The sequence below is a fragment of the Peromyscus eremicus genome, chromosome 18, assembly GCF_949786415.1.
Source record: "Peromyscus eremicus chromosome 18, PerEre_H2_v1, whole genome shotgun sequence".
Classification (NCBI taxonomy): Eukaryota; Metazoa; Chordata; class Mammalia; order Rodentia; family Cricetidae; genus Peromyscus; species Peromyscus eremicus.
In genome coordinates this window covers 33550753-33693978 of record NC_081434.1, presented here as the reverse complement: position 1 = coordinate 33693978, position 143226 = coordinate 33550753, and the positions used below count along the sequence as shown (strand labels likewise).

The window sequence follows — 143226 nt, the reverse complement described above, 5'->3', positions numbered from 1 at the left end:
CAGTATGGCAGGAAGTAGGGTCGTTTGGGTAAAGGGGACCTCAACATAGAAAATGCCTCCCTCAGAATGGCCTGTAGCCAAATCCGTGGGTCATTTTCTTGATTGATGGTTGATGGAGGAAGGTCCAGTACACTATAGGCAATGTCATGCCTGGTGGCGCTGGGCTGTACAGAAAGCAGGCTGAGCAGGCCCCGGGGACCAAGCCAGTAAGCAGTGTTCCTCCATAGCCTCCGCCTCAGTGCCTGCTTTCAAGTTCTTGCCTTGAGTTTTCTTCATGATGGACTGTAATCTATAAAATAAATAATCCCTTTCCTTCCCAAGTTATTTTTGGTCCTGGTGTTTATCACAGCAATGGGAAGCTAACTAGACCGTTACCTAGCCCACGGACAGAGACAGTGAGAGACTCTCATGGCCACGTCTGTGTTTGCATTCACCATCCTATTGCGACAGAATGGTGCCACTGCCATTATCTAAGGCTTGGGTGAAAGGTATATGGATGGGCTTCATCCCTAAGTGACCCGTAAGCGATGCCTATGGAAGCCAAGTGACGTCACAGAGTAACAAGAAAAGTAGAGGGTCACGTGCCAAAGAGCAGGCCCCCCGGGAGGTCAGAGTGATCATCTCCTGGTGGTGAGTGTCAGTCACAACGCACACTCTTGCCCTTAGGCTGAGCAGTACTAGTCATGTGGCTGTCTCCAGCTTGTTCTGTTTTTTTTTTAAACTCAGCGTAGGGTTTTATAGTTGCAGAAGAGTTTAGCTATGATTCCCCGACTAAATCATGTGGAGCAACCTACAATTTAAATCTACCCTTCACGTGTTTTTACTTTATTTTATTTTTTTAAATATGCCAGAGGCATCGCTCAAGTGTAGGAGGAGCCTGTGCTCTGCTACAAACCATGGAGACGCATGACTGGCGGCAGAAACCTAACAAAGGCAGCTCTGACCTAATTAGGGGTGTTTAGAGGAAGCCGACTCAACGCTGGAAACAGTTATTATTTGTTGAGCATGGTTAGTCATCTCTCTGCATCCTTTACAAGTCCCTTCTCGAATTCCCCTAGTGACTTTGCAATGTAAATATTATTTCCCCGGTTCACAGATGAGGAAGCTGGGACCCAAAGAGGCGTGCAATACATCTGATACGCGCCGCTTGAGATGGAGGACAGGATTCGAACTCAAGTCTATCAGACCTTGGTAACTAGACTTTTTTAGCCCTTTCCTGGCATCAAAATCGTTTTCAAGCCATTAAAGGGTGAAAACGTGTTTTTATTGTAAATTCCATTTTTAGTGTATGAACAGCTTTATAAAAAATGAATAGATAGTTGTGGGAAAAAATTTAAGTCGTTTATCTTTTGAGACCTTATTAATTGGTGACAAGGGTTACCCTGGTCATCTCCAGTATATGCTATACTGTTAGTACTGAAGGAAAAACTCACCAGCCCAATGGGAACCCTGAACTGGTCTGTAAACTGTTGATCACCAACACGAGCACTCACTGTAGGGCTGTAATGGTTTTACATTCTGAGCGTCTTTGAATCTAGCTTCTAATTCCACTGAAAGGCATTCTGATGGGAGCTTAATATGTCTGTTGGGTCTCCTAGTGTCATGGGCTACAGCTCAGATGAAAGGCAGAGGAGTTCAGCCTGAGGCTGACAGAGCTGGGCTGCTCCAGCCGTTGTCAGTCCTAGTGGAGACCCACCCACACAAGGGTGGCCCATCCAGGCTGGGGGACATCGAGATGGGCAATCTCCTGCCAGAGGCAACTACGATGTAATATCTTAGGCAGCACAGTCCTCCCCCGCCCTCCCCACCCAAACCCATATGCATTTGTACAGTACCTTACGTTATTCTCAACTTAGAGATTAGAAAATGGGGTCTCATAAAGGTTAATGACTTGTGAGAAATAATTCACTTCATAAATACCTGTTGTTGTTGATGGTGCATATAATACTTTGTGTTTGCTTGGGGCAGAAACAAAGAAGAGGAGAACACTATAATATCCAGAAAATAATTGCGGCCAAGCTAGCAAAAGGCACACCAGAGCTGGTTTCTACGGGATAGTTTCTTATTGCGTATCAGGCCTCACATGAAGAGAGGCAACCTGTGTCCTGAGAACGGAATTTGAACACAATGCCCCTTTCCTGGATTCGGGACCTGCTTGCGCTGTTCCACGGCACCTTAGGCACCAGGAGAGGAGAAATAAAGATGATTTTTCATGCAGAGGTCATACCCAAGGCAGGGCATGCAGTAGACGTACACGGCCCTGTGTCTCAGCTAACCTAGAAAGCCCTGAAGCTGAAGAGTCAGCTTGGAGGAATCCAGTAATCGCAGAATCCAAGCGACAGCCAGCTGACTGACAAGAGCACACACACACACACAATATTTCAAATATGGAATTGTGATGCTCAGGTCTGGGTGATATGCTTTCCCTTCTCACCCAACTCTGTTTCCTTATCTGATTAGACATTGTTAGACTTTTATGAATTTAGTTAGAAAATGAGATTTCAGAGCAGTTGAGATTTCCTCTGTCCCTCCCCTTCTGAGAATCTTTCCGGAGACAAATTTTTCAAAAAGTCACTCAGCATTTTCCAACAGGCCTGTGGCTGTTCCCAAGTCACTATTGTTTTTCTAAATCTCCCCTGAGCCAGGAACAAAGTCAAGGTGACCGAGGCCTTACAGTGCAGACAGGAAGTTCTGCCCTTTGACCTGGGAAACAGAAAGGAAGGTGAAGAGGAAGACAATAAAGAAAAAAAAAAAAAAAAAAAACACCAGGAGGAGGTTTGATTTGTGTACACCTTTCACACTAGCCCACAGAGATTTTAAAGGTGGAATCTGTCTTTTTTTTTTTTTTAAGTGAGAACCTTGTTATCTCCATCCAGTCGGGCCTCTTGCTGTTAAAAACCACTCTGCTCACACAGGACCAAGGCAAGCAGTTCTAGGAGACACGTGAAGGGAAGGTTGACAAGTCATTCCTTGCTGACCCACACAGAGGCACTCTCCACACTCAAGTCTCCCATTCCCCTTCTCCCTCGCCACATCCCACATCTTCCTTCCTCCTGTGTGGTTTCTCTTAGCCCATGTCTAGTTCTCGCTTGCCTTCACCAGCTCCCGTACGCTGTTCTTGATGTCTCCTTCCTCCTCCTGCTCACCCCCAGGCTTACTCCTCCTGCTTATCCCCAGGCAGTCCTCCTCCTGCTCATCCCCAGGCTTCCTCCTCCCTCTTATCCCCAGGCAGTCCTCCTCCCTCTCATCCTCAGGCAGTCCTCCTCCTGCTCATCCTCAGGCAGTCCTCCTCCTGCTCATCCCCAGGCTTCCTCCTCCTGCTCATCCCCAGGCTTCCTCCTCCCTCTTATCCCCAGGCAGTCCTCCTCCTGCTCATCTCCAGGCTTCCTCCTCCCTCTTATCCCCAGGCAGTCCTCCTCTCTCTCATCCCCAGGCAGTCCTCCTCCTGCTCATCCCCAGGCAGTCCTCCCTGCCATGATAAATCCTAACTCTCTGCTCCTCAGCTTCCATTTCCGCTATTCGCTCTCAGTGGAGTTGGAGAAGCAATGTCCCCATCTCTTCAGGGTCTGTGGAGTTCAGGGTTACACATCCAGACATCCCATTGACACTCGGGATCAGCATAGACTAAATCCATAACCTGATTCCTCAGTTCTTATCACTCACACTGCGGCTCTTCTGGTTTTCCTTGTTCTTGTCTACTTGACCCACCTTTTCTGCCCCATCTACTTCAGCATGCTAGGGACGAGCCATCACGGGCTGAATTAACCAAACACTTTGTCTTAAGGTGTTTTTGTCCCATGGTGGTAGCTGGGTTCATTGCCAAGGTCCCCAAATGAAAATGCACAGGCTCTTCATCCAGGCTGGGTCCAAGTTGCCAGTCAGAGTCTTAGGCAGATAACAAATACCAACAGGCTGTGTCACCTCTGGCCAGGCCCTTGGGTCACACCTTCCTTGGGCCTAGTTTTGCTTGTTACATGACTTCATATGTAGCCTCCAGCATTAAAAGATGATGGATAAGATTCGCAGACTTCCCAGGTCAGCTATTCCAAGAGGTGATCCATTGCTACATTGCCTCAACACAAGTTCTGACTGGTCAGCTGGGTCTGTCTGGAGCCATCATCCTATCCAGGGCTGACATCAGACCCTGGGAGAACTGACTCATGCTGCCCTGCCTAGGACAAGTCAGATTTATATGGGGAAAGTTCCGTGGTTAGTCAGCCATGACAGCACAGATAACTCCCATCTTCTCCCTAGTACACCTTTCCCCTAGATCAGGCGTCCATGCCTATTAATAAGGTCTCAGTAAATCACGTTAGCTGTCAAGGGATTGGGCACATGGATTTGGAATGAGACAGGCTTGTGACTTGGAGGCTATCACTTCCTGATGATTTTCTTTTGTCCCATGTGACTGTGAGGAGGGTTGGGTTGAACACAGCAGAAACTGGCTGGCTTTAAAAAAAAAAAAAAGTAAGAAGGAGAGATTCCTAGAAGGACCATGCTGGTTTAGAGTTCTCCCTGACCGTTCTGTCTGAGGCCCAGAGACATTGTTACTCACCTATAATTCCCTTGTTGACTTTTTCATCATCAGGGTCTTCCTCATTAGACCGTGCACGCCACGGGGCCAGAGACATTGTTATTCCTGTTTGTTTATTCTTCTATCTCCAGAAATTTCAGTAGTACCCAGCTCACCTAATATTCTCAGAAGGACTCATGGGTCAAATCAATGAATGAAGAAGAATTAAAAATGTAAGCCCCGGAACGACCGCAGATACAGAGCCCAAAATGGCAGGAACTTCTAACGATTCTTTGTGTAGGTGTGGCTGTGGATGAACTCTGGTTGCGATTCTCTGTGTCTGCTCCAGGCTCGCGTGCTTTGAAGAGAGAATCAGTTGGGCCAGAGGAGGAAGACAGGCCCATTCTAGAAGCTATAACTTTGAAGGCGTGGGATTGGCAGAAACAGAGCTTCATGTGGGCAAAAGGAGGAAGGAGGGTAGATCCCCAAAGAATGGGTGCCAAGAGGATGCCTCTTTCTTTCTACCATGGTGATCATGGTAATTCTGCTCTCTAGAAGAATCTTCACAAGCTCTGTCCATCAGTGGTCAATTTTCTTGTTTTCATGACTGAGAGTCTCACTTGCTCAAAGTAGAAGAACATGCTCAGGCGGGGCCTGCCAACTTGAGTTTTGTATGCCTTCTGAGCATATCTTCATACATTTGTTTCTTATTTCCAGGCTCATGAATAAAAGATGCATCTACTTTACATTTGAAGAATGTGTGTTTTCATTTACCCCGTCTTTGTTTTATGTAAACCCGAATTGGGATCACATTGTTGTGGCTGATACTGTGATCTACCCAATAGCCACCGAGAGCTGCAATCTGCTTAGATCTGGGGATGAACCCTGATGGGGACCTCGAACTCCTTTGCTTATGACTGGACTAGAGACAAAATACACTCAGTTCTAGACTAGCAAAAACAATGCAAAATTACAAACGGCTTCCGTGAGGATTTTCCTCCTTGTTGAGAAAGTCCTATGGAGAAAGAGAGGGATTATGTCTTTTTTCATTTCTTTTTCCTTCTCACTGGGTTCCTTGCATGTGAGGATATACAGCTGGAGCAATCATATTATAGACATGAGGTAATACATATAAGAAAAAAGCCAGCATAAAGAAGGTGGCTGGATGAGAGAACAAGATGATTTGGGTCCATGATTGCTGTGGGATGGTCTGTATGTCAAATGTGTTGCTGATTGGTCAATAAATAAATCACTGATTGGCCAGTGGCCAGGCAGGAAGTATAGGCGGGACGAACAGAGAGGAGAATTGAGAGAACAGGAAGCTGGGTGAGAGAGACACTGCCAGCTGCCACCATGACAAGCCGCATGTGAAGATGCTGGTAAGCCACGAGCCATGTGGCAAGGTATAGATTAATGGAAATGGATTAATTTAAGCTGTAAGAACAGTTAGCAAGAAGCCTGCCATGGCCATACAGTTTGTAACCAATATAAGTCTCTGTGTTTACTTAGTTGGGTCTGAGTGGCTGTGGGACTGGCAGGTGAGAGAGATTTGCCCTGACCGTGGGCCAGGCAGGAAAACTCCAGCTACACATGATGGTATTTTGCAGCCTGCAAATCAACTCTGGATTCTGACTTCAAAGAGAGATATCCACATTGCTTGGTCACTCTTTCAGATTTACTGTTTCTTGTAGTCAAAAGTGCCTCCCTCATATCCCCTCCTTACTCACACTTAACCCTTGACTTCAGAATGTTCGATTGTATCTCTTGCCAGTGTGAGGAAAGCTTGGGAAAGAAATAAAAATCCACTAAGAACCATTATCAACACCCTTTTTTATAACTACTTTTTATAAAAAAAAATTTTTTTAGTTTCATTTCTGTTCCTATGGTTAAAAAAAAAATCTAACCAAAAGAAACTCAGGGCATGCCAAGCTTTATTTAGTTTACCATTCCAGATTCCAGTCCGTCACTGAGGGGAAGTTAAGGCAAGAACTCAAGCAATCAGTCACACCACGTCCACAGAAGAGCAGAGAGAAAAGACCACCACTGTGTTGCCTGCTGCTGCTGCTGCTGCTCAGCCAGCCTTCCCGCTCTAACACAGGTCTAGCCTGGGAAATGGCGCCTGCCACAATCGGGGTGGGTCTTTCCACCCCGGTCAACATTCAAAATAACACCCTCTCCCCAAAAATTACTCACAGGCCAACCTGTTCTAGCTAATTCCTCAATTGAGATCCCCTTCTCGGGTGATTCTAGCTTGTGGCCAGCTAACATTTAAGACCTCCAACCACAGAGGTCATTTTGAATGTGTGAAAGCACATTACATACATAAATGTTTCATATACACTTGTTAATAATGTATCATTTAACTTTAAAACTGCTCAGTGATACTGTAGCAGGCTGTACCAATCTGGTGTGATTTTAGAATTTCTATACAGAAGGGAGTTAAAAGTGGCAGCTGAGTGGGAAGTGGAAGTGAGGTGTTGAAATGGCATTTGCATTGTGCTTTGAAGGTTGAGACACATGCAACTATCCCCACGGAATGAAGGGACAGCCAAGCAGTCCCATACTCCCACCTCCACTGTTTCACTGAAGTTGCTTCTATCTGGAAACCAACTTCCTTGTGCGTTTTAGCAACCTCCTTAGGAGTCAAGGTACCCATCGGGAAGGCTCAGTGCTATTGACTTCGAGACTGGAAACTTGGAGAAATCCAATGAAATCCAGTGCTTCTCTAAGTCACTTTACCTTGCAACGGTGGATCGTCTCTCACATTTAACATGAGAACTTTGGGCTCAGAGGTACTGTCCACACAAAGCATACAGCTAGGCAGCAAAGCCATTCCCTCAACCTTGGTCTCCTGATTGCCTCCCTTCCCACTGGATCAGCTGTTCTCAGTTTAGAAGTTGAACAGTGTGGCCAAGAAGGGATCCTCTGCATGGAAAGGATCCTTTTTTGAGAACATAAGCCTTTTCCTACCAGAGAAGAGGGACAGAAGAACACCAGAGAGCTGGGGGAGGAAATAACCACCCATCACACAGAGCATCCCACTCCTTATCCTGAGCAAGTATTAATTCAGTGCACTAACTCCCTCTTTCCCTCAGTGACCTGTGTGAGCCTCATCAGGCTTCACTAGACCTGGGAAGCCCACCAGGAAGAACTTTAGATTTTTGAGAAGGAAGGAGGGAACTAAGGAACAAAGGGAAAAGAGATGGCCTCTGTGTCTCTTTGTATGTGTGATTAGAGAATATTTCCAATTTCTCAATAAGCATGTGATCTCAGAAAAGGGGTCCTGTGTCCTCAAAAAAGGGAAGAATGATTTTAGGGATAGGCTGGGGAACCCAGTGAGTGGGGGCAGGGCAGGGTGGTTGTCAAGCCCAAGGCAGCCTGGGGATTTCCAAGTTCAAAGGGACCCATGGTCCAGAAGAGACATGGAAAGTTAGAATGGGGGCCCCAATGGAGAAGAGGTAGAAGACCATACAAGGGAACTTCATGGTGACAGATGGGCAGACTGAAAGGTTTACACATAAATGTGAAGAGACGGCATTCTGGCCGCTCCACTCAGGACCAGGACAGTGACGTAATCTGTATAAGTGAGACACAGTGGTCTGGCAAGCATGGCAAGAATGTGGGCCAAAGGGCCCTGGGTTACTTCAGGTTGCCATGGTATTCAGCCAAAAGCAACAGAGCCAGACAGAGAAATGAGGCAGCTGTGTGCCTCAAGGATGTCAATGCCTGCTCTGAAGACCAGGACAAAAGAGCCCTGTTCATTCCTTACTATGTTGGCCAATGAGTAGAGTGAGTAGTAGAGTGTAGCATTTAAGGACACAGGGTCTGGGAAACAGACAGACAAGGGTTCGATTCCTGGCTCCTCCATCCCTTTGCTGTGTGACATTGAGCAGGCAACTTAACCCTTCTGTGCTTCATGGCTTTCATGTCTAGGCTAGTCACGGCACCTGATGGATGAGGTGGTTGTGGAAATTCAGTGAGATATGGACATGATTGAACACTGCTTAACCTAATGCCCAATGCATGGTAGGACCTCAATCTTTACCTAATCATCTTTATGCTAAAATTAGTAGAAAGGGTAAAAATGAAGAAAGGAATAGTAGAAGCAGGAGAATAGGTGTGATACTACGTGTGTAATATGTGTGACACTATGTGTGTAATTAAAAAGTATCAAATGAACAGATGGAAAAGAAGATGAGTAGAGTGTCAGTCAGAGATCCTCACTGGTAGCACTTCTGGTTTGGGTTAGATTAGACTTCTTGGGTGCGAAGTTTTGAGCTCCCAAACGCCCACATGGAAACAAACAATTCTGCACGGTTTTCGCATGCACGCTTACACACGTGGGCAAGACTTTCTTAACAGTTAAGCAACAGTTGTCTGTAAGGGCGTCACTGCATGTCTATTTCCCTCCCTGGTTTACAGGGGAGTCTCTAGTCCAGGAGGAGAAGACACTCTACACAGTCCCCAAAGTCACCTCAGACCCGCCTGTTCTCTTCACCCCAATGGCTGACACTTTCTGCATCAGTGCTGCAACCCTTAATGCAGTTCCTCATGGTGTGGTGCAAAACCATAAAATTATTTCATTGCTACTTCATAACTGTAATTTTGCCACTGTTATGAATCATTATGTAAATATATGCGCTTGCCAATGGTCTTAGGCGACCCCTGTGAAAGGGTCATTCAACCTCTTCAAAGGGGACATGACCAACAGGTTGAAAACCCCTGTTCTACATAATTTCATGGAAGGCTCCTGCATTTCTCATTCAAGGCCAGGACCAGCTGGGTGACAATCGGTCTACTCTGAGGAAGGAGGGTGCTGGGGAATGGACCTACCTGAGGCATCTGAAGATGTCACAGCAGGATGGAAAGGCAGACTCAATCCTGGGAACAGGCAAAGCCTTTACCTACCTGTGGAGCAAGAGCATGGAAGACATCCAGAGAGGGAAGCAAAGTCAAGCGAAACTTGGAGCTCAGTGGCTGGGAGGGGTCATTGGAGACGGGATATGGAGCAAATTATGGCCCAGGTCACTCAAGACTTATTCTTGGGGCAGGGCTCATAAAGGAAGGTTTCACTCATTCAGTGTGAAAATTAGGAATCTTGACCCAACCTTAAATCTTGAGACCACAAATGTTTAGCCTTTTGGTTTTCTTGTAAAACATTCTATCCATGTCTCCTAATCTCCTCTGCTTTCCTCCCCTCCTGCCCAGCCTACATACCACTGGTCATCAGTTTGTACTTCAGTCCGTGTTCCCAAACACATGATCCCCAAGTCCCCAAACTTCACTCCACCCAACTCTGGGCCACCAAGTACCACTGAGCCAGGCCATGCTTGACCCGATGCCCCCATCACTCTGCCCCCCTACTGCACTGAGAAGGATCTGAGAACACTCCTGCCCCTCTGTCTCTAGCTGGTCCGTATCACACGCCCCTTCTTCCTGTCCTTCACATCTCTGAAGACCCTTATTCCTACTCTTGGGAACCATGTCCTCTGTTCTCCCCCAGGGCTTCATATTTCCCACAATCTTTTCTTCTTCCTCTGTGGCCAACTCTTCCCCCTCTCCCCAGTCTATCTCAGACCTTGGGCATGTCCACACTTCTCCCGTCTTTTAAGAAAAGAACCTGAGGACTTGGGTGGAAGTGATAGCATGATAACATTCAGGGTGCTGAGGAAGGAAGGGAGCCCGGCCAGACAGATAAAGCCAATGAGCTGCAGGAAGGCACATTTCCAACTGCTCCGGATCTTGGCGAGCAAAAGCCTATTGGAAAGCCATGGAAGGACAAAGGGTCCTCACGGACAGGATGCCCTTTCCACGACGGAAGTGAAACTCATTCTGGTGCTCTTCTTGTGGGCAAGGCCGCTTAACTCACAGGCAGTGTAGCTTCTAGTTCCCACGTCGGAGATGGGGGCAGGTAAAGAGAGACCTGGGGTGGAGGTGGGGGGGGGGGCTTCGGGAAGGGCTTACACACAGCTAAGGTGGGGTGATCCCCAGTGGCCACAGCAGACAGGTAGAAAGCAAGAGCTGAACTGCCTGGCCAGAGACAACAATTTGCACTGAAATTTTTTTTTAGAAGCCACCGAAGCAGATCTCTTCAGACCCAGGAGAGTTGATAGAAATAGACTCATCTCAAAGATGAGGACTACTGGAAGGAGGAAAGGATGCTATTGGCAAAGCATTTGCATAGCAACAAAGAAGCATGGGGTGGGGTGGGGGTGGGAAGTGGTTGGGAGTGGGGGTGAGGGCGGGGCAACCCCCACCCCCACCCCTACCCCCCCACCCCCCCACCCCCCACCCCCCCACCCCCGGCATTCTTCAGTCTGTCAGATAAAGGAAAGAGGGACCTGGCCCTCACGGAAACAATGAAACAAAACGACAGCCTTTACAAGAAGACATCTCAGCCATGGGAGCAAAGGAGGTACCCTGTTTGAAAGAGCTGTGGCGGTGAATGAGGAGGCCATCAAACTTATCAGCCTTCCTTGGATGCTTATCACTGGGAGGCCTTCAGCCTCTTGACAGCTCCATTTTCTCGTTTTGCCGTAATCTTACCACCCAGGCTCCCTGGCAGGTGTGACGGGAATCACACATCAAGGGCCATGGGAAGGTGCTTTGGAACTGGCCAGGCCGCCGCTGTGAACGGTGGTGTGAGCCAGAGCAATGAGACCCCAGCCAGCCACGGGACGGGACGGACTCCACAGGGCCAAGTGGGTTGGAGTTCAGTGACAGAAAATTAAGAGGCCGTCAGGGGTGTGAGAGCAGCGCAAAGACAGATGATACCAGGGGAAGTGAAACTCGGAAGGAAAGGCAGGGCGATAAACAGCTTAATAAAGACACACACGGGGGAACTGCCATCTGCATGAATGAGATTTTTTTTTTTTTTAAGGTCAGTGCTGGCTGGGGATTCTGCACCAGGGGTTTTTCCTCTCAGATGCCTCAGTAGACCAGCAGTTACGGTTTTATTTAAAGATTATAAAGGCCTTAGCTGGTGTGGTGGTGCAGACTTCTGACTCCAACACTAGGAAGAGGTAGAGACAGGAGGATGCTGGGTTGAAGACCAAGAGTGACACCCTGTCTCAACGATCAAGCAAGCAAATGAACAACAGAACAGGGCTGGAGGGGTAGCTCAGTGGTAGAGCACTTGCCTAGCATGTACGAGCCCTTGGCTTCGATCCCCAGCCCTGGGAGTTCTTATAAGATGAGCTCTCCACCCTGTAAAGGGAGAGAGTGACGAGACCTTACCGGTCATGTGCCTCTCTAGAGAAGAGGCCTGTTGGACAGGTAGCTGTGTTGCTGAATCCAATGCACGGCCACACAGAGACCACTGTAAGACGGCTATGATCGTGTTGATGTTAAAGAATGAAATTAGATCCCATCTCTGGGCAAATTTCAGCAGTCCCTGGGATTCCAGGCGGTGAGTGAAGAGCAAGGGTCCACCGTAAGCATCTTTATTTTGGACCGATGTAATTTGTGTCTGAAGAGACAAGACCAGAGGGAAAGGCTTATCCAGAACAGTAGGTCACAGCTGGGAGGTCCTTGGTGGAGTCTGGAGGCATTTTTATTTGTCACAGTTGGAGATAGAAATACTGTTGGAACTGGGCAGTGGTGGCACACACCTTTAATGGCAGCACTTGGGAGGCAGAGGCAGGTGGATCTCTGTGAGTTCAAGGCCAGTATGGGCATAGCTGTTACACAGAGAAACCCTGTCTTGGAAAGAAGGAAAGAAAGAAAGAGAGAGAGAGAGAGAGAGAGAGAGAGAGAGAGAGAGAGAGAGGGAGAGGGAGAGGGAGAGGGAGAGGGAGAGGGAGAGGGAGAGGGAGAGGGAGAGGGAGAGGGAGAGGGAGAGGAGGGGAGGGGAGGGGAGGGAGGGGAGGGGAGGGAGGGAGGGAGGGAGGGAGATTGCTGGCATTTAGAGTACAGAACCCACTGCTGTCAACCATTCTTCAGCAGGTGGGAAGGTCTCCTAGGCAACGGACTGTCCGACCAGGGTTGGAGGGATGGCTCAGCAGTTAAGAGCACTTGTTCCTTTTGAAGAGGACCAGAGTTTGGTTCCTAGCACCCATGCATGTGGTGGCTAACAACCACATTTAACACCAGTTTCAGGGGCTCTGATGCCCTCTTCTGGCCTCTGCAGACACATGCAGGCAAAACATGCATGCACACAAATTTTAAAAAAAAAAATTCTTTTTAAGGGTTGTCAGAGTTCATTGCTCTCGTGCCAGGGCTGAGGAATCCTGACATGCTCCAAAGCTGGGTCTTTGCTATTTTTTTTTTTTTTTTGTGTGTGTGTGTGTGTGTGTGTGTAGTACGTATCAATACAACAGGCCAGCCCAGCTGTGTGTGTGTGTGTGTGTGTGTGTGTGTGTGTGTGTGTGTGTGTAGTGCTTCTGGTTCCGAAGCAGTCCGAGAGGGAACATGTTGGTTAGTGGCTCAGGGATTGGTTTAGGGCTGTCAACAATCTTTCTCTGAGGCTCGAATATGCTTGTTGGTCACAGAGGTGCCAGGCTTGGGGGATGTGTTACTGTATCGGCAGAGGAAGTGATACCCTAAAACTCCCCGATGAAGAAGACGTTTTCAAAACATTCAGAATGAAATCCTTATTGAAGAAAAACTGCTAAGACTGAAGGGCCAGGTGAGTGTCCCCATGGCCACCAAAGGGAACATTTAAACCCAGCCTGTGGTCATGACCGGAAGGTCTGAAGACCGAGATGGGGTCTTTTAGCTTTCCTCAGACTGAGCAAAACCATATTAAATAAATCAATGTGGAGCTTTGCACTGGGGGAAAAAATGATACTGTGAAAATCACAGGAAAGCCACACTAATAGCTCAAGAATAAAAAGATATTCTGAAAACTAGCCCCTCCCCAAAAAAAACACGGCGAGGGTAGGATCATTTAACATGGAAAAAGAATGACATATTGTGCCTGTATTTGAACACAAGAAAGATTAACACAGCAAGAAAAATGGCCAGCTGTTTTCCATCTTCATGGAGGGGCAAATTTTAGGAAATGGGCTGAGATTGCCACATAAGAATGGTTATGAACACAAAAGCATTCCTAATTGGACCCTGGGACGAACTTCAGAGAAAGACCGTTCAAATTCTGTTATTCGAGTTTGCTAAAAATACACCAAGAATTGACCTGGCCACAGACAGGGGAGTAGGTGTGAAGACTTCTCACCTTCGGACCCCTAACCCATAGTTCCTTTTGCTGATGCCTTCACACGGCCTGGCTAATTAGTAGATGACTGGAGGAGTCAGTTGTTTTACAGTATGGTCTACATAAGTGAGTTTCCTAACTAACCCATTTGATAGATTTTTCATCTCTTTGTTGATTAGATTGATTGGGGGCTTCGGGGTCAAAGTGACATAGCCTGTAATTTTATAGCATTCGTTTTTATCCATGGAGCATGGCCACGAACGAACCTATTGATTATATTATGCTTGTGGGCCACCAAGGAGGCCCTGTATTGATCATACTGTTAGGCAGCTCATTTTATGAGCAGGGCTGATGCCAGCACACACCAGATGCCATCTGAACCAGTCATTCAGACCAGAGGAAACAAGGTGAGGAGATGGCCCCAGGCTTTGGATTTGCTCCAAGGGTGTGCTTTGTGCCCGGGGTGTGTGTAGTCTCTCAATCTGAAGGCAGAAATGTGAGTTTGAACAGGGCGGTCGGGGGGTTAGAAAAGGAAACGAGACCCTATGAGTTCCAGCCTTGTCCAGAAGTCAGTCAGTCCCATGACCAAGTGAATTTACTGACTGGTAAACGGGGAAGGACTAAATTCTTTGGGCGCTGTGTCCTAGGCTGAAGGAGCATCACACTTCTACACTCCTGCAAACTCTTCTGGGCCTTAACCTGTTCAGACTTGGGGCCCACGTGGGAACGGGTGTAGTTTGGCTACACTGTCCACTGACTGTCTCATTGCTTTGTGAAAATAACTGCCCATCTCTGAACGCTCCCATTCTGAGCAGCAGTAACCACTGGCGTCTCAGACTTTTTTCAAGGTACAGACAGTTGGTCAAAATCACGGATGTTCATGCAAAGTGGTCCACATTGGAACCACACAAGTCTTTTCAAGAATGAGTTCTATCGGAGCTCGGTCCTTTCACCCAGGCTTGTCTCTGAGGCAGCAGGGCTGCTTGTCCCCTAAAGCTGAATCCCCACATCTTCCTTTGATAATACAGCCTCTGACTCTCAGCCAGATCCCGAACTCGGCTTTCACACCTTCTTAACCCTTAGGTAAGGCGAGGAAGGAGTTTTGACTGAAGGGATGTAAGTCAAAGAGATTACAACGGATATGTACCAAATCTTGGCCGTGACCTCAAAGGACGTTAGCACCTGCTTCCTCCTTCTTACCTTCCCCAGGGCTGGGACTCAGACAGGACATCAGGACCCACACAGCCATCTCCAATTGTAACGTAGAGCTTTCCCGAGGGAAGTAATGAGACTCATGATGTCATGAAGCCACTGTGTCAGCCTTGGAGTACTTATGCTTTGACGATTTAGGACAGAAGAACGGACTTCCATTTAGTTAAACCACTCTTATTTAGTCCTTTATGCCAGTCTCCAGACTGGTGTTCTAAGATCTTAACCCTTTGGGGCACTATAACTTTTGGTTTAGGTGTGACTCATTGAGTGAAATTGGGTGGGTGGGGGTACCTCGCACTCTGTAGTATGAGGGACTCAATTTATTTTTTCATTAATAAACTAAAGGTTGTAAACCACACGATCGTGAGCCTCTAGTAAGGGGGTGAACAGTGTGAACTCTGGGGAGAGACAGGCCCGCTGAATGACCAGTATCGTCCCCGTGCCTCATCTGGTCAAGGCGGGGTAACAACTGTCTTCCCTTACTGGACCAGGTAACCATACAGGTAAGGGACTAGAAACCCGGCGTTGGTGCATGGCACTCACAGACACTAGGTAAATATTAGCCACTGCATTTATTAGTTCCTCTTTAGGAGTTGGTGGTGATGCTGAGGGACGAGAGCTGCTAGAGTCATTCTAGACATCTGAACCCCCTGCTAATCTAGAGCCCTTCAGCCGTGAGCCCCAGTCTGGGTTACCGGCTCGCTCCCATGACTTGCTTAGTGTGCTTTTTCATACAACCCAGGACCACCTGCTCAGGTGTGGCACCACCCACAGTGGGCCGGGCCCTCACCCATCAGTCAAGAAAAAGGCCCCCATAGACTTGCCTGCAGGCCAGTCTTAAAGCAGCCTTTTCTCAGTTGAGGTTCTGTGTTCCCAGAGGGCCATAGCTGGTGTTGGGTTTACAGAAAGACTAGCCAACACATGTATCATTACCTTTCAGTAAACTGATTTCACGAGGAAGTTTGAGTAAGAAAAGTAAAATTGTATACGTAGCTGTGGACTTGGGTTTCTCACCGGCACTGTCTGCTCCGCCTTTCCCTTTGGAGAACAAGGACAAGGTTGTAAGTGGCATCCTCCTCTGACAGCCAGAGTCATCTCAGCTCATGGTGAGGCTACCAGGACGGTTAGGGTCAAAGCCTGGGCCTCTGGCCGCCTTAATAAGCTGGGCCTAGCCACTCGTCCTCAGTGGGCCAAGTAGAGAGACGAGCAATTGTGAGAGGCAGAGAAGGACTTATTCCACACGGCCCCAGTAGGAAGAGGAACAAAGGAAGAGGTCCAATCCCTCCCACACCCTTATCCTTTCAACCTCCTCTCCCTACCCCTAATCTTCCGAGTCCTGAAGGTTGAGGTTTAAATAGAGGGCAAGAGGCACGCATAACTAGATAAGCAATCCAGGGCGAGGTGTGGTGCCATCCATCACTGTCCATCACTGCTCCCTCCCACAAGGTGTTCTCACAAGTCGCCCAAACTGTGACACATCTCTTCCTGGAGACAAGTTTCTCTTGCGGCTGCATCAAGATCCAGCCTCTTCCAGCTCCTGGCGTGAGAAGCCTAGGACAGTTCAAATTGCTCGAGGTCCATTGTCTCAACAGTCTGATAGCCCAAAGGAGGGCAAAAATGTCTCTCCATAGACTGTCTTCATCTGGCAGGATTGTCGGGGATGGGTCTCAAAGAGGCGGATTTGCTGAGAAGGAAGTGGAGTTGATGCTTCTCGGTCCCTTCCGTAGTCTAATCTAAGCTTCTTCTAAAACGCTGAGAGCCCCTTCGTGGCGGTGGGACAGGGAGGAACCAATCCTAGGTGGCTTCTACCAAATTCTCAAACACCCTACCTCCCCTGGCTGCTTGGGCTGGTGCCTTCTGGAACATTCCACTGTTACCTTCGATCCTAAGAGGAAGGATTTGAATGGGTAGCTAGCTGTTCTGCTTCCTGCTCAGAGACAGTGGCAGCTGGGTTCTTCAGCTACCCTAGGACCGGCAGGGACACAGAGCTGACCAAGTGGACCAGCTCAGTCAAGACACCGAGAAAAAAAGAGGTATTGGATGTTGCTGAAGAAACATGGCCACTGAGGGTTCCTAAAGCAGGAAGAGACTTCTCTAAGCAATTGACATTAGCAGGAAGAACAAATACAAGGGGAAAGTCAAATTATCTTCCCCTCCCCATAAATAACCAGTGTTGATGTCATTCAGAGGAGAAGAATGCCAAGGTAGCGTTGGGGGTGGGGGTGGGGTGTCAGGTAACTAATGAGCAAATAAAAGACTGTGTTGTTTTAATGGACTGTGTGGTGCCTGTGGTATCTGTTCGCTTTTTTTGTTTTGTTTTGTTTTGTTTTGTTTTGTTTTTCGAGACAGGGTTTCTCTGTGTAGCTTTGCGCCTTTCCTGGGACTCACTTGGTAGCCCAGGCTGGCCTCGAACTCACAGAGATCCGCCTGGCTCTGCCTCCCGAGTGCTGGATTAAATGCTCGGCTCTGTCCGCTTTTTAAGTTATGTAAATACTCATTTCCTATCCAAACCTGCAACTGTTGACTCTTGCCCTTAACGAGTCTCCAAAATTAGATGGGTGACAGGTCTCAAGATTTCTCTCCCCAGAACAGTGTCGACAGCTACACCAGTGAGGAGGACACTTCTTGGTTCGACTTTTAGAAGAAGACAGACTGGACCGGTTGAGTGGCACAATCGGCCAACTTCACGTGTCAGCAGGGGCTTGGTCCCTGCGGAGCAGCAGCGAGAGAGTGACTAATCTTAAAGACGCGATGGGTGTGAGCCAGGCACACTTCCTTCCAGCCCCTTTCTTTCTCAATCTCATGCATGTACATGCTTTCTTCCTGTGTAACTGTGACTGAAACAGTCATGAAGAACATTGTTTTTCACTTTGGGCCTTTCCAGCCTCAAAAGCTTGCTGGGGTGGGCTCTGGCTGCATTCATGGCAGAGGCTGTTGCCCGGGAAGTTACCTCGGCTACCTAGGTGTCACTGAGTACCCAGCGTGCCTGAAACTTCCCAGGCTCTTGTGTCCTGGGCCACAGAATTGGACAAGGGACATGTGGTTAGAAACGGAAATAGAGACACGTTACTAAGGAAGGGGAAAGCGATCCCTAGAAAGGAGTAGGCAGGTAAACTGAAGAAGCAGGTCAGAAAACCTCTGGCCCTCGAGGCTCCTGACCCTTGGAGGTCACCGATGTAATACTTACCTGTCCCTCATTTGTATGTCACAGGTATTAGCTCCAAGCTCTAGACTTTGAAGGTAGCCCTGGTGGGGAAGTATTTCTAGTCTTTCTCTGCCAACTGGCTTCTTTCACATGTTAATATTGATATAGATTTTTCCAGTCTCTACCACAAAAAAATATGGCTACCACCAAGGGACTCAGATTCACTCCTATATCATAAGCACCCTTCCCAAGTGACGCGTGCCGTAAAACATGAGGCAGCGAATAAGGCAGAGTTGCCTCGTTTCTTTCTGTGTGTGTGGGGGGGGGGGGGGGACACCCAAATGTGCATGTAGGGGATGGGTTTCATGTGGAGGCCAGAAGACAAGTTTAGGTGGTATTCCTCAGGTGCCGTTCACCTTTGTGAGACAGGGTCTCTCACTGGCCCGGGACTCACTAAGAGGCCTAGGCTGGCTGGCCAGCAAGGTCCCTAGATCTCCCTGTCTCCGCCTCCCAAGCACTGGGATTGCAAGTACACACCATGAAGTCTGGCTTTTGTCTCAGCGGGGTCTGGGGCTTGCACTCAGGTTCTTGTGCTCACAAGGCAAGGACGTTGAAAGGTAAACGGGCGCTGGTTGGTGGCGCTGGATACCGGTGGAAAAGTCACGAGCCACGGCCACGGTTACTAGAGTTACAGAGAGCTTTATTGGAAGGAAGGAGGGGATAGAAGGGAGGAGAGCCAGGCCTGGGGAGAGGGAGAGATGGCGGGAGCAGAGAGAGAGCAGGGAGCAGAGAGGGAACAGAGAGAGAGCAGAGAGCAGAGAGAGAGGGTGGGGGTCCGTGTCCGGCTTTTTAAGGCACAGATTGCCTGACCACATGGCGGGTACATAGTCGTCAGTGCCCCCATGACATAAGACTCAAGACCCCGAGCTGAGCATGTACAGGATCCTAACAGATGTGCCTTACCTACTGAGTTATCACCTCAGTACAAGTTGTCCCATTTCCAAGCCAAGCCAAAAGAATGGGCTAGATAGCCATCTGGTGGTGATCTTGGCTAACACTTTCAGATCTTCTTCCCTTAGAGGACGAGAAGCTGGACAACACTGAGAAGTGAGGATGGGCCACAGGCAGAGGGGTGAGGCTGTAGATGGATGTAGATGTAGTCTTCACCATTCTCCATGCAACCCCGTACAGAACCTTCTGGAAAACCTGAGTTCTCCTGTCTAGAATTGCCCCTTGCCCCCTGGCCAGGCTCCATGAAAGACAACGTTGTTTTAATAACCAGACTGCATCACACCTCTCTTTAGACTCCTCCAATGGGCCCAGTCCACAAATGTGGAAGTCACATTCTTGTGGCCTACAAGGCCATCCATACTGATAAGTAAAAATCCCCTGGTAGTGAGTAACTCCACCGATACAGTAAATCAGATCAGGCCAAATCAAACCGAATTAAAGTCCGGGTTTTAATCTGAGCAAAGCATTCCCGGGTGGTCCCCGGGGAAGAGGGGAAACCACGTGGCAAATTTATGGGCCAGGTCTTCAAGACCCTGTAGGTATGGTCTTTGAGCCCCTCTAGGGGAGGAGCTCACCCTTGGCGGGCTTTCTGAGGGGCGGGGTCTGGAATGGGAGGGGTGAGGGCAGAGTTTCCCAACACATACCCAGACTGCAGCTTCAGCATCTGAGGACACTGTTCATGACAGCCCAGGGCTTTAATCATTTATCTCTCCTCCCTCGCCCTCCCTCCCTCCTTCCTCTCTCCCTTGACCTCCCTTTCTCCTTCTATGTCTTCTCTTCATATAATAGCTTTATTAAGATAGTGCTTATATGCTGTACACACACACACACACACACACACACACACACACACACACAAAGGTATGCAATTCAGAGAGTTTTCTCAGAGTTGTGAAACCTATTTGAGAAAACTTGTCTTTTTGGTGCATTTTAAAAAAGATTTGCCTATTTTACATGTATGTACGTGTGGCTGCTTGTCTGCGTGCTCACCAAATGCTTGCAGGTGCCAACCGAGTCCAGCAGAGGATGACAGATCCCCTGGAACTAGAGGTACAGGCGATTGTAAGCCATCCTCTGCAGGTGCTGGGAACCGAACGCAGGTCCTCTGCAAGAGCAGCGAGTGCCCTTAATCACGGAGCCATTTCTCAGGCCCCCTGGCTACTGGAATGACCCATCAGGTTCTTTGGAACAAAAAGTTCAGGAATGGATGAGGATTTAGCACCAAATCAAATGCTCAAGGAACTTTCTCTCCAGCTCAGAGAGGGCTGCTCAGCAGCTCTGGCATTACACTGACGTCCCCTTGCTGCAGAGATGAGGGCTGCCTCTTGGTTTGCAACCGTATAAGTGTGATGAGAGAACCCGTCCCAGTCTGGCACTTGGGTCTGTCTGTCACAGAGCCTCGACAGTGTGGTTCATAGGCCAAGGTTTTTAAGACTATCTTATGAGGAGTTCCACACTGTGAGCTTTAGTGAAAAGTGACATGGAGGTGGGCATTGATGGGTGAATATGATCAAAGTACATTATAAAAATTATACCTGGGGCTGGAGAGATGGCTCAGAGGTTAAGAACACTGGCTGTTCTTCCAGAGGTCCTGAGTTCAATTCCCAGCACCCATATGGTGGCTCACAACCATCTGTAATGAGGTCTGATACCCTCTTCTGGCCTGCAGTCATAGATGCTGTATACATAATAAATAAACAAATCTTTAAAAAATTATACCTGTAAGAAAGTATCCTAATAAAATTCATTATTTTGTGTAATTAACATACACTAATAAATAATGTCTATTAACAGCTGAGCACTACAGCCTACATCTACAATCCCAGCCCATGGGAGGTTGAAGCAGAGAGGTTGTAAGTTCGAAGACAGCCTGGGGTACACCGTGAGACCTTATCAAAATAAAATAAGCTTTCTGATAATGATTCTTGGGGGTTCTCAAACAATCTTAACGAGGCATACAACCATTCAAACAAAAATGTTTTGAAGCCTTACTGGACCCTAAATCCTCAGAATTTGTAATCTTGGGTTGAAAGCTGATATGAAAAGCTGACTGAGTGGAGTTGCTGGGGTTTGGGGTGGAGGCAAGGGCTGTGCAGGATGTGAGCCCTATTGGGACCCCCCACCTCCCCCTCTGTCCTCTCAAAAGCCCCAGCAAGCTAGAAGACAGAAGTGCTCCTTGCAAATGAACTTGGCCTTTGTGAATTTTCTAATTTCCCAGGGGCCAGCACCAGTGAGCAAAAAAAGATCGCTTTGGGGCCACCTTTTTAAAAGCAATATTTGGTTTATTGGAGTAGCAGGCTTGAAATCCTTGTTGTAACTGTTAAGTTCTGGAATCGCTCTTATGACTTTGCCATAGAGTCTTAATATAGGATAGTGGGAGGCTTGCTTATGGCTGGTTCCACTCAGACTTAACAACTTTACGACTTTTTGTTTTGTTTTGTTTTGCTTTGTTTTGTTTTTAACTACATTGATAGATTTGGAAGTTTTGATAGATGTTGTAGCCAACACACCCCCTACCGTGGTCAGACACTGCCGTCAACAATTTCTCTGATCAGCCATTTAGTACACAGAGTAGGCCTAGCTCATCCTTCATATTGTTGTTCCCATTTCACTCACAGGGAAACTGAGGCACCAAGAATAATTCTCAAAAGGCCGTTTTGCTAAGAATATCAGGACTAAGTTTGAAGCTGTAAAATTGGGCCCCAGAGTCCTGGTTTAGGATCTTACATCTGCATTAATTGGCTGACGGCAAATTAACTAACTGAAAAGAAAACTCCTGAGTACTTCAGACATTTCAGTAAAACTAATTAAAATTAAGAACGGTCCTGCACCATCGCAATCCCAGCATTCCAGAGGCAGAGGACAGAGAGTTTGAGGGTAGCCTGGACTATATAGTAAGAACCTACCTCAAAACAAAAACAATGCGCACCCACACACACACACACCCACCCACACACACACACACACATACACACACAAGTGTGTTACATTGTGCACATGTAATAGGTTCAAAACTCTATGTTTCATAACTGGTTATAAATTTTTGTGAAGATGATCGGATTCCCTTCCAAGACTATTATTGCCCATTATCATTGTTCCTGAAACTTAAAGCTTCAACTCACCCATCAGGGCTGCAAGGTAATAAATAGGTCAGGGGACTTTTCTGAACTGATGCACACAGGAGATTTCATCAGAAACTAGGCAAGTCCAGGCTTCTGGTGGGGAGTTTTGGGGTTGACGGATTTATCCTTAGGAGCAAAACGGTGCAATGTTAGTATCACCATCGGGAGCTAATTAACATCGGCAAACTGCTTGCTCGTGAAAATCCTGGATTTCTTCCTGACACCGATCCCCCCCCCCCCCCCAAGCTGCCTTCCGAGGACCTTCCTAACCTCTCCTCACAGTTCACTGGGTTTTCTCTTCTTGGTCAAAGTCTCAGTCCAGTCTAGAACTTCCAGTCTCAGCATCCCTTGGGCTGGCGGACTCTTTACATACAGATGCTTATTTAGCTACATCTCTGGTCTCTACCCACTCGGTAGATATCAGGAGCGCTTCCCCTACCCAAATGGTAAATGGTGACAGCCAGAACTGTCTCTAAACATCACCAAATGTGTTTGCAGAGGCAAATTTGACCCTCATCGAGAGCCGTTAGGATTAGGAAAAGTGGGACACCCAGGTGCTCAAATTAGAGCTGCATGTGGAATCTTCCACGGTAACCCTGACAGCATGAGTTAAGTCTCCAGCGGAACAGAACGGGATCTGACGGTCCCGGAGGTGAGAAATTAGACACTTTGCCTTTTGTATAGCTTGTGCAATTAGCTGGCTGATCCTACTTAAAAAAAAAAAAAAAAAAGACTTGTCACATTTCCAAACTTCTCACCGATTGAGGTGACGACTCTTCCCAGGTTATGGTAATTAGATTAGTTACCAACTACATGAAAGAGAAAAATGCACATCATTTTAGGATTTGGATAATGTGGGTGGGGTGGGCGGGGGCAGGGGGGGTAGCAGGAGGTTAGGACACAGAACCCAAATGCTAGGTTTAGAGTTTATAGTAGCAAGTCTAAATTTAAGGCAGGCAGACATTCAGACCTGTATGTAACTGTATGTAGACATGTAACTCCCTAACATCTTGGCCAGGACCCGCAGATCTGCTCCCACTGAAGGTCCAAACCGTTCCCCCTGCGCCATCTGTTCCCACAGGAGCCTCGCTGATGGGAATCCCTGGACCTTTGTGCGCCACACTTGTGCCGATTAGCCGTTCACACACATACTTAACCTTTCAAGCCTCCGTCCATTCCCACTCTTTCGAGAACACCTAGAAGCCGGGACTAGGCGAGGCTGACCGATGTCCCCAGTCATTACCACAGGGCGGACACCGTTCTTCACAATCTTTTTGCTTCGGATGCCAAAGAGGATTTCCTCTTTCCAGGGCTGCCCACCGCACTACCCACTGTTGCCCCCTGGACCAGAAGCGTACTTCCTGGGGCCGGGCAGCATCTGCCGCTGCGACCTTGGCTTTTTTTCTTTTTCCCTTTGTCTCTCCGAGCAGACGTATCAAAGGGGGGGGGGGGGACAGGTGGACTGCAGAGGCGGCTGTGTCTCAGCTGGGGACTGCTGGCTGGCCTTGGGGTGAGGGAACCTGAGTGGCTCCAGGCAGGCCCCGCAGGGGTAGAGGCAGGGCTTGCCAGCCCACAGTGACCTTTGGGGGCCCCCGAGAGTGAAGGGAAGAGGAAACACGGTTTTGCTGCTCTGGGCTCAGGACTTCCTGAAGGCGGGGCTCCTGTTCTTTGCTTTCCTCGGGGTGCACGTCAGCAGGTCAGCAAAGGCGCTTGCATACCCACCCATGGAGGAGGGGCAGAGTCGGCCACTCCAGAGACGCTGATCATGGTTCTGCCCCTGGCTTCGGGGACTCTGAAAACAAGGCCTTCATTATAGTTAGAGACCCTGAATTTCCAGGTACTTAATTAGCCTGAAGCAGGCACTCCAAAGAGCTGGGACCATGTGAATTTATCCAGCTTCTGGCCTTCAGGGAACAGAAGTCACTTCGGCTCAGACACTGCTTTTTTTTTTTCCAACCCAGAGTGTCCCTTTTCCGATGTCATTTCCCGCTTCCTTCTCTTCTCTCCTAAGAGTCTGTCTGCTCAGTTACCAAAGACATGCGGTGCTCTCTTCTGGAACTGTCACAGGTCAAGCCGTGGGCGGAGCCCCAGGCCCGGACCCTCTGCTCTGGTAGACCCTAGTGGGGTCCCAACTGTCTTCCCAAGCTAAGCACAGTAGCCCTGGCCCTGTGGGTCACCTACATCTCTCATGGAGGACTCTTGTGTGTTGGAGGGTGTCTGGGGTGTGGATGGACATAGCCAACCTTGTCTAATTCTCTCCCTCTGGAAGAACATGTAAGTAGCGTTCACCCTCAGATGCGGGGAGGTAATCCAAAGGGACGCCTCTATTGAGGCTGATACTCTTCTATGGACCCAGATGCTGGGGACCTTTAACGTCTTCCCTGTCCTGGGCAGTCCTCCACCTCCTGTCCCCAGCTGAGTGGAAAACAGAGCAGGGGAGCTGAGCAAGATTTGGGGTTCAGACGGGCCGCCTCTGATTCCCAACATCAGCGCTTGAATGAGTTACTCTATTTTCTCATCTGTAAAATGGGAACAATAACGACTCTCACTGAGGTTGGTTTGAAGGATAGAAGGAACGACTTGATATGTAGAGAGGACTTGCCCAGCTCCTCTTGGGAAAGTAGCTTCTCTGTGGAGGTGGGCAGGGCCCGCCTAGCCAGACAAAGCAAGAATTTTGTTTGCAGCTCCAGGGAGGAAGTAGGGAGCCTGGAAGGGCAGGAAACCCAACTCCAGAAAGCATCCCTTCCCAGGACAACCCCTCCCTGCACCCAAATCAGTTCCCCCTTTAACAGAATAACTGCAAGTCTATGATGATAAAAACAGAGATCAGACTGAATTCTGTCTCCAGGGAGCTGGGGGACAGAAATGTGAAAGCAGTTCAGGATGAGAGATGGTCACGTCCAAGGGCACCGTAGGGACTGTCCTGGGAAGGGGACTCAGAACACGAGAGGCTACAAATAGCACAACCAGTTTCAGAAATATTGGGGCACTAGCTGGCACCTGGTTCCTCAGGCAAAATTGTGGGTTAGTGTGATTGTTCTGTTTCCGGCTTTCCTGGTCCCTTCCTTCTCAATTCTCAGCCTCAGTTTAGACATTACGTCCTCTGATTTCCCAAATATGGACTGGGATTGTAAACTCAGGGCCCCTCCGGAGGGTTCTGGGGGGGGGGGGTTGGAGGTGTCTCTCCGAGTTATAATTGTTCAATGGAGATCTGGTTTCCCGCTGGACTATACACTTGACAAGGCCAAAGTTAAGTGGTTTCTTCTATTGACAAAGCGTCATTCACACGGTAGGTTTTCAGCGAACGTAGTCAGTGAATGGGGGCCCTATGAAAAGTAGTCTTCCATGTCCTGTAAAAGGGGGGTTCACATCCTCACTCTGCCGCATGGAAGCTGTGCGCTGCTGCCCGGGCATGCTGCTTTACCTCTCTGTGCTCTATTCAACTTGTGAACAAACAGAGAGCATGAGGCCTCAGGGAGAGACACCTGGAAAGTGGTGCCCAGTCAGTGCTCAGAGGACACCGGGTCCTCAGCCCATCTTCTCTCTGACACACCTGCCCCACTCACGCATCCTATCATATCCCATGATGGTGCTGTGAGGTGCTAGCCCCTCACAGCCCCCTCCTCATCTGCTTTCTGGGGACGGCTCCTCTTAGATTCGTTAGGCGCTTCCTGTGTGCCAGGTGGTGTTCTAAACCCAGAGTCAGCGCTCTGCAGCCTATTCACCAGATCCAGCTCAGCACCTGTTCCTGTACAGACTACCCATGAGCTAAGAAAGGTTTTCACATCTTTCAATGCTTGCAAAAAAAAAAAAAAAAAAAAAAAACCAAAAAGATTAAAAGATTTCATGACACATGGAAATTACTTGAAATGCAAATCTCTCTGCCCATAAATAAAATCTCACTGGTGGCCAGCCATATTCATTCTTTTTTTGTGTTGTCTGTGGCTGCCTATCTTAGCCTCTGTGGGCTGCTATAACAAAATACCCTAATATGAGTCACTTATAAGCAACAGAAAGTTATTTCTCACATTTCTGGGAGCTGGCATGTTCAAAGCACCTGTATTAGGTGTTTGGTAAGGGCTTTCTTCAGATTCACACATATGGTGTCTTTTCACTGTGTCCTGACAAGTTGGGATAGGTTACAGCTCTCTGAGGTCCCTTTCATAAGAGCTCTGCCACGTGTTCTAATACCCAGCCCCCACTCAATACCTTGGGGATAAGGGCTAAACATTTTCTGGGGGACACAAACATTCGGATTCCAACTGTTGATTACCTGTGAAAGAGGCTGTGACCCATCAAGCCAAAGGTAGTTACCATCTGGCTTTGCAGGAAAACTCCGTGCTTTATTATGTTCTGAGCACCGGTCTCTGGTGGCCAGGTTCTAGTGAGAATCAAGTGAAGTTCACATGGTTAATATCCTCAGGAAACAGTCGAGGGTCCTGAGGGAAACAGACTGAGACCATAACATTCTACAGCTTGTAAATAGTAGAGATGGCATCAATGTAGAAAGGTGACTGACTGGACAGGGGTTTGGGATGACGATGATGTCCTGTGCCACGTCAAGGAGCCTGGGCTTGGAAGTTACCAAGTCAGGGAAGTGGCATAATCAGGTGAGGTCCTAAGGTGACCAGTGTGACCATGAACTTGAAGGAAAGGTAGAAGCGGTAGCATAGATTAGTGGTCAGGACTTTGGACTTTAGAGCTGAGCAGCCTAGACCTGATGGCATCCAGCCACTTCTGTGTGTGAGCTGGGCTAAGTCACTCATTTCTCTGCCTCGTTTCTCCATGTCTACAAAGGGCTATCTAGACTATCCTGTAGATGAATTTTCTTTCTTTCTTTCTTTCTTTCTTTCTTTCTTTCTTTCTTTGTTTTTTTTTTTTTTTTTTTTTGAGACAGAGTTTCTCTGTGTGGCTTTGTGCCTTTCCTGGATCTCGCTCTATAGACCAGGCTGGCCTCGAACTCACAGAGATCTGCCTGCTTCTGCCTCCTGAGTGCTGGGATTAAAGGCATGCGCCACCACCGCCTGGCTTAGTCGAATTTCTAAATGGTCTTATAAAATAAAAAAAAAAAACACGGAGTCAAATATAGGGGTGAAAGCCTTAGAGATCAGGGAAATAGTGAGAGCCACCAGCCAACCTTACATCACCAGCTCTGCAGATTCTAAATGTGAGCTACTTCCTGTCTACTCGCGCCTTTATATGCCTTGCTTTTCTGCCCTCTCATTGGCTCTTAGCCCAGCTACCTCACTTCCTTGTCACTGCCTGTCTGTACAGACCTCCAGGTCTCTATGGTTGGTACTGGGATTAAAGGCGTGTATCACCATGCTTAGCTCTCTTCCCTAGTGTGGCCTTGAACAGAGACCCTGCCTCATAAGTGATTGGATTAAGGGCATGTGCTTGCCTTTCCCCAACTCCCTGATCTCCAGGCAAGCTTTATTTATCAAAGCACAAATAAAATTTCATCACATTTCAGCACAAATAAAATATCACCACACTATCCCTTAAGGCTTGTTGTGGAGACTGGAATGGAAACATTGGTATTATCTATCCCCCTTTGATGCACAGAGCAGCCCCACATACATGTCTGCTGGTCATATGTGTCATCTCGGCAAGACTCTACCATTCCTTCTCTGTCCCAAGGCCATTTCGGGCAATCAAGGAACAAAAGAGAAGGAAGACAAGTGAATGTACCAGGTTCCTGTTAGGGAGCTCAGTCCGTGAGGGGCCAGGAGGGTGAGGAGCACTATGGTGAGATTCTGTGGGAACAGAGAGCAAGGAAGGGCCTGTGGTGGTTATCCCCTGTGTGTCTTTGGTCTCCTTTACTCTCCTGAACTCCAGCCCCCTCTCTCTGGACACTCACAAGATCTCTGGAGTGTTTCCAGGGCCTTGACTAGGGCTGTAAGTGGGACATTGTCATGGACAGAGTGACCTAGGTACAAGGTCCCTGACAGGACCTGGGTTGGGCTATAGCTCGGCCACTTCTCCCATTTAGCAGATAGGTCGTGAATTCACACAAGAGCTATAGAGGGCTGGGGAGATGGCTCAGAGGTTAAGAGCACTGGCTGTTCTTCCAGAGGACCTGAGTTCAATTCCCAGCAACCACATGGTGGCTCACAAACATCCACAATGAGATCTGGTGCCCTCTTCTGGCCTGCAGGTGTATATGCAGACAGAACACTGTATATACATAATAAATAAATCTTAAAAAAAACACACACACACACACACAAAAAAAAAAAACACAAAAAAAAAACAAGAGCTATAGAACACGAAAAGCCTTTTCAGTTCCAACCTGGAAACTTGGATGAATGTCCCCTGTAGGTAGAACAAGAATCCAGAGCAGCTGAGAATTGCACCTTGTTAAGTCCCAGCTTACCTTGGGACTTTTTGATACCATGTATTAACCTTTGGTCACAAGTATAGACTTAAGTACATCTGTCAATGACTGCACAGAAGAAATACTGGAATGATAGGAAAGAGGAATTCAATGAGGGGCAAGACAAAGGTATCAGCTACGTCCCTTCCAGCATCCCCAAATCCTCATACCTGTCCTTCCTACTTGGGTAAAGCCATGGTACAGTTAAAATGTCAAGTGTTGCCAGCCGGGCGGTGGTGGCGCACGCCTTTAATCCCAGCACTCGGGAGGCAGAGCCAGGCGGATCTCTGTGAGTTCGAGGCCGGCCTGGGCTACCAAGTGAGTTCCAGGAAAGGCGCAAAGCTACACAGAGAAACCCTGTCTCGAAAAACAAACAAACAAACAAACAAAAAAAAAAAGTGAAGTGTTTCCTACAGGCTGATGTGTTTGAACGTTATGCCGGCTAGATTATGTCAACTCGACACAAACTATAGTCATCTGAGAGGAGGAACCTCGACTGAGAACATGCCTCCATAAGGTTGGACTGTGGGACAACCTGGAAGGCATTTTCTTAATTAGTGATTGATGGGGGAGGGTCCAGTCCATGGTGGGTAGTGCCACCCCTGGACTGGTGGTCCTGGGTTCTATAAGAAAGCAGGCTGAGCAAGCCATGAGGGGCAAGCCAGTAAGCAGCACCGCTCCATGGCCTCTGCATCAGCTCCTGCCTCCAGGTTCCTGCCCTGTTTAAGTTCCTGTCCTGACTTCCTTTGATGATTGCTGGACAGAGATATCAAAAGATAAACCAAATAAACCCTTCCCTCCCCAACTTGCTTTTTGGTTGTGGTGTTTTGTCACAGAAACCCTAACTCAGACAAACACTGAGTTGTGAACTGGGGGTGCTGTTCTGGAAGGTTGTGGAGTCTTGGAAACATGTCACCTAGATGTTGGACATCAGTATCTAGGCTAAAGGGTTATGGTAACGAGCTGTTCCAGTCTGAATTCCCAGCTTCCTGATCCTCTGAGCTCAACTGGTCACACTGTGAGCTGCCACCACGGCTGAGGGAATCCCAGCTGTCATGTCTCCCATGAAGCTCTGAGCAAAAATAAAACCTTCTTCTAAGTCATTCTCGTCAGTGACAAGAAAAGAAACTAAAACAAATACATAGTGAGCGTAAGCATCGTTTAACATCTCCCCAAGCAATTCTGAAACTTCTCCCCGTCCTCACCCATATCTGATGTCTGCACATCCACTCCCACTAAATATTGACAGCAATCACAGTTGAGTGTTAGAATTACAGTTTTTAAAAAAGATTATCATTTATTCTTATTTTATGTGTGTTGCCTGTGTGTACGTGTGTGTACCACTTGTGTGCAGTGGAGGCCAGGAAAGGGTTTCGGAACCCCTGGAGCCGGAGTTACAGATGGCGTGTAGTTGGAGTTGTGAGATGCTGTGTAGGCACTGGGAACTGAACTCAGGTCCTCTGCAAGAGCAGCAAGTGTTCTTAACTGTTGAGCCATGTCTCCAGCCCCAATTACTTTAATTTTTGTTCATCTTTTTGTTTTGTTATCCCTAAAATTCTACCAGGAACAAGGCGGGCTACTGTCGATGCTGTTGTGTGTAAAGGAGAGAAATTACAGTAGCTTAATAATTGGATAAATGACTTCATACATATAAAATTCATAAAAATGGGGCCTGGTGTATGTTGATGCTTAGTATGAGTTGGAGAAATGTAATAGAATATCTGTTTCAATTATAAAAAACATTGTGGAAATAAGAAAACAAAGATAGGCATGGTGGCACATTGCCTATAATCCAGATCTCAGGAAGCTGAGGCAGGAGGATCACAAGTGCAAAGCTAGCCTGAGCTGTGGAGGGAAATCCTGTAGATTAGATAGGACATCTTTAGTCAGAGCCCCTGTTATCACCTGCAGAAGACCCTGGGCTGTGGGAGGTGTTAGCACCCTCTTCAGGAGAGAAGAGGGAGGTTCATCGATGCCTCCATCAGCCCATCATGAGGCTTCTCTCCTCCCTAAAGTGTAAATAAGAGATGCAGAATGCTGGGCATGGGGGTGGAAGCAGGGGAGGATTACTCCAATAGTCTAGCTTCCCATAATTCACTAAGGAGATATCTGTGAGCCAGGTATCTGACTCACAAAATAAAACCTTCTTCTAAGTCATTCTCGTCAGTGACAAGAAAAGAAACTAAAACAAATACATAGTGAGCGTAAGCATCGTTTAACATCTCCATGTTCACACCACGGTGGGACTCTACTGATACACGTTTTGTGAGTCATCATCCACACTGGGATGGGCTATAGTCAGTGATACAGATGTGAGATTCACCCAAGCTCTTATAAGCAACCTCAATAAATGTACTGGTTTACGAAGCAGAATTTGAATGGAATCCTTTCTTTGATATGTGAGTGCCCTCTATCTGGTATAAATAGATGTTTCTATAAATGGACATTTCCAGTCCTGACCACCTGGTCCCAAATACCCACCAGCCACTTCCCAAATAATTGACTCAGAGTCTTAATATCACTTATAAATGCTTGGTCAATAGCTCAGGCTTGTTACTAGCTAACTCTTAAATTATCCCATATTTCTATAGATTCTTTGCCATGTGGCTCATGGCTTGTTACTTCATTTTCTACAAGCCCTGTTGCCTGACGGCTGGCTTGCATCTCCCCTGAGTCTCCTGACTCTGCCCTTCTTCCTCCCATCATTCTCTCTGCATCAGGCTGTCTCATGCAATCTCTTCTTGCCCTGCTATCAGCCAATCAGTTTTTTTATTTTTATTAACAATGAGCATAGTCCACAGCATGTTTTCTTACATGTCCCCAGGAAAAAGCCCATGAAACCCTATCTCAAAAATATAATCAAGGACTACAGAGATGGCTCAGCAGTTAAGGGCACTGACCCGAGTTCAATTCCCAGCACTCACATGACAACTAACAACTGTCTGTAACTCCAACATCTGCACCATCCCACAGACATACAGGCAAAACAACAATGCACATAAAATAAGAATAAATAAATTATAGTTAAAAAAAAACTTAAAAACATAAAATAAAAGTCAAAAGAGACCAGGACTCCTTGCTGACTACAGCCAGGTAGGGACCACTCCCTTCTCTTTAGGCTCCCCAACACCTTACCTGTCCTCCCCAGGCCTCCACACCAATGTTTCAGGCCCCTAATGGCTGGCTCCTAGTGAGAGACCAACATGGCTTCAGCATCAGCTTCACCCTTTCCAACCTGGGACCTCCTCTAGGCAACCAGCCCATGAGGCTGGCCCCAGTAAAAGCCCTGCCTACTCCAGACTCTCCCAAGATGCCTAGTTATCCTGCTTCAGAACTCCCTCTAGCTACCCATGGGGTCCTAGTAAGAGACCCACTCACCTCAGCTCCATCCTCTTGAGACTCTTCCAAAATTGCCCAGCCTTCTACCTCACCTTGAAACTCAGTGGAATAAAAAAAAATTGTATTAAAATACACAACAAATATTCTAACTCCAGATGCCCAGGTCCCCATCACAAACATGTAAGCAATATGAAAAATCAAGACGATATGCCCCTCCCCAAAGAACAGCAACTCCATAATGTTTGTCTCCCAAAAGAACAACTTAGACAAGACAGAATTCAAAAGAACAATTATAAACACGTTCAAAGATTTATTCAAAGAGGACACGAATAAACACTTGAATTAACTTAAAGGAGACAGGATTAAACTCCCGAGGGAAGTCCAAGAACATACAACTGGCTGAATGAAATAATGAGGACAATTTAGGAAACTGAATTCAGTGAAGAAATAAAAATACTGGAGAATACCCAAAGTGAAACAAAGCTACAGATGAAAACTTCAAGAATTCTAACTAAATTCTTGAACTAACTAACAAAACAACCAAATTTAGTGGAAAAGCCTGGCTAACAGAATGGGTTGTGCAGAAGACGGGATATTTGGGTTTGAAGGATATGGTTGGAAGTGGAAAAAAATACTGAGTAAGGTAACCCAGGAACAGAAAAACAAATGCTGCATGTTCTCCCTCCCCCATGGATCCTAACTGCTCACTGCTAATTTTGTGTGCTCAACTTGGGGTTCCTGTAAGAGCCAGGGGACTAGAACAAGGCCATTGAGAGGGGCTATCTTAAGGGAAGGGGGATCATGGGATGTAGGTCGTCTGAAAGTAGAGCGGGGGGATAGTGAGGATGTAAAGGTTTAAGAAGGGGTGAATTGAAGGAGGAAGGAGAGGGACGGAGGAAAGGTCGACTAAAACAGAGAGGGTATAAAAAAAAAACTACGTGGGAAATTTTGCAACCGAATCAAAAAAACATAATTTGGAAGTAAGGAGATGATGACTCATTGGTTGCAAGCACTTCTCATTCTTCCAGACGATCCAAGTTCAGATTCGGGCAGCCCTGTTGGGTGGCTCACAAACACTTGTACATCAAGCTCCTGGGGACCACACAACCTCTTCTGGCCCCTGTGAGCAGTTGGACACAAGTGGCACACACTCACACAAATACACACACACACACACACACACACACACACACACAAATAAAGCACACACATATATATGTATGTATATAATGTTGTTAAGAAATAGTTTGAAGGGAGATGCCCTGCATGGCTGGAAAAAGCTGATCCTTATAAGCCCTGGGTTGAAAAAAAACAAGACCCCAGTGCCAGGCATAGGATAACTCCTTAGGAGTTGTTGGTCAGGAAGGCCCCCCAAACCCCCAAACATTATAGGCTCTTGCCATTCCTCTTGCACATACACACACACACACACACACACACACACATACACACACACACATGACTACACACACACACACACACACACACACACACACATCTTAGTAGCATAATGTAGAGAATTCTAACTAGAACTGAGCTGGAAGTGTCCTCCCTGCCGAGTAAGTAGCTTCATAATGCTGGAAGGTGCTGTGTAGGCTGCTTGCAGAGAAAAAGCATCAATAGACCTGTCCAGCTGTTTACCTCACAAACAAGACTTCACCTGCCAATGACAATGTGCCCATTTATGCAGTCGTGGCAGTTATGTTATGGGGGTAACCTGCTGCTCTCTAACTGGATTTGAAAGCCATGCCACAAGAGGAAACCATGCCTGGTTTTAAACCCACGCCACAAGAGGAAATCTATGCCTGGTACCGTAAACCTATTCAAAACCCCTGGTGGAGGAGGTCCTAGGTCCTAGAAGGAAACAGAACACTGTGGTTTAGCTAAATTAACTTAGCACCAAACTGCCTTCTGGATATTTACGTTTTTATCCACAGACAAATGCTACTTTCAGCCTCAATCGCGGAAGTCTTTCTTTCTGTGAATGATGGCGAATGCGGAGACTCTTGGCTACCCGAGGTGCTGAGAAAAAGTGACCAATGAGTGCTTGGCCCTAAGTAAAGCATCGATACCATCTCCATTAAGGGTCTAATGGGACACTGAGGAAGAGGGACAAGGAGAGGGGCTGCAAAGGCCATCTTCTGGGCAAGACACATCCACTGCAGTCCTGAATCCATAGCAACTGCGGATGCCTGCACTGCGTCTGCGCATAGGGTCCGTCCAAAGTCAGACGCGGCTGAAAGAGGAGCTGAGGGCGCCGCACCCCTCACGGCTTAACTACTTGTTACTGATAGACTCAGGAAGAAGGGGAGTCATTGTCTTCAACTGTGTACCCACTGGTGATCCCACCAGGCTCCAATCCACGGCTCTCACGGGTGTCCCCGCGTGCACTAAACGGGTCACAAACCCAAACCAAAGGTCAAGAATCTGGGAGAGGAACTAGTAGGGAAGAGACGGGGTTGATGGAGATGCAGCAGAGGATGTAAGAAAGGGTGTGTGTGGGGGGGGGGGGCAGGATGTGTTATATGCATGTATAAAAACCATCAGAAAAGTTCATTGAAAGGTGGGGAAGCAGAAAAAGAAGAATAAGAGAAAACATAACCCATGACCGGGATTTGGGCATGCTTTAGGGTCTTACTCAAGCTGAACAGCAAACTGAGGCCCCCACTTTCCTCATGTAGGAAAGGGGAAGACGGGCTCCCCCTGATTCTCCTGTGAGGCTCAGACAATGGAGAGGAGTCAAGAGCGATGAGGGGCCTCTGAAAGGGCTAAAACTTAGAAGTGGGGAAGTCTTCTTATTAGGAAAAGGACTGTGGGGCATTGAACGAGCCACACCGCTGCAGCAGCAAAGATTACCAGCAACAGGAAAGGGATGGCTGGGCTTCCACTTCCGGCTCTGGGTCCAGCCCAGAGGTTCCTCCCTGACCGAGGGCTAGGGGGAGAACAGGGAGGGGAAGGGAGAGGGCAGAGGACTGAGCCTGGTTGAAAGGTACCCAGCCATTCCTTTTCCTGTCAGACGGTACATGGACTCCGCTTGGTGTATGCCTTTTCCGGCCTCTCTCCCAACTTGTTTTTGCGTTCCTTTTTTTTTTTTGTAGACCATCGGCAGCCCAGTAGCTAATAGTCACTGAACATTTATTAGCACCCCCCACCTCCTCCCCACTCCCCCACTCCCCCCCCACCCCCTGTGACCACAACTTTTATACATCTCATCTCTACTCAAGCTGTCAAATCCATTCTCCCTACAATGACCTTCACGGCCTTGCTCCAGAGATCTCAGGCGGATCTCCAGCAGCCACGGAAGAGCCAAGAGCAGCAGCAGATAGCTGTAACCCCAGACCTGGGGCCTGGAGACAGCCGCTTTCCAGAGCTCAATGCTGGCCAGTCTAGCTGAATCAGTGAGCAACAGCTTCAGTGAGCGATCTTGTCTCCAAAACCTGGGTAGAAAGTGATTGAGGAGGGTACCCCTTTCTGTTCCTCTAGCTTCCACATACACAGCACAGGCACCCGCATTCACGTGTGCGCGCGCACACACACACACACACACACACACACACACACACTCACATATACACAAGAAATAACTGGCAGAAATAAAAAGAAATTCACCATAAAACATGTATTTAACTTTTATTGCATTTATTGATTTGCCCAATGTGAGTGGGCATGCGCACACTGCAGCACACGCGTAGAGGTCAGAGGACAGCTTTGCGAAGTCAGTTCTTTCCTCCCATCGGATGGGTTCCAGGGATCAAAATCAGTTATCAGCCTCGCTGGCGCGCACCTTTACCTGCCGAGCCATCTCTCGGTCCCCAAAATGCATACTTAAATATGTAAAAACATGTGGGGCCTAAGGATGTAGCTCAGTGGTAGAGCACACGCTTAACACAGGCAAGGCCCCCGAGTTCTATCCTCAGCACCAACAAAATAAAACAAAACAAAACAAACAGAAACATACAGTCACAGCTACACTAGCCAACACAAAGCATCTCCATGAAGTTCAGAAACATCCCCCAGAAGAGGCATGACTCCATTGAAAAATTTTCCCTTCTGGGCTGCCCTCCTCTCCTTGACCTACACACACAGAACACCATTCACTTCTCACGCACGAGGCTGCTGTAGCCTCACTGACTTCTGGGTATTTGAGATTCTGAGAGGTGGCTTTGCCTGGGGTCTTTGCAGTCAGACAGTCCCCTCCCATGAGTCTTCAGTGTTTTTCTCCAATGTTCCTTTCTCACAGAGGCTGTGTCCCTGATCACTCTCTTTAGAAGAACAACCAGCCTCCCTCATCCATCCCAACCTTCCCATAAGTATGTATGCCTAGCCTGTATTTTATATGCAGATACGTAAGCATGTGTGTATGTACACATGTATGTATGTGTATATCAACTTCTGCAGACAGCCTTCCCTGCCCCATTCTCTGCCCCATTCTTTTCTCTGGACTTGTCTGATGTTAGTCCTATTTTACATATATGGTCTTATCTGGATCTGCTTCATGAGGTCACAGATTTTTCTTGTTTGACCTCTACTGTGTCCCTAAATGGAAACCCAACACAAGGTGACTAGGCAGTGGATGTTGGTTGAATGAAAGCAGTGAATGAGGACATAAGTTGGGAGACGAAACAAGGGACGTCACAGATTCTCCTTGACTTCCATAAGGCTGTGTCCTGGAAAACCTCACCAGTGACAATATTCTAAGTCAAAATCGCACTTAATCCACACAAGCCTGCCAAAATCCACAGTTTGTCCTATCTACCCTGTATTGAACATCCTCCAAACACAAAGTCCATTTTTTTTGTTGTTGTTTGTTTGTTTGTTTGTTTGTTTTTGAGACAGGGTTTCTCTGTGTAGCTTTGCACCTTTCCTGGAACTCACTTTGGAGACCAGGCTGGCCTCGAACTCACAGAGATCCACCTGCCGCTGCCTCCCAAGTGCTGGGATTAAAGACGTGAACCACTACCGCCCAGCCTACAAAGTCCATTTTTATAATGAAATGTTCAGTATCCCCTGTAGCTTACCGAATCCTGAAGTGAACGTGAAAAATATCATAGCTACACAGGTACTGTAAAATTAAAAACTTGTAAGTCAGAGCCACCATAATAAGTCAGGGATCCTATGTGCTCCAAACTTGCTAGGAACACCATTCTTCTGCCACAGCATGTCCTTCCCTCAGATGCTGCTGCTTTCCTCTGGACACGATCCCCCCACCCCCACCCCCACCCCCAGCTTCTAGACCTCACATCTGGATTATGGATTTAGTCTCCAGGTATGATAATATTGTGACAGCTTCCTGGAAGCTGTGATCTTAATCCCCCTCCCTGCTCTCTCCCGTGGCTCCTTGACCTCTACCCTCCCAACACTCCAGAGCTTTGTGTACAAACACCCTTCCACGAATGGGCTGGTCAAATCCTGCCCATCCCCCAAGGGTAATTCCGATGCCTCCATCTGGAACACTACCTGTGTCCCATGTTTCTAAGTCTCATGCTTCCAAGACCTCACAATTATCTGTAATTCTTACAACCTGCCCCTTCTCCTATGGCGTATAAAACCTCTGTGTGTTTGTTCACAGAGTTTAGATTGTTTAAGAGCTGGCAGTTAGTTACGCACCTTATAATGGATATTTAATGAGATGCCTTTCTATGAATCTCTTTTATTACAGTTCCTTGTGCTGAGTAATACCAATTCGGGCACAAGACAGAATTGAGTTTTGTGCAGTTGGAAGTTACAGCCTATGAAGCCAGACAACTAGATTTTGAGAGCATGTGATCCAGGTCCTTATCTCCCGGTTCCTGTGTGCCTCTTCCCACCCGTGGGGGACACTTCACGTTCTCTGGCTACACTCGAGTTCTGTAGCTATGGACAAGCTCCTGGAAAAGGAGATTAAGCTTCCCATCCTGAGTGCCTGCATGCGGCTTCTTACGCCTGTCACAAGAGCTTGTTAGACCACATATAATAAACACAGCCCGTAATGATAGAGAAGGTGCCTGATGGTCCTAACGCTAAACTTAGACCAGTCTGGAGTGGAACCATTGGATAGCACTCCGGCCTTGCTGTTCTACCTGGCTGTCCAGAAAACCATAACCAGGGCCTGTTCTTTGTTCATTCCCTAACTTACTTGTCCCAGCTCCCTGTTTGTGCTTCCTGGGGTTGCTCTCCCAAGTGCCTAAGTCCTGCTTTGGGAAGGAAACTTCATCACCCCACATCCCTAATGAAATGGCTACCTCGACTCTTAGTCCAGTAAAGCCGCACGTGCATCCCAGCATTCCTTTCCTACGGCCCATCATTATGAGTTTCCTGGCAACAGATATGTCAATGCAAGAGATAACAGAAGGAAGAATCCTTAGGTTAACTACAGGAATAAAGATTAGTGACATTTGGAGTTATCCTAGGCTTCCCTCTGTCCTTTCAGATGATTTCCTCAAGAAAATATTACATTGATTACCAATTAAAAGCAAGGATCAGCCAGGTGGTGGTGGTGGTACACCCCTTTAATCCCAGCACTCTAGAGGCAGAGGCAGGCCGAGTTTAAGAGGCAGGCCAGCCTGGTGAGTTCCAGGACAGCCAGGGATGTTATACAGAAAAATCCTATCTCAAAAAAGAAAAGAAAAAAATATATACAAATAATAAAAAATAAAAACAAAGGTGCTGTGGAATAATCCTTCCGTATGCTGAGAGAATGTGTTGCTCTCATTGTTAATAAAAAGATGATTGGCCGATAGCTTGACAGGATTTTCAGGGCAGAGAAAATGCTGGGAAGAAGAAGGGCCGGAGTCTGAGGAGTCTGGAGCCAGATGTGGAAGAGGCAACCTGGGAAGTTCATAGATGAGATAAACAAGCCTCGGGGCAGCACATAGATGAATAGACATGGGTTATTTTAAGTTGTAAGAGCTGGCTGGAGACGAGCCTAAGCTATCAGCTGAGCATTTGTAATAATAAGTCTCAATGTGGTTATTTGGGAGCGACTGCCGGGACACAGAGAAACTCCACCTACACAAGGACCACTCTCACTCCCAGATGTGATTAAACACTTGGACTTATCAAAGCCCTTACGAAGACCACAGTGCTATGAGTGTGCGACTCAGTGTTCTTGCGCTATATAAGTTCATCCAGGAAGTGACTGGAGTTTGCTAATCCTGTCTCCTCTTCTCACTGAGCCCATAACTAGGTTATAGGCGTTGGGCTCCTGGCATTGAAGGAATCAAATGGAATGTGGACAGAATGGGTGTCTGCCTCCTGGATTTTACAAAACGGGACCACAGAGATTGTCAGCTGAAAATATGCACTGTCTCTCAAGACAAGGGAAGAATGCCTGTAAAGCTGACTCCAGAGGTCAGAGCCGTCTCTTTGATTTCAAAAGGTGGAGAGTGGAGAGTGGGGACTGTCTCATCAGGCTGAATCAGCCAGAGAGCAGAACCTTGGGGATGTGACACCTGCCTGGCGGAGTTGTGGAGAAAGAGCCCTTCATGGGCCTGGAAATCAAGGTCTCTGCCTATTGGCTCCTGCAGCTCTGGTTGATGGTAGCTAAAAAGTGGAACAGAAAGTCAAAGAGGATGCTTTTTGTACCATGACGTCTCATGGAATTTTCCTTGCTGGAGTTTGAATTCCTTAGACTCCATCATGTCATCCTGTCTTGCATGTCCCTCATAGAAGGGGGCCATCTGTCCTACCCCTGTCCCTCACTGCATTTTAGAAGCACACAAGCTATTTGGTTTCATAGCTTCACAACTGGAAAGGAAAGTGGGACCTCAGACATTAGAGTTCATGGGATGGATTAAGATTCTTATGGCTGTATGGACAGAGTGAATGTATTTCACATATATACATGGCATGAATTGGGTATAGGCAGCCCAGGGGCAGAATGCTGTGTGTGTATCCCAAGTTCATGTGAACTAAACCCCACGGGAATGGGTTTGGCACACAGAACCGATGAAAGATCCTTAGTTCATGGATGGTCATTAGTTCACTAGTTCAGTGAATGGGATTCGGACCCTTACCAGAAGAGACACGAGAAAGATGGCCTCTGTCTCCACCAGGAGCCAGTTCATGAAGAAGAAGAAGGCACTCCTGAGGGTGGAACCGGACTGGAGAGCTAGGAGAGGCCCACACTCATGACACTGTAGCCCTGATCCTTTATGGGTCATTTACATAGACCTGCCTTCTCCCACATTTACACATCTGGAATTCTTTCTCCCCACTCTGTTTTGTTACTGGTGGTGGTGGTAGTGGTGGTGGTGTGTCTATGCGTGTGTGTGTGTGTGTGTGTGTGTGTGTGTGTGTCTATCTGTCTGTGTGTATTGTGTATGTCTGTGTGTATTTGTGTGTGTATGTCTGTGTCTGTGTGTGTCTGTGTGTATGTCTGTGTGTATATCTGTGTCTCTCTCTGTGTGTGTATGTCTGTGTCTGTCTGTGTGTCTGTGTATATGTGTGTGTCTGTGTGTGTGTCTCTGTCTATGTGTATCTGTGTGTATGTGTGTGTCTGTGTATGTGTGTGTCTGTGTGTGTGTGTCTCTGTCTGTGTGTGTCTGTGTGATGGGCAGTTGCTTTCTTTCTTATGTCAATCCTGATGTTTGTTTTTGTACACCCCTCACCGCTGCCGCAATGGTCAGGGTGTGGTCTGGTTGGTCACTCACTCTCATGACTCTGGTTCTGTGAGGTGATCAAAGGAAGTCCTTATTTCTTGAGGACACAAGCTCCTTCTCAAGAGATGTTCCTTGCTCTCATGTATAACTGTCCTCGTGATCAAAGGGAGTCCTTATTTCTTGAGGACACAAGCTCCTTCTCAAGAGATGCTCCTTGCCCTCATGCATTACTGCCCTCATCTGGAGGGCAGTCTGTCCTTCCATGCTTTCCTGTTCCTGGAGTCAAAAATGACTGCAGCTTTGACCCAATGGCTGTGGGGTGGAGGGGGCTGGGACAGACCATTGGAAAACACAGGCAGTAAGATGCCTCAGTTATCCTTTGTGCTGTCAAAATAAAAACTCAGGGAGGTTTAGAAACCTGCTCACAAAGCAAATGAGGACAGAGCTCAACTCACATTGTTTAACTTTAAAATATACACCATGTTTTTATGAAGGGCACTAGAATTAGTTATCTGTGATGATGGATTCATTCAATATTCAGGACAGTACAGATATTCCTTGACCTACAATGGAGCTGTGTCCCAATAAATTGATTGCAGGTTGAAAATGCGTTCAATAGTCCTAAGTGCTGAATGTCACTGCTGAGCAATACAATACACTGTACAGTATTGGTTGTTCAGCTTTATAATCAGATGACTATGAGCTGTGACTTGCTGGGTGCTCAGCACCATGAAGGAGTGTGATATTGACTATCAGAAACCTGAGAAAAGACTAAAATTCAAATGAGGCACAGCAAAAAGATGTCTTCTGGATATAACAATGGCTGTCACACTCCTGGTTCACTGCAGCTGTGAGATTGGGCCTGTCAACATGTCATCATAGATGGTGGAGAGGCCCAGGAAGCCCCATCCCTCCCTGAAGGCCTCCTGACAGCTACTATTGCCCGAAGAGGAAATATCATTTTCTTCAGTGATACATATATAGCCAGTGGTCAGTTGTCCACCCTGCAGGTAATAACTGCAACCCATGCTCATGCGGGCAACTATGTAAGCTTGGTGGGCCCGGCATGCACAAAAATAATGGAGGTCGCCGGGCGGTGGTGGCGCACGCCTTTAATCCCAGCACTCGGGAGGCAGAGCCAGGTGGATCTCCGTGAGTTCGAGGCCAGCCTGGGCTACCAAGTGAGTTCCAGGAAAGGCGCAAAGCTACACAGAGAAACCCTGTCTCGAAAAACCAAAAAAAAAAAAAAAAAACCAAAAAAAATAAACCAAAAAACAAAAAAAATAAAAAAAAAATAAAAAAATAATGGAGGTCGAAGCGTGGATTGTTGGGAAAGAGAAGGATTTCTGCAGAAGATGGGGGGGGGTCAGAGAGGGCAATAGAGGGTGAAGAAGGCTAAAAATATGAAATGGTCAAAGGATAAAAATAAGTAGAAATTGAAAACTCACAAGAAAAAGATTAAAATTCAATATATAGTTCCTGTGGCTTGTCCAACACTCTTATATCACTAAGTGGAAACTATCAAGGAAGACCATGGTAAGTTGGGGCCCACCTTTGCTGTACTTGAAATTAGGTCCTTACTGGAGTTTTTTAGATCAAAATGCCTGTTCTTCAACAAAAAGATTGAGGTTGTAAGTGAAAATGTTTTACTGGTGGGTAGGAGATAAGGAATGGCACCTTCAGGAATTCCTTCCCTTGTTGTTGGGAGACAGGTAAGGAGGGGGCAGAGAATGGCTGTGGGTGGGCCTAGGATGGAATCCTCCATGTACACAGGCAAGCAAATGCAGTCAACTCAAAACGTAATGAAGGCATAATTCCCCTCTTGGCATGAGGTATACATAATGGCAACCTTGTGCAGAGTATGGTATTAAAAAATGGAAGAGGAGAGAGAAAGGGATGAGAAGGGAGGGGAGGACTTTTCCAGTAGAGAACTCAGCAAACATGACTCCAGCCATGTGATAAAGGTCAACATCTACAGTCAGAAATCAAACCAAATCATAAATCACAAATCCATAATATGGTGCTGTGAAAACACAGTGTCTCGGTGAATTACACACTACAAAATCCCTGTTCTGGACCAGTGCCAGAGAGAAGAAAGGAATCTTATAAGAAAGTGAATATGACCAAAGTAGACTCTATGTGTGTATGAAAATATAATAATAAAACCCATTGTTTTGTACAGTTAATACACACTAATAAAAAAGGAAAATAACCACTGGCCTGTATTCTTCCAAACTGCCAGGGTCAGCAAAACCTTCCCTGAGCCAAAAGGACCCTGAGCAGGCATAAGATTCTGGTGCACCAGCCATCCAGAAATGAGGTCCTGGGATGGAGGGGGAAAAAAAAGGTCAGGTGGGGAAGCTGGGAAGTTGGCCACACTGATGAGGTCACTCTTGCCACCAGAGCTGAGAGTCCACACCCCCCTTCTGTCATCTCTGAGGTCTGACTATGTACAAATAGTAAACAATATGATAATTGTAGAATAGTCATGCATATACACAAGTGTATCACACACGTGTGGAAAAAGACAAAGGATAAACTATTCTTTAGTATTAGATTCAATGGGTATAAAATCATTCTGTTGAATTAATATAGAAGTTTTTGAATAGTGCCACTTGAAAGACTGTCTTGTCATGAACTGATAGCAAAGAGCTGGTAAGCAAGCGTTGTGGATCACAGGATGAGTATCACGAGTCTAGAGATTGAAAGAGTCAGAGCCGATGGGCAGAGGGACCCTGGGTCCCTGAATGGCTATGTGGAGCAGAATCATTACACATGCCACCTCTATCACACCACCCTCTACAGCCAATACACATGAGACTGCAACACCAGTGACATGATTAAGAGATAAATCTGGCCAGGCGGTGTTGGCACACACCTTTAGTCCCAGCACTTGGGAGGCAGAGGCAGGCAGATCTCTGTGAGTTGGAGGCCAGTCTGGTCTATAGAGTGAGTTCCAGGACAACCAGAGTTACACAGATAAACCCTGTCTTGAAGAGAAAAGAGAGAGAGAGAGATAAATCTATAGTTTATGAAGTTGTTTAGATGTGGGAGTCACCTGGCATGAAGTCAGCATAAGAAAGAAACTTTATCACCTCCCCTCCTGTAAACCATTTGCGAGCCCTCTCTGGCTTCACTGAACACTTCCTCAACTTATTGTCCCCTGTCTCCACCTTTACCCTTCCCCTGAAACTGTTCTGAGCTGAGGGTGACCAACTGGGGGTGCTGTGTACCAGTTCAAGAGACATCTCTGTCCCTGCCCCTTTTAGGAGGGGGCAGATGGCCTCACTTTGGTGGCTCTAGGCCACTGATTTTCTCTTCAACCATATTAAAGAAGTGCAGGCAGGGGCCGTTTGTGCAGAGTAAAGGTTCTGTATACTATGAAGGATATTTCTTTGCTAACTTAATCAACCTACGAGGTAAAAGGCCTTGTGGTCCCCTGAAGACAAGAACAGTATTCCACTCTTCAGACCCTCCTGGACCACTCACACCTGTGACTGTGTCCTGACACTTCTTCCTAAGTGTTGCTGGAACACCCATCTGCTTGCTCATTTCCTTCCAAAGAACACACTAAGGCATGTTGTATCTGCCACTCTCCTAATTGCTATGATCAAATATCTAACAAAAGAACTTCAGCTCCCAGCTTGAAGACGCAGTCCATCTTAACAGGGAATTCCCGGCAGCAGGAGTGTGAGGTGGCTGGTCACATTCCATTCACAGTCAGGCAGCCGAGAGACTCAAATGTAGTGCTCAGCTCTCTTTTTTGTTTTAGTTGATTTCATGACCACAGCCCATGGGATGATGTTACCTACATTTAAGATGGGTTTTATTGCTGAGCATAGCATGATGGCACACGCCTTTAATATCAGCACTCAGGAGACAGAGGAAGGAAGATTGCTGTGAGTTTGAGGCCATCCTACTCTACATAGCAAGATCCAGGCCAGCAGGGCTACACAGTAAAGCCTTATCTCAAATAATGAAATAATAATAACAATAACAATAATGGTTTTCTTCCCCACATCAGTTAAACCAATCTAAAAACTCCCTCATAAACAATCCCAAAGATGGTTTCCTAGATTCCGAATTCCACCAAGTTGACAACAACGTTAACTATTGCATATGGCAGCCTTCAAAGTTAACAGGCTTCCTTCAAGCTCCTCAGTGCGCCTCCTATTGATCAGTGTCAGGGAAAGGACAGCCAAGAAAGGGTCTGTTGTTCATTTCTCTTGATGTAACTATTTTTCTTAATAGCTATTTATTTTTAATTTATGTGTATATGTGTATCTGTGTGAGACCATGTGCACCATGTGCATGCAAGAATCCACAAGACCAGAAGAGGGCATCAGATCCTCTGGAACTGGAGTTACAGATGGTTATGAGCCAACACGTGAGTGCAAGGAACGGAGCCCTGGCCCTCGGGAAGAGCTGTAAATATTCCTAAGAGTTAATCTATTGCTCCAGCCCTTTGTTATAACTTTTAAAAGGGCATTATCCCCTGGAGGAGAAGCATGTCAGTGGACCTCAGGAATCACCGCACCGCAGTGAAATCCTTTGTTTCTCAAAGGTGAGTCTACACAGTTGCTGTCCTCTCATTTGCCAATGTCTATCAAGCACCTATTGTGTGCTGGGCCCTGGCTTAGATGCTGAGGATACAGTTGGGAGCACAGTAGACACCATACCTGCCATCCCTGACTGCTCATAGCCTGCAGCACAGCTCTGCACAGCCTCATGGTGTTTCAGGCAAGACAGATAGCTTACGAGGAGGGAAGATTTATTTCAGCTCATGGTTCCAGACTATGATCACTTAGCTGTGTTGCCTTTGGACCTGTGCCACAGAGAATTCCATGGCAGGAGCTTGTGGCCAGGAAATAAAGAGGAGGGGATACCGTATATCCCTAATGACAGATTTTCGTCTAACTAACCAACCATGTTGGTTCCACCACCTCCCATAGTGTCACAGGCTGGAGAATCAATCCTCTGCTACTATCCTTTGGGAAAACACTTCAGATACAATCCATAGCAGGGCCCCCTGAAATTATAATGGAGGAAAAAAAAAGTCATGTCTGCCTAATGACATCAAAGCCAGTCTGACATCATGACATAATGCATTAGTCACATGTTTGTGGTGAGCCTGGTATGTGCAAATCTATCACAATGCTACTCGAAGAGAGGCAGGGCCCATGTAATTTTGTATAGCACATAATCCTCAGTAACGATCCTAATCAACTAGGTTACTAGTTCATGTATTTACTATACTATACTTTTTACTGTTATAATAGGGAGTTCCTTTTACTTGTATATTTAGAAACAGACTGTAAGCCAGATGCTGTGTGCTGCTGACAGCAACTTCATACATCTCGTGTTTGCTGCCTCTCTGGCCTGAAGTGGCTGGCCTAGCCCATCTAAGTCTTTGTGAACACACTTGTGATGCTTACACAGTGAAAACAGTTGTGTGTCTCAGCTAGGCTTCTATTGCTCTGATAAACCACCACATTCAGCCGGGCGGTAGTGGCGCACTCCTGTAATCCCAGCACTCGGGAGGCAGAGGCAGGCAGATCTTGGTGAGTTCGAGGCCAGCCTGGGCTACAGAGCGAGTTCCAGGAAAGGCGCAAAGCTACACAGAGAAACCCTGTCGGGGGGGAGGGGGGGAGGCTGTGTTTATTATATGTGGTCAAAAGCCACTTAGGGAGAAAAGAGTTTATTGGGCTTACAAGTTACAGTCTAATATGGAAGAAACCAAGGCAGGAACTCAAAGAGAGACATGGAGACAGGAACTTAAGCATCTGGCTTATTCGCCTGACTTGCTCCGTTCTTACGCTGCCCAGAGCCACCTGCCTAGAGGTGGCACCATCCACAGAGGGCTGCCCCCCCCCACATCAATCATTAATCAAGGAAATACCCTACAGACTTGTCCACAGGCCAATCAAAGGGAGGCATCTTTTCAGTTGAAGTTTTCTCTTTCCAAATGCCTCCAGCGTGTGGCAAGTTGCGTGTGACTAACCAACACACCATCTGCTCAGACTGTGTTCTCGTCACTAAGCGGCACATGACCCTATCACAAACAGTAGACATGTGTTGTTTCTAACGGGTTGGGCATCCCAAATCAAGGTGTGAGTACTGTGCTTCCTGAGGACACTGCAGGAACCCCCCCTTCTCGAGTCTTGCTAGAGTCTGGTGGCAGTCCTTGATTTGAAGTTCTGTCCCTCCAATATTCGTCATTATGTGGCATTCTCCCTGTGTGTCGATATTTGATTTTTTTTTCCCCACAGCTGTCTTTTAATAAAGCCATCAGTAACACTCCATTCTTGTCCAAAGTGATCTCATCTTAACTAATTACATCTACAACCACCGTATTTCCAAATAAGATCGTATTCGGAAGTATCAGAGGTCAATATTTTACTGCATCTTTTTCTTTTTAGGGGGATAGGGGTCACAATTCAACTCACATGGAATGGATTGCCTTGAAGCAGTCATGTAGTAAATTGCCTCGTAACTACAGACGTGAATGCTGTTTGTAAGAAAACACTCAAATGAGAACAGAGCCACGAGAAATGTTAACAGAAGCTCCCATTTGGAGGTATCCAGAGACATTGGCTGTCTCTCTGAGGGGGACGCTGAGGCAAGGCAGGGGACTAACACAGTAGGGCTGAGAAGTTTGGCAGTGACAGAGAGGACGCACCAGGAGAGAAGGATTGGGGTCTCCCTGACGTCACATCAGTAATTCAAACGTCCCCAAACAGTGTGTGTGGAGGAAAATCCTGCGACTGCAGTGGATCCCTTGAGGAAGGGCTGTGGCTTGCTCACTAGTTCTTCTGTTATTTAAGAAGTTGTTGTAGTGTTTAGACTTTTATGAGGGTGTTTAGTCTTTGCAGGACCATGTTGAGGGAAGCCAGAACGCATCTGTGGTCTCCTTCCTGTGGGGTTTGGAGCCTCTGAGGAGGTAAATACAGCACAGAATGGTTGAGAACTTGTGGTCGCAATGCCTCTGGATTAGCAAGCCTCCATCAGAACCCAATTCTCAGATGATGTCCCCGGGAACTTTCAGTATGACATATTTTAACAAGCAAATCTCTGAGTATGCTTGTGGATACACCTTCCCCCTTACAGAAGAAGAAGAAGAAGAAGAAGAAGAAGAAGAAGAAGAAGAAGAAGAAGAAGAAGAAGAAGAAGAAGAAGAAGAAGAAGAAGAAGAGAAGGAAGAAAGGAAGGAAGAGAAAGAAAGAAAGAAAGAAAGAAAGAAAGAAAGAAAGAAAGAAAGAAAGAAAGAAAGAAAGAAAGAAAGAAAAGGGAAAGGGAAGGGAAGGGAAGGGAAGGGAAGGGAAGGGAAGGGAAGGGAAGGGAAGGGAAGGGAAGGGAAGGAAAAAGTCTCCTAGGGGCTCAAGAGATGTCTCAGCTGTTAAGACCCAGAGGACCCGGGTTTGATTCCCAGCACTCACATGGATGCTAACGACTCCAGTTCCAGGCTACCTGACTCTCTCTTCTGGCTTCTGGGGGGCACCAGGCTCACAAGTAGTACGCAGACATACATGCAGGCAAAATATCTACACACATAAAATATATTTTTCTAAGTCTCCAAACTATTTTAAAGTGATTTAAGACCCTTGGGCAGGTTGTGCAGTGGCTAGGTGTGGTAGGAAGCGGCCCTCCCTTTTCAGGGACAATGGGTCCCACCCTATGCCGGATGGTGGCATTTCATAGCTCAGCCTCCCAATGTCACCCACTGGCCTCCATTTCCCATGTCGTCTCAGGTCAGAGAGACCCAAGCCAACAGAGGTGACTCCACTGCCCCTCAGGAAGCTAACACTGTGAGAAGGATATGCCGCCCGGTGCACATCCCTGAGGCGCTGTCGTGGACGGGGCCAGAGCTGCTTCCGGGCCAGCATCCAGCTCTGCTTCAGAAGCAGGTGGTGTTGGGGTTGGCTGACTTAGCCTCTCTCCATCACATTTTCCAGGAAGGGGTGGCCAGGGATGGTGGTAGGTAGGGACGTGGTTGGCAATGAGTGTTGGTTTTTTTTTTTTGGGGTTTTTTTTTTTTTTTTTTTTTTTGAGCAGAAGCCAATGTATTGTGTGTGTGTCAGGGATTCTGGCAGCATGCCTCTGGTGGATGTTTTTGCGTTTGTCAGGGTAGATAGGCACAGTGTAGTTATCAAACTCAAATTCAAGTCTGTCAGTCTTCTTCATATCATTAAGCTAGTGATGTAGGACAGTGTGGACTTGATGAGATAGACGGATGCTCTTTCCTTCTGTAGGTAAGCATCTCGCTCTCTCTGTCTCTGTGCGAGTGCATCCACACTTAGTGTGCAGGTGTGAGAAGATGAACATCAGGTACCCTCCTCATTCACTCTCTGTCTTATTTATTTATTTGTTTATTTTGGCATGCAGAATTTCACCTGGACCTTGATTCAGCCAGAAGGTCTGGCCAGCAAGCCCCAGGGATCCTCTTGTCTCTGTCTCCTCAGCACCGGGATGACAGATGTGCATGGGTTTCCCTGGCTTTGTATGTTTACTCCAGGAATGGAACTCAGGACCTCGGGCTCAGGCAGCAAGCACCTTGACCACTGAGCCAGCCCCTCCTCAGCTGCTTTATCCGGGGTTAGATGCCAACGGATAGTTCCTTCCTTTCTGTGGAGCACGACTTGAGTTTGGGTCTTCGCTGAGGCAATGGTTGTCTAGCTTCAGCCCAGGGAATATAACCCAGTTGCCTAGAGTTGCTAGCTAGTTACAAAACCTCCCCCACTGGGGTCTGACTTCTTTCTCTCAGAGCTTGCCTTTGTCTGCGAAAACCCACAACAAAAAGAGAGAGGAAATGGCAAAATCAGAACGGTCAACCTTTGAGCAGCTGCCCGAGAAGTTCGCTAACATAATCCAGTCCCCCACTCACCCTCCCCCACCTCTGCCCAGACCCAAGTCTTCTTAACAAGTCAGGTCCCCAGGACTGATCTGAGCTTAGTACCTTCCGCACTGTGGCAGATTGCAGCTTGTTTTCCATCTGGAAGGTTCTGGGAGGCAGATTTTTTGCCGCTGTGTGTGTCTTTTGCAGAAGCTACTGCTGACCCCAGCAGGAGACCAACAACCAAAACCAGGCTCTTGGCCATCGTGCGGTATTTGGGAGACTGAGAATTCCACGTGGGGCTGATGGAGCAGCACCAGGAGAGACCATTCTCCTAACTCACAACTTGGCAAAAACCTGGAAGTCCATCAGCCAGAATTTCAGAGACTCCCTTGTGGTGATGACAGACCTGACAAATTAAAACTCATAATTCCATGAAGTTGGAATTCTAAATAAAGGTTGGCCAGCCAGTCTTAGTATACTTAGCATTCTGAATAGTACATGGGATACAATTGTGCTTTTAAAGTATTAGTTCTTCTCTGCAGACTGTTGGTGGGAATGTAAATTGGTACAGCCGTTAAGGAAAACAGTATAAAAGTTTGCTCCAAGCACTGAACTACAGCTATCTGTTACTATGGATTGAATGTGTACTTCAAAGTTCCCGTTTAAATGCTTGCAGTGAGATTCTGATACCTGAGTCCAATTTCTGGGACCCACCTAGGAAGCCGGATGCAATGGTGCAGACCTGTCCTCCCAGCACTTCCACAGAGAGGTGGGAGATGGAGCCGGGAGAGTCGGCCAGAAGTTTCTCCTGGGTGGTGGCAAGAACAAGAGAGACCTCGCCTCAAAAACAAAGTGGAGAGAGAACCCATCCCCAGACAGTTGTCCTCTGATCTCTATACTTGAGTTCTGACCTGCACCACCCATACTAACACACACACTTACATACACACACACACACACACTTACATACACACACACTCACATACACACACACACACACACACACTTACATACACACACACACACACACACACACACACACACACACACACAGAGTCAGGAATGGAGAGATGGTCCTGTGCTTAAGGGTACTGGCCACTCTTCCAGAGGACTCAGACTCAGGTTCAATTCCCAGCACCCATATGGTAGCCCACAACTGTGAGTCTGTAACTCCAGTTCCAGGGGATCTGATGCCCTCTTCTGGCCTCCTCAAGCACAAGGCATGCACATGATTGGTACAATAGACAGACACAAAGGCAAAGTACCTACACATTTAAAAAATTTAAACTTAAACTTAAAAAAAAAGGGAAAAGGTAAACTCACTAAAGCGGAGTAGAATACTGCTATCAGCGGCCGGATCTGAGGTGGTGTAGGTCAACACACACACTTCAGTTGGACATGAGGGATGTGTTTAAAAGATCTGTTATGCAACATGATGACTAATCGCAGTGATCAACAGTGTGCTGAGTGCGCGAAAGCACTTGGGGTGGATTATGAGTGTCCTTACCACAGAGAGAGACAGCGATGTGTACTGACTCACCTGTTAGCTGGATTCAGCCATTCGCTGGGCATACTGATTTCAAAACAACTTGTCAAATGTCATCAATATAAGTCATTTTGTCCGTTTAAAGGACAGAGCATGGGGCTGGAAGGGTGGCTCTGTGGTTAAGAGCACTGGCTGCTCCTCCAAAGGATGTGGGCACCCACATAGCTGGTCACAACCATCTGTCATTCCAGTCCCAGGAGATCTGACACCCTCTTCTGGCCCTCCTCCAGCACCAGACATGCACGTGGTGCACAGACATACATGCACACAAAATACCCATGCATGTAAATAAAAAAATTTGAGACAAACTAGTTTATAAGTATTTATTCTTTATCTGAAATTCAAATTTAACACTACATCTTGTATTTTTTTTGACAATCCTAATAAGTACCGATGCTTCGAGAAACTTCTACAGAGAATGCCCTTTCATATATATATATATATATATATATATATATATATATATATATATATATATTTAACTCTAGAGGCCTTACTGATGAAACTGCTATTTACTTATCTTTCTAATTTGCTATTTATTTCACTTTCTTTTCTTATTTGCAGTGCTCTACCACCAAGCTCCATCCTGGACTTGAGGTGTTTGCTCCAGCTGTAAGGCGGGAAAGCGTAAGGCACACTCACTGGACAGGGGGGTGAGATGGGCGTTTCCCCAAACACACTCTCTGTAGACAGCCCTAGTGGTTACCGGTTACCGACCCAGCAAAGGAAACCCTCACCAAAAGAAGTCGTGCTGTGCTGGAACAATTAAACCTTCAAGTTTCTCTAGCCCAGAGGCGACCCAGTGGCTCGCTGACGGAGCATGGGCGCGGTCCACACAGCCCACAAGTGCAGAACAGTTCACACAGTGTATGTCTCAGCTTGTGTGCCCTTCTGCCCTCCTGCCCCCTTGGTCTCTGCGAAAAGAGTAAAACTCCTGACATTTCCTCATTCCTCACGCAGAGTGTTTCTCTGAACCTGTTTACCTGCCATCGGGGCCAGTATTTTGGCGGGGAAAAGTCATTTCCTTTCCTTTCACTGCACACAATTAATCGTCTCGAAGTAAACAAGTGAGCCCATCACAACTTCTTGCACGGCCACCTTCCTTTTGTTCTCTGGTCTCCAAAGAAAACTCCTCAGCCATTAAGCAGTCAGTCCCCAGTGATATATGCCTGGTGTCTTCAGAAAAGACGAGCATGGGCCCTGTGGGTCAGAAGTGGAGCAGCGAAGGGAAGGGAACTCGGAACACGTGTCTTAAATCAAGGCACATCTTTTGTTGGTTCCTGGCATGGAAGGCTGTCCAACCCAAGAGCTCGGGAAAGAGAGTTATGAGGGTAACAGTTGTCCCAGGTCCACAGAGGAGGGCGCACTGTGTAGCAGAGTTGGCCCGGGACAGTGCAGAAGCCACTGGGCTGTGACTATAACGGCAGGCATGAGAGGGTACAGTGTAGGGTGTGAACTTGGTCACAGAGCACATTCTTGGGGGATATAGTAAGAGAAGAGGTATCAAAAACCCACTCTGCATTGGCCTGGAGTTTCTGGGTTCAGAGGAGGCCAATGAGTCACTTTCGGGAGGTGCCCATCTCTCTCCCTGTCCAGTGAGGGAGTCGGTTTCTTCTCAAAGCAACCCGCGACTCAAAGCCAACCTGCCTTATTGTATATAAAATCTGGTACGACCACATTTTTGGAGACCACTGTCGCTTCTTCCAGCGCCCCGCTTAAAGCCATTTCCCTACGATCTCGGTGGTTTCAGCTTCCTGTGTTCTTTTCCTGACAACTGGGGTCATCACAAAGCCAGCAGCTTCGGGGGAGGGAACGAGCCTGCAAGGGTAACCCCGCTTTGTTCAAGACTTGGAAGTCAGCTGCGGAGATACCTGTAAGGGATGTGTAAAACAGATCAAACCAAGAGGGCAGCCCACTGGGAACCGCTGGAACTGCCTGGGCTGCTCAGAGTTGTCTCTCACTGAGCAGACCTCTGATAAAGGTACAGGCCCCGTGGTGGGAGACACAAGAGGTAATATCTGGAATGTAGGTGTCACGTAGGAGATGTCAGTCTCTATTCTCTGGGCTTCACCCATGTTAAATCATCCAAGTATGGGCTGCAGAGATGGCTCAGAGGTTAAGAGCACTGGCTGCTCTTCCAGAGGTCCTGAGTTCGATTCCCAGCAACCATATGGTGACTCACAACCATCTGTAATGAGATCTGGTGCCCTCTTCTGGCCTGCAGGGATACATGCAGACAGAACATTGTATACATGATTAGTAAACAAATAATTCTTTTTTTAAAAAAAAATCACCCAAGTGCAACAGTCCTGGTATTTTATGATTTGTGGGCTTTCTGCCCAGAGTGGGGATTGTCTACGATGGAGTTTGATCTGTATCCACCAGACCTCAACAAAACAAATGGAACCTCCTCTTCTGGCTTCTCCCCATGTGCAGTCACCATGGGACACAAAGACGTTCTGAAAGGAGCAGAGAATGGAGAAACACATGTCCCTCCCTTGTACACACTGTGCCCACAATTGCCTTAAAACTCTGTTAGCACGTCCATGCTTCATGAGGTGAAAGGTGGGCGCTTTGCTTAGATATCAGCAAAGATACGGCATTCACGTGAGGGCTCTAAATAATCATATCTTCACTGGGCAGGAGCAAACCCTAACACGAATTACAAAGACATAATTAGGGCCCTGAATAAAGATGGCTAGTCTCTGGGGGTGGGGGAGCCTGGAAGGTGAGCATATGTCCAACCTTTTGACACTGAGTCATGAAGATGTCACTCACGTTCATGTTGGATAAACACATAGCTGAGGTTTTGAAAATGGGGGTTGTGCCGGGTGGTGGTGGCGCACGCCTTTAATCCCAGCACTCGGGAGGCAGAGCCAGGCGGATCTCTGTGAGTTCGAGGCCGGCCTGGGCTACCAAGTGAGTTCCAGGAAAGGCGCAAAGCTACACAGAGAAACCCTGTCTCAAAAAACCAAAAAAAAAAAAAAAAAAAAAAAGAAAAAGAAAAGAAAATGGGGCTTGTGTCTCGTAATGTCTTAAAAGTGTTTTTGTTGGGTCATATTTATAGTCGTCCTTGGCATCATGCAATCCACAGCCTGCAGGTTGAACATGCCCTGGGGAGATACAGAGCTTGCCAGGACAAAGTTACTACCTTTTAGTTTGTAAAATTTTTAAGTTTTGCTGGGCGGTGGTGGCGCACGCCTTTAATCCCAGCACTCGGGAGGCAGAGCCAGGCGGATCTCTGTGAGTTCGAGGCCAGCCTGGGCTACAAAGCAAGTTCCAGGACAGGTACCAAAACTACACAGAGAAACCCTGTCTCGAAAAACAAAACAAAAAAACAAACAAAACAAAACTTTTTTTGAAACAAGCTTTCACACATAAGTCCGGGCTGACCTCAGACTCACTACATAGCCCAGGTCTAGAATGGCCTCAAATTTGTGGTAACCTTCCTGACTGAGCCCCTAAAGTACTGGGGTTACAGGCGTGATCCACCATTCCTGTCTTTAAAAAAATAAGGCTCTTTTTAAGCAAAATGATGGGTGCTGAGTTGTCTCCCCTTATCTCCTGTGTGTGTGTGTGTGTGTGTGTGTGTGTGTGTGTGTGTGTGTATACATGTGAGCCTGCACGTCTGTGCATGAGACCCCGCGTGTGTACATGCATCCTTCAAGGAAGGATTAAACAGCCGTGTGCAAATGAGTGACTGTCTCAAGGGGACACTTAGAGTCATAGGGCTTAGAAGAGGAATAATGAGGGGCTGCTGGCCATATTATTACTTCCCTGAAATGCTTCCAGAAGGATGAGGAACTTAGCTGTTATGGTGAATGATCCGAGATGAGTCCAAAAGCAGGAAGCAGCTGCAGGCAGGAAGTAAGTGGAGAGTTACCTCTGCCTGGCCCTTGCATAGCGGATGGGCAGAAAAGGAGAAGAGAGCAAGGGAGGAAGACGGTGGGGATGGGTGCCTTTGCTCTTGCTCCCTGGAGTAGCCTTGCTGTCATTTCAAGATCATCTAAAGAGCTTTCTGGCTTCACAAACTGGTTGGCATGGACTTAGTGGTTTCGGGGAGTGCCCCGGGAACATACCTGGGTAGGGCTGGGGTGAGGCTTTAGTGGGAAGACATTGTTTTAAGGACTGGACACCGGCTTCTATCTGGAATGACCTCAGATAGTTATGCAGGTGAAGCCTTACGGACGCTAGAGGGCGCCATTGGCACACAAGTGGTCTTCCAGGCCCGCACCACCTCATCCCCTCTGCAGTTCACATACCACACCACTTAAACTACTAAAAAAAAAAAAAAAAAAATGCTTCCCCGGAAAAGTACTCCATATAAGAACACAACTTGAACTACTTAAAAAAAAAAAAAAAAAGCAACTAAAAACCAATGACTCAAAAAATAAAGCATGCATTTTCTTCATGTGAATCACCCTCGATACACGGAAGGTCTCCATCATGCTATCTTGCAATTTTTTTTTCCCAGGAGTCACGGGCCTGTTTAGAGTTGGATTACCAATAACCCATCCCAGCGATTCATTCATTAAAATAGGATCTGGACACGAGACTCAGTATTTTCTCTCATTTCCCACCAGCCGAAATTTATATTCATCTACCAGACGCTACAGCAAGAGAGGCTGGGAATGGCCATCTGTACCTGGGCACACAGACAAACGGACACATTTGAGTTCCTCTCTAAGTCAGGCGTTAGCACGGTCTGTCATCAGCCTTTGAGGATCCAACCAGCAAGAGTTGAAAAATATTCAAGAAAAAAGTTACTACACTGCCGGGCGGTGGTGGCGCACGCCTTTAATCCCAGCACTCGGGAGGCAGAGCCAGGCGGATCTCTGTGAGTTCGAGGCCAGCCTGGGCTACCGAGTGAGTTCCAGGAGAGGCACAAAGCTACACAGAGAAACCCTGTCTCGAAAAACAAAAAACAAAAAACAGAAAACAAAAAACAAAAAACAAACAAAAAAAAAGTTACTACACACAGAGACCCTTTTCTTCCACTCCATAAACAGTTTTTTCCTGATATTTTCACTATGGCAGGTGTGATAAGACATCTAGAAATGACTGAAGAACACCTGAGGATGCACACTGCATGAAAACACTGTACCATTATATCCTAGGTCCTGCTCCATCTCTGGATTCTGTTTTGACAGGATTTTGCTCTGTAACCCAGGCTGCCCTTTTGTACTCAAGATCCTCCTGCCTCAGCCTTCCAGACACTGGGGTGATTGTATACATACCGGGGCCGTCTGTGGATTCTACTCTCCACCTCTACCCAGGGGCAACTCTGAGTAAAGAACTTATTGTGACTTTTAGGAACAGAATTTTTGTTTGTTTTGTTTTTCAAGACAGGGTTCCTCTGTGTAACAGCTCTGACTATCCTAGAACTCACTCTGTAGACCAGGCTGGCCTCGAACTCACAAAGATCCGCCTGCCTCTGCCTCCCAGTGCTGAGATTAAAGGTGTGTGCCACCACCGTCCTGAAGAACAGAAGACTTTTTTTAATAAGAAATTCTTCCCCATCAGTGTTTTGTGTACATAACAGACCCTTGAGGGATTTCTTCAATGCAGAGTCCACCTTTTCACAGAGGAAAAAAAGACACCCTCTTTCATGCCTCTGCCAGGTGCCCTCTGTACCCCAGTTCCCATGGGTCCCCAGAATCCCACCTCTTTCTCTTTGTCCCTCAGGCCTCAGGTTGGTGATGGCTTCCTGATGTGATTTCCTTAGTGATGCCTTTGTGACCCAGACTCCCCACAGCCCTGGGAAAGATTCTTATTAAGCTTTTATCAGTTAAATCCCATGTGCCACCCATTTCCCGCAGGAACCCGGGCCATCACATGACTTATATCATTTTTTTTTTCTTGCTTCTCCAATGAATGTCCACAAACGTGGACTTCAAAAAGCCATAAGCTCATGATCTTAGGGTTCTGGGGGGATGCACGCACAAAACGGTTGTAACTTGGTCGGTCAGTTGGTTCAGAGAAAACAGAAGAGCATTCCTCATTTGCTCAATTTGAGGGTAGATTTAGGGCGGGCACACAGCTTTGCCCTTAAGTCCTTCAGGGACCAGGTTTCCTGTTTCTCTGCAGCTCCCTGACCTGCATGCAGCTCATGGTCAAAGCTGGCCTGCTGCTGCAGTATCCGCAGTCCAGACTGGAGAGAGGAAAGAGTATGGGAAGCCAGCAGCGTCTTGCTAAGGACACAATCCTAAATTGTAGATGTCATCTCCACTCTTCTCCAAGTGGGCAGAATCGAGCCACATGGTCACATGAAACCGTGAGGGAGGCTGGGAAATGGAGACCCAGGCCAGAAAAAAGGAAGGGACTTCCAGTAATTAAAGGAACAAAGGGAAAATGGAAACCAGGGAACAAAGGGGAATTTCTGCCACATTCTTTGCAGCCTCGTTTTCTCATCTGGAAAACGAGAAGGCTGTTTTAACAATTGAACGCAACACACAGCAGGGAACAGAACCGTGCACCTGTGTTCATAGAAAGCAGTTTATGCAGCTGTCACATTGCTTCTCCTCCCCGGGACCCTAACAGCTGCCCTGGGGTTAAGATGGAGCTGGAATGACCCAAGGAGGGTGAAGGGTCCTTCCATTGCGGTGGTTCTCAGCCTTCCTAATGCTGCGGCCCTGTAGTATACAGTTCCTGACGTGGTGGCGATCCCCCCAATCATAACATTATTTTCCTTGCTACTTCATAGCTGTAATTTTGCTCCTGTTATGAATCGGAATGTAAACATCTGATCTGTGACCCGCAAAGGGGTCATGACCCACAGGTTGAGGATTGCTGATATAGAGGCTGAAATGATGGGTTTTTAATTACTTAGCTAGGGACTAACAGGTCCCAGGCTCAACACAGGCATTGGGTTGACTGTCTTTTGTCAGGAAAGGTGATAAAATTCATCCCGTATAGCACACTGTGACTATTGATGTGTTAGGTAGTATTACTACTCATATGATCACTTATAACAGTGGTCCTCACCTTCCTAACGCTGCGACCCTTTAATACAGTTCCTCATGGTGTGGTGACCCCAACCGTAAAATTATTTTCATTGCTACTTCATGACTGTAATTTTGCTACTGTTAGGAATCATAATGTAAATATCTGATGCTTCCGATGGTCTTCAGCAACTCATGTGAAAGGGATGTTCACACCCCCAAAGGGGTCACAGCTCAGGTTAAGACCCACTCACTGTTCTGTTGCATGCTGAGAAACTGAAGATAGAGAGATGAGGAGGAAAGGAAAGGGAGTCAGAAAATGCAGGGGCCAACACCCCTGTGTGAGTTATCCGTCTCCCCTCCTTGTGACGGGGGGTGGGGGGGTGGGGGGGGTGGGGGGGTGGGGGGGGTGGTACTGCCGTCTGCCTTGACATTGTCAGAACACGTGGATCTACGTTACTGTTGCTTGATGGTTTTCTTAGGCTTTCTCTGTTGATGACCAATACAACTAATTGGGAAAGCCACACGAAGATTGAGAGGTTGGCAGGGCGGGACTCACGGGGATTAACTCAGAGGAAGGACATTGTCAGGAGTTGCCAGAAACCAAGGACTAGGTTTACGTGGCCACTAAGACTGGCTCTGAGGGGTCCTATGTGGATGTCTCAGTCCACATAGGACCCTCTGGGAAGGCGTGAGGGTTAACTGGGGTCAGAGGGCATGCCCTAAGCCTCTAGAGCTGGTACTCTCTCAGAAGAGCAAGAAAACCTAGAAATGGTCTCTTTCTCTCCCTGTGTAGCTGAGGAAGCCTGTGAGGAGCATGGCGAAGGTGATTCCAAAGCAAGGAGGGAGGCCTTGCCAGACACTGCTCGCCCTTTGAATGTGGGTTGTTGTTGTTGCTAACACAAACAGGAGTCATCTGGAAAAAGAGAACCTCAATTAAGAAGACGTCTCCATCAGGCTGACCTGTGGGCATGTCTGCGGGGCATTTTCTTGATTAATGACTGATGTCATTAACCGAGGATCCAGCACGCTGTGGGCAGTGCCACCGCTGGGTAAGGTGGCCTTGGCTTCAGGTTCTGCCCTCAGCTTCCTTCCTGGGGTTCCTGCCCTGACTTCCCTTCACGGTGGACCTTAAGCTGTGAGCAGAAATAAACCGTTTTCTCTGCAAGCTGCTTTTATTATGGCCTTCATCACAGCAGACTAGGACAATGGACTTCCAGCCTCTAGCACTGAGAGAAAACGAGTGGGTTTAAGCCACTTAGCCTGGTGTTTTGTCATGGCGGCCCACATGGAGAAATATGTCCATGACAGGAAAGAGAGGGCAGAGACAGGAGTGAGTGGGGAGTGGCCTGAACGGGTCAGCTCCCTTATCTGCCCTTCAGGAACAATCGCTGGTTGTTTTAGTTCAGTCCTTACAAGTGAGGCTCTACCGCCATCTAGTGGCAACATATTTATTCATTCATTCCTTCGTTCTTTCATTCATTCAGGGTCAGTTCTGGATGGGCAAGGACTCTGTTAAGTAACTAATATTGGTGAATGCAGATTAACACCCATTGACTTCATCTTTTTTTCTCCGCACCCACCCCTGCCTTTTTCTTTCTGACCAGATCTCATTATGTAACCCAGGATGGCCAGGAATTTGCAATCCCATCCCCGCCTCCCAAGTGCTGGGCTTCCAGGCCTGGGCTCCTCTATGCTTTGCGTGGAGAAGTTATTTAAGCTCTGGTACAAGCCTCTGGCATAAGTACGATTACTTCTGTCTCACAGAGGCGAAAACCAAGCTCCTGAGAGGTTAACGAGCCAACCACTTGACAAGCCGACTGCCAGGCAGCCAGCCAGTCAGTGGGAGACTTGGCCTTGACCACAGAGCCTAGCTCCAGGATGTGTTCTTTGCCCCTGAGGCTCTTAGAGTTTCTTTTTAAAAACAGTGAGGACAGCATGATTTTTTGCTTCTTTCAGATTCTGGGTTTTGTTTGTTTGGTTGGTTGGTTGGTTTTTTTTGAGACAGGGTTTCTCTGTTTGGACAGATTCTGGTTTTGTTTCACCATCAAGAGCTAACGGAGGCCACATTCGGCTGACACTGTATATCCGTGGAGCCTGCAGGCCAGTGATATGGCCCGAGGGCTGAAGCACAGGAATCTCAGAGCCAAGCATCTGGTGCTCCCTTTCCTGCCTCCGAGACAGGCTTAAATAAGGTCTGGCTGCCTTTGGGGGGGATGTGCAGGAGACCAGGAAGGCCCTGCTCCTCCTTCCTCCCTGCCTCAAGTCCTGGAGCTGGTGAGTGGGTGCTGATTGGCGGGTCTCCTGAGGGATGCCACCTTGGCTGGTGCTTAGAGAAGGTGAGGAAGCTGTTTGGCCTGGTGCCTTCGCTACGGCTGGTGTTCCGTTATGCTCTGCCCCTGCAGCCCCCCCCCCCACTCCCTTCACTATGAGCTGACTTAAGCCCGCAGCCCTACCCCTGGGATGAAGGCCTGAACTGACAACATCATGAAAAGCTTTTGGCTCTGTTATCTCGCTTACTTGAACATGCATGAGCCCCTAATTCACTAACAGTAATTTTTGCCTTGGTGATAAATTAACAAAAATGGGTGGTTTGGACAGGTCACAATCAGCTAGTAAAACAATTTGGATTTATGCTGGCTGCCAAGAGAAACTTACCAAAGTTAACACACACACACACACACACACACACACACACACACACACACACACTCAGAATAGTGCCTCACTTTAATCTAACCATTGCCCCACCCAGCCCCTTCTCTTCAGTCCCACACTTCAATCCGACTACGTCATTTGATCACGTTTTGAACTAAGTTTATGAGACTCCTTAAGAATGTCTACCATCAGTTCAATGCCCTGTAAATGTCACCCACACCCACATCCTTCCCAGTTAAATTCACTCAAAAAAAAAAAAAAAAAGTTCCTACCATCCTCTATTTATAAAGAACTGTAGTCTATGAGGTAGATGGTAGGTAGATAGAGAATACAAATCTATCAATACCTAATACTCTTTTGGTTGCAAAGGCTAGGGAAAAACCCGTGTGTGTGTGTGTGTGTGTGTGTGTGTGTGTGTGTGTGTGTGTGTGTGTATCACATGTGAAGGTCAGAGGATGACCTTTGGTATCACTCCGCCTGAGGCATAGCCTATCTGGTATTCTCACCGGAACCCCACGCTCACCAATTTGCCTAGGTTGGCTGTTGAGGGATCCCTCTGTCCATGCCTCCCCGGTGCTGGGATTCCGAGCATGCCCCGCCACATCCAGTTTTTTACAGGAGTGCTGGAGGTTGAGCTCAGATCCTCACACATGCACAGCAAAGCACTTTACTGATAAGCCATCTCCTCGGCCTACACTGGTTTTTGTTAGTGAATAAAACACTAAGCTAAGGGGTTGGGGATTTAGCTCAGTGGTAGAGCGCTTGCCTGGCAAGCGCAAGGCCCTGGGTTCGGTCCTCAGCTCTGAAAAAAAAAAAAAGACAAAATGCTAGACTAGATCTTAGATGTAGGTAGGACCCTATCGAGAGGATCGAGTATCTCACTAGCAGGCTCTGCCATGTTCTCCTTCCTTCGGGACTCTGTGCATTTGGCTTCATTCTCTGCAGCCCACGAAGACAGGTCTGCTGGCAGCTTCCGGCCGGCTCTCTTCTGCTCTGTCTCCCACTCAGGAGTCACCACAGTTAGCCGGCCCGGGGTCACATGGTCACTTCTGAACTGCGGCTGTTCCTTGTTCTCCTTGGCCTGACTTGAGTCACTGGAGCTGCCTCCCAAGTAGGGATGTGGGTCACGGAACTGTTACCAGAGAAGGGAGGCTGGAAGCCAGATTGGAAGCTACTGTTGACAACTCCAGGCAAATTAGATTCAATATTGTTTATTTGAGCGAAGAATGCTCCATGAATCAGGCAACAGTGAGAGGAGAAAAGCTTTGGGGAGAGCCTGGCCAACCAGCTCTACAAACAGCGAGCTTTCAGACACTAACAAAGAAGAAACGTCTGTCTTACTTGGGCACGGCCAAGTAAGAATTCTGCCAGGCACTGGCTTATGACTGGCTGTTACAAAAATACATTCCTAAATTAGGTTTCGGTGTATTTAAATACCTTAGGTTGCTGTTTGTTGTAGAGAATCTCCGAGTACAGAGACAGCCTCGGGCCAATGACATCTTGATTGCTTTATTTAATACTAGAAAGAACAAAAAAAAAAGAGTAAAAAAAAAAAGTCTCTACAGTGAGAACAAAGTACAGACAAGAGAGCACACAGGACCCAAGTCTGTACCCAGGTCAGAGACGTTGTCCTCCCAGAAGGGAAATCTGAGCTGACTCAGAAGCTTGGTGTGAACAGCCAGGGCAGAGTCACAGAAGAGAGGGACTTCTGCCTTTCTGTGCCTAGCGAGGCCTGATTTAAAGCAAGGCTCTGAGCCAGGCTGGGGAGGCGGCTCATTCGGTAAAAGTGATGAAGCATTAAGGACCTGTGTCCCGGACCTGAGTTCCGAACCCAGAACCCATGAAAAAGGCCTAGCCCCCCCCCCCCCTGCAGCACTGGGGAGTGGAGATATGAGGGTGTCCTGGGGCTTGCCGGCCAGTCTGTTTAACCTAAAAGTGAGATCCTGGTTCAATGAGAGACCTTGTCTCAAAAAAAAAGGTGAAGAGCAATTGAGGAAGACATCAGGACATCAATGCCTGACCTCCACGTGCACATACAACCACCTACACACACACACACACACACACACACACACACACACACACACCCTGCCTACCCCTTCTCACACAAAGCTGGCTTCCCACCTGGTAGTCTCAGCACTTGGACCACTGAGGCAGAAGGATTACTCCAAGTCCTAGGCCAGCTTGGGCTGCATATCGAGTTCCTGGCTGTGAGTAACTGAGTAACCTGGTCTGATGGTTAATTCTCCTGCCTCAGCCTCAGTGTTGAATTTACAGGAGCACGCCTATTCCTACAGTCCTTACCAGGCTTAACTGAATGATATTGATGTGTCCAGAGCACCTAGAACAGGCCCTGGCACGCAGAAAGTGCTAAAAATGTTAACTGTATATAATAAAGCAAAGTAAGTATTGCTTGTTAAACAATGCACTGCTCTGACCTCGTCTAAAATAATGACCTACAATAATTTGGTATAACATACAACAAATTTGGCTAGAGGTATCCAAACAAATGAGGAGCATAGTTTTACTCTTTAACGGTTACTGTAACACAGGTAATATCATATGTAATTTACACTCCAGTTCCTTCATTGTGCCGTGTGTGTGTGTGTGTGTGTGTGTGTGTGTGTGTGAACAGCCATGCAGTTATCTCACAGTAACACATCTTCCAAAAATATCATTTCTCTTTCTGGCCCCGGTTTCCCAAGGTCTGCTCTTACAGACTTCATTGAGCAAAGTGTTGCTCTACGTGGCCCACGGGTTTTCATGTGACGAAACAACGCAAAGAGTCCTACACAGAGTGACAGACTGTGCACACGGACTCTTGGACCTTATATTCATGTTAGGAGTGTCAAGCGCTGAGACGGGGTCGATGGTCTTCCTCTTCCTGGTGTGTTCCTAAGTGTGTATGTGTGAGAGACCACGGCCAGATGTTCTCTGGATATTTCAGTCTTTGGAAACCCTCCAACCTCCTCCCTTAAGGAACAATGGCTTTTGAAACGGTCTAAGTGAAAGGAAATCCATCTCATTTTCAATTTTCCATGCAGTAGGGAGGAAAGGAAGTCAGGGGAAAAACAAAAGCCTGCGGTGAGGTCAGGGCACAGGGCTGTGCAAAAAAAAAAAAAAAAAAAAAAAAAAAGGATGTGGTCTGGGGTCCCTTTGTCTGGCTTTCAGCCCTACCTAGATCTGCCTGTTCAAGTTGAGTGATCTGAGATAATTATTCATTTATTAGAGCCTTAGTTTCTTCCCCTCTGAAATAAGGTTGATGATGATGATGATGATAATAATAATAATAATAATACTTCACGGTACAAGTTTCCAAGTGACTTCTAACAACTATCTCGGTCCTTCTGTGTCGTTGTAAAGTTTCCACCTATCAAATGGAATTGGTCGGTGTAATTAAAGATCTGATGGAAGTGGTCAAAAGGCTAGAAAGATCACTTTCCAGTGGCTTCCATTTCCTCCACTTCTGGGGTCAGGAAACCCCAGTGCCTCCTTGTACAGATCACCAGCCACAGTAGACTCAAGAGCCTCAGTGTGGACAGCCATCTTGTGTACCATGTGATGGATCCACCCTCCTTTGGAAATATACCTGGGAGGTTAAACTGTGTCAGCATCCATCTGGGCTTCCAAAACCAAATGGCATGTGCTACATGCTTTGGGAAACACAGAAATGTATTTCTTATCATTCCAGAGGCTGGGGAGTGCGAGCTCCAGCTGCCAGCAGAATTAGTCCATTTCCACGCTCTTAGCTGATGCAATCTCACTGTTTCCCCACACGATGGAGGGACAGGGAAGGCTTCTTCAGAAGGATGCTAACTTCAATGATGAGGGCCCCACCCTGCTGACTTAGCGATTTCCCAAAGGTACCACCCTATCAGTACCTAACCCTGGGGTCAGGAGTTCAGTGGATAAATCTGGGAAGGACAAAAACACTCAGACCAGAACAAAGTGTGAGTTCTTCTTCTGAGTTTGCCCTTTGTTTCCGAAGTTTGCTATCTGCCATCAACTGCATTGGAAACATTTTCCCTGGCCATCACTCACCCAGACCTCACACATTTGTTCAGGAGTGGGTCCCACTGTGTGATAGACACATGTATGCAACAAGAACCCAAGGGCTTGCTCAAGATGCAAAGTCCAGCGTGTTATCTGTGTACCCGGCCTGTTGCACAGGCATGGCTTATGAGATGTCCACACAACTGTATTTTGTTCACCATCCCTTTATCTTCTCTCAAGGGGCCATCTCTTCCCAGGCCCCCAGATAAAACCGTGTGTATGCTCATAATCATCTATGGATACTTGGGAAACTCAGAATTCTATGATCGTGCTTCCCAATTGAAGCCCCAATTTAGCATCCGGAACACAAGCATAAGAGAGTATCTCAGTCCACGTAGGCTGTCATGATAGAACTACAATTATTCTCAGTGTTCTGGAGCCTGGGAGGGCAAAGATCCAAGCAGATGTGTTATCTGCTGAGGGGCCCCTTCCTGGCTAGTGTCTTCTTGCTGTATTTTCATTAAGCGGAGAGGAAGCTCAGGTCTCTCTTCCTTTTCTCATAAGGGAACCGATGCAGGGTACCACCTTTCTGACACCGTAGAGACATAATTAGCATTTCCACATCCTTATGCCATTATCTTAAAACTCCAACATACAAAATCGGGGTGCGGAGCTCATTCAGTCCGTATTATTCTGCCCACGGGACTCTCAGATCCATGATTTCCTTGTATGCAAAAAATATATATGTATTTTTTTCTATCCCAACAGTCTCCAAATCCTGCTCTCAGGTCTCTGTCAAAATGTGACCTCAGGGGTTGGGGATTTAGCTCAGTGGTAGAATGCTTGCCTAGTAAGCACAAGGCCCTGGGTTCGGTCCTCAGCTTAAAAAAAATGTGACCTCAATCAAACATGTGTGAGACTTGAGACTCGTCCGGAAACAAACTCCTTTCCAGCTGCTCAAACGTTCTCTGCAGTCTTCCAGCTGTGCAACCAGACGAGTTCTGTTCTCCCTAAATAAAATGGCAGAGAAGGCCCGGGCTTTTCCTCTATTCTAAGTATGAGAAATGGGAAGGGAAAGGGGGTCGGGGGTGAGTCCAGTAGACCATAAATAACTCGAGAATAACCGTTTCTGACTTCGTAGATGCTCTAAGGCATTGGGCCCATCTTCCGGAGGCGCTGGTACATTAGCATCCTTTGGGCTGGCCCTGTCCCTTCAGCTCTCCGTGAGGGCTTCTCCCCCAAGACTCTGCTACCTAGCAGAGTCCTCTGGAGCTGGGGCACCCAGGGGTGCACGCACTCTGGATCTGTTGTGGGAGTGGCGGTCACAGTTGCCTTTGGGTCCTTCCCAAGGGTCCTTCCCCCTTGTCTTGAAGAGCTTTTTTTTTTTTTTTCCCCACGAACTTGCCTCCTCCTGTTTGGGTTTCTCTGCTCCCTTTGGTCCCAGTTGGTTCTGTTTTCGCTGGTATTTTCCCATTGTCTTTCCTGGCGTCTGTTGAGATGTCTGAGTGAAACAATGTTTCTCTTTCCCAGTAACCTCCTCATCAAGGCGCTGTTTCTTCAAAACATGCTTTCTGAGTTTGTATTATATAAAGTTGAGGTTTTTTTTTTTTTTTTTTCAACCTCTAAATCCTGGCTCCTTTTTTTTTTTTTGCTTAATAATTTCTTCTTTAACTCACCTTTTCTTTTTCTTTTTTTTTTTTTTTTTTTTTTTTTTTTTTTTTTTTTTTTGGTTTTTTGAGACAGGGTTTCTCTGTGTAGCTTTGCGCCTTTCCTGGAACTCACTTGGTATCCCAGGCTGGCCTCGAACTCACAGAGATCCGCCTGGCTCTGCCTCCCGAGTGCTGGGATTAAAGGCGTGCGCCACCACCGCCCGGCAACTCACCTTTTCTTTTTCTATTTTATTGTCAGGAGGAACCAAACTGCTCTTTCAACACGGTTTAGACATTGCCTCAGCCCACCACACAATTTCGCGGCTGACAGGTCTTCCCTTCCACAGAACAGTAGCGCCTACACACAACGCAGGAAGCAGCGGGCTCTTTCCCACTTATAATACGATTTTTATCCACCCCCGCCCCCCCCCCCCAACGCTACGTCCCTCGTTCCCACTTGAAGCCTTCCCTGGCACTTGGTTATAATTGAAGATGGGGAAGCTTGCTTTCCCATTTTCTCCTCTTCATTCAGGACCATTATCTTCTTCCCCCACCTCCCGGAGCTGAGGACCGAACCCAGGGCCTTGCGCGTGCTAGGCAATCCCCACCCCCACCCCATTATCATCTTTACCAATCCACTTATGTCAGTCCTCGCTGTTGCTCACTTCTGCCTCAGAACTCCTCCACCTGCACCAAATCCGCATCCGCAAATGTCCTGGCGTCCCTTTCTGTCCCAGTCAACAGAGGCTTCTGTAACAGGGAGGGAGCCACAAGCCAACCGTAGGACCCATCGTTCTGCTCCAAGGCAAGGTCGCCAAAGTAACAAGCAAAGCAGTGTTGCCAAACCTCAGCTCATCTGACCAAAGAGTTGTGAGTCTGAGGCCAGTCTGAGTCTTTAAAATAACTCTTTTTAAGCTCCCAGCCGAGCGAGCACCAGGTTAAATAACTGACCGCCCGCAGCATACTGTGTTACAAGGCTGGGCGTTTGTCGCGTTACGTGTATTGTCCGTTATTTGTATTGATGCATTTTTATCCTTATATGATTTTTAACGCGTGATGGGGTTCTCTCTCTGGATAAGTGACACCGTCTCCCATACTTGTCATTACTGGTTTCACGTTGTGGTCCTCATTTCCCGGGAAGCTTATGAATGTTCTGAGAATAAGTGGACATCCAGACTGCTTAATAACCACTAAGGATGTCTGATCCTTAGTGAATCTCACTAGGGTATGCTTACCCCTGTCACGAATGCCCAACTTTTTGTCCTGGAGTTTGAGGGTTCTAGAGCTGGCCCTCGCCAAATAAAAACGAAGGGGTGAGGGAAGAGGGAAAAGTTGAAAACCTCAAAGGAATCTGGGAGGTGGTTGTGTTGGGACCATTACGAACAGACAAATTGATCATGAACGATCAGTTAATTTCTGATTTCATTTTTTTTTTCCCCTAATCCAATGATTTTCCTTAGAAGTAAAGAAGAGATGGGAGAGATGGTCCCGCCCCTCACCAGATGTGGCATTAGGGAGAGCTGGCCACGCCCCTCACCAGATGTGGCATTAGGGAGAGCTGGCCCCGCCCCTCACTAAATATGATACTAGGAGAGCTGGTCCCGCCCCTCACCAGATGTGGCATTAGGGAGAGGTTCCCGCCTCATCCCTTGCCTGGGCAGGGCAGGAGAGCTGGCGGGCTGACCAACTCAGCTACCAGCCATGCCCAGATCCAGGGCTTTGAGTTGGCTCACCCCAACATCTACCCCAGCCAAGCACTCCTGGGACATGTGAAGGGGACAGTCCTGCAGATCTTCAGGATCTCCATGACACAGGGCAACAGCAGGATGTCTGAGAGGAGCCTTGGTGAAGATCCAGTATTGATGGTATTGCAGAAGGCAGAGGCCTCGAACCACACCAAGAACTCATTGCAATGAACATTTGCAAATAAAGTTGTTTCGGCACACCGTGACACACCACCGTTTCTACGGCAAGACTTGTTTTGTTTTTTTAATTTTAATTTTCCATTTTCTTTGGGGGGAAGTTAGGAGGTTGGAGGGAAGGGATGGACGGATTAGGAAATAAGTGAGATTGGGGTGCATGATGTGAAATTCACGAAGAATCAATAAAAAGATTATGGGAAGAAAGTCGCTGTGAACACAGTTAAAAATAAATTTGCAGAAGTTAAGATTATGGCTCATACAAATGTAAAATGAGCACATGTTAAATAAGGAAGGAAATAAAGAAGAGTGTGCTGGAGAGATGTCTCAACAGTTAAGAGCACATCCTGCTCTCCCACACAGCCTGAGTTTGGTTCCCAGCACTCCTGTATCACAACCACCTGTAAACTCCAGCTCCAAGAGGCCTCTTCTGACCTCCATGGGCACTTGCACTAACATGCACACACTCCCAAAGTTAAAAATAAAAAAAAAATAAATAAAAATAAATAAACCTTTAAAAAAAATAAAAGAGGAGCCTGAAAAAATTACTTGTGGACGTTTCCAGGAAGTTGTCCTCTTCCGAAAAACCACCACTTCTGTTTTTGGGGTGTTTTTATTTCCCTGCCGTTCTTCCGTCCTTTGTCCCTCTGTCCACCCCTACTTCCTTTTATTCATCTTCTGGTGAGGGTCTACTGTGCTGTTTGCATCAAGCTGGACGCTATGAGAGAGTTAAAGGACCTCTAACTATGTAGCTCCGCTCTCATTATTCACAGTCGCTATGGTTGGTAAAGCTGCACTAAATGCTAAATTAGTGAACACCGAGCCATGCCTCTCAAGGGACGTACAGGCTCCTGTCACAATATTTTCACCAGCTAATCCATACATACTCTCATTTTATATGTGTTTCTGCAATAGAGAGCAGGCTCGTTAGCCTTGGACTCACAACCAACAGACTAAGTTACGCCTGACCCCAACTTATGGAACATATGCATGTCCTCTCTAAAGCACTTTCTAGTGTTGAACCGATGAGCACCAGACAGCAGGTTGGCACCCACCATCCAGCCCTGGCTGGCCTAGAACTCCCAGTGTAGAACAGGCTGGACTGGAACTCAGAGATCCACCTGCCTCAACCTCCAAGGGCTGGGATTAAAGGCGTGTGCCACCATGCCAAGCTATTGTGGGATATTTTAAACAGTGAAATCACCAACTAAAAGCATAAAATTGGGATGTGACATAAAATTATGGGGGGGTGACATAAAATGAGGGGTGACATAAAATTGAGAGGGTGACATAATACTGAACTGAAAAAAAAAAAAAAGACACTTGCTCACAGTAAGAGAGCAGAAACCAACAGGTCAAGTGTAGCTGTGTGACCGTGGTTGAAACTATGACTCTAGTGGTTCCATTTTTCGATTGTCAGTCTGGAGCGTCTAACTGTGAACTCTGTGAGTGTTGGCTTGGGAGAGTAAGCTCTAACGAGCAGGTGCATCTGCAAAGGCGGAATTGGTGAACAGCGGGGAATAAAATATTTGTGCACGAAGGGGTCCATAAAGGTCACAGTCCGGATATTAAGGAACAAGGCTGGAAAGATGCTTACGGAGAAAGAGCTCGGGGACAGAGGAGAGACAACGGGCTGGCTGCTGGGAGCCTTCTCAGAAAATGGCCCGTGTGGAGGCAGCAGAGAGAGGTTCGGTGTCCCGAGACAAAGGAAGTAGAATTTGGCTGCAAGAACAGCTTCTCTATTAAAAACTCACAGCCTATTCTCATCTGATCTGTTTGGGAGGCATCCAGGCAGTGGCACCGGGTCCTGTGCTCACTGCATGAGTCGGCTGTTTGAAACCTGGGGCCTATGCAGGGTCCCTTGGCTCGGCCTGGGAGGAGGGGACTGGACCTACCTGGACTGAGTCCACCAGGTTGATCTCAGTCTGTGGGGAAGGCTTTGCCCTGGAGGAGATTGGAATGGGGGGCGGGCTGGGGGGAAGGTGAGGGAGGGGAGGGGGGAGAACAAGGGAATCTGTGGCTGATATGTAGAACTGAATTGTATTGCAAAATAAAAATTAAAAAAAAAAAAAAACTCACAGCCTCCATTTGCACCCCGTCATTGTGCACGGCTATAATTGGTCAGTGGGTAAAAGAGAGACAGAGACATGAATGTGTGAGAAGGAGAAAGGCCAGGCCACCGAGGGCTGGGGAGGTAAGGTTCAGTCAGGTATGAGCTTGCCCGATCTGTGAGACGACCTGAGCTCAGACCCCGAATTCCCATCCAAAGGCTAGGCACTGTGACACATACTTGTCATTCCAGTACTGCAGAGGCACAAATCCCTGGGATTCACTGGCCAGCAGGCCTCGCCTATTTGACAAGCTCCAGACTAGTGAGTAAGATAGATGGCATTTGGAGGGACGATACCAGCGGTTGGCCCCTGGCCTTGACATTGCATGCACACAGGCATGCCTGCATGCAGCATGTGCACCCCCCTACACACACACACACACACACACACACACATACACACACACATACACACACACACACACACATACACACACACACACACACACACACACACACACACACATACACACACAGCCAACTGGATTAGGTGTTTTGTTTGTTTTTCTGGATTGAACCCAGGGCCTCACAATTTCTGGGCAAGTTCTCTGCCACTCAGCTATAGTCTAGCCCCCATGGATTCCTTTGTTCAACTCTGAATCAAGGAAGACTGGCCCCGGGTGAGAAATAACAAAATCGTACTTGATCGGATGTGGATTTGCGGACGAGAACACGCAGGAGGAAAGGCTTCCACAGTGGGTCCTTCACCCGTACAAACATGTCATGAGCAAGTAGGAAGAAACTACCCTGAGGACAAGAGAAGCTGAGCTCAAAGCCCACAGAAATCCTGCTGTTGCTTGCCACACTCTCCTCAGATTTCAGGGGCTTGGGACAAAGGTGTAAGTTCCTGTTCTGATGAAACAGCCCTGGATAGTTACAAGGAAAAACGTAAGCAGAGCTGAAATCTCTGAGTCAGACCAATACGGGTAGAGCTGAGCTTGCAACCCGGCACACCTAGATAAGAGACAAAAGCAAGAGGTAAGCCTGGAATCCCAGTGCTGCAAAGACCTTTTCCCTGTAACTCGACAGTAGCTGCTTCCCATACTGTCGCCTCTCCCCAAGCCAGGCAGCTGCTGGGTGTGTAGAAAAACCACACCAACTCGAGTATCCTTGCTGCATTCAGTGTTCTGGTGTGGTGAAGTAGGCCCACAGGAAAATTCCCAGACGCAGCTGCAGCTGTCCATTCACCAACAGAAGACATACAGGAGAACGTCCATAGAGACACCAGTCATAATAGTCGAGTCTGAAACTTTCTCAGAGGCCATCCACTGTGGAATAGACGAACTGTGGTGTGTCCGCACTGGGAACACTGGACAGCAGTGAGAATACACAATCTAGAACTATACACAGCAATGTGGAGGAATCCCACAGACAGCATTCAGCCTAAGGAGCTAAGCAGGAAAGTATACACTGTGCGCTTTCACTTGGATATAAGAAATATCAACCGCAAAATAGGTCAAAGTGATACACAAATCACAGACAGTAGTTAGCCTCAGGGAGTGGGGTTTAAGGAGACCAGAAAGGAATGTCAGGGGCGGATCTAGTAGGTGGTAGGGATATTTTTTTTTCCCCTATGGAGTGCTAATCGCTCGGTTATGGCCAACTTCAAGTTCAGAGGGCAACCCTGAGCAAGCAGGGAATAGAAGAATGACTAGCTCCTCGTATGAAATCTCATTCATCCATCCACTTACCGATTTGTTTTTATTGAACAGCCATGCAAGGAGAAGGAAAAGACGTGGTTTGGGACTCTCTAGGAGGGGAGAATGTCTCAGTGTTTGGTTCTGGAGTGCACATTAGTGTGACAAGGGAATACTGATGTAGGTGTCCGGCACAATGGACTTCCAAAGAGTGAGTCCCGACGTAGCTAATGAACTCTCCAACTAAATACTCCTCAGACTCCAAAAGTAACCTTTGAGCCTTTAATTTCATTTGCACACGAGTCACCTGGGGATCTGGTGAAACGCAATTCCAGTTTTCTGAGTTCTACACTTTTCTTTCTTTCTTTTTTTCTTTTTCTTTTTTTTCCCCCCTTTTTGGTTTTTCCAGACAGGGTTTCTCTGTGTAACACTGGCTGTCCTGGAACTCACTCTGTAGACCAGGCTGGCCTCCAACTCTGAACTCACAGAGATCTGCTTGCCTCTGCCTCCGGAGTGCTGCGGTTAAAGGCGTGCGCCACCACTGCCTGGCTGAGATTCAAATTTCTAATGAGACTTCTTTTATATATAATATATATATATATAGCATTTTTATTTTATAATTAACTTAATTTCACATATCAGTCATGGATTCCCCCAGGACCACCACCCCCCAACTTCTTGAAGGAGATGCTAGTGGTCCTCTCACACACTTTCTGTGGGAAAGAAAGTCACCCGATCAACAGAGAGAGATTCTCTGGCTCCACCAAGCACAGCTTGACAGCCTATTTTGTTCAGGTCAGCTCCTGGGGAGCACACAGGCAGAGAACAAGAGCAAGCCCATGTGGGAGACACTCTGCAGACCCTGCCTGCTGTGAGCTGTGGTGTGGGAAGCAGATGGGAGCTGGGAGGACGCCATTTAGACTGTTTTACAAAGTTGGAGAATGTCATCTCCGGTGCATTTTTTGCTGGCTTCCTCAATTTCCCGGGCCTTCTCTTCACATGAAGAGACCAGAGACGTGCATACAAGCGCAGAATCCCCGAATAAGGCCACACAAGGGGGTAAAAATGATAGTACAAAATGGAGGAAATGGGTCAGGACGGCCTTGACTATTTTATAAGTTAAACACAAAAACGGTAGTTGAAATAGTTTCTTCTCCTTTCTCACTCATCCCAGGGAGGAAGCAAAGTTCACACTCCAGATCAGTGGCTCTCAACCTTCCTGATGCTGCGACCCTTTAATACAGTTCCTCATGTTGTGGTGACCCCCAACCATAACATTATTTTTGTTGCTACTTCATAACTGTCATTTTGCTACTGCTCCTAATTGCAGTGTAAATATCTGTGTTTTCTGACGGTCTTCGGCGACCCCTGTGAAAGGGTCTTTTGACCCCCAAAGGGGTGGCGACCCCTAGGTTGAGGACCACTTCTCTAGCTCAAGTTGGAGGGATCAGAGGCCTGGTGGGGGAGGAGGAGAGCCTTGCTAAGGCTGGAAGGAAGGACTATCAGGTCGTGGACGCCGAAATATCTAGGCTTAAGGAAGCCCAAGGCAGGGGCCTGAGGCCACTTCACTTCAGCCAGGTCAGCTGTGGGAAGGGGTGGCGGCAGAGGTAGGTGGGTAAACAGGAAGCCACAGAAGGCTGTGTTTGTTTCCCTTTTCTGGTTTTGAGTGGAGTGACCCTGTTTTGTTTTGTTTTTTCTCCACATCAGTACATTTTTGGAACTGAGCCGGTAAATGCATTAATTCTCATGAAAATTCAAAAGGCTTCGGAGGTTTCCTGCTGGAGTAGCTACCCCTTGGCTCTGTTCTTTTAGCCAGAGAAAGACTCCTCTTTCTCCCCGGCACATGCTGCTGTGAGTCTCTTGAGACCCTTTCCAGCAATATTTTTGTAGGTGTACGGGCACGTTCCAAGTGTCTTTTCCTCTTGCCTGGCACACAGAACAGCACACCATCCAGCCAGCACACTGTCTGCCTCCGTCCGTCCGTCCACACCGCTCGCTCCTCTATCTTTCCAGGTTACTAATTCTGACTCTGTCTCTTGTCCTCTTGTGGACTCAGCCTTAGACTGTTTGTTCCTACCTCCCCGAGCCGGCACACTCCCCTGCCAAACCGCTCCCAGGCAACTGTAGTTAACAACATCGTCTGACACTGGCCTGGCCTGCTGGAAACCTGTGACTAAGGCCCTGGGGGGGGGGGGGGGGGGAGCTTAGCGGTGCCCTGACTGTGAACTATCCGCTCGGTCTCTCTTCCTCCTTGACACAGACCTCTTACCATCTCTTCTTCCTCGTAACCGGCTCAGCCTCCCTGGTCTCCCCCCTCATTCTTGACCCCTGTCTGCTTCCTTCTTCAGACAAGGAGGTCCCCAGATGCTCCCCAGTTCATTTCCTCCCCTCCACCCCTACCTGCCTCTGCACCATACATGCTCTGCCTCTCTTCCCGTGGCTATGGGTAAAGCCGGCTAAAGCCTGTTTCTGCACTTGTAGCCTGGATCCCAGCCTCTGGCCGCCAGGGAGATGCTATCCCAGCCCCCTCCCCACAGCCCCCTCCCCCCCTCCTAGCCTAGATCTCCAGGAAACCTATCTCTACGATCAAATATTTCTAACAGCCAACAAATACGCTTAATTTATTTATTTTTTTTCTGATCTCCTTTACAACAGAGTTCTTCGACACCAACAGATCTGTTGTTTCCTGTTGCCTCCCAGTCTTTCCCAACCTTCTTTCAGTTAGGTGTTCAAGGCCCAACACTTCTGACGATGCATCGAACTATCCTGGTTGAGCAACTTCAATGACTTTCCCGTTGCTCAACCCAGCAGCCGAGGCTTAGCCCTCATTGAATGAGGAACAGCATTGGACAGGGCTGGTACTTCTTTTCTCCCAATGTTTTCCCCATTTCTCTTCGGAGTCGCTTATTCCATTGCCTTGCCTCCTACAGGAGGGGCTGTTGTCCCCAAGTCTCCGTAGCTAGCTTTTCCTCTTGTACCATCTCCATGCTGAGCCCCCCAATTCCCATCTACAGCCCACCCTCCTTTTCCTCAGGACTCCAACACAGTCTGTGCAGAAACAACTACAAAGTTACCATGTAAAAAAATGGAACCGCTCCCCCCCCCCACTTCTCCCCACAGCCCCCTCGCCCATCTTTGTTTGTTTGTTTTCGAGACAGCGTTTCTCTGTGTAGCTTTGTGCCTTTCCTGGAACTCACTTGGTAGCCCAGGCTGGCCTCGAACTCACAGAGATCCGCCTGGCTCTGCGTCCCGAGTGCTGGGATTAAAGGCGTGCGCCACCACCACCTGGCTCCCTACCTGCATCTTGGTTAATCAAATTACAAATTACGGTCTCCTGGTTTCTTAGGCCAATGTCCTGACGTCATCCCTGACTCCTCCCCTTGTCTGATGTCCCATCTCTGCTCTGAGCAGAAACCCCATCAGCTCTCCTTTCAAAGCTCACACTGGAGTTGAGTGTACTTTCTCGAGGCTGCTCGTGACTGTCGGCCACCACGTTTCTCACCTCAGAACTCTTCCCTCTACTCTAGTTATCAGTAAAATGCTACAAAAATTGACATAGGAGACAAGTTTGTCTTTTTAAAAAAAAAAAAAAGGCAAAAAAAAAAAGAGGGCAATAGGGAAGGTAGACTTGAAATATGTTCTTTTTCTTGCCTGTACATCTCAATGCATATCCTCTTCAATCTGTCTTACATGGTGCCAGAAAAAAATATTTTGTAAAACATGGTAGAAGAAAAATTCTGAGATGAACTAAATTTAACAACAAAGGCTGATGGGGAAGGGCATGGGGAGAGACCAGGGAGACACTCGGGTAACATTGGTTCCCGTGAAAGAAGAAAGACTGTCCCATACTCCTGAGTAAGTGTTAGAGCACTGCTTAAATATCTTCCTCTTGTCTCCAGGGAAACTTGTCAGAACACTGACTGAGGCCAATCCGGAAGTCCAAGCCCTTCAACCTGTGGAGAGCAGTGACCTCAGTATCCTTTAGGTCTTACCCCAAAGCATCCTCATAATATCTTGTCCTACCCTTTCTGTCTACAGCTGATAGTAGTTGAGCGTGAACTTAAGCTTGCCTTATTGAAATGCTCTCGTCTCTTGGGTCTGTTGGATCGCATTTCCAACTGCACGCCCTCTTGCTGCTGGAAGTTGTGAAGCTGTCTCAGGACCCGGCCATATTTCTTGCTAACAACTATTGACCATGAACCCCTGTCATTTCAGAGATGCCTCCGTGAGTCTGGATTTAAGAGCAGGGGCTCCTAGCTATGCACATGAGACGAATCCCTTGGCATCACCTCCCCAGCAGGTCTGCCTCACAAAGTCTCGTAAACTAACTACCCAGAGTTGCTAGCCAGGGGATTTCCAGGAAGGATTTGGAGACAGGAAAGAGTGGGAGCTGTTCTTGGAAAGCTAAAGCGTGAGGAGGAATAAATGTGTGCTACAGGCTGGCAGGAAGAAAGTAACGAGTAGGGACAATCGCAACCCACAGGGCTTTGGAGGTAAGGGAGAAAGCTGGAACTGGAAAGGCAAGCAGGAACCGGATCCAAAGGCCTCTGGCCAGTGTTTCTGTCATCCAGCCATGAGCAACATTTCAACTGAACAACTAGCAGAATGTTGAGGAATATTACTTTAACTAGGCAACGATGTGTTACATTTGCTTATGCTGCAGATTATTACTTTAACTGTGTAAAGGTGTGTTACACTTATGTCTGCTGCCTTTGTTACCGATGTAAAGATGTGCTGCATTTGTTTAATTATGTAAAGATGTGTTGCTGTTGCGCCTTGTCTGCCTAAGGCACCTGATTGGTCTAATAAAAAGCTAAGTGGCCAATAGCTCGACAGAGAAAGGATAGGTGGGGGCGGGCAGAGAGAATAAGTAGGAGGAGAAATCTCGGCTCTAAAGAAATGAAGAAAACGAGAGGGATACACCCGGGTCAGCCACACATGCAGCCACCAGCCAGGAGACACAGAATAGGACATACAGAAAGGTAAAAAGTCTTCATGCAAACGTAAAGAGAAACAGATTAAAATAAGAGCTAAGGCCGAACATTCAGAATTAATAAGAAGTCTCAGTATCATGATTTGGGAGTTGGTTGATGGCCCCAAAGAAAAAGCCTGGTCCAGTAGAGTTAGGTTGGGTCTCAACCTGAAGGTTTCTATTGTTTGCTCAATCTCTGTCATGTAGAGTACGAAACTGAGTTACTTAAATAGTATGGTGTAAAGCAGGGAATGCATTTCTGCAAGAAAGAGGCAGGAGGCGTCCCAATGAGAAGATTTCAGCGGAGGACCAGACTATATAAGGCAGAAAGCCACTGTGTTCAGATGCTGACCCAATCCTGAAGAATGTCCAACTGAGAAATCCAGATGGACTGGTACATTTTTTTCCAAGTCAAATCTAAGCAAACTAAGATTCTCTGAAAAAAAAAATGCAAAAATAGCAACCTATCCCACTACAGAACAGTGAGCTTAAATATGAAACAAGACTCATCTTTTATTCCTTTAATATAATTTTCATTTTTAAAAATCACACAATATATTAGCTGTGTATTATTGTAGACTGTGAATGATAGGTCATTTTTATTTAAATGCCAAAGCTTTCTTTCAAAACAAATATTGCTTTCATCTGCCAAATCTCTTGGTTTATGTTAAAATAGGAAGTGTCTCTCCAAAATGCTCCTATGTTGGCAGCTTGTTTTCTAGCTGGTGAAACTATTTGGGGGAGCTATGGTGACTTTAGGTCCCTGGTTGTGGGTACATGGGGTGTCTTGTCCTGCTTGCCTTTCTGTTTCCTGCTGGCAGTGAGATAAACAGGCCCCCCCACCCCACCCCACCCCCAACACCCCCACCCCACCCCCTGCCACGTGTGTCTGCTGCCTCCATGTTCTGTGTGTGTCAAGCATCCCAGGACTGAACCCTTTGAAGCCATGAAATAAAATCTCTCCTCCAAGTTGTCCTTAGGTTTTACAGCCATGGTGATGAAGAGAAACTAATGGAAATTGCATGCTAAAACATTACGGCATGTCGACATTGGTGAGATCTTTGAAAGTTATTATTATTGTTGCTGTTGGGTTTTTTCTTCCGATATGAATGCATTTTATTTTGATCAACTCTATCCCTCAGTCCACTTCCAACTCCTCCCAAGTCTCTCCTTCCTCCTCCTCTCCCAACTTTATACCCTTCATAAAAAAAACCCCACTGAGTCCAACTAGAGCTGCCCGTATGCAAGTGGGTATAAGGCTGTTCATCGAAGCACTGGAGACCCTGAAGAAAACCAGTTTTCTGGCTTTCTCTCCCTGGGATCTCGAAAGATTTAAGCAAGGAAGTGAGGTGACTAAACCTCAAAGAATGCTCAGGCAGATAACACATGGAAGAATAAAGACTAGTCTGATCAACAAGTTTTCAGACTTACCCGCTAGCGCAGGATAAAATGACAGCAAACTGATACCGGTTGCCACGTGGGAAAATCAGTTTTCTACAGAAGTATCCACACTTTGGGATAGGCCCCATCCCCAGGAATAGTCGGTCAAAACAAACTCAGTGGTATTTTTTTGTTTGTTTGTTTGTTTCATTTTGCTTTGTTTGGGCTTTTTTTTTTTTTTTTGTCTTATTGGTCTTTTGGTGGAGTTTCTTGTGTTTTGTGTTTCTTTGTCGTCGTTTACAAGTGAGAGAAAACGACATGAAGTTAGGCGACTAAAGAGGTTGGGAGGAACTGGGGGAGGGAAAAATGATCAAAATATATTGTATGAAAATTTTTTTCAGATAAAGAAAATCAGTCCGTCCCACCCCTAAATAAAGGCAGACTGACAGACATGGGCAGGGCTGGGCTGAAACTGATGCACGTACAGCTAGGACCAGCTCCTAGCCAAGACTGAAAACATCCAAAAAGAACGCTGTCTTCAACAAATGTATTTCTCTTTCAAAAGACACCCGAAGCAGTGAACAGGGGGGTTCCGTGGTCCCAGTGATGCGGGCCATTTCTGGCTAGTGGCTCCTCCTCTTTTGTTTATCTCTTTCTCAGCACACAGTTCCAAGTCGACACTGTAATGCGCGGTTAGATTCGTAGATCTTAAATCTTACCTTCTGGAGAACAGAAGAGCGGTCTGGTTTTTGCTTATTGCTGTTGTGAAGGATACTTCACAGAAGCCATACTCGACAATCTGCTTACGTTGCCTTGGTCAGAACTTAATTGCTTGGCCTAAATGTAAGGAAGATGCTCTGTCATGCCAGCCCCATCTCAGGTGCTCTCCCTCGGTTATTTTATCCCGGACCCTCCCCGAAGAGGTGACACGTGTCCCTCCAGAACTGAATGTACTGTGCTGCATGGCCCTGCCTTGAAGCCAAGCACCACGCTGGGTAGGTCATTGGAGCATCTGGGAGTTCAGTGTACATTAACCACTGGTTTGGTTAGAGATCCCCCTCCCCGACAGCCCTTTCCTAGGCAGCCCTGTGTGGCAGAATGCACTTAATATCTGCAAATTACGTTGAGCATTTGCAGTCTGTGTGAAGCAAGAGGGAACTAGGATTAAAAAAACGTCTTTGTAACCTTTTAGGGAAGTGGTAGAAGAGGTAAATTTTCCTGTCTTTCAAAATATGCAGTGTTTGCCAATGTTACAGCCCCTTTTCAGGGACTTAATCCGGTGGGACCCGCTTTGCTGAATAACAACAGGTTGTTTCTCATTTCTCAGGCCTTCTTAAAAGTTGCTTAAAATGAAAGTACCTGGCATCTTTTATAACCCTCCTTTGCCTTTTACAGGAGGCGGAGCCGCGCTAGACGTGCTCCTGTGGCCAGCGTACATACCACAATTTGTTTTTTTGGGTGGTAATACTGTTTTATTCCGGTTTTGGTACTTAGGACTTGGAAATATCCAAAAGAACCGGGGAAAAGCCTGTAAAGATAAAATAACACATGCCTCCCCGTCGGGGAATCGAACCCCGGTCTCCCGCGTGACAGGCGGGGATACTCACCACTATACTAACGAGGAATTGCATGGGGCTGGCCTTTCTGAGAGACCTTTTATCTATTCTAGACAGCCCCGCCCTCAGGAAGCGTACGCCAATAGTCCTCGCGCTTCGTGGTGCCATCGTGGCTTCTACCGCAATCGAACCGAGCTAAACTGGAAGTGTTCCATTCGCTGTCTCCACTCCACTCATCGTTTCCCTTAACCCACCCTTCCCCTGCTTGCAGACGCCCCCACCTCCATCGGTCCCCCTCGCACCGCCCCCCAATCCCAGGCTGTCTAGCGCCGGCCTGCTCGCGCGGCACCATGGGATTGGTAGTTCCGCCCCGCCCTCCGCCCAGCCTCCCGGAGGCTCGGAGCCTCCCTTTCCCGGCGTGCACCGCGCCCGCCGCCTCCCCCCGGCGCTTCCCTCCGTGCTGCTCGCTGCTGGCGGTGGAAGTCTGGCGGTCGAGCGTCTTGGGTGCTGGCCGACCGACGTGCGCCGCGTCTCCCAGAACCATGCCCGAGGTCGCCGACACTTGCTCCTTGGCCTCTCCGGCCTCGGTCTGCCGAACCCGGCACCTCCATCTGCGCTGCAGCGTCGACTTCGCCCGCCGGGCGCTGACCGGGACGGCCGCGCTCACCGTCCAGTCTCAGGAGGATAATCTGCGCAGCCTGGTACTACGGGGGGCGCCTGGGCAGCGAGCGCCGCGCCGGGCCGGGCCGCACCGCTGCTCCCGGGGCCCCTCTCCTCCCGCTCCTCGCCCCTGCTCCCCCGTGCGCGGGCGCGCGCGAGCCCCGCGATCGCTGATCGCTGATGATCGCTGATCGCTGATGATCGCTGATCGCTGATGATCGCTGATCGCTGATCGCTGATCGCTGATGGCTGATCGCTGGCTCTCCCCGCCCGGCCCCTCTTCGGAGCTGCTGCGCCTCTTTGTCAGGTCCCCCCTCACCCCTTCCTCAGCCCCGCTTTTGCATCTGCAGCCTCCCTCCTTCACCGTCCACGTAGGAGGTCCTCCTCCTCCTCCTCCTCCTCTTCCTCCTCCTCCTCCCGCTCCCTCCCTTCTTCCTGGGCCCCCTCCACGCTTCACCCCTCACCCACTCCTGAGATACTCCATCCTCCCCCACCCCCATCATCCCGGTTCCCAGCGCTTACTACCCCTACACCCCCTGCTCCCCCCCTTCTTCCTTTGCCCACGTCTCAGAACCCCGTCCCAGGTCCTCGACTTTTCCAGCCCCTAGGGTACTGTCCTTACTCCACAGTCTCACCCAGCTCTCAGATCTCCCATCCTGTGCTTCAAGACCCTTAGTGGTGCCTGCCTACCCCTTAGGGTTCCTTGCCCGCCCCTTAGGGTTCCCTGCCCGCCCCTTAGGGTTCCCTGCCTGCCCCTTAGGGTTCCCTGCCCGCCCCTTAGGGTTCCTTGCCCCCTCCCCCTTAGGATTCCCTGCCCTCCCCCTTAGGGTTCCCTCCCCTCCCCTTAGGGTTCCCTGCCCTGCCCCTTAGGGTTCCCTGCCCGCCCCTTAGGGTTCCTGGCCCTTTCCACCCTGTTTTGAGGTGTCCAGTCTCTGTTGCATAAGCAACCTCTGCTCTTCAGGGCTCCTTCCTGCTTTTGCTTCTTATCACCACTGTCTTCTAATAGTTTAAGAACCCGTGGGACCCCTCCCGTCTTCTAAGGATGACTCAATACAATTTTTTTTTTATAAGTAGTTCCAAGGAGCAAGTCATTATTGCACTTTCTATAAAATGTGTACTTCTATAAACTCTCTAACCCTTTGAATAAACGTTTGTTTAGAATCGTGAACTATTCCATAGTTTGATCTGTTCCGTATAATCTGTAGTCAGTGTTCTTATGTTATCTGATGGTATCGGGATCGAACTTTTTCCTTGAGTCATAGAAGAGCATTTTAGAAATAAGTAAGAGGAACAGGAAAGGACCAGCAATATTCAGCCTGCTAACTAGACGATGTGTTTTGCGGCGCTGTTTGGTCGTCTTTACGGACCCACAACAGGAAGCAACCAGGGCTGAAATTTAGGAGTGAAATTAATGGGGGTCCATGATTGGGCGAATTGGAAGTGCAAATAAGAACCAGTGATTTTGCCTCTTAAAATCTTTTTATTATTTGTTTGTTAATAAAGCACTTAACTCTTATATTGGCATATAATTACTGAAAATACTGTAAGAAAGAAGAATGAAAGCCTTACAAGCGAAGAAGGTAGTTCTGTTTCCTTATAGACTGCACTTTGGTCTTGAAGTCCCGGCTTGCTATCTCTTACTGCAAGGACAGCTTTGCCCCAGCCGGGCAGAAGTTCAGTCTTCTTTGGATTCAATTTCCTTTTATTAAAAGAAAGTGAACTTGGCTGGCTTATCGCTGCTTCATAGGACCTTACGCCACCCTTTATTGTGTAGCTAGAAAGCTCCACCTCTGCTCAGAAAGTCAGCAAGAGTTGGAGGTTTAAGTATTTAACACAATGTCCCAATCTTAAAACTTATCTGGTATCATTTTCCCAATCTTCAGAAAAGTAAGACTTTAAAAATTTTGATTTCTGGTTGGCATATCTGTTTAACCGAGTAGCTGAAATTTTAATGTTCAGTTTTCTGCAAAAGAGGTTGTTATAGTACAAAGTAACATCTGTTGGTAATTGTTTTGCTTGTTTATGACAACAGTCTTGAGACCAAATGCTTGGCGCTAGTTATATTTATTTGAAGTTAACTTGTTTCTTCCTCAGTAGATTAGGAATTCCTTTCTTGAGACAGTGTTTCTCTGTAGCTCAGATTGGCCTTGAACTCAGTATGTAGCCCAGGCTGGCCTCTAACTTTTGATCCTCGTATCTCAAGATCCTGAGTGTCGGGATTACAGGCATGAGCTGCAGCTCCTGGCGTAGATTTAAGGGAGGAAGAAAGTGTCTTTTCGATCTGCCTCTGAAATTCCTGCTTTAGCACTTGGCCTGCAGAGGATAGTGAAGAGTTAGATTAATGGAACAGATTCAATTAGAAAGCAGTGCCTAAGCTGAAGATGGCTAACAGTGCTGTCTATGTCCCAAAGTGTCATGGCACCATGCCTTTCCACTTGCCCAGAAGTCGGGTCTTTTTTACTGCTCTGTTCTTGAAGTTTGTGGGGGTGTCTAACGGTCCCTCTAAGAGGACCAATTCCCTCCTTTCTAAAATCCTTTCCCAGGTTTAGGTTAGTTACCCTGAACCTCGCTACTCAGAATTTGTAATTTCCAAGCATTTGTTTCTTATCCTAAATTTTTCCATTTCGTTGAGGTATTCTTCAGTTAGTGGCCCCGAGGGTTTTGTTTTATGGCCAAGGTCAGCCACTAGGGAATGGAGGGAGCCAGGCATTGAGTCTTTCTGCATGCTGCACAGCCTCCAGGCTCCACCAAGTACAGTGGCTGAGCTGAAAATCACATCAGGGTGGTTTTGTTTTTGTTTTTGTTTCCCCAAGACAGGGTTTCTCCAAGTAGTTTTGGTGCTTGTCCTGGATCTCGCTCTGTAGACCAGGCTGGCCTTGAACTCACAGAGATCTGCCTGGCTCTGTCTCCCCGAGTGCTGGGATTAAAGGCGTGCGCCACTATGCCCAGCCCCAAACCTATTATTTAGAAAAAAGCTTGAGATTGATTAACATATTGCAAAGACTGGCCGTGTAGCTTTGTGGTACGGTTTGCCTAGCATGTGTGACACCTTGGGTTCCATCCTTAGGACCAGGAAAAATAAAATTAAAATAACACACACAGTATAATAAGATTTAAAAAAGGAATCTAGAGGAAGAGAATAAATGTAAGAGAATCAAGACGCGGCATTAGAGCCCAACCAGACACAAAAAGAAGTGTACTGTGTAAAGTTGATGTGGAGCTTCCCAGCAGCCTGTGCAAAAGGCAAAGTGACTTACTTATGTTGCACATCACCTGTTTGGGGATACAGAGCCTTTTTGTGTGTTGTCTAAAGAGGGACACTGACATATAGTAAATCATTTCCTTAGGACCTTCTATCGTATGCAAGGCAGTGTCTTAATGTCTATGTAGATAGCTTGGCTTTGGGACTAGTTGGTGTGCAGTGAATGTTTGCTGGAAGGTCTAATTCTAACTCTTCAGTTACCAGTTTCCTTCTCCCCCGTTTTAGATGACAGTGATGGTCAATACCCTGAGTGAAATTTGAAAGAGAATTTCTTACAATCTTTGGAAAGAAAGGTTGAGGTTTGGGATGGGCTCTGTAGCTAAAAATCTGCGTTTTCTGTCTTGTTTTGGTCTAGAAGTTGCTTCATGGGAAAATTGCCATCTGATAATTTTCAGGTACTGAGCTAAACCGTGGGGGTTCGAACCTGGATAACATTCTCTTTAAACAACCCCAGTCATGATGGAATAGTGCAGCGGGTGTCACTGGAGAGGACAGAGCCAGCCAGCTATTAGAACAGTCAGGAGATCTAAATGTGGCTTCTTCACAACAAGTAGTCATTAGAATTACTAACTCCTCTGATGCCGAACAGATTTGAAAAGTTCAGGCAATACGGAAAATAGAATGTGTTCCATTGGGAAATGACCCAATTTAATCCATCTTTTTTGTTTTAAGGTGTGCTATAAACACAGATAGTCAAATGATATCCTTAAAACCAATCTGATGTTCAGAAAGAAGCTTTAGATCACGGAGAGACAGAAAGGAGTGACTACTGATGAAGTATTTATGAAGATAGAAATCATATATTCTGAATATGCAAGCGTGAGAGAAGATGAGCCATCTCTAGTTGAAGTAATAGTTGGGGTCAAACATTTGGTACCTTGAGGAGTTCTAGGAAGAGAATCCAGATGTCAGAGGAAGGAGCTGCCTGAGGGGGTACAGGGTGCTGTCAGTTTTAGAAGCCTACTGAATGTGAGGTGGTACTGCCTGGGGTTGTGTTGACCAGGCAATCACAGATGTCCAGTTAACACATGGGAAGTGACAGCTGGCGGAGACTAGTAGAGCAGGGTGTGGCGGCACGTCCCAGTAATCTCCGTGCACACAGTAGGAGTGCTGAGACAGGAAGATTGAGGGTTCAAGGCTAGTCTGGAACCGAGATGAGACTCTATCTCAAAAAGCAAACGAAAGCGCCTGGTACAGTCTGGCTGGCTATTCGGGCATGCAGAAGAGCAAGAGGATAAAGAATATGGCAAGAAAAGCAAAGGGCCAAGGCTCACATTGGGGTGTGTTTGTGTCCAGGAGTGACCGAGAAGACAGGGGCAGAAGTGTCAGAGAACCATTTCTACGGAAAGTCCGAAACCAGGGTGGGGTTCCCACCAAGTGGCAAAGCCCACAAGAGCTAGAGTGAGCCGGGCAGTGGTGGCGCACGCCTTTAATCTCAGCACTCAGGAGGCAGAGCCAGGCGGATCTCTGTGGGTTCGAGACCAGCCTGGACTACAGAGCGAGATCCAGGATGGGAACCAAAACTACACAGAGAAACCCTGTCTCAAACAAAACAAAACAAAAAAGAGCTAGAGTGAATGGAGGTCAACTTACCAGGAAAGATCTCGTGGACCAGGGAGACTTCCCTTCTAGTAGCCAAGGTGCTAAAAGCCAGAGGAAGAGGAGAAAAATAAGTCACTGAGGGACAGTGGCAGCAGCCATCTTAGATTGCCCTCGATTTTTAAACTAGAAAGGAAGGAAGGTAGCCCAGTTAGACAGAGAGAGTCTTAGGTACTGTGAGAGGCTTATTCAGGCTGTTGGGAAACAGTTTGGTGGTATACAACAAGAGCCTAGCTGAGAGATGGCGAAACCATGTGGTTTCTGGGGAGATCATGGGGCAGAAATTCTCAGACTTGCAGCGGCCATGCTCATGCCCAAGGCAGCTGCCCTGAACTGGCCACAGTAAGTGCCTAGGGTCGCTCAGCCGCCTGCAGGCTTGGCTAGGCGGCATTGCCTTCCAAGGTTGACCTTCGTTTAGCTATTCAACAGTAGTTGTGCGTGGTCTGCCTAAGGAGTGCCAATGTTTGATTTAATTGGGGGGTTTTTACTAAAGTATATTGTCGGAGTGTATGCTTTCTATGAGAGACTATATAGTGAGACATTAATATGTTAAATTGAATCAGAGTGAAAGAAATTTAAAATACAGGTGAAGATTTCTATAACAGAAGTTAACATTTAACAGAGTGAAAGGCATTTTAACTTGATTGGATTTTATTCAGAGTCCAAAATATACGAGTATCCCAGAGTTAATTATATATAAGTCCTAAAACTCTAACGTTTTCAGGTTGCTTAGAGTGTTGAGAAATAAGTTCTTCAGTTCTGTTGACTCCATGCTTTAGTTTTCTTTCTCTAGCTGTGATTAAAACACCTTGACAAAGCAGCTGTAAGGGGAAGGGGGGTTACCTGGCTTACAATGTGAGGTTAGAGTCCATCATCACTGGGAGTGAAGGCAGGGATTTGAAGCAGCGGTTACACCCTCAGCCAAGGGCAGAGAAAATGAATGCATGCATGCATGCTTGTGCTCAGCCCCTCTACATTATCCAGTTCTGGACCCACACCCAGGGAAATGGTGCCACCCACCGTGGGTGACTCTTCACCACAGTTAACACAGTCAAGACAGTCCCCCACAGGCTACACTCATCTAGACAGTCCCCCATGGAGATTCTCTTCCTAGGCAATTCTAGGTTGTGTTAAGCTGACAAAACTTATCATACGCCTTTTATTCTTAGTTCCACTCTGCATTTTATGCTCTGTAAGTAGCTAGTTTTACATTCACTGTAGTAAACCTATGTCTAATATTTGTTTCTTTTGATGCATAAAACTATTTTCTTCTTATCTGATTTTAGACGTTGGATACCAAAGACCTCACAATAGAAAAAGTGGTGATCAATGGCCAAGAAGTCAAATACACTCTTGGAGAAAGACAGGGTTACAAAGGGTCACCGATGGAGATCTCTCTTCCCATCGCTCTGAGCAAGTATGACCGCCCTCTGCTTTTTATGACTGAATAATGGCAAAGTATGCGTTAAAATAATTCAGACGCCTTTCCTGTGTTTCTAATGTTTGTTTATATGTAGTGATTGGCAGTCGCTTCTGTAATCTGTTCACATTGGTGTAGACAGTGAAAAATGGTGTGTTTGCCAGGCAGTGGTGGCGCACGTCTTTAATCCCAACTTGGGAGGCAGAGCCAGGCGGATCTCTGTGAGTTCGAGGCCAGCTTGGTCTACAGCGTGAGATCCAGGAGTCTCAAAACAACAACAACAACAACAACAACAAAAAACCCAAAAACAAAAAGAAAAATGATATGTTCTTAAAACACTGAAGTGATGAAGTGCATGAAACACTGGTGACTAGGACCCTGGGTAACGACTTCTGTAGCTGCCCAGCATCTTACTGGTGTGTAGGGTGGTGGGGAGCATGCCGTTTCAGGATGACTTGGGGAGTATGTGAAGCCACACACTCTTTGCCTGTATCCCAGAGGGCAGCTACTGGTACTGATGGAGTGATAGTCCTGTGGCCTACCTAGTGACTGACTCTGACCCACTCTTAGTATCGGTGATTACACAGTGTCTTTAATTCTTTAAGTCTAGGACCAGCCCTTCTAGATGAGGGAGGAGACTGGAAGAGAAATAAAGTTACTCATTTAAGAAAACAATAGCATGTGGGGTGGCGGTGGTGGCGCACGCCTTTAATCCCAGCACTCCGGAGGCAGAGCCAGGCGGATCTCTATGAGTTCAAGGCCAGCCTGGACTACCAAGTGAGTTCCAGGACAGGCTCCAAAGCTACAAAGAGAAACCCTGTCTCAAAAAACCAAAACAAACAAAACAGTAGCCAGAGTCATTAGGCAGGGAGTATACCCCACCTCTTGATACTCAGGGCTGGGAGAAAGTGGAAACTATTAGCCTGAAGCAAGGATGATCTGCTTCACCTTCCAGGATCTCTATGCCTCCTCCCCTTCAAGAAAGAGAAGGAAGCCACAAGCATAGCTTGGGAGACAACCTCATTAACCCCATTCTGCAGGGGAAGAAACTGGTGTGTGGAGGTGGAGTCATTGCCCCAGTGTTCACCATCTGTGAGTGATGGAGTCAGGATTTCCATCCAGGCTGGGCTGCCAGTCTCCAGAGCTCTTTCTCATCCCTCATTATCAGTGCTTCTGGGGTGAAGAACCAGTGTTTGTTTCCTCTATTCTGTCACAGAGAAATACTTCGAAAATCATTAAGTATGAATCGCTATGAGAAAGAGATTTTGTAACTATTAAATTCTACATGTTTCTCTCTCTCTCTCTCTCTCTCTCTCTCTCTCTCTCTCTCTCTCTCTCTCTCGTTTGTTTTTGGTTTTGTTTTTTTCAAGACAGGGTTTCTCTGTGTAGCTTTGATGCCTGTCCTGGAACTCACTCTGTAGCCCAGGCTGGCCTCGAACTCACAGAGATCCGCCTGGCCCTGCCTGCCGGGTGCTGGGATTACAGGCATGCGCCACCACTGCTGCCCGGCCTACGTTTCTTTCTCTCTCTCTTTTTTTTTTTTTTTTTTTTTTTTTTTTTTGGTTTTTCGAGACAGGGTTTCTCTGTGTAGCTTTGCACCTTTCCGGGAGCTCACTTGGTAGCCCAGGCTGGCCTCGAACTCACAGAGATCCGCCTGCCTCTGCCTCCCGAGTGCTGGGATTAAAGGCGTGCGCCACCACCGCCCGGCCCATGTTTCTTTCTCTTGATGTGACTTACCGTGTCATAGAGCAGCCCTGGTCACGTGCTGGCACCCACCGCTGAGGTAGCCAGAGTGACGAAATTGATTCTTCCACGTCCCCACTGTCACAGAAGACAAACCGATGTCACGGATGTAAAGTAGGTAACACACTGTGGGCCACTTGGCTGATATTAGTTCCTGTCATGTGTTCATGAGTGCCACAGAGTGAGAAGAAACTCCGGGCTGATGTTCAGGCAGCCAAGTCAGCCAGATTTACGTAAGCTGCCGCTCTCTAGAACTCACTCTCCACCAGTGAGACCGCAGGATAGTTGCTCATGCTATCGTTCCCTGTGTGTTTTCTGAAGTCAACTTCTGCGAAGTAATTATACTGGATTAATATCTGTCTCTGTTTCGTGCAGAAATCAAGAGGTGGTTATAGAAATTTCCTATGAGACCTCTCCCAAATCCTCTGCGCTTCAGTGGCTCACTCCCGAGCAGACTTCTGGGAAGCAGCACCCATACCTCTTCAGTCAGTGCCAGGTAAAAAAGGTGTCCCGGGACTGACGTAAGGTCCCCGGCACATGCAGGGCTTATACAGCACATTGCTTTTGTTTCATAGTATATAAGACAACGTATACTCTCATTTGTAAGTTGCTGTTAATACAGTTTTTCGAAGTCAGAATTTCTTTGATTTGCAAACAACTTACCTAAACTGAAGTATTTAAGGATTATTTGTACTTACTTCCCAAGCAGCTAGAATACACCCTGCCCTTGAGTAGGGGCGTAATGAATGGCCCTAAAACGCTAGGAAAATTTAATCAACAAAAGTCATGTGTGGTGGTTGCAGAAATTGTACCATTGAGAAAGAGGACCCTGAAAGATTGAATTCCTAGTTGTGAAATATATTAAGTATACTTTTAGAATGACATGATTTCAAATACTTCTTCCCATTTTAAAGCTAGAGTTAAAATACTGTACAATTAGAGATACTTTATTACAAGGATAAATAGAAAACTTTTCTGAAGCAAAAGTCCTAATTCTGCTAATAATCAAATCACTTATGATTAAAGGAAGTCCCTCATGCCGGGTGGTGGTGGCGCACACCTTTTAAACCCAGCACTCGGGAGGCAGAGGCAGGCGGATCTCTGTGAGTTCGAAGTGAGCCTGGGCTACAGAGCAAGTTCCAGGACAGCCAGGGCTGTTCTGTAGAGAAACCTTGTCTCAGAAAACAAACAACAAAAGCCCCTCATTAAACATTTACTGTATTTCCAGGCATCACGTCAGATGCTTTGCATTGTTTAATCTTTTTTTTTTTTTTTTTGGTTTTTTGAGACAGGGTTTCTCTGTGTAGCTTTGCGCCTTTCCTGGAACTCACTTGGTAGCCCAGGCTGGCCTCGAACTCACAGAGATCCGCCTGGCTCTGCCTCCCGAGTGCTGGGATTAAAGGCGTGCGCCACCACCGCCCGGCGCATTGTTTAATCTTAATACCCCTGTGCGGTAGCTATCATGTTGAGCTCAGGTTCAATTTAAAATGTATAAAGCAACAAAGCGTGATTTAAACGTATTTACTTTGTGTGGCACTACTTGAGATATCTTTTTCATGTAAGAAAATTATCTGGAAAAGGGCTGGGGTGGTGCGTGCTCCTGTCCCCAGCTCTTGAGTAGAGGCAGGAGGTTCGGAAGTACGAGTCTGCCCTTGGTTACAAAGCTGATCAGAGGCCAGCTTGGGGTACATGAGACCCTGTCTCAAAAAACAGACAAATGTGCACACACACACACACACACACACACACACACACACACACACACACAAACACACACACCAAACACGGAAAATGACTTGAAATAAGATAAAATGTTTTAGGCAAGAATATACAAATCGTGTACCCCGTGTCGCTTCCTAATTGCTGATTTTCAGTCAGTGTTTCTCACAGAATGTCCATAAGGTAAAGTTAACAAGAAATGTAATGCGGGTAGATCCCAAGAATGTAAATTTGAAGTGTTTTGTTCCCGGCTTTTCCTGGCAGCGTTTTTAAAGTACGGGAAGCAGATTCCAGGTAGATTAAAAATTGGTTGCGGTTGACTGGCCGTGGGCAGATGTGACTTGATTGATGCTTCCAGCTGTTGCCCCAGCTCTCTCTTTCCCCAAGTTTGATTTACCCGGGGGCATGCATGTAAAAATGCTGCATTGTTGCCAGGCCACCTGGCCGCAGCCTGGGGAGACGCTCGAGCAGTGTGTTCTGGGAACCTGCTTCAGGAGAGAGACCCAGTTAGTTCGTCTGGTTGGACTTGATCCCACTGTTCTATATTTTTAAAGATTTGTTTTTATTTGATGTGGATGGGTGTTCTGCCTGCGTGTGTGCCTGTGTACCACATGTGTGCAGTATCCATGGAGGCTGGGAGAGAGTGTTTGATCTTCTGGAACTGTAGTTATAGACGGTTGCTAGTTGACATGTAGCTGCTGACATCTGCACCTGTGTCCTCTGCAGGAGTGACAGGTGCTTCTTAATGCATCTCTCAGTCCCTCAAGGTTGGGTTTGTTTTTTCGAGACAGGGTCTCTCTGTGTAGCTTTGGTGCCTGTCTTGGATCTCGCTCTGTAGACCAGGCTGGCCTCGAACTCACAGAGATCCTCCTGCCTCTGCCTCCTGAGTGCTGGGATTAAGGATTAAAGGTGTGCACTACCGCCCTGCATGATTGGGTTTTTAAGGAATCCTTTAGATGTGAAGTGAGAGACTTGAAGTCTGTTTGCCCTTGTTGTGGTTATGTGTTCAGGCACGCCCGTGTGTGTGTGTGTGTGTGTGTGTGTGTGTGTGTGTGTGTAATTTACTTTGATTTTTAAAATTAATGTGCCGAGTATTAGCTATGACATTCTCTTTTCTTTTGGTTTTTCAAGACAGCTTCAGAGAGGGGTGTTAGTATGAATACTTGAGTAAGCACAGTGCAGTGTCCTAAGCAGTCATAGATCAAACACAGGCAGCTTATAAAGTTGCAGATCCTGTGGCCATTCTTTGTTGGAACCGTGTTTCTGATTGATGTGGGTGCGGAGGGAGATTCCAGAGCATGTAAGAATGGGCCTGTCTAGATGGGCCTGAGCGATGCTGTTCTCCCGACTTTTCCTCGTTTTTTACTTCCCAAGTCTGCTGCAGATGGAAATGTAGAGACGATAACTTTCCCCACGTTGTTTTCTTGAAGACGCTGCACCCTATTAGATTTCCAGTAGAGAAGATGGTTTTCTTGATGAAATGAGTGTGAGAAATCCAATAGCTCGTTGTAGGTCTTTCAGAGCCTTGGGGAGGCTGATGTTCCTCATGACACACCATACATGGTGTGATGAGTTTTACAAGTTTCAGGGCTCCTGTGAGCCTCTCTATCCACGTGACTGTAAACAGTGCTAAACAGTTCATGTCATGTTTCAACAGAATTGTGAAGGTTGACCAGACATAAAGAAGAGGGGTGTGTGTGTGTGTGTGTGTGTGTGTGTGTGTGTGTGTGTTCATGTGGGGAGTGTTGCATACATGTGTATGGTGTGTGGGGGTGGGGGTGTTGTACATACGTGTATGGGTGTGTGGGGGGTGTTATATACATGTATATGGTGTGTGTGTGTGTGTGTGTGTGTGTGTGTGTGTGTACATGTGGGGAGTGTTGTATACATGTGTATGGTGGGTGGGGGTGGGGGTGTTGTGTACATATGTGTATGTGTGTGTGGGGGGTGTATATACATGTATATGGTGTGGGGGTGTGGGGGTGTGTGTACATGTGGGGAGTGTTGCATACGTGTGTATGGTGTGTGTATGTGTGTGCAGGTGGGGGTGTTGGGTACATGTGTGTATGTGTATGTGTGCATGTGGGGGTGTGGGGGTGCTGTACACATGTGTACGGGAACCAGAGGTTGTCATCAGGTGTCTTCAGTCTCTGCCATCTTATTATTCCTTTTTGATGTATTGTGTCTGGTTGAACCCAGAACTCACCAGCTAGACTGACAAGCCAGTGAGGTCCAGTGATCCTCCTGCCTCCACCTCCCCAACAGAGGGTTACAGGAGTGTGCAGCAGGACGGGGCTTTACCAAAACAAAACAATAACCAGAAAAGTCAGACAGACAGACACGGGTGCTGGGATCCAGATCCAGGTCCACAGGCTTGCCTAATAAGCATTTTACTCATGGAGCCGGCTTCCCAGCCCTGAGATCTGATGATTTTTAAATCCATGGATCCAGTTTTGCTTCTTGCTGCTCTAAAAGATCCCAGGAGATACAAAAACTATACTGATCTTTAGAAAGGTTATGCGACCTCAATGCTGTGATCTTAGTTGTTTCTGTAGAGTTGATCTGTGAGAAGATGGAGCAGCTGTTCCTTTCTCTTCCTCCCTCCAGGCCATCCACTGCAGAGCAGTCCTCCCGTGCCAAGACACCCCTTCCGTGAAGCTAACCTACACCGCGGAGGTAAGCGTCACAACTGGTAACTGAATTAACTAAAGGTGGTGTGGATGACAAATGGAGCCGATCCGAACTTCAGAGATAGGACTAGTGTTGATATTTACTTCATATTAGTGTTCCTTAATTATTTTCTTAATAGTGTAATAGTTACTTAATAGGATCCTACTGAGTCTGTGGACATCATTTTGAATCTCTAATAAAAAGGTAGTTTTAAACATTGTAAGTGTGAAAAAGGGAAATCATATTATCCTCATGTTAAAAAAGAAATTAAAATTCTGGATCTGAAGTAAGAATTGAAGATGATTTTTCCTAAGAATGCCTTCTGCAGCCCTGATGCCCACGTGTAGATGCCTCAGGCAGCATCTCCCGACTTGTCTGTGTGTGTGTGTGTGTGTGTGCTCTTCTCCGTCACTGGTCCTGCTAATCCTTTGGGGGGTTGGATTATAGTTCATGAACACCATTCCAGAGGCTGGCCTCCTTAGACCAAGCAAATAAAAGAAAGACCAGTGTTCACTCATGGGAGCTGCTCGTTCCCCAGTCTCTCCAGGACTGAACATACTTTTCTAGTGCTATGGAATATTATGCTTGGAGGCATGGGACCGCCAGGTTCTGGAATCCTCTCTACCACCAAACTGTGTGACTTTGAGCAAGTCCGAATGACGGTCATGAACTGCCTGTCAGTGTCTGTGTGCCACTGTTGGCCCACGAACGTGTCATGACCTAGATGGTAGAGGAGATGAAATTGACCCCTGCTGATCAACTCCATCTTCGCTATAGTAGGGAGGCCTGATCCGTGCAAGAACAGGCAAGTCACACTTGTGCTAGGGTGTGTACTTGCTAGATCACTAACACTTAGGATGTTCAGTGACCCCTCTGTTTTGTGATTTCCAGAGAAAATGGTTCTATGGTTTTCAATCAAAGTTGTAGTTACCTCCCCTCAAAAATACTGTTTGTGTCTCCAAGTTCTAAATGTAAGATGGCCAAAGCCACATCCTCTGCCCTGCCATGAGTATATCGTCTTTTGAGTTTGTTTGGGGGCGTGGAAGGGAACAGTTGTTGGTCTCAATCTTCATTCACGGTGCTGCTGGTCAGTCTCAACCTGTCACATTTTGCTCATATTTGGTGGGGAAACTGAGGCTCAGGGAGGTTACCCACCCAATTCCCTGCAGCTAGTAGCTAGCAAACTGATGTTCTAATATAGTTTCTCCCCAAACTCTGCCCTTACTATTCCTGGTAAATGGAAAGACTCATCCCATTTCATTGCTAAGATGCGTTCCCATGTTGCTGACCCCATTTACAAAACTAGGTGGTGAGAAAATCACTTTACATGTTTAGTTTAAGATGCATAGACCCTCAACTTTAGAAGTGATTTTCTCCCTGCTTCGGACTAGGTGTCTGTCCCAAAAGAATTGGTGGCTCTCATGAGTGCCATCCGCGACGGAGAAGCGCCTGATCCAGAAGACCCCAGCAGGAAGATATACAGATTCAACCAGAGGGTAAGATCAGATGATCGGCTACGGTCTGCCTCGGTTGGTAGTGAACTTCGAGGAACCGGCATCTGTCCTGGGAAGCTGGAGCAGGGTAGACTTTCAAGAGCAGCCCTCTGCCCTCTTGATGCACTTACAAAGAGGTTGCTCGGTAGGCATGGCTGGGAGTGCCTGACTGCGCTTCCTGGATCTAGTCCTGTTCTTATACGTCCTTACTCTTAGACTTCGTCCTCACCTCCGTGTGCGCTGTAACCGGCAGGAGTGTCTGGACATGGGGGCGTTACCAGAGAAGAGCAGTGTTGCCGCCCTGGAAGTTAAAAATTCTGACGCAACTGGGAATGGACCTAGCTTGTGTCTCTGACCTTGAGCGGACAGAAGGGACTATCTGTATATACTTGTGAGACATGTTAATTGTCTTCACAGTGGACGGTGTTGCTTCCTTTCGGGTCCTGTGTTACCACAGCTTTGACATCTTACTTATTGCTGGTTTAAAACATAAAGGAATTTAGGGGGAAAATGTTTTAAAAGTTGGAAGGAATAAACATCTGAAAATATAAGGGAGAAGTGCCTGTGTACTTAGCGGTTACTTTTTGAGAAACGCCTAATGTCCCGTTTAAACTCGTGCCGTCCTGGTTTTCGCATGTCATGGGCCTTCCCTTTTGTAGAATGAAAGGGAAACGGATGTTTTGATGTGTTTTTGTATCATATGTTTGAACTATCTGCCCCTCAAAAGTAGATCTATTTGAGAAGGACCACAGGAGAGTGCTTCGTAGTGACGCTTGGAGATTTAAAGGAGAATTGCAACATTTTACATCTGAACTGTCCGGCCTGCACCATCTCTACTCACTGATGCAGCGTGTGTTTGTCTCCTCTAGGTTCCCATACCATGCTATCTGATCGCCTTAGTCGTCGGAGCCTTAGAAAGCAGGTGAGCTTTTGCGCAAATTCTGCGGTTTGTGAAAAGATCAAACCATAGACAAGCTGACCTCCCAGGCAGGGGTGATGGGTAGACAGGCATTGTGTATTGCCCAAGATGTCGGGCTGACAGCTTTAGAGAAGTTCAAATAGAATTATAAATTGTAGACGAGTTATTTTGATGACAGAGTCTTTAACTGTTACACCTTCAATTTTCCAAATGAAAAATGAGCACACTCTTGCCTTTAGACTGAGACAGGAATCAGATGTGAGCTCGAGCAATGCATGTCTCATGTTCTCCATTTCCTTCTCCTGGAAATTATAATCTGCCTCTCCAGCCCCCTAGGTAGCTGCGTGAAAGAAGGAAGATCTATAAAGCCGTTGGAGTCCTAGAAATAGTACAGAGATAGGGTATTTTTGATTAAAGTTTTATCAATAGCCAAAGTGCTCTTTTGTTTGGTTGGTTGTTTTGTTTTGTAGACAGTTTCAATCTATAGCTCTGGCAGGCCTGGAACCCACTATGTAGGCCAGGCTGGCTTTGAACTCAGAGATCTACCTGCCTCTGCATTCCAAGTGCTGTGATTAAAGGCATGTGCCACCACACCCAGTTTATTTCAAATTTTTATCTGTGTGTATATGTATATGTGGCAGGTGCACGTGCGTGCGTGCGTGCGTGCGTGTGTGTATGTATGTATGTGCATGTGTTGTGCATGTGTTGTGTGGAGATCAGTGGATGACTTCAGCTGTCATACTCAGACGCTGTCTACCTCCTTGAGTCTACTTATTGGCCTGAAGCTGTACAGTTAGGCTGAACTAGCTGGCTAGCAAGCGTCACGTGATCCTCTGTCTCCACCTCTCCAGTGGTGGGGTTACAAACGCGCAATACCATACTCAGCATTTTTACATGGGTTCTAGGATTTGAACTCAGGTCCTTGTACTTGCTGGGCAAGCACTTTACTGCCTGAGCCCTCCTCCCGACTCTTTTCTTACTTCTAAACAACTGAAAATTGGAATGTTTAGAATAGCCATCATCTTTTAGTTGCTAAGAATGTGGACACGATAGAGAAGTCAGGCAACCCAGAGCCAGGCTGGATAACTCGTCTTTGGATCACTCACTGCCTCTGAGTTCCATTTCCTTCTTCTGGAAAAGGGAAGGAATGCACTGCAAAGGATGGAAAGCTCCAGGCCCATAGGAACGCTCAATAAACGATAATATGATTGTTACAACAGCTGTCGATGAACGCTCATTCCAATGCATTTATCTCGTTGACTCCTCAGCGCGGGTACCTATGACTGTTGTTCTCAGTTTACCAAGAAGAAACTGATACTCAGAGATTTTAGGAACTTGCTCGGTCATACAGTTAGACCTGTCCAAGCCAGGGCCTATGTCTTGTTCCTTTTAAGCCCATGTAGAATAGCGCTGTGTTGTCTGTAAGCTGTGGTTGCATGAAGCCATTGAGCGTTTGAAACACAACTCCTCCAAACTGCCATGCTCTATAAATAAAAATACAGTCTGGATTTCAGAAGACTGTATGGAAACGTAAAATATTTCCTTAATAATTTGTATACTGACTGTGTTTAAATAATACTTTGGATCTACTGGGTCAAATAAATATTATTGAAATTTATTTAGTTTTGCTTTTTAAACAAAATATGGCTGTCAAAAAATTCCAGCTTTCATCATAATGTGTGTGTTTTTGTGACCCTTGCTAAATTTTTGTTGGGTCGCACTCACAGCTTGGTCTACAGACCACAGCTTGGTAGTTCACAGAAATGCAAATCTGGGTAAAGGCTCTTGGAGGCAAGCCTTGCAGTGTTGAGGTTGATCCCTGGAGTAAGGGTGGACAGAGAAATCTAGTTCTACAGAGTGTCCTCTGATCTCCACGTGTGCATTGTGACATGACACACATCATACATAATAATGTAATTTTAAAAGTGAAAAAAGGCAGGTGTTTGGGCCCTCTCTCAAGCCTTCTAAACCAAAATTTATATTTTAATGAATTCTCCAGATACTCCCCAGTCTGCACAATAAATGTCTGGAGAATAAAGTTTAGAAGGAATGTTCTAGAGACTGTTGTCAACTGTGGCAGAGTACCATGGTAAAATCTTCTTTGGGGACTTGGTGTAACCACATTTTAAGCTGAAGTGATGATGCATGGTTATAATGTATGATTGCTTTTTGTTTTTATAATTATGGTGAAAAAATCACATGGATGTTAGTCTTAGCCGTTTTTAAGTGGGGTTGGGTAGTGTGAAATATAGCTACCTTGTTGCGAAATAGATATGTTGAACGTTGTCTTGCAGAACTGAAACCCTCTCCCCCACATAAGCATCCTGGTCCTGCAGCTGTCCTGTTTCCATGCCTGCAATGTGACTGTTAGTTACTTCATATAAATAGAATGCAGCGGGTGCCTTTTGCTGGCCAGTTTATTTCTTTTGAATGATGTCCGTGAGGGTCATCTTTTACTTGCTTTACCTGCTGATTTCTTAACATGGTGTCCAGCATAACTAAGTGTGTAATCTCTCCCTATTCTATTGTTGTTGTTGTTGTTGTTGTTGTTATTCAATCTCTGACTGGGCTTCTGCATTCTGAGATTGAGAGAGTAGCCCATATCCCCAGAGGTCTTAGCACGGAGCCCGAAAGCTAACCTCCATGTCATGCCCTGGTTTTCCTTGAACCTGGACTGGGCCTCACAGAGAGTTAACAGATAAAGCTATTGCTGTATGTTTAACAGCGGGTTTGTTATCTCAGGGTGCTTGGCCCTATCGCTCTTGGTGAGCACATGGTCAGTCTGGTCTTATTTTGTAAGGGTTTGTTATTACAAGATGTCTAGGCCCTTCTTAGAACCAGGTGAGTAATTAACTTGACTTTTTTTTTTTTTTTTTTTTTGACGAAGCTTTTCCATTTTGCAGGCAAATTGGTCCAAGAACTCTGGTGTGGTCCGAGAAGGAGCAGGTGGAAAAATCTGCTTACGAATTTTCTGAGGTTGGTTGTACGAAACCTTCCCAATAATTGTGATAGACAGGAGATTTAAGGTTTGAGTGCTAGGTCAAGCATCTGTGGTTGCTACTTTCTATTTATCATTTATCATTTCAGTAAAGATTCCTAGCTTGCAAACTTCACAGAAAGCTATTTGCAAAATTTCAAGGAATTGCTGTTGTGACCATTAAGAGGAGATACGTATGCATTCGTTTTTCAGACTGAATCTATGCTTCAGATCGCAGAAGATCTGGGAGGTCCCTATGTGTGGGGGCAGTACGATCTATTGGTCCTGCCCCCGTCCTTCCCTTACGGCGGCATGGAGAACCCTTGTCTCACATTCGTAACTCCTACTCTACTGGTAAGAAGTATTTCTTCATCCGAAATGGAGATCTCAAATATAAACCTTGGTGAGGGGTGGGGGCGTAGCTCAGTGGATAACATGCTTGCTGTACAATTGGAGGACTTGACTTTGACCTCCCGGAAGCCATGTATAAAGGCTGGGCATGGTTGTACACCCTCGTAATCCTGGACGAGGGAGGTAGGGACAGGCAGATCCTTGAGGTTCAGTGGCCAGTCACCCTAGCCTTCTTGATGAGCCCTGGGCCAGTGAGAGACGCTGTCTCAAAATCCAAGGTAGATAGTGCTTGAGTAATGGCAGCCAAGGTTGTCCTCTGGCTTCCACATGCTCACATATGAACACACACACACACACACACACACACACACACACACACACACACAGAGAGAGAGAGAGATGGGAAGAACCTTAGACTCCTAGTAATATTTTTTCATCTATTTCTCTTGTTTATATAACCCTGTTTCTAATTTTATTACTGGTTGTGGTTATCGAAATTTCACTTTTCAAAGGAGAATGATTTGGCCGTTGGGGAAAGGGAATATTATATTTAGGCTATTTTGAAACATTGAGGGGGCAGTGCCATGCAACAGCAATCCTTTGATGAATTATGTTTCTAGACAAAGGAGCCGCATCATTTATATGTTGCAGTCAGGTACTAGTCAAACAAAAACTCATTGCCCAGCATCTAGGAGAAGATCAGCCTACCACATATGGCTGTTTTATAGACCTGTAAGCTACTTTGAATCCTACTGAGAATCAAGCAAGGACTTAATTAGCAACTAAGTAAGTAGACTGGGATACACCATAGAACACATTGGACTGTGTACATTTTCTTTACTGTGTTGTGAGTTATAAGAAAGGAGGGATTAGGGGATTGTTCAGTGCTTATGGTCCTTGTGAGGACCAGAGCTCAGACTTGGCAGAAACCCACGTCAGTACTGCTTGCCCATAGTTCCAGCCTCAGAAGACAGAGTTGAGATCCCCTGAGCAAGCTGCCTAGCAAGCCTCTCCATAACAGAGCTCTGGTTTGATTGAGAGACCCTGACTCTCTTTAAATAAAACAGTGGAAGAGCCTTGGGCCTGCACAGGCATGTACATGTGTACATATACACATGCACCCATAGACATGTACACACACTAGAAAAAAAGACAGGGAAAGTGATTAGGTATACAAGATGGACATGGGAAGCATATGCTGGAATTAGAAGCCTATTAGCCCTACTGGTATTAAAAAGTTTTCTGTGGTTAGGGAAAAAAGAAAGCTACTTTTGCTCTATCTATTTTTTGGATGTTTTGGGGTTTTTTTGTTTGTTTGTTTGTTTTTAGAGACAGGATTTCTCTGTGTAGTCCTGGTTGTCCTGGAACTCACTCTGTAGACCAGGCAGGCCCCAAAGTCACAGAGATCCACTGCCTCTGCCTCCCGAGTTCTGGGATTAAAGGCATGCACTACCATGCCCGGTTACTTCTGCTTTCTCAGTCCCTGTCTCTGGAACCCATTAAGTACCACAGTAAACATACAGTGGCCCATCAGGCCAGTGTCTGAGATGTGAAGCTGGTGGCATTCAGCTGCATTCTGTTGTCTGATGATGGAAATACTAAGATTTTTTTTTTCTTTTTTACAGGCAGGTGACAAGTCACTCTCAAATGTAAGTGAAAACTTCTTGTTACAATCTTAACTCTCCAGAAGGTTTTAAATACAAACTGTATCACTAGGAAGCTATTACTGTAAAATAAAACTGGGGTGGTCCTCTTCTTTAGTAATTAGGTTTAGTAGATTAAAGGAAAGTGTGGCCAGATATGATTGATACATGATCATAAAAACAAATATTGTTATTTCCTGTGCATGAAATACTTTAATTGACTTACGTGTTTGATTTAATGTTCTCTAGGTTGTTTTTTTTCCCTTGGTGGTAGTTGTTTCTAATCCTTTAAAGTATTCTATACATTGTTGGTTTTCAGTTAAATTCCATTTTTCCCCTGAGATGAGTAATTCCCTGAATATGTTTTTAAAAACATGAAGTCATGTGAATTTAAAAGCAATTTAAAAGTATTTAAATAAGGACTTGTTTTTGGGCAAGGTGATGGATCTGACCACTCATCACTTAATGCTGTCCCCTCAGGTTATTGCCCACGAAATATCTCACAGCTGGACAGGAAACCTAGTAACTAACAAGACTTGGGATCACTTTTGGTATGATTTCTTTTTCTTTTTTTCTTTTTTTTTTTTTTGTTTTGGTCGCTATGGTTCATTTCCCTTGCCACCACTGTTTCCTGTGTACATCTTGTTTCTTTTCCTTATGGTCGGTCACCCTGATACACAGCGTTTTCAAACATTCTGCAACACCTGTCACAGTGGTAGATCCAGTCTAGGTGTACCTTTCATTCTTGCTACTTACTTTCTGATGTTGACTCATTTTAACACACGTGAACTTGTTAAAAACAAAATTACCGCTCAAGGTTCTGTACTTTAGGCTGCTTGGCTGGGCTTGTTACTGTCTCTGGTGACTGCTTGGGCTCCTCCAGGCAGCAGGGGCTGAGATGTGTGGGCCATGCCTCATGCTCTCTTCCCCAAGAGGAGCAAACGGAAAACACCTGCTCCGTTAACATGCTGTGTCCTCTCCGCTGGGACAGTGCCCATTTTTCGTTCCTTTTCAGGTTAAACGAAGGACATACTGTCTACTTGGAGCGCCACATTTGTGGACGATTGTTTGGGGAGAAGTTCAGACACTTCCATGCTTTGGGAGGATGGGGAGAATTACAGAACACGGTGAGTGAGACGGGCTTTTAGAAGCGTTCACCTAACGCTGAATAGTCCTTACAGACTGGGTTTATAGTGTCCTTGTTAGCAACAAGGAAGCCATAGTACAGGTGTGCAAAAGGAAGCAGCTACCATATTATAAGTCTGTTTACACACGCCATTCATGACTTGGTCCAAACTGGGAGCTGAGGAACATATCATAAGTTCTTTGCTGTTAACGTAGCTGATTATTTCATTGAAATTTATGTGAACTACTTGCGGAGTTTTGAATGCTCGCTCCCAAATCTAAATTTGTAGCTCAAGCTTTGAATCTCTCTAGTTATCTCATCAAAGTAAAACCTGTTATTAGCGAGAAATAGCAGAGACATATCTTGTCCTCCTTATAGTTAGGTTCTACCAGTGATAGCAACGTTCCGTGTTTCCAGTCGCTAAGTGGAAGTTCTTAGAAGCCTGTTAACGGCCCTGAGTGAAGCAATACTGCTTGCCAGCTTGCTGGCACCGTTACGTCCCTCTTCCTGTGAGAACACTCGTTTTATTTATTGGATTGCAGATAAAAACTTTCGGGGAGTCCCATCCCTTCACCAAGCTTGTGGTTGATCTGAAGGATGTGGACCCCGACGTCGCCTACTCCTCCATTCCCTATGAGAAGGGCTTCGCCTTGCTCTTCTACCTTGAGCAGCTTCTTGGTGGACCAGGTAAGTAGTTGGCCTTGTCAGGCTGGTGTTTTTGACTTTGTTTTGTTTTGTTTCGTGTTTTTTTTCTTGTGGAGGGTGATGTGAAGACTAGAGATGAATTGTAAACGGTGTCTCTTTATTTTGTACTTCCAGTTCATTCTGCTGGAGACCTCTGTATTGCTTTCTCTTACAGCCTATATTCATAAAACTCCACACAACCCCTTATTCTGTATAATGTGGCTTGACTTTTTTTATTTTTAATCCCATTATACTTGAAGAATTAGGGGAATAGTGTCTACCCATTGACAAACTTCTATAATCCAGAAGTTTATGAGTGATAAATGAGAACTCTCACACACCTCCCTAGCCCCGGGGTCACCCCGTTAGCAGTTTGATGTGTGGCTCCACTATAGAGTATCTGAATCGCCAATGTTGTTCATCTTGTACCCTGTGGCCTCCAGTAAACAGAACAAGGATTCCTTGAACTCAAGTATGTGATACCTCAGCAGGGCTCCTGAGAAACCCGGGTAGCTTAGAGTGTTTGGAGAGAGGTACCATCATGTGACTTTCATCACAGTGTATTGTAATGATTCTGCTTCGTGACTAGCTAGGTATTGTTCTTAACCTCTTCCCATGCCACATGGGTGAATTCAGTTTGTCCGTAGGTCTGTCCGTATGGAAAACAGTAGTGCAGTAGGGTCTGGTACTGTGTGCAGTTTTATCCATCTGCTGGAGTCATGCAACATAAGCCCCTCATGCAAGAGTTTGACTGTATCCATCTTTTTTGTTTGTTTGTTTGTTTGTTTGTTTTTCTAGATAGGGTTTCTCTGTGAAACAATCCTGGCTGTCCTGGAACTCGCTCTATAGACCAGGCTGGCCTCGAACTCACAGAAATCCACCTGCCTCTGCCTCCCGAGTGCTGGGATTAAAGGTGTGCACCACCGCCAGGCCCTGTATCTGTCTTTTTAATTTTTAAGGCTCAGTGCACATGATTCCATCTCATATTTTTGTTTTTCGAGACAGGGTTTCTCTGTGTAGTTTTGGTGCCTGTCCTGGATCTCGCTCTGTAGACCAGGCTGGTCTCGAACTCATGGAGATCTGCCTGGCTCTGCCTCCCAAGTGTTGGGATTACAGGCGTGCGCCACCACCACCTGGCTCCATCTCATATTTTTAATGCTATCATGATATTGTCTTACATAGCTGTGATGACTTAACGTGACCTCGTACTGATGGCCTGAGAGGGGTCCCCTCTGTTGATGGACTTTGAAGGCCTCCCCTTCCGTTCTGCCTGTCGGCTCTTACTCTCCTTTCTCATCAGATGAGGGTTATTTTTAGAACGTGGATTATTTTTGCGCTGTGTCTTGATTATGTTATCCCGGCCTGGGAAGAGTTTCTCTTCTCCCCTGCGCTGACTCGCATAGACTTCAAAGGCCCAGCTTGAGACCTACCTCCTTTCTTGGACATCCTTTCATGGTCGTGGCTCTCCATGGCCCTCTTGAGTGATCTCTGTTGTTCTGTGGTTACTAGAACAATGCCAACCACAAAAGAGAGCAGGGATTGCCTTTCTGTGCGTGGATTTCTTCTAATTTTTTTTTTCCTCTTTTCCTCTTAGAGGTGTTTCTAGGATTCTTAAAGGCTTATGTTGAGAAATTTTCCTACAAGAGTGTGACCACCGACGACTGGAAGGGCTTCCTGTATTCCCACTTTAAAGATAAGGTTGGTTTTAAATTCCTCTTATTTTTAATGCCCAGTGTATCTCTATAAACTATTTGCTAGGCCACTTGAGTTACTTAATCATAGTATTGGTTCAGCATTTGCCTTGAGACTTGGTTGATCTGTTTTAATTCTCTTTCAGAACACTAGTAATGACTGTAAGTTTATGTTAATGAGCTAGATTTGACTCCACATTATTTACAGATGTCAGAATGTCACATTGTGTTTCAGACGTAGACGCGATGATGGTGATTTGTTGCTTGGTATTAATTTTAAGAAGTAGTGAGATGGAGAAGTTACCGTGACGTGGCGAAGTAGAGTTAATTGTATGTCTGATTCCTCACAGCTTTGTTTGCAGTCCCTCATTTGTTTGTTTTGACCCGAGGAAAAGTCATCCTGTCATGAACTGGGTGTTCTTCCTCTTCACAGGTGGATCTTCTCAATCAAGTTGATTGGAATGCCTGGCTCTATTCTCCTGGCCTGCCTCCGGTCAAACCAAAGTAAGCACTCGCCTGCGAACACGTTGCCTTCGTTCTCCTAATCCTAGGGTATCCAACCTTTGGTTATTGCCACACGGCCTACTCGTCTACAGATGTCTTAGGCTGCAGGCATAACCATAATCCTGGGGCACGTGGCCTGAGGGCTGCAGGCTGGACACACCTAACCCTAGCGCTTTCGGAGTATCTGGAGGGACTGTATGCTTCTCTTAAACTGTTACCAGTCAGCAAAAAGAGCAAGGGGCTTAGGTTTCTAGACCTTTCCCCTGAAGCCAAAAGCCATTTCCATAGTTTACAAACGGATCTGTTGAACAGATTGGGAGTGGGTGCCAAGTTTCCACATGAGGAGGGTGGTGAGGGACTTCGGAAAGAGCAAGCAGTTTTTCCTAAAGCTTCTGTGAAAGCTAGGTATGATGGCTACCTTTGACCCCAGCCCCAGGAGGAGGAGGAGGCAGGTGTCAGGAGGATTATGAGCCCAGGGCCAGTTGAGGTTGTATAGCAAGACCTGTTCTAAAACACACACACACACACACACACACACACACACACACACACACACACGTTTGCAGTAAGGAAAATAGCAAGTATTATATTCTTATATTATTACAAGTTATCATCCCTATTTCCAGAAGTGGGAACTTAAGAGTAGGCTAACCTAAGTGCTTTGTCCAGAATTGTGTGACTCTTAGTAAGCACTGAAACCCTGGAGTCTTGCCTCCCCTGTCTTTTACTAAACACTTCCCTGGAGTCAGGGAGTTGCACCCTAGACTTCAGGAGCTGTGTGAGGAAGTTTCAGCCCTTGGTTGCCCTTCCTTTGAATCATGGAGAGTCCTACCAGCTACTCTCCCAGTAAACAACCCAGTTTAACTGAGGCACGGGGCTGAGCATCAGAAGTTGAGGTAGAAAACAGATGTCACGGTCATGTGTGTTTGAAGAGCCTCTTGAGAGCTGAGGTTGAAAAGGAAGTGGTTAGGCGGGTACTAAGAGTGTGGTCGGAAGAGATGGGCTGACTCCGCATCCTCTGATTCGGATGTCAGCGCTCCTGACGTCCACGTGTGTTTAAATGTCTCTCAGGTCATCCGTTCCTCTCCGCTTCTCCTACCTTCACTGACATTCACTGACACATCAACTCTCCCTCCTGGAAGACTCCTGTGCTCTCTAAGCTGTGTATCTTGATGTTTTCTGGCCTTGTTCTGTGCTGGTGTACACAGAGAGCTGGAGTAAACATTTAAAAACATAAGCAGAGGCAGGCGGGTCTCTGTGCGTTGGAGGCTAGCTTGGTCTACCTGATGAGTTCCAGGACAGCCAAGGCTGCATAACAGAGACCCTTTCATAGTAAACAGTGGTGAACACCTGCAACTGTGCCCATCTGTTCTCTTGTTAGCTATCTTCTCTGGTGCTCTTCTGTCCTTGGGCTGAGGCCAAATCCTTCTTTCACAGGGACTCCAGGGCTCCCAACATTCCACACCCTCTGCTTCGGTCAGGCTGCTAATCTAGGGTCTCTCAGACTCGCCACACTCCTTCCAGCTTCGTACCCAGACACTCGCACTTCCTTCTACGTAGATAATTCCAGCGTCCGCTTAGGAAGCACTTCCTCAGGGAGGTGTCTCTTGACCTCTGCGCAGGTCAGATCTTGCGCTTGAGAGTGTCTTGGTGCTGCCGTGTGCGAAGTCACACCGCTTTGCGTTTGCTTGTGTGACTAAACATTGTTCCTTTGGCTGCACCGTACACACTGTGAGAGCAAGGCTCCAGGCTGGTTTGCACATTACTTGCCCCAGGGTGTTGTCTTGAGTAGGATTTACTTCCTCTTCCTGAGCTAATAACTTTTCATTCAACCAACCATACCAAGAAGGAAGTTTCGGAACACTAAGAAAGACACCAACCAAACCTGGGTGTTGAAGAAATCAATGCTGGGGGCTGGAGAGATGGCTCAGCGGTTAAGAGCACTGGCTGCTCTTCCAGAGGTCCTGAGTTCAATTCCCAGCACCCACATGGCGGCTCACAACCATCTGTAATGAGATCTGATGCCGGTATACATAATAAATAAATCTTAAAGAACTCTGTGCTGAGGAGAAGGTGTCTTGCAGCCTGGGGAGTGGATGACCTCTGATCTCACTTGCCTCCATCCACAGCCTGACTGCCGTATGACAGTAGAGTGACTGCTTGGCCCTGGTGTTACCCAGCTGCCTTTGCTGGACAAAATTCCTGGCATGATTTGAGAAGACCTAGTTTGGCTCCTGCTTTTGTCTGGGGTCACGGTTCTGTCTGTGGTGAAGTAGAACACAAGAGAAGGTGATCCTGGGGGCCAGACAGAGAGAGAGAGAGAGAGGCAGAGATCCACTTCCACATTGGCCTCCCCTCCTAACAGCCCATTCGTTTGTGGGCGAAGTTAGTATCCTCATAATCTAGTTACTTCTAAATAGCACACCAGCCAAGGACCAAGCCTTCAACCCATGAGGCTTTGGAGGACATTTCAGATTCAAACTCGGAGCACTCAGGATGTACGTACTTCCTACCAGAGTCCAGGGGCAGCAAATTACAATTATTATTTACTGCTGAAGAGGAAGAATTGTGAATGGACTCCCCATTCGTTCCCGAGAAAAGAAGAGAAGAATAGAAAATCCCTCAGCAGGAGGTGTATCTCTTGTCGCTGATAACTATTTCCCAGCAGAGGCTTGATGTTTACATAAAGAGGGCTGTTTGCAAGAATGGCATTCAAGACGGGAGCACACACATTCCGACACTGCTTGTTTGCTTATAATGATTAATCCACCATCCATAAAGGAATGAATTTCTCACATGGTGACTTGGGACTCTCAAGTCTGGCCTCTCAAGGAGCAGCGCCTGTTACCTAGCCTGCTTGTAGATTTACTGGGTGATGAAAAGTTTGGCACAACCCAAAGTAAAAGCCCTGGGAATGGGGACCTGGTGTTCCGTGTGCTGTCCTGGGTCCCCGGAGCTGTGGATGCCAAGTGTGCTCCGCTGACCCCCATCCAAGTCCTTCTTGGGTGTGTGACGGCCGCGCTGAGATGCTTTCGTGTTCTCTGTGAAGGACAGCCAGGGCTTTCTTCATGTGCTGTCCAGTGGGGTACCCCATTTGGATTTGGGAATTCTCAGATGAGTCAGGTGGACTTCCTACTTCTAGCACTCAGGAGCTCTTTATCTTTAAAGAAATTTGAAGTTTTCGGCATTTTATATGGCATAAAACTGCATTTATGCAAAAGGGTGTGTTTGTTTACAAAATGTAATCTTTAATATGTTTTTCATTCTTGCAGTTATGACATGACTCTGACAAATGCCTGCATTGCCTTAAGTCAAAGATGGGTCACTGTAAGTAGTAATGGGTGATTTTGGGATCTTTTCTGAATTATCTTTTGGGCGCGGGGTGGGTACTTTACACTGTGAGTGGCTGTGTTTGTAAGTTGTTTACCTGGCCCGATAATGTCTTCCCACACACCCCGCCCCCCATCACTCATGAGATGTGCTTCAAATGCCTGTGGGTAAATCTAAATGATGTTGGGCGAGTGTTGAAAGCCGACTGTGGAACGGGAGGAACTGCTGAGGGGTCCTGCTGGTTGCGAGCTGTTGTTCATTTCTACAAAACTTCCTAAAGAGGAGTTTCCTCGTATATGGGCTAAAATACACGCCTCAGGAGAACAGACTGAGCATGTACCCTGGTATATGTACCCAAACATGCCTCGGGAGACCAGACTGAGCATGTACCCTGGTATATGTACCCAAACATGCCTCGGGAGACCAGACTGAGCATGTACCCTGGTATATGTACCCAAACATGCCTCAGGAGACCAGACTGAGCATGTACCCCGGATGACTCTGGAATGGCAAATCAGAGAAAACGGAACTGTCGCTTTATCTTGACGATTGCAGCAAGTGTTGAGGTTGCTCTCTGAAATTTATCTTTAAAGTTTATGTGGCGGGCGTTTCTTGGCAACCTTCCACATACAGAATTCTGGGCTTCACACTGCGAAAGAAACAGATGGACCTGCCTTTAGGTTGGCTGGAGCTTAATGAAAGACAACCGATTTCTGCACAGATTACTTTTAAGCCGAGCAATGAGCAGCGTGTGAAAGAGGCAGGTGGAGTCGTGGACTCAACAGAGGGATCCCCCCACCCTGTGGGGAACTGAGATGCCCCCATCCATATCAAGGAGTGGGGGGGGTGGACAGACGGACATTCTGCAGTTCAGGAGAGGTGTTTCAACATAGGTTTTTGTTAAAAAGCCGCATCAAAACAGCACTGTACACAGCAGTCTTCTACTTTGGCCCCCTTCCTTCATACACTTCAGCTGTGTGGTGAGGGTTTATAAAGCCAGCACAGCCGGCAAGAAGTATTTAGGAGTGTGTCTGCCTGGCTTAGTCTAGGGACGTGTAGGAAGAGCAAGGACGGATGATGGGGACGGCTCACGCCATGAATGTTTGCTCCCATGGCCTGGACAATGGGCAGTTCTCTTCACCGAGAGAATGGTAGCTGCTGGTTACTTGACACCGAGGAGAACTTTTGCTGTGTTCATTTTTTTTGCCTGTTTCTTCCGGCAGACTGTCGGCTCCTCAAGAGCAGGAATTCTTTTTACTTTTCCTTTGTCCCCAGGACCATCCTCCTCTATTCACTGTTGGATAAATGTAGGCACTGAGAGAGGGGAGCAAGATTGGAAGATAAACATGCTTATCGGGCTAGGGATTGAAGATGTAACCTGTAGGCAGCGGTGGGATCTTTGAAGATTTGGAATTGTAAATGGAAGGACCAGGGTCTGGCATTGAGACCACGAGTCTGTCAGTGTGACGGGACAGGAGACGCTAAGATGGAGAAGGCAGCTTCAGGAAGAAAGCCAGGTGGTGGTGGGGGGGGGCGAGCAGGAGTCGTACACGTACATTGATGGGTTCTGCATTTAGAACAGTGCAGAGGAGAACACTAACATTGAAGAGCGCTTGGAGGTTTGATTTTCTTTTTTCTTTCTTTTTTTTTTTTTTGGTTTTTTGAGATAGGGTTTCTCTGTGTAGCTTTGCTCCTTTCCTGGAACTCACTCCGTAGCCCAGGCTGGCCTCAAACTGGGATTAAAGGCGTGTGCCACCACCTCCCGGTGAGGTTTGATTTTGTAACTAGCTGAGAAGTCAGTGGACGGAAAATGCAGTCCAGTGGCAGACCACGTCCTTAGCATGCACAAGCCCTGGGTTCAGTGGCCAGGACCCCCCACCCCAGCAAAGTAACTCAGAGCAGATTAGATGTTGAATATTAGACAAGGGAGTCGGGCATTTCAGGTACCGGGAGAAAACCCTTAGAGACACAAGAGGAAAACAAAGCAAGATCAGTAAGATGGGGAAACGAACCCAGAGACCAGTGGAAGATTCGGTCTCACTTAGCCCAGCTCTGTGACTCCCCTGTGGCCTCGGCGTGCAGGAGGCAGGCAGGGCGGTTGTGAATCCAGGGCCAGCCACTTCAGGAGACCTTTGTCAGAAAAGGAAGGAAGGAAAGACGGATGGAAGGAAGGAGGAGACAGAAGGGAGAGGAGGAAGGGATGGGGTCTCGTTTAAAATCCTGTAAACCGTAAGCTTTGTGGAGACGCCAGTCAGAGCAGAGGTAGAGGAATGAGTTTCAATCCAACGGCGTGTGTCTTGGGTGGTGTTTGGGGCTCTCTGACTCCTGCTGTTCATAAGGAAGTGATAGGAATGGAGTGTCTAAGTGGCTGTCTTTCGGAGAATTGGCCGGGTGTGCGCATGTGTGCCTTGGCTGTGACCATTTTACCTGGACTGGCGTTGAATTTGGCTGGAAGGAGTTTAATAATGAGCTTTCTTTAATGTTTCAGAAGGCCTAATTATTTGCATTCCAGAAGAGAAACCTGCTTGCACACTTTGGCACACGAGCTTTGCTCTCTTAGCTCCATCTGTGTTAGCTCACAGACGTGCCGGACTGAGAAATGTGAGGGCCGTCTGTGGGAAACCAGAGCCTCCCCATGAGTCTCCAGGAACCCCTTAGTCCATTTGAAAAGTCCGTCCCGCTTGCCTGCTGCCGGAGAAGCTGCTGCTCACTTCCGCTCTGCTATTGCTCCGGGCCCAGCAGGGAAAGGCACATGGTTTATTACAAACATTTCAGTCGTCAGAGGGACAGGGTTTGTCACAGTGAGGACGTTAACCTTGAGGGTCCTGTCCTCAGGGGCTTTCACGGCTGCTTTGCCCAACTATTAGAGGACTGTACACAGACATACAAATAGGGGGTCTGGTGGCCCAGTGGCTAAAGCGTGATCAGGTGTGAGGGCTGGTATCTGGATGCCCAGCACCCGCATGAAAGGCAGGCAGACAGACATGGCAACCTGCTCCTGTAATCTCAGTGCTCAGCAGGCAGAGACAGGGGGACCCCCAGGGTAAGCTGGCTGCCTCGACTGCCGAATCGGGGCCTCTGCAAGCCCAGTGAAAGAACACATCTCAGGAAAGTGGAGAGTGAGTGGGAAGACACTCGGAGCCAGCCCTCTGGCCTCTTCATCTGTGTGCACACAGGTTCAGACTCAGTGAGGGCAAACATGCACACACACACACATACACCCGCATGCACACACACACACACACACACACACACACACACACACACACACGTAAAAATAAAAAGGAATATGTATGAAGGAAACAAGTGGTAGGTCTTAAGAACCAACTGGAAAGCAGTGGCCGTGGGCCACCACAAGTGTGGCCATCTTGGTCCGGGGAGCGCCCGCCAGGCTCTCATTTGGCCTATAAGGTGTCTCCTCTGTACCAGATTGGCTTATAAACGAGTTGACATGCTGTATGTAATGTCTCTTTGCTTTGGAAATCATGGTACTTCTGATGGTTCAGTGTCTGAAAAGCAAAGGGTGACAGTTCCTGCATTCCTGCTGTGAATACCTTTCCTTAAGTACTGTGGATTTTAGGAATCAACCGCCTTTTGGGTTGTAGTAACTTAATGTCGGATTATGTAAACTCAGATGTGAATATATTTGTTTTTCTTCATTTTTGCTTTTACGTCAGGCTAAAATATTACGAAATTACACCTGAGCAGAAATAACCTGGTAACGCTTGTTTCAGGCCAAAGAGGAGGATTTAAATTCGTTCAGCATCGCGGATCTGAAGGATCTCTCATCCCATCAGCTGAATGAGTTCCTGGCCCAAGTGCTTCAGAAGGTAGTGCTCCTAGTGTGACCTAGGATGGAGAAGAGGAAAGCCTGAGGAGCTGATGGGAAGGGGTGTGGAAATGAGAATGGGGTGTCTGGGAGGTGACTTTCATTGGCTGGCCTAGCAGCATGGATTGGGAACTGAACTATGTCCATGTGGGAGTTAATGTACTAACTTGGAATAGGCCTAGCAGTTAGTTGAGATTGGAGGTGGCTGATGCATAGGTAGTCCTGTCAGGTAAGGAGACCACAGTGCGGGGAGGGGAGGGAGGGGGGCAGTGTCTCTCTAGGGACCTCAGCCTGTCCTCTGTAGGCATCTCAAATTCTGTCTGTCCCAAATGAACTCAACTCTTTTCCTTCTTTGGAACTTGTTTCCCCTCTTAGTGTGGGTTAACATGAGTGCAGGAGGGTCAGGCGTCCCTGAAGTTGTCTCTAGGCATTTGCATTTCCACGGTAAATGCACCCCACCCCACCCCGCCAAGGACAGAGTCTGTGTTACCCATCTCAAAGGGGTCTAGGATATGGAAGGTTAAGGGCTGCCATTTTAAAAGGATATAATCTGAAAGTGCTCTTAAAGGACTAGACAAACACAAAGCCGACCAGCAAAGGCAACCAGCGATGAAAACGTAAGGAAATGTGATTTATCTGAAGAGTGGGAAAACTTTACGTAGGATGTGGGGAGAACCCAAAGGATTCTGGAACCGTCTAGGAAGTCTGAGGAGAGTAACCCACCGTGGTTTCTCTTATGTTCTCCACAAAGTAGCTTGTACCCGTGTCCCCAGGAGAACATCCTTTTCAGGAATTAGTTGCTAGAGATTTACGTTAGTGCACATCCAGCGTATTTCTCTGTTATAAGGTACTTAGGACTTTAATGTGGCTAAGACTTTCTCTCCAGCTCCTTTCTTCCAGGGAATCCTGTTGAAATGATCCGTCACATTTCTTCATCTTGCCCTTAGGCACCTCTTCCATTGGGGCACATAAAGCGAATGCAAGAGGTATACAACTTCAATGCCATTAACAATTCTGAAATACGATTCAGGTACATCATTTTAACTTGTCTCTGTGGAAGAAAGCAGAATGCTAGCTTAAACCGTGGAGAAAGGGAAAGAGAGTCTGAGAGGCCATGAATCTTGAGACCCTCGTCATGTCCGTCTGCGTAGCTAGACGTAGGGCATCACAGGGATAGTTGTGGTGTATAACGTGATGATATTAACCTTTTTGCTAGACTGTGTTCTAAGCTACCCTCAACTTTAAAAAAAAATAGAATGGAGAGTTCAGTAGTAAATAGGCTTCCTTTTCCAGTAGCCAGATCAACTTTGAATGGGCCCGGCTAGAAACCTTTGATTCTGTAATATGTTAACTATCCTTAACTCCGGCTTGTAGTGTAAGGTTTAGATCAAAGTTACTTCCTTCAGAAACTGACTTTATAAGACACACGAACACTTCTATAGTCCAAGCCTAACACCTGATCTTTCCCAAGAACCAGCTCCTCCTCCTTCTCTTCTCCAGTTGTTAGCTGTGTATGTGCAGATGTGCATGGATGACGTAAAGATGCACGATGCAATTATAATGGGATTGTTAGCTGTGTGCAGATGTGCATTGATGACGTAAAAGGTGCACGATGCGATTATAATGCGATTGTTAGCTGTGTGTGTGCAGATGTGCACGGATGACGTCAAGGTGCATGATGCGATTATAATGGGATTGTTCGTCTCTGTAGCATATATGTTTAGGAATACTGTTCATTTCCTTCCCTCCTCATCCTCTCTCCCACGCCCCTAAAACATCATTCTTTCAGATGGTTACGGCTCTGCATTCAATCGAAATGGGAGGAAGCAATTCCTTTGGCTCTAAAAATGGCAACTGAACAGGGAAGGATGAAGTTCACGCGACCTTTGTTCAAGTAAGGCCAAAGCGGACCGTGCCTCACAGTCAGGGAGGGATAGAAAGCAGATCCGGAAGACAGGGCTTGTTAAATCTGTATTTCGCCCGTAGCTCCCTGGTAGAGTTCTTTGAATGCCCGAGGCCCTAGATTCAATACTGGTCCTGCCTGATGGGAAAAGTAACTCTGTAAAATGCCATCGGTAGCATAATTTTAAATATATTTCGAGTTTATTATCATAAATAAGGAACTGGTACTTGTGACCATTTAAATTTTAAAATAATGTCCTGAGCTGTTTCGGGAGCATGATGTGTGGTTAGCTGCTGCAGGGCCAGGCAAGAGGAAAAGGGAGTAAACACAAGACAGTCTTAGATGCACAGAAAGATTCTGGAAAGTAGAAAATTTGGCATGTGGGGGCAAGGAAGAGTCTAAAAACTAAATACAAAGAGAAATTTGCACATAAAGCAAGCTCTCTGAGACAAATGTCGCTTGATGTATAGTAGAGGAATGCTCAGGAAGTAGGGGGGAAATGTATTTTAGCAACAAAATGCAATTTAGGACTATCTCCATTAAATTCCCTGATTAGGTATTTGCTCCATATTATTAAAAAATTATAATCAGTGGCATAAAATTTCATAATTAGTGTGTTGGCCTTGCATTACTTCCTAAGTGTAATAAAATTTTGTCAATGCAAGCCATTACCCGATTTTTAAAATAATGGCCACAAAACTACTTTTGAAGGTATTTTGATGCAGTCTTCACATGCTTTCTGTAATTAAAACCCATCTATTGTGGTGATATTTTATTTGTGCTGAAATGTGATTTTATTTGTATGTTAATAAATAAAGTTGCCTGGGGGTCAGAGCTAATAGCAAGCCATAGCAGAAGCAGAGTCTGTGCGTTCAAGGGCATAGCCAGCTTGGAGACACACGCCTTTAATCTCAATACCAACCATAGAGACCTGGAGGTCTGCATAGACAGGCAGTGACGAGGAGGTCAGAAAGCAGAACAGAAAGTCAATAAAAAGACAGATACACAGGAAGTAGGCCTCTTTCTGAGGGGAAGGACGGCAGCGGCAGCGGGTGGTAAGAAGGCGGTTTTAGTCTCATGCTCTACCGACCGAGCTGGCCAGGCTCTTAACTCTGCATTTGGCTTTGTGTTTCTTATTTAATAAAACCGTTACATCTACAATCTATTGTTTTAAGTGAGTGGGCACATGCTGCCAACCCTATGAACTGAGTCCAGTACCTGGGATTCACATGGTGGAAGAGAAGCAACTTCCACAGGCTGTCCTCTGACCTCCACACCTGTGCTGTCACACACACACACACACACACACACACACACACACACAGACACATCATAAAGAAAGAAATGAACGGAAAAATTTAAGAACACGCTTTCTATGGGAAGAATAAATGTTCTGTCTTGTAGCGTAAAACTCATAGCCAATCTTAAAATGGCTAATCCTGCATTTTATATATTCACCCCCAGCTTGCCATTACTGTTTAATAACTGTGGTTGGTATTTTCACTCTCACTGTGTGAAGTTTTCAGAAAGTCTTTAGAAGTTGGAATGTTTATACTCTTAAATGGTTGATGAAAATAAGCTTGGAAAGCACTTAAAAAAAAAAAAAGACCAAGTAATTGAAGTTCACGTTCTCATATGAGGCCAATGTTTAGCCAGTCATACCTGCATACTGCTTGGTAATGGCTGCTGTCCCTCCACCCGAGTCCCTCCATGTAATGCCCCTCCAAATAGCTATGACCTGCTCTTTGATGGGCCAGAATCGGATACGGAGTTTGTACGGGGCCCTCTGCTTTTAGTCGGGTGATACCCTGCTGTGATCTTTAATTTAACCTCGGTGTTGACATTATTTTTTCTCCCCCCCCCTATCCCCCCATCTCTCTTTGTCTCTCTCCATTTTCTCGGCAGGGATCTGGCGGCCTTCGACAAATCTCACGACCAAGCTGTCCGCGCCTACCAGGAGCATAAAGCCAGTATGCATCCCGTGACTGCGATGCTGGTGGGGAAGGATCTGAAAGTGGATTAAGGACCTGATGGTTGCTGACTTTACATTTCCCTTTTTCTTTTTTTAAATTGAACCTATGAAGAAATACAAAATTTTAACTCTCATTGTAATTAAAAATGTCTTTTTTTTTATTTTCTCATGATTTCACTAAAATTCTCTACCTTTTAAAAATAATGTGCTATAGTCTTTGTGAACTTTACTCTTTTGACTTACAAGTTTTATTTATTTATTTTTGGTTTTTCGAGACAGGCTTTCTCTGTGTAGCTTTGCGCCTTTCCTGGAGCTCACTCTGTAGACCAGGCTGGCCTTGAACTCACAGAGATCCGCCTGGCTCTGCCTCCCGAGTGCTGGGATTAAAGGCATGCACCACCACTGCCCGGCTGACTTACAAGTTTTAATATTTCTTCAGAGGCAGGATCTCACTGCATAGCTTAGGCTGACTTTGAACTTACCATTCCCTTTCTCACCTTTCCATATACTAGATTTACAGGTGTATGCTACCACGCCCAATAGAAGTTTCAGATTTTTACATTAGGTTTTTTATTTTTTCAGTGTAATTACAAAATATTTTGACACATTACTTAACTAATGTTTTATTTGTTTAAAGATTTATTTATTAATTATGTATACAGTGTTCTGCCTGCATGTATACTTGCATGCCAGAAGAGGGCACCAGATCTCATTACAGATGGTTGTGAGCCACCATGTGGTTGCTGGGAGTTGAACTCAGGACCTCTGGAAGAACAGCCAGTGCTCTTAACCTCTGAGCCATCTCTTCAGCCCCCAACTAATGTTTTATTAATGTTTTCTTGCCATACTGATTATTTTTATACTTGAATTTGCCAGCAGGCCAAAAATTCAGCATGATCAGTGTTTTTCGTTTTATTTTACTTTTTAAAATGTGTGTGTGTGTGAGTGCATGTGTCCTGAGTACAGATATACATGGGTACACATGCACAGAGGCCAGAGGACACTGGCACTGTTCTCGTTTATTTTTAGAGAGGGTCTCTCACTGGTAACTGGACAAGTAGGCTAGGCTCGCTGGCCAGCAAGCCCCAGAATCAGCTTACCTTCGCCTCAGTAGCTCTGAGATGCCAAGCATGTGACTGGCTTTTTTACTGTGGGTTCTGGGATCAAACTTAGGTCTTTGAAAGGTAAACACTCTATCAACTGCATTCTTTCCCCAGTCCAGAGTTCTGCTTTTTAAATAACTTAAGCATGAACCCTTGGATTTGCTTGTCACCAGGGATAGATTCTCCTTCCAAAGTTGTGTGATCCCTGGCGGGACCCTGTGCTCCCAGCCCTGGATCCATGCCGCTGGTCCAGCATGCTTGTCCCGGTCCTTCTGTTGGTCACAGGTCCAATGGCCACCCTGGACACCAATACCTCCCAGTATTCCCTCACTCTATTCAGCCTCCTTCATCACCTCAGTAGCCAATAGGATTCTTCACCCTCACAGAGCATATGGCATGTGAAGACACATACTGAAAATGATTGAATTTGAACCAAATAAAAGGCAGGCCTAATGGAGCATCCTGTAATGCCCAGTGGTGCCCCCGGGCATTTCCACACTCGGTTTGGGACTCTCTGGGGCATTAGGATTATTCGGTTGCATGGTACAGAACCCAAGTTGGTAAGGGCAGAGGAGTATTATTTAAGACTCGCAGATAGACAGACCACAGAGCTATCAGTGCTCCTGTTTCATGTGCTTCCCTTGCCCACACTGCACTCTGGACCCGTCCCACCTCTGTGTTAACGTGGACAGACCACCACAATTCCAGATTCTCCAGTTGAGCCCATTCCTGATCAAATAAAGTCCAGCCAAGGGGAGGAGTGTTGTCTTAGAGTATGTGTGTCATCACTGGGTACCCCCTAAAAATGTGAAGATTAAGAACCCCCTAAAGATGAGGCGGGCATCAGAAGTCCCCGTCCAGTGCTGGAGTCGTGAGACATCTTGCTCCTCTTCTGCCTGACAGTTGTGGTCCCTTGGTGGATTACAGTGTTCCTGTTTCCCAGCACGCAGCTCTCACTTGTATTTCCTCCCTGGAACGGGCAGGGGGCGCCAAAGACACATCCCGCTACAGGTTTACCTAGGACCAAGGACTGGCTCAAGTTCAGTTATGTCCTGAGTTGTCTCTGTGTCGGAGCAAATGCACACGATCACCAGAGGAAGTAAGAGAGGAAATTTCTAAATGATGCAAAAAACCAAGCTGGTTGTGCTAATACAGTCTGAGAACGAATTCCACCCACCTAGCCTTAGGTGGTTTAAGAAAAGTCTAGGGGTTGGGGATTTAGCTCAGTGGTAGAGCGCTTGCCTAGCAAGCGCAAGGCCCTGGGTTCAGTCCTCAGCTCTGGAAAAAAAAAAAAAAGTCTCAAGAGAGACAGCAGCGTAACAGTCATCTACCGAGCAAAGAAAACGAGAATATAGGAACAAAATGACACTTGGCTACATGATGTCTGGGGCCTGTGTGTAGAGTCTTCACGTGGCTGAGTGTGACATCACCAGAAACTGGTATCATCTTGGAATTCCTCAAAAGCCGGGCCCACCTGGGGTGTCAGCAAGGGCACCCAGTTGTTCGGATGACCTGAGGGTAGTTGGGCATCTCCATCTTTATGAGTCTGTTCATCTCCGGACACCAACCCCAGGAATGTGCCTGAGTGGGAATGGACCTCGTTTCATCTGCGGCACCCGGCACAGAGAGCTTGACACCTACCAGGTGTTCAGAAAGGACTTGGTGAATGAATGAATGAATGAGGACCGAATGAAGGTGGTTCACACCCGAGGGCCACAGCTTTCCCAGAAGTGTAGAAGATGGGACCTGTGTCTGGGAGTTGGATGCAGGTTGAGGAGAGGGGGAGATGTGGGCAGTTCCCTTTGGGGAGGCATGAGTCAAAGGGTGGGGCTGTCTATCACCCACAGGACCACGGGACTTGTTGCAACAGTCTGCTGGGGTAAGCAGATGTCGGTCCAGCGTAAGGGCTTGGGGCATGGGTTCCGCCCCAAATACAGGCACAGATTCAGGCTAAGCATCACCGTCTGAACAACTAGGGCAGCTTCATAAGCACTGGGGTTCAGGAGAAGAAAGAATCCAGAAGTTTGGGTTCATGGGCAGAAATGAATTCAGGTGTGTCCAGGTTGGATACTGGAATAGAAGATAACATCTGTATCAAACTGCTGTTGTCAAAATGCAGGGCACGGTCGAGGTGTGACTGTCTGATGAACATACTTCCATTAGACCCTGAGAGTGAGCCCCTGGATTCGGATATGGGTGTTAGCAGAAGTGACTGTACCTGTTCTAAAGCAGAAACAGGCTTTCTGTTGGAATGATCAATTTCTCAGAACTGACGTACGACTAAAGCACACGCATTTCTTTGAATCCCCTTTCACTCCATCAGTGTCCTTAACACGAGTGGGGGAGGGTTGGGTGAGGGGAGGGCTTGGCAGTTTTTGGCAGCGAAGAAGCTTAGGTGAACTGGGGATATCCAGGTGCCAAGATAAGGAATATTCACAAAACGACTGAGGTCATGTGGAGTGTTAGAAACCCAAGTCCCGGTGAGTGTAATCCTAAACACTTCTGTAGCGTCCCCATCCAGCAGACTCTGACCCAACACATGAGTTCATTTTATCTTTCCAGCTGCCCATTGGGATAGGCACTAGTGATATCTCCGTTTTGTAGGCAAGAAAGCTGAAGCCCGGAGGAATCAAATAAATCACAGAGCCAGGATTTATTCCAGCTAGACGCTGCAAAGCACACAGGTAAACAGTTTGCCTTTGGATGAGGAAACAGACGGGTAATTCACTCACCTCGGGGCCATAAGCTGTTGTTCATACTCTAGACACACAACCTTGAGTTGTGGAAATGATCTCTGGGCTTCTCAGCATTCTTTCTGTGGAGCGACAGCTTCAGAGGCACAAATCAGGGTCGGGGAGGCATTGCTCAAGATGTGTTTGTAGAATGAGTTTGTAGAATAAATAATGAATGAGGATTGCCACACTCCGGGGTGTCACAATTGACCGAGGGGATGCGTTTTACCAATTGAGTAATTCCCTACAGGGGGGCAGGGGGTGGGACATGGTGTTTATGAGCAGCTTTCTAGAAAGAACTCAGAAAGGGAGAGAGAACTGGGGACCCTGATCAGGTGGGGTACCAGCGGGGCTCAGACCTCTAGAGGAAGAGACCCTTGGTCTTTCTGTCTGCAAGGCTGCCTCGAGGGTGGGCTCACCTACCCCATACCTCTCTCCCCAGCCCCTAGTTCGGCTTCCAAAAAGGCCAAAGGGACACCAGAGGCGGCAATAAATATTTGTTCAAAGTGTGAATGAGTGAAGGCGAGGGAAGGGGTGTGTTTTGAAAATCCATTTTCTGTCTCCCTGCCAACCACACCCCGGTAGGCACTCCCCTCCCTGGTGAAGGATAAAGGCTCTCCAGTCTGGGACGGTAGGTAGGCAGGCAGGTAGGTAGGGAAGGAGCCAGCACTGGGTTCGCAGTGGCCTGTTGCTTTAGAGGGACTGTCACAGTAACCGGGCCATGCCGAGGTACACGGTGCACGTGCGTGGGGAATGGCTGGCGGTGCCCTGCAGGGACGGGAAGCTCACGGTAGGCTGGCTGGGCCGCGAGGCCGTGCGGCGCTACATGAAGAACAAACCGGACAACGGTGGCTTCGCCTCGGTGGACGAAGTGCGCTTCCTCGTGCGCCGGTGCAAGGGCCTGGGCCTGCTGGATAACGAGGACCTGCTGGAGGTGGCCTTGGAGGACAATGAGTTCGTCGAAGTGGGTGAGTGCCCCCCCAACCCGCAGGGGAACGGGATGGACTGCCCTGGGATGGCCTGGAGGAAACCACCCTCGTGTCAGGGGAAAGGATTTGAGAAAAATCGGCTTGAGTACTTGACCTGTGGGTGCGGGGGGGTTTCCCAAGCTAAACTTTTCACCCACCTTTCCTTCAGCCTGCTGCAACGGATGCAGAGAGGCAGGTCCTAAGTGACAAGATTCTGCACTTGAACCCAACCAAGGCTGCAGCTCTGAATCCCCTTGCAATTACAGAATCCTTTAGCCATCGGATAAACCTCAGCCGACCTGAGGCCAGCAGCACAGGGGTGCTGAGCTTTCAGATTTAAAAGAAGTGACCGCCAGAGTAGAACTTAGGTCCCGCGCCTACCTTCCTGCTTTTTGCTTTCCTGTATAAAGACGCTGAGGCCGTGGGGAAATGCAGGAGGTCCCGTTCCAGCAGCCATGGCTAGACCATGCAAGCTCAGTGTATGGAGGGGCCGCTCCCGGGTCTGGCAGCAGCCCAAATGTGGCAACCCTGTGGTCTGCAAGGCTCTCTCTCTCCTCTTCTTGTTTCAGTCATCGAAGGCGATGTAATGTCTCCTGACTTCATTCCCTCACAGCCGGAAGGAGTTTTCCTGTATCCTTTCTGCAGCCTCTTTGGTCAGCCCTGGGGGCCGGGCCTGTCGTGGTGGGGCTGGGGCTTTTCCACACGGCCAAGTCTGTTCCTTTACCTGGCTTCAGATACAGCAAATATCGGGAGCCTGAAAAGGTAAGCTGCAAAACGCTTTTCTTTTTTTTTTGTGGGGAAAAATGAAGTCTTGTCATGTCTGGTGACATGATAACTCTCCCCTTTTAAGAGGAGGGGGTGCGGACCTGGGCGAATACCATACCTAAGGACTGGTTCAGCCAGCTCAGAGTGCTACTACAGGGAACCTGGCCTCGATTTCCTGACTTTTCTTGTCCCGTCTCCTTGTAAGCCAGGCATGTTCTTAATCAGCACGCTAATGCCTCACAACAGTAATAAAATATCTTTGGCATCAGGCTGTGTCCAAGGCTAGCCCTCAGAAGGTCCCCCAACTCACTGAGATTCACTCCTTTTGTGCAGTACATTGCCTTAGATGGGGACAGTCTGAGCACGGAGGATCTGGTCAACTTGGGAAAGGGACGTTACAAGATAAAGGTATGTGGGGAAGGGGGGAAGAAGGGACGGTTCCACTTCCACTGGACACGGAAGACTTTCACGTGCTCGCTCTGGCCCGTGCTTTCCTAGCTCACTTCAACTGCTGAGAAGAAAGTGCAGCAGTCGAGAGAAGTCATAGACAGCATCATAAAAGAAAAAACAGGTACCTCTTTCTCCGGTGGTCCTGACGTTATTTTTACGGACACACGTAAGAATGAAAGCTCCGTTGAGTTTAATCACGAGGGTGTCTGCTTATTTTGTGTTCCAGTTGTTTACGGCATCACCACAGGCTTTGGGAAATTTGCCAGAACGGTAATCCCCATCCATAAGCTACAGTAAGTCTCAAGTGCACGCGCTCGCAGCCCATCTGCGCCAACTTTGAGAGTTCGCCTCCAGGGAGGTCGTTCACGTTTGCCACATGGACATTCATTGACCACTTGCTTTAGACCAGTGGTTCTCACCCTTCCTAACGCCGCGACCCTTTAACACAGTTCTTCATGTCAGGGTGACCCCCAACCATACAATTATTTCGTTGCTACTCCATGACTGTAATTTTGCTACCGTTCTGAATCATAATATAAACATCTGATATGCAGGATGTCAGCTATGCGACCCCCGGAGGAGTCGCAACCCATACGTTGAGAACCGCTGTTTCGGACCAAGCCTTGGGTAGCAAATTCTCACACAACCCTGGAAGATAGCCAAGCTTCTCATGTATCTTGGTGAACAGTGGGAAGCTTGAGTTGACTTGTACCCAACTCATCACAAGAGAACAAGACCTGTTGTTTCTTTTCACTGCATGCGGCTGGCCATCTAAAATCTTACGGTTGTCCCCTTTATGTTCCCAGCTGGAGGGAGCATGCTCACGCAAGGTGTCTAAGAGGGTTCTCATCTTTCTCTTTCAGGGAGCTCCAGGTCAACTTAGTTCGTTCCCATTCTTCAGGTAAATTGTTCCTCGTATTGGGTGCCTCCTAAATCACATTAGATCACGTGATTGAGTAGATAGTGCTACCAGCCACATCAGCTGATGTGTTCCAAGGGCATTCAAGGGCTGGGTACCGGGGACCCAGGAGTGTGAACAGATGGCATTAGACCAGACCAACCTTCTGCTGCAGCTTAGAACGGGCCTGGTGGAGGGACGGGCTTGAAATAGGAGCATGTATCCAAGCCTATGAAGAGAGGAATGCATTTAGGACAGAAAACAAGGCTAGCATTCAGGGCATGAGCTAGGTAGGATGAGCCCTGGGCCCAGCACACTCAAGAAGCCGTGTCAAAGCCTCCCTGCAGTATTCTAAAGGCGTCTGGGAAGGTGAGGTCCACTGAAGGACTTTAAGGAAGGGATTGAGAAGGAGAACCTGGGCCTCCAGCTTGGTCTGGACAAGGCTTGGAGGAGCGAGACAGACAACCGGCATCTCTGTCCATCCAGCTCAGAAAGCCAGGGGGAGACCGTCAGAAGTGAGGAAGGACCCAAGAGGTGGGGGCAGGCAGGAGGTGAGGGATTTGTCTTTGTTTTGTTTTCCTTCTTGACGAAAAATGACAATTCTGCTCTGTAGGTGTCGGGAAACCACTCAGCCCCGAGAGGTGCCGGATGCTCTTGGCTTTGAGGATCAATGTTCTAGCCAAAGGATACAGCGGGATCTCCTTGGAGACCCTGAAGCAAGTTATTGAAGTATTTAATGGTAAGGCCATGGATCCTTAGTCTGACTTTTCGGAGAAGTTGGCCACACCCCCAAAAGTAGATTTGGATGACTAGATGCCAAGATTAAAAGGAAAATGATCAAGACAAGTATAAAACAGGTTTGGCAAGGAGGAGAGCCAGCTGTCAGGTAGCAGGAATGGCAGCTCGAGTTATTTCCATAAATGTCAACCCATCTTGTGGTATCTTTCATCTAGCGTTTAAGATAAGTGTGAGCCCTGCCAGTATGCCAGTAAGTTCAGGCCTACACAGAGCTTCCTATTCAATGGTGCCCGTCTATGATCAGAGAAATTGCACCAATATGAACATAATTCCTGGATTATGTCCATCCCAAAGACAGTGGTTCCAGTGGTACCCGGGAATCTGAACTCTTAGTGTTTCCCAGATGATGGACAAGTTGCACTTGCACATGGAAATCTAACATTTTTAAAAGGTAGGTCAAAATGTGAAGAGGTTAACAACTGACTTGGCCATGAAGCCGTTGTGGGATAGGACGTGATGCAGCGCAACTCAGGCCTTAAAGGGGAGACCAGATTCTCAAGGCTCAGGAAGCCGTCCCTTCCCACAGCTCAGGATAAAACATCAGGTCACACACCGGGCGGTGGTGGTGCACGCCTTTAATCCCAGCACTCGGGAGGCAGATCCAGGCAGATCTCTGTGAGTTCGAGGCCAGCCTGGGCTACCAAGTGAGTTCCAGGAAAAGGCGCAAAGCTATACAGAGAAACCCTGTCTCAAAAAACTCAAAACAACAACAACAACAAAAAAAAATCAGGTCACTGGAAATCCCAGGGATCTTTGGGGGAAAGGAACAGGAAAAGAAATAAGGTTTCATGTCCTGCAGAGAAGACCAGATGCTTGAGTTGCTATGTAGAGGGCACAGGGGACTCACAAATGTTACACACTGACCAGCGAAGGTCACGGTCTATGGGCCATAGGGCTGTCTACACAGATCCGTAGTGATCACAACACCCATCTGCAAGCTCTGTTCCACCACAAGCCTCAAACCCAAGACAGCAGAACTCCAACTCTGAATGCACCTACGCTCTGATAGATGTGTTTAAGGCATCCCTGGGTCCCTGCTGCTCTGAGAATCCCCCAGGTCAGCTATAGCCTGGAAGCTGGCCTATGGTTGGCACTGATGTGTCTAACTGCTATTATTTAGCAACCGCTGTGGAAACAATCACCACCATCAGGACTTTATTTTAGGAAACAGAAGCCTCCTTTTTTTTGGGGGGGGGGTTAACTCTTGTGTTAACATGTGTACGCATAAGTGGTTATAGTGTGTGAGGTGATAACTGAATGATGAGAGAGAGAGAGAGAGAGAGAGAGTTTTGCCCGCAAATTTATTGCCCTAAAGAACTGTGTTAATAATACTTTGGTATGCCGTGTCCTTCTAGAATAATCTATGGTTTTTAAAGTAAACATTTACAGTTTTTAAGCATTCTCCAACAGCTTTTAATGATTGCATATAATCTGATCACATGAATGCCCCTTAATTCTGTATTTCAATTATTTCTAACTTTTTGCTCTTGTAAACCAGGACGTGATGAGCAACAGCTAGTTCGTAATTGTGTTTCTGAGATACTGGTAGAATCCCAAGAGCGGAGTCACGACAGCCTGAGCACCATGTCCTTCCCTCTGGATGCCTGCCCGCCCCACATACACACATTTTCTCTCCCTCCTCCTCCCTCCCTCCCTCCCTCCCTTCCTTCTTATTTCCTTCTTCCCTCTTTTCTTCTTCCCTCCACACTCTCCTCTTTTATAACAACTCAGCTGGTCTCTCTCTCTCTCTCTTTCTCTGTCTCTCTCTGTCTCTGTGTGTGTGTGTGTGTGTGTGTGTGTGTGTGTGTGTGTGTGTGTGTGTGTGTTGAGACATGGTTTCTCTGTGTAGCCCTGGCTGTCCTGGAACTTGCTCTGTAGACCAGGCTGGCCTTGAACTCAGAGATCCACCTGCCTCTGCTTCCCTAGTGCTGGGATTAAAGGCGTGCGCCACCACTGCCCAGCTAAACTGCTTCTCTTACACATTAGTTGTGCCTGAGAATTGATCATCCTTGGCTATGTATGCCACAAAAGGACTCTAGACCCTGTTGGGAGTGAGAGTTGTCTTCACTGGCAAAGGAAAGATAACCACAATGGCGTAAGCACTCTCGAGGTAACCGGTGCCTCCTTCTCTCGCAGCCTCCTGCCTATCCTACGTTCCAGAGAAAGGAACTGTTGGTGCCAGTGGAGACCTTGCGCCCCTCTCTCATCTTGCTCTGGGACTCATTGGCGAAGGAAAGATGTGGTCCCCAAAGAGTGGCTGGGCTGACGCTAAATATGTAAGCCTCACATAACAGCTTCATCCGTAGTGGTTCTCCTGAGCTGGAGCCAGGAGACTCCTGTGTGTGTGATGCCACTCTGTCTTTATGGCGGACAAGTTACAGATAGTTAACTCCAGCCTAGGAGGCACACCAGGAAAGGAGACTGGCTTCCATATTCCCCTGCCAGCACCCAAGATGTGTGGCTCTAGATGGGAACGCAGTCTTAATTTCAGGAGTGTATTCCGCACTCACAAGACTGCTGGTGCCCACTGGGGAGGTCACACTGGGTCACAATTGTTTTGGGGAGCTCGTCTTACAGGTGAGAGTTCTGAAAGACAGAAGAGTTTGCTCTGTGGCCTCTAGAAAGCACAATCTGTTCTCCTTGATGAGCTCACCAGAACAGTGTGTTTTACACAAAGCTTTTAATGTTTTCTTCATGAGCAAATCTCAACTGAGCAGCAAACCGCATCATTTAAAGTGTCCTCTATGAGCAGTCATGAGAGGTACCCGAACAGTAAGTTAAAGAGACAGAGGACCGAGGAGGAAGAAGAAACTAGCTCGCCCTTTGGGGGATCCGGGTTCCAGGTCATCTTTCTTCCATGCAGCCTATCTTGGTTCTATCTCTGTGGACAATGTTTCCTCAACCACCTTCACATTGCAGCCAGCCTGAGCTTGGTCAACAGCAAATCCAAACACATCCTGGTTAAACTTCTAGCATGTCCCTCATCTTGAGGATAAAGTTCAGACATGATGTGGCTTCAAGAGTGTTGTTTTCCATGTGATCTCCACAGTCCCTTCTACCCAAGGCTCTCCATGGCAGAAACTAGAGTTAGCCTACACTCAAATATACTCTGGGTTAAGCAGATCGCTCAACACTTTGTCCCCATTTTTTTTTTCTTCTGAAAAGTCCTCTAGGAATCTACCCGCTCTGCTCCTCTGATCCTTTCCAGGTCACCCACACGTATGGGGTTATGTGTTATTTCTTCCCTATATGTGCTCGCAAGCATTCAGCCTATGAGTGACCTGGTTGTCCTGAGCTTGACAGTCTCTACTGTTCACACCCTCAGCCCAGCACAACACCCTGCAGTGAGAAGTCCTCAGACCCTGAGAAATAGAGTTAAGTGACACTGGTCAGTCTTTCTCCTACTTTAACTCCATCCCCCCACCCCCCAGGAGAACCTCAATGTAGCAGCAGCTTGTACTTTTATTATTTGAGAGAAAGCAGACTCTGTCCCTCTCCTCTTGGGATTCTAGCTCTACCTTGTTGAGGGGCTTCCATAATCTCCTCTTCATTAGTGTGCACATATTTGCTCCCAAGTCCTGCTCTGAGGTTCTGTCGGTGACAGAGGTTGCAGAAACAAGGGCTGAGGACTATTTGGGGGTCCTGCTTTGGATGCAGAAGCATGCATATAGACAGCCAGCCCAGAGCCTGGCCTTAGCTGAGAGCAGGTATATCTGGGTGAGTCTCAACACTTGGTGCCCAACACAGAAGAACTTGAAAACAAAATGTATTCTGTAGGCAACCAAATTGCCTTGGTTCAAAAGTCCACAAGTTATTGAAAAACTAAGCCTGATTTCCAACTAAATAGACATAGACACTGGCCCCAAGAATCTGGCCAGAACCAGTTTATGTAGGCATAATCTTTTATAAGACAAACTTTGGAACTGAAAGTACTTCACTGGGCTCCATATGAAAAAAAAAATTAAGCTGATATTTCAAATAATAACCACGTTTGTGCTTTTAATCATTCAACAGGTCCTAGAAGCCCATGGGTTGAAACCAGTTGTTCTGAAACCAAAAGAGGTAAGTCAAGAAAAACGTGTTTGTATTAACAAATCTTCACATATGCCCTGTCTTCATCTTCAATACCAGCCTCAGTGGTTCCTTAAAATAAACACAACTGATGTGTTGATTTACAGCTGCTCACTGGAGAAAGGGCTCCTCTGTGAATATTAAGATTAGTCATGACACAAGTCCCTGAGGGTTCTCTAAGAACATAAATTTCAAATCCAGTTTTTAAGGAGCTCGATTAAGATCTGCTCAGTCAGCCCCTGAAGATGCTCTCAGCCCCAGCCTTGGAGCAGGATAGTCTTCAGATGTCTTGTCTCTATGATGGTGAGAGAGTTAATAAAAACATAACACAGAGGGCTGACGGCGCTGCATGTATTCTTCACTGCTGGGTCACACGGCTGCCTTGACAGGGGAACGGTCATCGGGTACCCTTGGGCCAGCACTGTGCTAATGATTCCAGCTGTGCTGCCGCTCAAGCCTGTGGATCTGCACGACTGGCCCACACTTGTGAAAACACACCGATGACACAGAGCTCATCCGACTGGCCGGTTTCTCTCCTACCGAAGCAGAAGATATCAGATCTGCTCGTCTGTGGGTTCCTTATGGTGAACACAATAAGAAACTTTTCTTTCCTTCCCCGACAGGGCCTGGCACTCATTAATGGGACACAGATGATCACTTCCCTGGGCTGTGAAGCTGTGGAGCGGGCCATCGCCATCACCCGGCAGGCTGACATTGTGGCTGCCTTAACCCTTGAGGTGCTGAAGGGCACCACCAAAGCCTTCGATACTGGTCAGCAGGTTCTGTTTGCTTACTCATTCAACCGGGGCGACTTGGTTGACTTTTTTAGGCTCAGAGGTGGAGGGGGTGGGTGGCAGGGAAGGGCGAGAAGCCCCACATGCTCCTAGTAGACCCAGGACTTCACAGCGTCACTGAGTCCTGTAGCAGTTCCATTCTGAAGACAGACACTGGCCTGGAGAGCCAAAGCAATCTGCTCCAGGTCACCCGGTAATCTGGGTGTTGCCAAACTAGGTATTGCTTTAAAAGTCAGTTTATAAGACTCGAAACTCAGGTAAAAAAAGGGTTGGGGAGAGCGCAGTAGGTGAAGATCTTGTTTTGCAAATCCAAGGACCTAAGTTCAGTCCCCAGAACTGACTTTTTAAAAATTGGACGTGGTCGTGTGTGCTTGTCATCCGAGAGCTCAGGAGATGGAGACAGGAGATCTCTAGGGCTCACTGGCCAGCCTAGCTTACTTGATGAGTTCCAGGCCAGTCAGGGACTCTGTCTCGAAGTGAAAACTTACAGGGAAGGTGAAGGTGGACAGTGCCTAAGGAATGGCACCCACACTTGTTCTCTGGCTTCCACATATACATTCATATACACTCGGCATTCATGTGCTCATGTATGTATAGACAGACAGAAACACACACACACACACACACACACACAGAGAGAGAGAGAGACAGAGACAGAGACAGAGACAGAGAGAGAGACAGAGAGAGAAAGAGAGAGATTATGATTGCCCTGATAAGAAAATTGGGAAGGCAAATGATATAAGTATCTGTATCTTCTCTAGAAATTAATGAATGTCAAGGGCTCCATGCTAATAATAAGTAAAGCAGAAAATGTCCAAAAATGACTCGGTCAATTTAAGCCACGATACGTGCTCTCTCTTGCCTCCAGTCTGGTACCTTTGAGGGTGGGCCTGGAGCTAAGTTTCTAAGTGTAGTCTGCAAACAGTTTGCACTGCAACACGTGCAGTAGAGACAACCAAGTAAAGAAAAATTTAACCTTTGGGTTGAAGCATTTAATTCGGCATGATGGGTGAGAACCCCCAGGACTTTAGAGGACTCTGCCAGCAGCACCGTGGATGGTCCTGCCCCCTCTGTGGTTCATTCTAATATCAGAATTGCTCAGACTTTTTTTTTTTTTTTTTTTTCCTCCTTCAACTCTAGACATTCATGCTGTCCGCCCTCACCGAGGGCAAATTGAAGTTGCTTTCCGGTTCCGGTCACTCTTGGACTCAGACCACCACCCATCAGAAATTGCAGGTCTGGACACATTTGGTTGGAGTGGGCTCATTGGTGCTGTGTGCCCTGGGGAGGCCAGTAATGTGTCGTCTGTTTTCTTCCCCGCCACCCCCCCCTTCCTTGCACAGAAAGCCACAGGTTCTGTGACCGTGTCCAAGACGCGTACACCTTACGCTGCTGTCCACAGGTAAAGTCAAGAGACAGGAGATCAGCAAAGGCTCTCGCCACAAATTCAGAGGGAAAACAATAGAAAGGAGAAGAGGAAGGTTTTAGAAAACCATGTCATGGCGGAATGTAATCCAAATCTCTCTACTGCTACTGTTAAAAATACGGTCTTTTATATTTCCATTTCTCCTGTCTAACCAACTTCTTACTGGGTCAGCTAAACCTCCCATATCCTTTTTTTTCGAGACAGGGTTTCTCTGTGTAACTTTGGTGCCTTTCCTGGAACTCACTCCATAGCCCAAGCTGACCTCGAACTCACAGAGATCTTCCTGCCTCTGCCTCCCGCATGCTGGGATTAAAGGCATGCGCCACCACCGCCTAGCAAACCTCCCATATCTTGGCCTCCTGTGTTGATGTACCACAGCAGCTAAGTAGCATTGAAGAGTCTCACTGGCTCTTCCTGTAGGGAAAAACTGCATTCAGCCAGTCAGAACTGTTCACAGGCAAGTACCATTCTGTCTTTCAGAATTCAAGTGCCTATGCGGCATGCCTTATCTTCATCTTATGATCAAGTATAAACAATCATAAATGAATCTCTGACACAACTTTTAGTAAGAAATGTATGCAGCTTTTTTTTTTTTACGTAATCTGACTGATGAGCAGTTACGATCATCTCAAGAAACGATTTGTCAGTCACGTTCTGACGGAGAGAATAAAAAGGTGTTTTCCCTAGAATAATTACCCTCATTGACTGTGACTCAACAAGTCCTATTTGACTAGTTTATTAAGTAATAGTTCAGAAACTTCTATGGAAAGAAGTTTGCCAGATTAACTAAACCGGAGGAGTGAGTCCTGACTTAAGAGCCGCTGCCCCTCTAAGAAAGATGATGTCTCCAAATGATGGGTTCCGTTATCGGTGTCTCCCAAATACTAATTCATCGAATTTTCCCAACTGTGAAATTGGGACTGTCTCCCACTTTGCATTCAGGACCTGATGATCAGGCTTCGGTACCCTCCTTGCCCAAGATCGTAGTACTAGATCTTTATCTCCTAGACTTCTGGGAGAAGCCAGGAAGTACACCATGGCTGTCCTGGGGCAAGGTGCAGGGTGGCTGCTTTCCTTATGAGCATCTTTTTTTTTTTTTTCTTCGAGACAAGGTTTCTCTGTGTAGTTTTGTGCCTTTCCTGGAACTCACGCTGTAGCCCAGGCTGGCCTCGAACTCACAAAGATCTGCCTGGCTTTGCCTCCCGAGTGCTGGGATTAAAGGCATGTGCCACCACCACCTGGCATGACCATCTTTAGTGTGATGCTTTATGATTCATGACATCAGGCCCTTGATGGCTACCGTCTGGGTGATCTCTGTGAGTCATGTTCAAGACATGCCTATAGTATCTTATTTACTTCTTATGAACAGAAAGGAGGCTCTCACCATCTACTTTCCAAGTCTCTATTTCAACCAGAAACCTAACTTGCCTACATCCTACCACTGGAAATGCAATTCTTTGTGGCCAGGGCTGGCACTTTTTCCCATACCACAACGTTTTGCATATTAGTCTAATTATTTTTATATTTATTTTATGTATTATCTTAATGTGTTCTAATTTGTTCTGCTAAAAACTTACCAGTTGTCTTCATATCCTAAAGGAGCCAATTATACTTTTTATGATCATAACTGCAAAGCAGTTACAAGGAAAAGCCTGAAGATGCCATCTTCCAAGAATATTGGCTTTTTTTTTTTTTTTTTTTTTTTTTTTTTTTTGCTTTCTGAGACAGAGTTTCTCTGTGTAGCTTTGGAGCCTATCCTGGAACTCACTCTGTAGACCAGGCTGGCCTCGAACTCACAGAGATCCACCTGCCTCTGCCTCCCAAGTGCTGAGATTAAAGGTGTGTGCCACCACTGCCCGGCTGGAATATTGGCATTCTCACTGGGATATTAATCATAGACTTTATTTTTATTGTGCTTTAGGTCCACGGTGTGGTGAATGACACCATAGCGTTTGTGAAGGACATCATCACTACAGAGCTCAACAGTGCCACAGACAACCCTGTATCTTTTGCATGTTCTACGCATGTGCAGTTTTCTCTAGCTGGCTGTGTGAGGGGCTCTGTGTCGAATGATCCCATCTCACAGGGAGATGAGTAAGTCCCTGAAGCCGAGCACTCGGTGGCTTCTTCTAGGTCAGAGTCGGTAAGTGGCAGAAGCAGACATGTGAACCTACTCTTAGGTTTTGAGTCTAGCATGCTGCGCTTTTAAAATTGGCCCACGAAAGATCACGGCAGCGCCTGCAGCCTTGGCGGATACATTTCACCAAGGCACTGATTGAAAACCTGCTTCTGAGGTTGTTGCGGATCTGATCAGAGCCTTCTAGACTGGTCCTCCCTTCTGCAGCCTGGTTCTAGTGATGCAGGGTGCTTATTTCCGGTGATGTAAGACATCCCCATCCCCAGACTTCTTTCTGGCGTGGGCTTGACTCGGGCCAGAGTATCTGTATCCGTACACACAGTAAGAATGCTTTCATTCCTTGTGGAGGATGCTTTTCTTCCCTCAACGGGATCCCTTTCCCTTAGGGAATCTGTTTTCTTTCTTTGAAGCTGAGATAATTAGTCGGGGTCCAGTCTTCACAGAGGCGTCGCTGCCTTTGAAAACAGGCAGTCAGTCCTCTTAAGAACCCTTTCTTCCCATTCCACAGCTGCCTCTGTTCTCCATACGGGAGAAATGGCTGAGGGAGGCTCACAGCCCTGGTGAACAGATGGTGGGTTACCCCACAGCTGGGGGAGGCTTCCCAGCCGGGGTTGGAGTGTGCTTTTTCTGTAAGCCTGCTTTGAGATTTCACTTTATGTTCTCTGAGATCGCCTCGTGGTGAGTTCAAACCGGCAGTCGATAATCCTCGGGATTATTAATCTCTCACTCATCCCAGAAGGAACAGTGGCTCTCACGCCTGCTGTGTGGCCTGATCTCATGGGTTGGTTCTTCTTCAAAAGACCCTTGGTTGTGGATGAATTTTCAGGTAGTTGAGAGCACCTCTAGTACTGATGTTCCCAGAGGGAACAGGTTTCTCCGTGTTGTACTGCAGGTAAAGGGCGCTGATTGTAAAATGCCACGTAGTTAGGGAAGCCACAAGTTGCTGGAACGCTAATGACCAACAAAGTTGGGAAACAAGAGAATAATACAACATGTTGTATTTTTGAATTAGAGCAGCAGTCGATGCAGGGATGCAGAGGACAGAGAGAAGACTGTATCTGTGTGGGGGATTGGCTGTAGGACACTCTTCCCATTGTAAAATCTTTGTGTGCTCAAGTCTCTAATCTACCGTGGATGGCGTACACACTTCTTCCTGTATATGTTTAAGTCCTCTCTAGATTACCTGTAACACTTAATACAATGTAAACACTACATAAGTAGTTGTTTTATTGTATTATTTAGGGAATAATGACAAGAAAATATCTGCACACACTCAGTATAGACAATTTTTTCTTCCGAATATTGTCATTCGGAGGTTGGCTCATACCACAGATGCAAACTCTGATAATGAATAGCTAAATAGATTGTTTATAAAGCCCAGAGGGAAGACATGAGCTTTGGGAACCAGGATGAAGGGTATTTTATTATATTTGCCCTTGTGCCTGCTGGCTTAAGCAAAGTGTGTGATAGACTGGAACTATCTCTGGGGGTAATCACACTCCCGGAGTCCAAAGTTCCCTCCCGCTGAAGTAGGTCTGTAGGGCCTGTTGACTGTTGAATACTCACACAGGATCTCAGAGGACAGAGTGGGAAAACAGTCCCAGCGTGGGTTATTCCAGATGTTTTGATGTGTGCTCTATCAGCCAAATCATCTATTCAACAGCTTCTTTGATGGAGCATGGGTTCACAGCTCCACAGAGGAAACAGAATTTGGTTTCATACCAGTGGTTACTGTTTTAGGTTTTGACTACAAGTGTTAAATTGGCAGATCAGAAAAGTTATGGGAGTCAACATCACTGATCTCAAGGGAAAACATCTCATGCCCCATGCTTTTGGGATCCAATTACCTGCACACAATTTACCTTCAGTGTGTGTGTGTGTGTGTGTGTGTGTGTGTCTGTGTGTATGTCTGTGTTTGTGTCTGTGTATGTGTTGTGTGTTGTGTGTATGTATGTGTGTGTGTTGTGTGTATGTATGTGTGTGTGTTGTGTGTTGTGTGTATGTATGTGTGTGTGTCTGTGTATGTGGTATGTGTGTGTTGTTTGTGTGTGTCTGTGTATCTGTGTATATGTGTGTGTGTGTGTGTGTGTGTGTGTGTGTGTTCCTGTCAACAACTGCTCATGGGAAGACTTGTCTTTCCCTATATCTGTACGATGACTGCCACTTTACTACTAAAAACAAGTGGATGGGGGTAGGAAGTTACCTTTGAAGTGGCCAACAACGTTATGTTTAAGCCTTAACCTGTTTTTGAAAGATGGTTTTTGCCAGTCGAGGAGAGACAATTTCAGGAGGAAACTTCCATGGTGAATACCCAGCCAAAGTAAGCTTTCTGAGTGTGCTCCTGACCCCGGAAGTACATGCCCATGCAGGCCAGCTGAACTGAGGTGTTCTTTTAGGCCCTGGACTATTTGGCCATTGGCATCCATGAACTTGCGGCAATCAGTGAAAGAAGAATCGAAAGGCTGTGTAACCCCTCCCTCAGTGAGCTGCCTGCCTTCCTGGTGGCTGAAGGAGGTCTGAACTCGGGATTCATGATAGCCCACTGCACGGCAGCAGCCCTGGGTAAGCACACTACCGTTCGTCAGCACATAAGCCGCCCATGGGCTTCCCGGGTTCCCCGAAAGTGGCAGCATTTGCCTTGGAATGAGCTCTGATGTTGCTCCACTTCCTTGGACATCCTGCCTCTCACGTTTAGCACAGCAAGCAGGTTGAATCTTCACATTTCCTTAGAGAAAATAAAACCTAAACAAGGGAATGCTGGAGGGTAATAATGCAACCATGAGGCATAAATGGAAAATTGCCCCAGAGAAAGCAATCCTGACATTGCATTTGAACTTCATCTATGTAGCTTTTGCCCCCAAAGACTATCAGAGGAAAAAAAAGACAGAGATGACTATAGTTAATGGCAAAACTTGAGCCAAACCGAATGCTTAAACTCGGGAGATCTTCTATTAGATCCACTACCCACTAAAAGATTAAGATGCTCTCAAAACATATAAAAATACTTCCAGGAAGCAATCTGCCTCCTGGAGACTAAGCTTCCGTGAAGCCGGTTTCTGATTTGAGATTGCAAGGAGCAGATAACTAAGGCACCAGAACAATGCCTGCCACAGAGTTGGTGCCAGTGGCCTTGCATATTTCCCCTCACTTAACCGGAACACTACCAGGAGGGAGCAAGGCCCTGTTATCTTCTCCATTGGCCAGGTGAATAATCAGAGATTCCAGAAGCTGAGTGGCTTTTCCAATATCGCACAGTAGTTGGATGCAGAGCAGAACTCAAGTACAGCCATATTGGTACCCAACTTCAAGCACTTGCTGCCTCGATCTCTTTTTATCACCACCACCACCACCACCACCACCACCACCACCACCACCACCACCATCATCTAAGTACTTTAGTAACAGGTACTTTCAGTTGGTTGACTTAAATCAATGGTAAGCTTGTTACAAATTAAAAATGAAATAAAAAAAATCCCAACCAGATTATGAAACAACTTAAAAATCTTCAATGGCAGCCGGGTGGCGGTGGCGCACGCCTTTAATCCCAGCACTCGGGAGGCAGAGCCAGGTGGATCTCTGTGAGTTCGAGGCCAGCTTGGTCTACAGGGCAAGATCCAGGACAGGCACCAAAACTACACAGAGAAACCCTGTCTCTAAAAAACCAAAAAAAAAAAAAAATCTTCAGTGTCATATTGAGAAAAACCAGACATAGATGGATAGATAGATAGATAGATAGATAGATAGATAGATGTAATAAATAAGTAAATAAGCAACAAAACCTGTTTGTCATTATCCAAAAGAGACATCTTTAGGTAAAAGTATTCATTCTAACCACATGCTTTGTAGACAATGCAGATAGCTCCATCTTATATGGCCAAGTGACAAAAGACAAGTCCTTAGGGTCTTCAGCTGCCATCTTTGTATTTCCTGCTGCTGGAATGCCATGCCCTGTGTCCCTGATTGGATGACTAAATGCTTGATGGAATGGCCGATACCCTGCCATTTACTCAGGTCCGCCCTGCTCAGCATAAGCAGATGAGTCCTCCGTGGGTGGATCGCCTGCTTGTATCTTGTGGTTTAAGATTCTCTGGGTATTTGGGTTGTGATTGAAGTTGCAACACTTTGAGGTGGCTACTGACCTTGGGTCTTATCTCCTTGGTTCTCATTTCCCTCGCCATCCCTGTCATCTCTAGGCTGTCTTCCAGGATGAGGAACCCTGTGGAATCACGGCCTGTAACCCCAAACACAGCCTGTCTCACTGGTCTGTCTTGCTGTCTTTCTCTCTGGCACCCTCTATCTAGTCTCCCTGCACGAGAGGGTTAGAATAGGGTGGTCCCAGGATGTAGAAAGTGGGGAACCTCTGTCTAGAATAGTGTGGACATTGTTGGGCCTGACCTTCTGATCCCTCGGTATTTCCTAACCCTCATAATTCTGGTAACCCTGATGGACCTCTACCACATAAAGACGGTCTACAATGGTTGTAGTAGGCTATGTCTTTACTGCCTTGGGCTTGAATTCCACCAGGACCTGCAACCTTTACCTCCTCCACACATCTTTCCTGGTATCATTCCTCTCAATCAAACCATACCCAGTCCTTACAATGAAACCACTTTACTGTTCTGAAAACCTTCCTTCCCCGGCAGGTGCTGTGGGTATGAGGCTGCCTGGGGTCCTGGCCTACATGCTGTTGGTTGCTGTGATGGTGGCTGGGATGCACTGTGGGAGCTGTGGCTCCTCCAAGGGTGTGATAGTCACTTGGCTGCTGGGACAGTGGGGTTGCTCAGGATTCTCAGGAGTCCACTCTCTCTGTTCCCGCTGCTGGTCCATACCAACCATCTTGGGTTCATCGGTACATAATCTTAAAGTAGAGTAGCCAGATTCAACAACAACCAAAAATGTAGGATGCCTAGTTTTATTTGGATTACTTAGGATCTACATATGCTTAAAAAAAAAAAAACCCAACCAAACACTGGTTTTTATCCAAAAATCCCAGTTCAGCTGAGCATCCTGTAATTTCTTTAGCAGTCTTACCTCAGAGGACTAGGTAACATGATGGTTAATTGAAAGCATCCAGTGGCATTTAAACCCCAGATCTGCCATTTATAATCAGTGTGGTGTCAGGCCTCTTTATCTTGGTGATAATTCCTCAGCTCTCTGCGGTGTAGACTACAGGATGATAACTGTACCTCAAATCAGGCTGTCTTGAGTATTAAATGGACTAATTATTCATATAAAGTCTTGGGGCTCTGCTTGGCCTCAGGAGCACTAACTAAACAGTAATTTCCATTTTTAATAATAGTCCCCCCCCCTTTTTTTTGAAGACAGCCCTAGCTAGCAGAGAACTCAGAGGTAGACCAGGCTGACCTGGATCTTTTAAGAGATTCATCAGCCTCTGACTTCCCAGTGCTGGACTTAAAGGCACGGGACACCATGCCGAACAATAAGATACTCTGAAGCTCTTCCCCGCTCATACTTCTCATTCAAACTCAACACAAGCAACTTAGTGAGAACCACCGAGTTCACCTTCTTCTCTGGCGCGGTATTGTCTACTTGCTCACTTCATGGTTTCTAAAGCACATCCTAACACAGAGACTTCTCACTTTACAGAGATCGTGGGGCAACAGGACTTGAGTTTTAGGCAAGACTATGGGCCTTGGGGAGACTGGCTTGAATGAGTTCATCCTCATGAACTGCCCACTGAAAATGGACTTTCTTATTTAATTCAGTCATTCGTTTACCTTTTGGGTACTTGGAAGTCTGTACTTCCTACAAAGGTTCTGGTCAACACAACCCTCGTTTAATACGGTACCAGGGTACAATTTTGAGTGCCAGAACCTGAGAGATCTTGTACAAACCAGGACAAAGTTGGTCACCCTAGTTTAAACCTGGATCCTTGAGGGGTGGGATTCCTTCTATCAGTGGTCCTCAACCTTCCAAATGCTGTGACCCTTTGATACAGTTCTTCCTGTTGCGGTGACCCCAAACCATAAAATTATCTTCATTGCTACTTCATAGCTGTAACTTTGTTACTTTTATGACTCATAATGTAAACAGCTGTGTTTTCTGATGGTGTTAGCCAACCCCTGTGACAGGATTGTTTGAGCCCTGGGGTCACGACTCACAGGTTGAGAACCAGTGTCTTACATCATTGAAAAGAGAAGCTGTTTTCTAGATCCGTAGAAGAGGAGAAAAGACTTTTGAGTTTGACCTTTCCTAACATCCAGAACTGAGAACAAGGTTTGGGTCTTTGCTCCTTAAGGTATAGTCTTCAGTATGGCATATGAAGGATGCCGTATGGCAACAATATGGCATCACGTGGGAGTTTATTCAAGTAATGGCAACTCAGAGCCTATCCCAAACTCAGTATCTGCACTGCGGCGTGTAATGTGGGAACTCAGGTTTGAGAGACCCCAGTATAGATGCCCCTCACTTCCTAGACATCGCTGGTTATCACGAAGCCCTTGTTCAAGCCCCAAACACCTACTTTCATGGTCTTGGAACTGTCTCAGCAATTCAGTGTTACCCAAGATCTGCAGACCCAGCATCGGTTTTCAGTGCCAGCCCTAAATGCTAATCTGACTTTTCTCCCAACATTAGCAAATCGCTCTTGAGTAGCTAGACTCATCCATCATGCTCCCACCCCACCCTACCCCATCCCCACCCATCTCGAGGGCATGCTAAATGCTTCTAGTATTTTTGGCATGGTTTTGTAATATGAGCATGCCCATATTAGCATCTCCTCCTTATCTCCGAACTCACCAGGATCGTAGGACCCTCCCCACTTTGGGAGAACACTGACACGCGTGTGGTTTTCCACGGTGGCTGTGAGCCATATGGTCAAGGGCCCCTGGAGAGGTCCTTCCATGCTGTGGAGACTTTGAGGGGAGCTGTGTATTATTTTAGCAGCATTTCTTTTAAGGGTGCTCCTTCACTCGCACTGGTCTCTTGCAGTTTCTGAGAACAAGGCTCTCTGTCATCCTTCATCTGTGGACTCACTCTCGACCAGCGCCGCCACGGAGGACCACGTCTCCATGGGAGGATGGGCAGCTAGGAAGGCCCTCAGGGTCGTCGAGCATGTAGAACAAGGTAAAGCCAGCCCTGGGAGGCGGGTCTTTCTCGGAATGGAATCACTACCCACAGAATCAGTATTCTTTGGAAAGCCATTTGAAATACAGATCCTCTGACCCCTCCCGGAAACACTAGGGAGAAGAGGGGAGTGTAGCTAAAGAGCTTTCCAGGTGATTCTGTCCCTCACTGAAGACTAAGAACTAAGGATCTATGCAGAGATAATCTGGTTCCTTGTATAGCTCTGTTTTAACGAGGTGGGGTTTTTTGTTTGTTTGTTTTGATATCTGAGAGTGGAGAGAAGAGGGCCATGAACCCTAGCAAGCCTCAACTGATTCAAAAGCCCAAATATTTGCTTCCCGTTTTTTGTTTTCCCAAATTATCTGCAAGCAAATCTCTATGTTGTTCATATATACTTTCTCTCTTTAATATGAATAGTTCCAGGCTGGAGAGATGGCTCAGTGATTAAGAGCACATAATACTCTTGTAGAGAACTTTTTTTTTTTTTTTTTGGTTTTTTGAGACAGGGTTTCTCTGTGTAGTTTTGGAGCCTTTCCTGGAACTCACTCTGTAGCCCAGGCTGGCCTGGAACTCACAGAGACCCACCTGGCTCTGCCTTCTGAGTGCTGAGATTAAAGGTGTGCGCTACCACCGCCTGGCTCTTGTAGAGAACTTAAGTTCAGTCACCAGAATCCATGTCAGCTAACTGCCTGTAACTCCAACTCTGGAGTCATCTGGCCACCTCTGGCCTCCAGGAGTCCCAACATTTATGCACATGCACACACACACACACACACACACACACACACACACACACACACATATATTCCTAAGTATAACCCGCCAGGTCTGTATAATGTGAACTGGATGTTTGGTATTGGACAACCACTTGGCGTGTTTCTCGGAGGGGAAGACTTAATTCTGTTCTTGGCATTCCTCAGTTACCTGTAGTTCTTTGCATGGGCTTCCCCCATCCACATGAACATGTCTACTGGTATTGCCCTCATTCAACTCCTGTTATCAGACCTTTCCTCTCAGCCAGGACGCCGTACCACACCCAACAAAATTAAAGAGCTGAGCCCTGGTATCATCAGCACCAAATAAACATTCAAAATCCCCCAGCCGCAGCGCCTCAGCCTGTCCATTGGGTTTGTTCAAACGGGGATTCCAGGCCCCCGTTTTAAATTCCGCTGTCAGGATTCCAAGCTGCTTCTCCTCCAGGGTTGTCCTGTGCCCCTTGCTTTCCTTCTGGCTTTTGACTCAGCAACACGCCAGGCTAGTTTTCCAGCAAGAAGATTGATGTTCTGGATTTTCCGGTAGCTTCTTTGTGATATCAGTTTCATGTTTTCTTTCCCCTAGGCATTTCTGATGTAGTGACATTGATTTGAGTTTTTGTTTGGGCAAATGTTTTCATTTGCCTGGACTGGAATGGCTGGGGCCATACAGTAGCTCTCCACCCATCTTTATGGGAGCGGGCCGGAGATGTACTGCCATGGTGGATGCACAATGTTACGTGCCTACTGGCAGAGTTTAAAGACACCCATTTCTCCATATCCTCAGCCGCACTTGCTATCTGTCTATCATAGTGTTTATCTGAACGTTCACACGTCGGATGGCTCCGCTCTAGATACCCAGCCCCGACCAAAGTGTGGAGTTGCCCTTATCTATCCCCACCCCTTCTATCTAATCCATCGACACACCAACGCCGTCTCCCAAACATATCAAGTCAAGCCCATCACCTCCTTCTCCTTAATCTCCTATGCAGTCACCACCCATCACGAAACAGGGCGAGCATCCGCAAACGTAATCGAGACCACACCATGCCCCAGCTGGAAATGTGCCGGTTACTTTTCAGCACTCAAAACCATATCCACCCCACTTCCTTCGGCCTAGAAGCCCGGCACGATCTGGTATCTGCCTCTTGCTGCCCCTTCTCTCACTCTCTCTCCATCCCGGAACCACAGTGATGTCCTGTGGTGCCAAGGAACACATCACCTGCAGCTCCGACTCCAAGGACGTGTCTGGTCCCTTCTCACTCCATCCATGTCGCTGCTCAAACTTCTCACACATCTCCCTTGGCTTCAGCTAGAACAGCAGCTGGCATTTTTCCTTCCTTTTTGGTTTTGTTTTGTTCTGATAGCACTTGGTGCCTCTGGTACAGTTAGACTTGTTGGTCTTTCCACAATGGCAAGGATCTCGTCCGCCTTGGCCATATCGCTAGATGGACCTGGTTCAGATTTAGTGCTCAAATGTTTGCATGGCGGCAAATGGCTGCCTGGTTCATCCGTGCCGTGCTCTCTGTTCATAACATGTAAGAGAACTCAGCCACAGGTAAGTAAGAACCAGCTGTATTACAAGCCTGTAGGTGATGGGTTTGTGACTTAAGTTTGTTTTGATTACAAGTGTTCAGCAAACATCTTCGAATTCTGGAATCCAGTAGTGCTGGCTCTAAGTAGGAGGTCTGGGCCTGCTTGTCACCATGCCCACTCACCGTCCTTGCTTACGTCACTAGCAGGGGAGGATGAAAAGTGTAGACAGGCACCTGCCACTTGAGCGGAGTACGGAACAGAGTGGGCGAGAGGCACCCATCTCCTGCCCTTACAGAAACCAAGTCTGTTCGGAGGAGCAAACCCTGGCCAACCTGCCAGCTCTTTGTGGTAATTAACAAAATGCTGACGGGGAGAGAGTTACAGGAGGAAAAGGCAGGAAGCTGATGAGATCTGAAGGGATCAGAAATGGCATCTTCAAAGGAGAACCCATGAGTAAGACCTGAATAACATATGGTTCTCTCTCTCTCTCTCTCTCTCTCTCTCTCTCTCTCTCTCTCTCTCTCTCTCTCTCTGTGTGTGTGTGTGTGTGTGTGTGTGTGTGTGTGTGTGTGTGTGTGTGTGAAGTGAATTACTGTTATGAGGGAAAGGGAAGAGGTATGCAAAAAGTAAGTTGTTTCGGGATGCATTACAGTGACGCCATGGGGCATCCAAGAACAGAGGTCAACGCCTGGGGAAGTGCTGCTGGGTGATTGATGGTCAGTGCTCTGTGTCTAGAGGTAGCCGGAGGTGACCAGGGGTATGAGGTACAGGAGCATGGCCTTGATGAAGCAGTTGCAGGGGGATGAAAGGGGACTTGAAGGATAATGGCTGACTGGAAGAAGGAAAGAAACTGGGTCAAAGGGAACACCTCGTAGAACACAGGGCGGCAGAGCTCTGAAGGGAGTATGGGGGGTATGAAGTCAAGACAGTTCTAGAGACAAGGTCATGCATTCAAACTAGCCCTGTGATAGGTAAAAGCACCAGACATGTTTTCAATGCATCTAAGTAACATATACATTTGCAAGATAGCTAAGGAGTGATGTTATTTATTTGCTTAGGATAGTTTATATATATATATATATATATAGAGAGAGAGAGAGAGAGAGAGAGAGAGTATATTCTGGTCACAGTTTCCATTCCAATTCCAATCACAGTTTTCCCTCCCCCATCACCTCCTAGGTCATCAGAAAGGCCAATAAAACAAATAAACCAAAATAAAACAAAGCAAACAGAAGAAAAAAGGAAAAGCACATAAACAGACACACATACACACACAGAGACACACACAGAAATATACATACCCATGCACACACACACAAAACCCATGGAAACACAAAATCAGCTCCACCAATAACACTGAATTCATTTTGTTTTGGCTGTCTAGTGCTGGACACGGGACTTCTCTTAAGTGTGTTTTGTCTACCCAGTGATGTTCCCTTGAAGAAAACTAATTTTTCCTTTGCACGCAGTTGTCACTTGGAGATAGCTTCTGGGTTAGGGATGGGATGGGGGCTTGTATCTACTTCCTTTCTCACTTCTGGGGCCCCATCTGGCTTGAACCTGTGCTGGCCCTGTGCATGCTGCCATAGCCTGTGTGAGTTCATATGCATGTCAGTCCTGGTGTGTCTGGAAGGCACGGTTTCCTTGGTCTCTTCAATCCCCTCTGGCTCCTACAATCTTTCTTCCCTAAGACCTGAGGGGAGAGGTTCCATGAAGACATCCCATTTAGAACTGAGTGTTCCAAGGTCTCTCACTCTCTGCCCAGTGCCCAGATGTGAGTCTCTACATTAGTTCCCATCTACTCCAGAAGGAATCTTCTCTCATGGCTGAGTGAGACACTGATCTATGGGTATAGCAGAATGTCATTAGGAGTGATTTTATTGCTATGTTCCTTTATTAAAACAATAGTATTTGGTTTTTTTTTCTTCTAGGTCCATGGCCAATCTAGTCTCAGGTTCTTGGCCACCTGAGCAGTGTCAGGCATGGGTTTTATCTCATGGAGTGGGCTTTAAATCCAATCAGAGAGTGGTTGGTGACTCCCACAACTTTTGTACCGCTACTGTACCAGTGTGTCATGCAGACAGGTCAGCATTGTAGGTGGAGGGTTTTGTACATTGGTTGGTGCTTAGCTTTCTCTTCTAGTAGCGTACAGAGAACCTTCCAGTGCAGTGAATACCAGTCAGCAGGGGCGAAGGTTCCAGTTAGGCACCGGCTTGGCTCCTCCATGTTCAACGAGATATGTAGATGTTGTCTTCAGCAACAGGGCCTTGCTGTCAGCTTATGGAAAGCTACCAGCAGGCTTGGAAATAGCCTGAGTGCTGGGATTAAAGGTGTGCGCCACCACCACCACCGCTCAGCTAGAATCTTTAACATAGGCTTTTTTCCCCCCTTGAGAACTTCAGTTCACAGTGGTTAACCCAGATGGTATATTAAAAATATTTGACTTCTTGCTTTTCAGTTTACAAAGCACATTGCACATTCAGGTGAGTACAGAAAGGTCACAAAGGAGAGAGGGTAAATAATCCACTGTGGACCTAGAAGAGCCGCATCATTATTTAGTGAAATTGGGACTC

At 46.9% G+C, this 143226-nt stretch overlaps 2 protein-coding genes and 1 non-coding gene across 4 annotated transcripts; 2 read left to right on the top strand and 1 right to left on the bottom strand.

Annotated features, from left to right (window-relative positions):
- Positions 1–79638: 79638 nt before the first annotated feature.
- Positions 79639–79710, bottom strand: Trnad-guc (transfer RNA aspartic acid (anticodon GUC)). The gene has a single exon. It is a non-coding gene; the product is annotated as a tRNA-Asp (tRNA).
- A 351-nt stretch (positions 79711–80061) lies between these two features.
- On the top strand, positions 80062–115545 carry Lta4h (leukotriene A4 hydrolase). Of its 2 annotated transcripts, XM_059245378.1 has the most exons (19): positions 80062–80343; positions 86450–86580; positions 88702–88822; positions 92653–92721; positions 94107–94211; positions 95078–95130; positions 98031–98103; positions 98318–98458; positions 100081–100104; positions 100579–100649; positions 101114–101225; positions 101767–101911; positions 103503–103606; positions 104033–104103; positions 107376–107430; positions 111168–111263; positions 112210–112292; positions 113052–113156; positions 115071–115545. In XM_059245378.1, exons 1-19 carry the CDS (start codon positions 80185–80187, stop codon positions 115186–115188), a joined length of 1836 nt encoding a protein of 611 aa, XP_059101361.1. In that variant the 5' UTR covers positions 80062–80184; the 3' UTR covers positions 115189–115545. The 2 variants fall into 2 exon arrangements, with proteins under 2 accessions (XP_059101361.1, XP_059101362.1); XM_059245379.1 differs by lacking the exon at positions 112210–112292 and having other exon boundaries at positions 115071–115271.
- Positions 115546–119693: 4148 nt separating this feature from the next.
- Hal (histidine ammonia-lyase) lies at positions 119694–139448 on the top strand. The gene is made up of 18 exons (XM_059245807.1): positions 119694–119940; positions 120510–120570; positions 120675–120702; positions 121039–121113; positions 121204–121276; positions 121382–121448; positions 122019–122056; positions 122667–122792; positions 124988–125127; positions 126866–126913; positions 127546–127693; positions 128857–128952; positions 129060–129118; positions 131064–131144; positions 133534–133599; positions 133676–133841; positions 138231–138365; positions 139369–139448. Exons 1-18 carry the CDS (start codon positions 119694–119696, stop codon positions 139446–139448), a joined length of 1734 nt encoding a protein of 577 aa, XP_059101790.1.
- Positions 139449–143226: the final 3778 nt, after the last annotated feature.

What these genes read in the sequence shown, in the direction of transcription:
- Lta4h (XM_059245378.1), top strand. Translation starts at nt 80,185, where the DNA reads ATGCCCGAGGTCGCCGACACTTGCTCCTTGGCCTCTCCGGCCTCGGTC. An exon ending in CTTCCCATCGCTCTGAGCAA is followed by an intron (nt 86,581 to 88,701) that starts GTATGACCGCCC and finishes TGTTTCGTGCAG; the next exon opens with AAATCAAGAGGTGGTTATAG. An exon ending in ATTCCCACTTTAAAGATAAG is followed by an intron (nt 103,607 to 104,032) that starts GTTGGTTTTAAA and finishes TCCTCTTCACAG; the next exon opens with GTGGATCTTCTCAATCAAGT.
- Hal (XM_059245807.1), top strand. Translation starts at nt 119,694, where the DNA reads ATGCCGAGGTACACGGTGCACGTGCGTGGGGAATGGCTGGCGGTGCCC. An exon ending in AGTTATTGAAGTATTTAATG is followed by an intron (nt 122,793 to 124,987) that starts GTAAGGCCATGG and finishes CTTCTCTCGCAG; the next exon opens with CCTCCTGCCTATCCTACGTT. An exon ending in CTGCACGGCAGCAGCCCTGG is followed by an intron (nt 133,842 to 138,230) that starts GTAAGCACACTA and finishes GGTCTCTTGCAG; the next exon opens with TTTCTGAGAACAAGGCTCTC.